The 136,202-nt window shown below is 37.6% G+C and overlaps 14 protein-coding genes and 1 long non-coding RNA gene across 25 annotated transcripts; 8 read left to right on the forward strand and 7 right to left on the reverse strand.

Moving 5' to 3' along the window:
* The first annotated feature begins 149 nt into the window (after positions 1–149).
* LOC135679193 (NADP-dependent glyceraldehyde-3-phosphate dehydrogenase-like) lies at positions 150–3,743 on the forward strand. Of its 2 annotated transcripts, XM_065192677.1 has the most exons (9): positions 150–440; positions 1,015–1,208; positions 1,286–1,414; positions 1,618–1,737; positions 1,844–1,980; positions 2,085–2,240; positions 2,382–2,760; positions 3,158–3,274; positions 3,381–3,743. In XM_065192677.1, exons 1-9 carry the CDS (start codon positions 293–295, stop codon positions 3,492–3,494), a joined length of 1,494 nt encoding a protein of 497 aa, XP_065048749.1. In that variant the 5' UTR covers positions 150–292; the 3' UTR covers positions 3,495–3,743. The 2 variants fall into 2 exon arrangements, with proteins under 2 accessions (XP_065048749.1, XP_065048748.1); XM_065192676.1 differs by having other exon boundaries at positions 2,085–2,760.
* Positions 3,744–14,497: 10,754 nt separating this feature from the next.
* Positions 14,498–16,268, reverse strand: LOC135586049 (WRKY transcription factor WRKY76-like). Its single transcript, XM_065192679.1, has 5 exons — positions 16,156–16,268; positions 15,888–16,002; positions 15,738–15,794; positions 15,297–15,647; positions 14,498–15,217 (listed from the first exon to the last, which is right to left on the reverse strand). The coding sequence occupies exons 2-5, from the start codon at positions 15,966–15,968 to the stop codon at positions 14,762–14,764; spliced, it is 945 nt and encodes a 314-aa protein (XP_065048751.1). The 5' UTR covers positions 15,969–16,002; positions 16,156–16,268; the 3' UTR covers positions 14,498–14,761.
* A 3,965-nt stretch (positions 16,269–20,233) lies between these two features.
* LOC135679194 (uncharacterized) lies at positions 20,234–25,181 on the reverse strand. The gene is made up of 5 exons (XM_065192680.1): positions 24,190–25,181; positions 21,853–21,910; positions 21,666–21,749; positions 21,446–21,587; positions 20,234–21,143 (listed from the first exon to the last, which is right to left on the reverse strand). Exons 1-5 carry the CDS (start codon positions 24,677–24,679, stop codon positions 20,751–20,753), a joined length of 1,167 nt encoding a protein of 388 aa, XP_065048752.1. The 5' UTR covers positions 24,680–25,181; the 3' UTR covers positions 20,234–20,750.
* A 7,720-nt stretch (positions 25,182–32,901) lies between these two features.
* LOC135679195 (leucine aminopeptidase 2, chloroplastic-like) lies at positions 32,902–47,442 on the forward strand. The gene is made up of 10 exons (XM_065192681.1): positions 32,902–33,158; positions 41,297–41,711; positions 41,925–42,119; positions 42,246–42,471; positions 42,764–42,890; positions 43,001–43,096; positions 44,021–44,098; positions 44,716–44,776; positions 45,473–45,660; positions 47,078–47,442. The coding sequence occupies exons 1-10, from the start codon at positions 33,078–33,080 to the stop codon at positions 47,204–47,206; spliced, it is 1,596 nt and encodes a 531-aa protein (XP_065048753.1). The 5' UTR covers positions 32,902–33,077; the 3' UTR covers positions 47,207–47,442.
* Positions 47,443–50,332: 2,890 nt separating this feature from the next.
* LOC135679196 (uncharacterized) lies at positions 50,333–53,875 on the forward strand. Its single transcript, XM_065192682.1, has 5 exons — positions 50,333–51,565; positions 52,076–52,146; positions 52,246–52,648; positions 52,726–52,943; positions 53,490–53,875. The coding sequence occupies exons 1-4, from the start codon at positions 51,425–51,427 to the stop codon at positions 52,912–52,914; spliced, it is 804 nt and encodes a 267-aa protein (XP_065048754.1). The 5' UTR covers positions 50,333–51,424; the 3' UTR covers positions 52,915–52,943; positions 53,490–53,875.
* Positions 53,876–54,388: 513 nt separating this feature from the next.
* On the forward strand, positions 54,389–54,950 carry LOC135679198 (uncharacterized). Its single transcript, XR_010515178.1, has 2 exons — positions 54,389–54,587; positions 54,679–54,950. It is a non-coding gene; the product is annotated as an uncharacterized LOC135679198 (long non-coding RNA).
* Positions 54,951–57,636: 2,686 nt separating this feature from the next.
* Positions 57,637–62,400, forward strand: LOC135679197 (cellulose synthase A catalytic subunit 9 [UDP-forming]-like). Its single transcript, XM_065192683.1, has 13 exons — positions 57,637–58,066; positions 58,167–58,362; positions 58,550–58,776; positions 58,861–58,957; positions 59,022–59,139; positions 59,224–59,490; positions 59,571–59,916; positions 60,016–60,279; positions 60,398–60,610; positions 60,712–60,919; positions 61,010–61,206; positions 61,287–61,640; positions 61,717–62,400. The coding sequence occupies exons 1-13, from the start codon at positions 57,992–57,994 to the stop codon at positions 62,296–62,298; spliced, it is 3,144 nt and encodes a 1,047-aa protein (XP_065048755.1). The 5' UTR covers positions 57,637–57,991; the 3' UTR covers positions 62,299–62,400.
* Positions 62,401–67,839: 5,439 nt separating this feature from the next.
* LOC103992283 (AUGMIN subunit 8-like) lies at positions 67,840–75,613 on the reverse strand. 8 transcript variants are annotated; one of them, XM_065192685.1, is made up of 8 exons: positions 75,043–75,453; positions 74,589–74,935; positions 73,119–74,460; positions 72,521–72,640; positions 71,124–71,240; positions 70,344–70,433; positions 69,726–69,833; positions 67,840–68,339 (listed from the first exon to the last, which is right to left on the reverse strand). In XM_065192685.1, the coding sequence occupies exons 3-8, from the start codon at positions 74,379–74,381 to the stop codon at positions 68,274–68,276; spliced, it is 1,764 nt and encodes a 587-aa protein (XP_065048757.1). In that variant the 5' UTR covers positions 74,382–74,460; positions 74,589–74,935; positions 75,043–75,453; the 3' UTR covers positions 67,840–68,273. The 8 variants fall into 8 exon arrangements, 7 of the variants coding, with proteins under 7 accessions (XP_065048757.1, XP_065048761.1, XP_065048760.1 ...); XM_065192689.1 differs by lacking the exons at positions 74,589–74,935; positions 75,043–75,453 and adding an exon at positions 75,460–75,613; XM_065192688.1 differs by having other exon boundaries at positions 74,717–75,453.
* A 3,613-nt stretch (positions 75,614–79,226) lies between these two features.
* LOC103992284 (serine carboxypeptidase II-2) lies at positions 79,227–84,787 on the reverse strand. The gene is made up of 10 exons (XM_009411919.3): positions 84,448–84,787; positions 83,630–83,737; positions 83,142–83,237; positions 82,941–83,033; positions 82,746–82,831; positions 82,363–82,629; positions 82,002–82,135; positions 80,762–80,857; positions 80,576–80,681; positions 79,227–79,720 (listed from the first exon to the last, which is right to left on the reverse strand). Exons 1-10 carry the CDS (start codon positions 84,719–84,721, stop codon positions 79,559–79,561), a joined length of 1,422 nt encoding a protein of 473 aa, XP_009410194.2. The 5' UTR covers positions 84,722–84,787; the 3' UTR covers positions 79,227–79,558.
* A 4,146-nt stretch (positions 84,788–88,933) lies between these two features.
* Positions 88,934–94,127, reverse strand: LOC135679199 (probable monogalactosyldiacylglycerol synthase 1, chloroplastic). Of its 2 annotated transcripts, XM_065192691.1 has the most exons (8): positions 93,443–94,127; positions 93,180–93,352; positions 92,860–93,021; positions 92,613–92,754; positions 92,260–92,484; positions 91,075–91,137; positions 90,922–90,996; positions 88,934–89,291 (listed from the first exon to the last, which is right to left on the reverse strand). In XM_065192691.1, exons 1-8 carry the CDS (start codon positions 93,950–93,952, stop codon positions 89,055–89,057), a joined length of 1,587 nt encoding a protein of 528 aa, XP_065048763.1. In that variant the 5' UTR covers positions 93,953–94,127; the 3' UTR covers positions 88,934–89,054. The 2 variants fall into 2 exon arrangements, with proteins under 2 accessions (XP_065048763.1, XP_065048764.1); XM_065192692.1 differs by lacking the exon at positions 91,075–91,137 and having other exon boundaries at positions 93,443–94,098.
* An 11,783-nt stretch (positions 94,128–105,910) lies between these two features.
* LOC135679200 (S-adenosylmethionine decarboxylase proenzyme-like) lies at positions 105,911–108,164 on the reverse strand. 2 transcript variants are annotated; one of them, XM_065192693.1, is made up of 3 exons: positions 107,982–108,164; positions 107,570–107,723; positions 105,911–107,480 (listed from the first exon to the last, which is right to left on the reverse strand). In XM_065192693.1, the coding sequence occupies exon 3, from the start codon at positions 107,278–107,280 to the stop codon at positions 106,117–106,119; it is 1,164 nt and encodes a 387-aa protein (XP_065048765.1). In that variant the 5' UTR covers positions 107,281–107,480; positions 107,570–107,723; positions 107,982–108,164; the 3' UTR covers positions 105,911–106,116. The 2 variants fall into 2 exon arrangements, with proteins under 2 accessions (XP_065048765.1, XP_065048766.1); XM_065192694.1 differs by having other exon boundaries at positions 107,985–108,162.
* Positions 108,165–110,576: 2,412 nt separating this feature from the next.
* Positions 110,577–111,706, reverse strand: LOC135679201 (tetraspanin-15-like). The gene is made up of 2 exons (XM_065192695.1): positions 111,101–111,706; positions 110,577–111,013 (listed from the first exon to the last, which is right to left on the reverse strand). The coding sequence occupies exons 1-2, from the start codon at positions 111,665–111,667 to the stop codon at positions 110,687–110,689; spliced, it is 894 nt and encodes a 297-aa protein (XP_065048767.1). The 5' UTR covers positions 111,668–111,706; the 3' UTR covers positions 110,577–110,686.
* A 1,098-nt stretch (positions 111,707–112,804) lies between these two features.
* LOC103992287 (tetraspanin-8-like) lies at positions 112,805–114,910 on the forward strand. Its single transcript, XM_009411924.3, has 2 exons — positions 112,805–113,429; positions 114,443–114,910. Exons 1-2 carry the CDS (start codon positions 112,926–112,928, stop codon positions 114,749–114,751), a joined length of 813 nt encoding a protein of 270 aa, XP_009410199.2. The 5' UTR covers positions 112,805–112,925; the 3' UTR covers positions 114,752–114,910.
* Positions 114,911–117,154: 2,244 nt separating this feature from the next.
* LOC103992288 (RING-H2 finger protein ATL13-like) lies at positions 117,155–119,579 on the forward strand. Its single transcript, XM_009411925.3, has one exon. It carries the CDS (start codon positions 117,876–117,878, stop codon positions 119,277–119,279), a length of 1,404 nt encoding a protein of 467 aa, XP_009410200.2. The 5' UTR covers positions 117,155–117,875; the 3' UTR covers positions 119,280–119,579.
* Positions 119,580–121,329: 1,750 nt separating this feature from the next.
* On the forward strand, positions 121,330–122,283 carry LOC135679734 (uncharacterized). Its single transcript, XM_065193718.1, has one exon. The coding sequence runs from the start codon at positions 121,330–121,332 to the stop codon at positions 122,281–122,283; it is 954 nt and encodes a 317-aa protein (XP_065049790.1).
* The last annotated feature ends 13,919 nt before the right edge of the window (positions 122,284–136,202 follow it).

The raw sequence follows: 136,202 nt of genomic DNA on the forward strand, positions 1-136,202 counted from the left end.
GAACTCGTATCCCTCCCCGGGGAGGAGTGACCCGCGGCCGCGCTGCTCGCGTCGTTTTCCGTGCGACCAACCGAACTGATGGGAACCGTGGTCCACCTCGCCCTCGGTGAGTCGTGGCTCTCGTCGCCTCTATATATTCCTCTCGGCCCAGCCTTGGTGTTCACCGCTTCGCCTCCCTATCAAGCTCTTCTTCATCACACGCTCGCGTTCGCTCCTTGCTCGCTCGGCGCTGATCCCGGTGGTGGTGGGAGAGAGGAAGAGGGAAGCAGCTACTGCCGGTGGTGGGGCGGTCATGGCGGGGACGGACGTGTTCACGGAGATCGTTGATGGGAAACAGGTCTACAAGTACTACGCGGACGGCGAGTGGAAGAAGTCCGCCTCCGGGAAGGCCGTCTCCATCGTCAATCCCACCACCCGGCAGACTCAGTACAAGGTCCAAGGTGGAGTGTTTTGCTCTTGAAGCTTGTCGTTCGTTGTCGTGTCTAGGCATCTGAATCGGAGATTTTTGTTCGCATCGAGTTCTTGAGCGATGGATCTAATTTGTTTGTCTCTCTCGAGATCGAATATTTACACAGCAAGAGAGCAACCACCGGACTTACAGATTTGATGAGGTTTTCGTTTTTTCTAAGATTGCTTCTTCTTTTCTTCTTTAATTTTAGCTTTCTCGTATTCGAGACTAAAAACTCACAAACAAATGGAGGCTTTACTAATTTGTCGCATAAAAAATTGATCCTTTCTGGGATTCGAGGCTGTGATTCTCAGTACAAAATTCGTTAAACTCTCTTTTTTTTGTCTGTCTGCATCCCCTGCTTTCCCCTGATTCAAGTTTACTTTGGTTTTGATGCATCTCAAATGAGGATAATTAACCCATATAAAAATATAATATGTTTTCGTTTAGAATCTTTTACTGTAAGGCTATGAGAATCGCAAAACTCACATGCGTCATTCGTTTCCATTGTGGTTCCATCTTCTTCATTGTTTTCCTCTGTTTGGTCGACTGGGTGTTTGGAACAGCATGCACGCAGGAGGAGGTGAACAAGGTGATGGAAGCTGCAAAGGCAGCGCAAAAGCTGTGGGCGCGGACACCGTTGTGGAAGCGGGCGGAGCATCTCCACAAAGCGGCAGCGATCCTCAAGGAGCACAGGGCCCCCATAGCCGAGTGCCTCGTCAAGGAGATTGCCAAGCCTGCGAAGGATGCCGTCACCGAGGTAAATTGGCGTGTTCTCTTCTTCTTCTTCTTCATGGCCATAGCTATGTTATTTCATGTTGTGTGGTTACTTTGAAGGTGGTAAGATCAGGGGATTTGGTGTCATACACAGCAGAGGAAGGCGTTCGGATACTCGGAGAGGGCAAACTCTTAGTCTCAGATAGCTTCCCTGGTAATGAGCGCAGCAAGTACTGCCTCAGTTCCAAGGTAATTATTATTCTGTGTTCTCTTTCTTTTGGTTTTGTTAGTGACACTGAACTAAGTCAAACGAACAGAACATTTAGCAATGCAGAAAAAAGAGAAATAGAACATAGCTTGAATTCCTTATGTTTTTGTACATACAGTTCTTATGTTCTGTGATAACACAAGGAAGAACAACACATTCTGATCTTGAAATTGTTTTGTTGTAGGTTCCTCTTGGTGTTGTATTAGCTATCCCTCCCTTTAATTATCCTGTGAATTTAGCGGTCTCTAAAATTGCCCCTGCGCTAATCGCCGGCAACTCGCTGGTGCTCAAGCCTCCAACTCAGGTATATATAATTAACCGCTTGTGCAATCAGAAATGCTTTTCTTCGAGTTTTTGAGATTAATCTCGCAAATTTCATGAAGCAGCTTCATCTGTTACTTCTTGACCAGGGTGCAGTTGCTGCTCTTCACATGATACAATGCTTTCACCTTGCTGGTTTCCCAAAGGGCCTGATCAGCTGTGTCACCGGCAAAGGATCCGAAATAGGTGACTTTCTAACGATGCACCCCGGAGTAAATTGCATAAGGTAATAGCATACTGGAGATACTAGCTCAAACAATTTCTTTTCCCTTTTGCCGTATTAATCTCCTAAAGGCCTTGATCATGAAAATTCTGTGCTTCTGATGACAGCTTCACCGGAGGTGATACCGGAATTGCCATTTCAAAAAAGGCTGGAATGATCCCTTTACAGATGGAACTCGGTGGAAAGGATGCGTGCATTGTGCTTGAAGATGCTGATCTCGACTTGGTTGCCTCAAATATAGTGAAAGGAGGTTACTCTTACAGGTCATGCAATCAGAGAACAATCTTGGTTAATGTTCATATGTGTTTTGTTGAACGTCTCTTGATTTACTCGACATGTTGCAGCTTCTATTTCTCTTGTTTCATCCATCCAGTCTCAAATTGCTTTACTTTTGTTCATCACAGTGGTCAAAGATGCACAGCTGTTAAGGTAGTTCTAGTCATGGAATCAGTAGCTGATGCTGTCGTGGAGAAAGTGAAGTCTAAAATGGCAAAACTATCGGTCGGATCACCGGAGGACGACTGCGACATCACTCCGGTTGTATCAGAATCTTCGGCAAATTTCATAGAAGGATTGGTGATGGATGCAAAGGAAAAAGGAGCCACATTTTGCCAGGAGTACCGGAGGGAAGGAAATCTCATCTGGCCATTGCTACTTGATCATGTCCGGCCTGATATGAGGATTGCTTGGGAAGAACCCTTCGGACCTGTCTTGCCTGTGATCCGGATCAGCTCTGTTGAGGAAGGCATCCACCATTGCAATGCCAGCAACTTTGGCCTCCAGGTATTGCAATTGGTCTAATTTGACAGACCTCACAGACACTTTGCTGCTCATGCTTGATTAGTACTAAAATAATGGTGACAATGATCTCCATAAACTGTTATATCAATGTGTTTCCAAATATCAGCATGAAAATTTTGTCATAGCTTTCCATGAACACTTTGCTGCTCATGCTTGATTTGCCAATGAAAATGACAATTACATTCTCAGAAAAGAAAATGGCAGCCCTCTTCATTAGGAAGAGTAATGCTGTGCCGGATCAACATATCTTGCTAAAGATAAATCCAAAGTAATGCATCTTTCACTTGCTTAAGAGTCAGTCAAGCAGTTTGATATCTGAATTAATGAAGAGATTTACTATTCTTTTAAACTGCTTGGGACTGACTTCTATTTGTCACAGGGATGCGTCTTCACAAGAGACATCAACAAAGCGATACTGATAAGCGACGCTATGGAGACGGGAACTGTTCAGATAAATTCGGCCCCAGCTCGAGGACCTGACCATTTCCCCTTCCAGGTAATTGCAATCTTTCTGAGATAGCAGTTGTGTGATGAACTAGTAGATTTCCTTGGTCTGCACCATGATCGCGTGGCAACTCCGATTTCTGCTGTCTCTGTTTCAGGGCTTGAAAGACAGTGGCATCGGTTCACAAGGGATTACTAACAGTATCAATATGATGACGAAGATCAAGAGCACTGTTATCAACCTACCGTCTCCATCTTACACCATGGGTTGAAAGATCTGGTAGGCTATAGTGCAGCTGTTAAATAAGTATCAGAAAATATATGAGCTCAGTTAAGTTTGCATATTGGCTTTCATCTGTAATGAAAAACAAATGTAAAATGGCATGTTTGCCATATCTAGCAATGATGAACTGAAAATGCAAATTCATGGATAATTTTCTTTTGTGGAGGATAAATTCTCACTCTTTTTATGTTCTAAGATTTGATGAAAATTGTAAAAGATCATTGGTTTGGTGGTCTCACTTCTCATGAATTATGCATGAGGTTTGTTAACCTATTTATGATATTTGACAACTCGCTATTTCATTTGTGATATTCTTATAAGGGTTTTTAATTTCATACCATACCATTCGATACGGGTGGTATGTACCGATCCGTCAGCTTATCGGTACATGGATCGTCTGCTATCGTCCAGTATCAAAATTTTGGTTTTGTATCGAGCGATACGAGACTATACCTGGAGATAACGATCGAAATTTCAATTGTTACCGACCTGTACTAGGTAGAATCAATCAATTTCGATTATTATCAATCTGTACCGAACGGTAACATTCGAAATCGACTATTACAAATTCATAAAGGTTTTCAAACGATCAATTTAATACAAATTGAACTGCTTACAAAAAGTGACCTAATGATAAAACGCTCCCTAACAAGCCTAATGTTAGCACCATGTAAAGAATTATTACCGTGCTTGTTGAGTCTAACTCTGCTGATTCTCTCTCTCGTATTCTTGAAGTTCTGAAAAGAAGATATTGATTTCAGATTATACCCCTTATATACTCAATTTGATTTAACTTGCTTTTCTCTGGATTTCTCGTCTACTCAGGAGCTCCGTTGGAAGTATTGAAAAGAGAGCTTTGGCTTATATATTGGTATCAGATTCAACTTATTGTCTTGTCTTGTCCGTCGGCTTTGGAATTTACGTTGGAGGCAACTTAAAAGATTTTTAAATCATTTCCTCTCTTTTTTTCAATTAATTTCACTCTCGTACTTTCTTAAACTTATTTTTATTTACAATCTTTCTCTAATTCTTACGTGTTCATTTTCCTAAACTCAACAAAATAATGATTTATGAATTGAATCAATTATAAAACTAATTTGGAATGATTAAACAGAAAAACTTTTTAATCATATATGAATTATTTTTTTATATTTTTATTGATTTATGAGATGACTAAGTGTGATGTATGACTTAATGTCTAATATATTGTTTGATATGCTTTTGATGGTATAATAATATTAATTAAAAAATAATTAAGATATTTAATATTATGATTAACATGTTAATATTGATTTATTCAAAATTAAACACTTAATAGGTAAAATATTTATATTTCATGCATATTAAGTACCGGATCATATGTTTGTGATGGTATAATAGGTTTAATTAGATTTTAATTAAGTTTTTTAATGCTACGATTAGTAATTTTAATGATGATTTAATCAAAATTTGATCGATATTGGATTAATTAAATGTCTTTAATATTTATTAGTAGGTGTTTGATATATTTATACTATTGAAAGAAAAATAATTATTAGGTAATTAAATATGTTAATAGTCTAATTAATGTATCTAATGATGATTTCATCATAATTTAATGGATAATAATTACATATTCTTTTATGTGTTTCACATGTTTATGGTGGTAAAATAGGTTTTATTAGGTTTCAATAAAGTATTTTAATACTATAATTAGTGGTTTAAATAATAATTTAATCAAAATTTAGGTCAACTCAATTTCTTTACTCTCTATTAGGGTATTTGACATATTTATAGTATTGAAAAAGAAATAATTAGTAGATAATTAACTATGTTAATTATATAATTAGTGTAGCTAATAATGATTTCATCATAATTTGACCTATATTAGATCAAAATTATGTATTTAATACTTCTTTTATGTGTTTAACATGTTTATGATGATAAAATAAAGTTAATTAGGTTTTAATAAAATTTTTAATATTATGATTAGTAATTTTAATGATGATTTAATTAAATTAGATCAATATTGGGTCAATTAACTGACTTTAATACATATTAAGGTACTTGATATGTTTATATCTTGTTTAATTTAAATTTGGTAGAAACATGACACCAAAGAAACAGTCATATAATGACGCTTGGGTTTATGCTCGAAAGATGAATGGAAACCATTATTATTGGTAATGTATTTATTGTGACTGTATTAACAAAGGTGGAGGATGATGGGAAACCTTAATAGAGCATCATATATGCAGCAGAAGAATAGAAAAATAAAATAGGTTCCCATAGTTTTAATATTGGATCATCGTGCGAAGATTGATGCACAAAAAATCTCCATAATAATATTAAGCTGGTCATGAGTTGCACTTATCATAACTTTTTCTGACTCAGTGAATGATTATCTCCATAATAATTCACTCGACTTATCGATTATGAACGTACTAGGTCACTATGTTATAATAATTCACTCAACTCATCGATTATGAATGTACTAGGTCATTACGTCATACTAGGCCACTATGCCATAATAATATAAGGGCTTATTGGATATCCAATAAATAAGAGCTCCAACGGATATCTCATATCTGAATCTCTACTCGTTGCAACACCTAATATATGTATGTGACCCTCTAGGCCCAATATTGAGCAGTCGCACTTATTATAACTCCTTCTAACCTAATAAATTATTATCTATATAATAATTTACTCGACTCATCGATTATGAACGTACTAGACTACTACGCCATAATCCCTAGACGATACAGAGTGATCCAATCCATTAGACTTGTTTATCCTTAGTTTATGTATATCTATAGTCTCTTATTCATCTAATATCCTAGAAACTGTATACCGAGCATTGTGCTATTAGGCCCATACGGAATCTACTCGAATCTCACTCTAATCAGATTCTTCTGGAGATCTCCTTCTCTCTCAATCGAATAACCCTAGCTAGGGATTTACTTGAGGAAGAACACATATGATATTATTCTCATAACACCGAGAGTAGATGATCCTCTATCGATACTAAATTGCCCTCGTAAGGTTGGCTATCACTTCCGATGACCAGATGTGCTAGATCTGAAACTTTCAAATCTATAAATCTAATATCAAAGAGTAGAGTACTCATACAAAACATCCTTGGTATCTCAAGTCCTAGGATCGGATACACAATTAGGACCATAGGACTATTATTTGATGAAGAGGCATTCTTAATCATCCAATATTCTGTGAATGGATCGATTAGTAAACTCATTCAATGAGCACCTATACTATATCCTTAGTGTCCTCACATGAACAACCATGAGACCAACTGTTGGTGTAAACAACTTTGAGCCGTGGCCTCGGGGCCGACGCGGCTCGGTTTGGGTCCGGACGACGGGGATCTCCCTAGGGTGTTCCTTGAACCCGTCGAGGTGGTCACGTGCAGTGTTCGATCGGGACGGCGTCGCCTGTTCCTCCGGGCAGGAACTCCTCGCTTGCATGTCTAGCCGGGACCTTCGGCTTCGCACCTGCATAAAGGTCGGACCGGGGTGCTCGGCCCGACCCCTCCGACGCTCAAGTCAGATGATGTGGAGGGGGTTTCAGATGAAGAAATATTTTTTGTGTCATCCCCCAGGCCCCCGTTCTGTTCGGAAGCGAGGGCTTTTATAAGGAAGTTTATTGTTGTTTGATGTGCCCGCTTGTAGGTGGCAGGCTGGTAGCGTCTGACATTAGTGTTAGCGTGGCATGAAGAACCGAGCCTGAGTAGGCATTAATGCGCCTCAACCGGTGTTCTGGTCCGTTTGATCGGGTGCTGTCGCGTCGATCGAGGCGTGAGGCGTCGGCTGACGTCAGCCAAGTCTTATCATAATTACTATCCTCATCATATTCCCCCCCGGAAAGAAGCTATGCGTCGGTCGTTGTAACGGGAGTCCGAGGCATGGCTTCAGTTTTCAAACGGGCTGGCCGCGCAGGCGCGGTCTCGGGGGGCGTGTAGCCAAGGAGCACGACGTAGGTGGGCTGGCCGCGCGGGTGTGTCTCGGGGGGCATGGAGCCGGGGGCATGATCCGAGGAGCACGGCGCAGGCGGGCTGGCCGCGCAGGTGTCTCGGGGGGCATGGAGCCGGGGGCATGATTCGAGGAGCAAGACGCAAACGGGCTGGCTGCGCAGGTGTGTCTCGGGAAGCATGGAGCCGAGGAGCACGACGCAGGCAGGTTGGCCGCGCAGGTATGTCTCGGGTAGCATGGGGTCGACGGCATGATCCGAGGAGCACGACGCAGGCGGGCTGGCTGCACAGGTATGTCTCGGGAAGCATGGAGCCGAGGAGCACGACGCAGGCGGGCTGGCCGTGTAGGTGTGGTCTCGGGCATCATACGGCTGAGGAGCATGACGCAGGCGGGCAGGCCACGCAGGCGTGGTCTCGGGCATCATGCGGCCGAGGAGCACGACGCAGGCGGGCATGCCACGCAGGCGTGGTCTCGCGCATCATGTGGCCGAGGAGCACGACACAGGCGGGCAGGTCGCGCAGGTGTGGTCTCGGGCCGAGGGGCATGACTCAGGCGGGCAGGCCGCGCTGAGGTGGCTTCGGTCGGTCTGTGGCCGAAAGATGCAGCTCAGGTGGGCAGGCTACCCTGAGATGGACTTGGCTGGTCTACGACCAACGGACATGACTCGGGTTGAGAGGTCGCCCTGGGGGGGGGGGCTCGGCAGTCTGCGGCCGAGGGATATGGCAAAGGCCGAGGGACACGACTCAGGCGGGCAGGCCGCGCTGAGGTGGCTCAAGCCGAGGGACACAGCACAGGCGGGCAGGCCGCGCTGAGGTGGCCTCGGGTAGTCTACGGCCGAGGGACGTGGCTCAGGCCAAGGGACACGGCTCAGACGGGCAGGCCGCGTTGAGGTGACTCGGCAGTCTATGGCCGAGGGATGCAACTCAGGTGGGCAAGCCGCCCTGAGGTGGGCTCGGTAGTCTTCGGCCGAGCCGTGTAGATTCAGAAGATTTTAAGCCGGGGCTAACCACGAGCCGAGAGGGGGTCAGGTAGATATTGGACCTTGGCTCGAAAGAGGCTGAGGCAGGGCTTAGATTTCTTTTCATGAGGACTACATCGGGTAGCCACCACGGGTGCTTGACCTCTCTTATGGAGCCCGCAGTCGGGGGCCGTCGCTTCTCCTCATGGCCGCCCAGGCCTCCGCGGCAATGTAATGGTTAGCCCACTGGAGCATCTCTGGCACCGTGGTGGGAGGTTGCTCCGCGAGGGACTAGAGGAATCTGGAAGGTCGCAGGCCTATCATAAACGCCTGCACTAACAGAAAGGGGTGAGTATCCGGCAGGCCCCGGATTTGCATGGTCAAACAATCCACAAAATGGGAGAGGGGCTTGTCCTCCCTTTGTTTGAGTCCGAGGAGTAGTGCCGCAGAAGGCTTCGGTCGTGCATAGGCCACGAAGTGGAGCTCGAAGTCCTTGACGAGTTTGTTGAAGAAAGTGATCGTTCCGGTCTTTAAGGCGTCGTACCACGCGTGGGCCGGCCCTCTCAGAGTGGTAGGGAACGCTCTGCACATCAAGGCATCAGAGGTTCCGCATAGCGCCATTTGGGCGTGAAAAGCAGCCACATAGTCCGCCGGGTCGGTGGAGCCATCGTAAGCGTCGAGAGACGGGAGCTGGAAGTCCGGGGGGACTGTCTGATCCCGTATCTCGGGCATGAAGGGAGACCCTTGGTGTTCGTCCTCCCCAAGCTCTCCCTTGGACCTACGAACCTCTTTCTGCACCTCGTGGAGTCGCTGGCTGACGAAGCACAACTGGGTCCGCAGATGGTCCAAAGAGAGTGCCTCGAAATCCGGGCAGGCGCTCGTGTTTGCCATCACTGGATCCCCGAGTGGGGTCGGTCGGACCCGAGGTGAAGTGGGGGGCTTCGGAAGCGTCGTGTGGGCCCGAATGGGCGGTTCGTATTGTCGTAGTGGTTGGACTACGGGTGGGTGCGCCGGTTGAGGAACGAGCGGGATGATGGTTTGCACCACATTCATCAGAGCTCGGACTTGACGGGCGAGGTCCTGAAAGGCCTCGGGTGACACGGGCGTCGAGTCGGCGGGGGCGCCGTCGGGCGGCGACAAACCCGGGTCGTTGAATATTTGCCAGTATCGTTCGGAGGTCGCGGCGGGGTGTTCGTCACGATGGCCTCCGTGCAGGGGATGTTCCCCTAAGGCGTCAGTCGGGTGCGACCTGTCAGCCGTGGGCTCATCTGAGCCGCTCGGGTGATCACCCGACATTCTGAGCCCTCCTTCTAGTGCCAAATGTTGGTGTAAACAACTTTGAGCCATGGCCTCGGGGCCGACGCGGCTCGGTTCGGGTCCGGACGACGGGGATCTCCCTGGGGCGTTCCTCGAGCTCGCCGAGGTGGTCGCGTGCAGTGTCCGATCGGGATGGCATCGCCTATTCCTCCGGGCAGGAACTCCTCGCTTGCGTGTCCAGCGGGGACCTTCGACTTCACACCTGCATAAAGGTCGGGCCGGGGTGCTCGGCCCGACCCCTCCGACGCTTAAGTCAGATAATGTGGAGGGGGTTTCAGATGAAGAAATATTTTTTGTGTTATCCCCCCAGGCCCCCCGTTCTGTTCGGAAGCCAGGGCTTTTATAATGAAGTTTACTGTTGTTTGATGTGCCCGCTTACAGGGGGCAGGCTGGTAGCGTCTGACATTGGTGTTAGCGTTGCGTGAAGAACCGAGCCTGAGTAGGCGTTAATGCGCCTCGGCTGGTGTTCTGGTCCGTTTGATCGGGTGCTATCGCGTCGATCGAGGCGTGAGGCGTCGGTTGACGTCAGCCGAGTCTTATCGTAATTACTATCCTCATCACCAGCCGCCTTCATCATATAGATGGGTATATAGCATATCGATCTGTTCGACTATCTCAATATCCTTCTTGAGTAACCTATGACCGAAAATTTTTAGGGTTTGCGTTTATAAGAGAATTGATCTCATTATTATGATCCAATTCTCATTGCATAGATCCAAGGACATCACAATATATGTAATTAGTAATATAAAGTAAAATAATACCAATAATAATAATAAGTAAAAAGACTATGTAGCATTTAATACATATCATCACTCACGTGATTAGCTTGCAAGGCACCTATAATTAGTAGAGGAATCATATATAGGTGAAGATACATTTGAATGATGAATATCCTAATGTTGTAAAATGCAAGAAGGTTCCAACAAAGGTCCATAAATTATTCATAAATAAGTTACAAGAAGCAAAAGAAGATACAATAAAAAAAAAAAGAGCTAAAGAAGAATACTGTATGGCTACACAAGAACCGGTTTATGATTACTATGAGGGTCACAATGATGAAATCGACCCAAATCTCATAGCTAGTATTCCTGTATCATTGGAGCATCAACATATGTACAATGAAGCAATAAGGCATCGACATCCTAACTCACAATAGGAGCATGGTAGTGGTAGTGGAATTCAAAGGCTAACCAGTATGAGGCAACCAACTACCCCTCCTCAATTAAGTCATACAAGTAGTATGAGACATGGTGGACTCTATAGTTTTATAAGATGACTTGGCAAGAGATCCACACTAGATATTATTGATATTATTCCACAAGTCTATCCTCCACGACAATAAAACAGACACATATTGATAATGTATATATAAAAGAAAAAGAATGAGATAATGGGTAAGTAATTTTAAAATGATTCAACTTCTATACGATTCTAACAAACACAGCCCAAGGTACATATTACCATATTATGATCTCCTCTATTCAAAAGACATGATTCAACCTCTAACAGTAAGGGAGATCCACGATGTGTATTTAGATGAGGATGTAACAGAACTAAAAGATTAGTTTAAATCTTTCAAAAGACAATGAGACGAATATGGGGTGACACTGATGTGTAACAATTGGACACGGCCAACAAGAATGTGTATCAATAATTTTCTTATTTATTGTAATAGAGGGTAGTATTTCATAAGTAAATTAATGCTTCTAACAAGATTCAAGATATAGACTATATTGAAAACTTGATGGACACCATAGTAGAGCAGATTAGACAATAATATATTGTCCAAATAATCACCGATAATGGAGCAAATTTTAATATGGTCAATTTACAATTAGTGGAAGAAAAAATATTATTTTGGGCCGTATGTATAACTCATTACATGGATCTAATACTAAAGGATATTGATGGGTGAGCTAGCTTCAGTCAGCAAATGTATAGCTCAAGCATAGTCAATTATAAAGTTTATATATAATCATCATTTGGTCCACTCTTTGATGCAAAAGTACATAAGATACTCTGACATGAAGTCACTTGATTTATTGCTAATTTTATTATTTTAAAGTCATTACAACAAAAGAGGCAGGGCTTTAAGGTAATGATCACCTCACAAGAATGGTCTAATTCTATGTATTCGAGATTGAGTGATGGAAAGAAGATGGAAAAGACCGTTCCTTCTTCTAGACTGTGGGAGACCATAATTAAAATCATAAAAAGTATGGAACCACTTTATATTATCCTCTATAAGATCAAGATAGATAAGCATCTACATATGCCTTATCTTAAATATGTATTGATTATAACAAGAGAGGAGGTCAGGAAAGTATTCAAAGATGATTTTAAGACCGACTAATACTTATATATCATTGATTGTAGGACTAAAGTTTATATAGACCAAGATATTCATAATACAGATAAATTCATATTCAGTATAATTTAATTTATAATTTTTTATTATATAAATTTTTTACTAATAAAATTATGTCATGCAATGTATTATATAAACCGGGCTATTCAATTTTAGTATACTCTTGGAACGTAAAATGATTTATTAATAGCACTAAGAAATATTACATATCAACTCTTACCAAACATTGTTGATGTAGCTAGTGATATTTATAGAGGGTCGATTATTCCAAAATATAATTTGTTCATTCTCTGTTATAATATGGATTATGGTGAGAAAAAAAATACATATATTGATTATCAATTATATTTAATATTAATTATTTATTATGTTAATAAAATCTTATTTATATCTTTTTGTAGTTAAGTGGTGGCTACAATTTGGAGGGGACACACTATATTTAAGAAAGGTTGTCTTTTGTATACTTTCACAAATGACGATATCTAGTAATTGCGAACATAATTGGTTAACGTATTGATTCACATAAACGTCCATAATTGGTTAACTTTCATATACCCACTATAACATGCAACTAAGATTATGGTATGCCGAGCTAGACAAAAAGCTAGAAAAACTAAAGATTGATCCCATCGACCTTCATTTCTACAATAAAAATTTAGAGCCAATGTTATAATGGGTTGAAATGACAGAGAACCATAAGAATCCTATACTTGATGAGGTAAGAGATCATTAACGTCCTTCGTATTTTATTACTAAGGTAATAGAATAATAAAAAGCACTTCCCTAATAGGAGAAAAATCGTCCTTAGTCAAAACATGATGGAAGGAGCCAAACAAGATCGAATAAAACTACTCTAGGAGCTAAAAACACCCGACCGCCATAATTGTCCGCCTAATGTACAAAAGGCAAAGGCAAAGGGGGAAGCTGTAGCATTAACTACACTGTTGGAAAAAAATCGAGTCGGGTGATGAGACAATTTCGTAATCACATTCAACAACTAACTTAATCCAGAGACATGGTAGCAACATGAATAATAGTGCCTCGACTAATGATAGCAGTGACTTCAAGGAGTCGTTGGTCCCGTCTACATAATTTAAGAATGATACATGGACCGAGGAGCAATATTTTATACATACTACTCAAGATTTAGATTATGGAACTCGACAAGGTATCGATCGAGTTTATGCACCGAAGGGAAAGGAGAAGCCAGTGGATGATTTTTAACAGATGAGATAGAGCCTATACGATGTAGATACAAAACGAAACTCATCGTATTCACAACTATTATATTATGGAGAACTTATGGCTAACAATAGTACAGTGATAGTTGGTGTCATATTTCTTCGAGCAATAGTATGACATAAAGCAGCAAATTAGTAGTAAAATTAAAAGTTCTAACATTCACCAATATGTGCCTAAGGAGCCGCCTCGGACACATGCGATTCACGACGATCAACTTACAACCATCACCATATTGATGCACCAATGATATACAGTATATCAATACACTATGTCATAGGATCAATTTCAAGATTGAGTTCGGCAAACATATCATATCGATATAAATATATAAGATCAAAGACTCCAATCGACTACCCATGAAGGCCTACCGTTCGTTTTGATAGTAAAATCAAGTATATTACTTAATTCATTTCAATCTTAAAGTTTAAATTATATACAAAATAATCTAATAATTAAAATAATCTAATAATTCAAATATTTTTTTTAAATAATTTAATATTAATGGAAGGACAATGTAGAACTAACCGAGATTAGGAATCTTGCATAATATTACTTCTGAAAACCTAAAAAAATATATATGACATTATTTTTATTTAATTTACATTAGTTTTGCTAAAACTATACTAAATATATATTTATTTCGAACTTAAAAAATTTGATCTTAATTTTATCTATTTTTAAGTATTTTTAGAAAGTTTTATGCTTATTTTAAGCATACCACTTGATACATCCTAGCATATCACTCGATACGTCACTATCGAGTCATATCAAGCTTTGCTCGGTATGATATAAAATTAAAAACCTTGATTCTTATCTTATTTATTCAATTTTTTTTTTTTCAAAAATACAGTGAACTGAATCGATACGGGAGCAAAGGTAAAACAAGTATTCAAGATATCCTTCCCCATCACTCCATAGTATATATCCACAATGTAATTAGATATCTATTTAACATTCAACGACTTACACATGGAATTGTATCAACAAGATGCGAAAGTACAAAAAGTGATGCAAACTGCAAGCACCACACTCCATGATGGGTGCATTAAAAGCCACCTCCGTGCAAAATTTGATCTGAGGCAAGGAATCATTCGTACATATGATTCTAATTAATTAAGCATTTGACATTGCCAAGATAGAGGAAGATAAACCTTAACGAATCTTACTCCTTACAACGGTAGCACAGTGTGCTCATTATACACTGAATCGCTAGGGATATGCAAATTCCAGAAATCAAATTAGGTATGAACTTGTTCTTATTGGCTGCCAAGAACAAGAGCTTGAACCTGGAAGCTGCTCAGTGTCTGGACAATTCTTTGGCCTTCAACTCAGCAATCTCCAACAAAATTTGACCTAACCCTGCTACAAATCTAGCTCTATTTACACGAACAACAGCATGCTTAGTTTTGAGCTGGTGGATGCTGAGGCATCTTCCCAGAAATCGCATCCGCAAGTGCAGTCGTGAAATTTGGATCCTTCGTCAATGATGTGGCCATCTGCTCAACAAGCAGCCGCTGGAACATCGGTGACTCCATCTCTCTGCAGAACCTCACAAGATCTGGTTGAGATCCCCGCTGCGTGAGATCGAGGGTGATGGTCGGGCACGAAGGGCCGATGGAGACCAAGCATGGCTGCGGTCCACTCTGCACCGAACCTGCTCCCTGTGAAAGATGCCCATGGTTGTGCTCACCTTCATATGTAGCCACCAAGATGGATCTGTCTTCTGCACTTCTCTGCACCTTTTTCTTGACAGGGCATGTAGGTGCGAAGGAGCATCTGTAATAAGCTCTGGGAGATGGGTTGTCTCTGGTAACCTTCTGCCCGTATTTCCTCCATTGATACCCATCTTTGACCACCTAAGAGCAGCAAAGGAAGAACGTGAGAGCCAGAACTCGCTTCTCTAATTAGCCATTCATGGCTGCTAATGGAACTAACCAGGCTCGAATCCGATGGCTCTGTTTGGACATAAACCTTGGATATCTTGAGCTTAGGATCTTCCCTGAATCTTTTGAACATATTGTCTTCGTTTGAGTTGCTCTCGATGTAGCTGACAACCCCATCGATCTTCTCAGAACCCACTTCGCCATAGTTGACCATTTCAGGACTCTCGCTCTTCCTCTTCCTCCTCGGCGACTCCGCCTCTCCCTTGGAAGGAGAGGAGCCTACCAGGTTGAAGAACTGATTACAGAGAGCATTGTAGTTGTGGTGCATGGCGCTGACCATCTCCGTGAGCATCTTATTCTCCTTGCTCATCTGATTCAACTTGGCTTCCAGTCCTACTTCAACCTGTCATCCACTTATCGAGCAGGTTAAGCATGCTTGAGGGTAAGTACGCAGCAGCATACGGTCCGTAATCAACCTTCTTGAAGAACTCACCTCATCTTTCTTCGAAACACTTTGCTGAGCATGCGTCGAACGAGTTTGAGGCTGTCTCTGCGAACTCAAAACCGATGAACTCAGCAAACGGAATTCCCAAAGCAGATTACAGTGACGAAGGATGCAAGCGGGATGCATATGTTCACTCACCGAAGCTTCGTCGGGGAGCCAGCGAGGGCCGACGCTGAGGTCGAGAGCAAGAGATGATGTATTGATCCACGTCGACTCCATCGCCTATGACGAGGTAGCAAACTGGTGTGGCTCGCTGCATACGAAGGCAATACCAGCGTGAAGGAGGTTGGAAGACACAAAGCTGCTTCTCGTATATATAGAAGCAACTTTGGATTCTGCGACGAATTTATGGGAGAGAATTTGATATGAAGATGAAACAGGTGGGGAGAAGAACCAGAAGACCCACAAGGACGTCAACATAGCATCACCTCCTCATTCAAGAACAACACTTCCAGGATCGAGCCAGAAATTTTCCGCTATATTCTTACCGGAAGGCTCATGCCAGTAAAAGGATTAGATTTATTGCACTCAGAAAGATGGCCCGACATTGATGGGAAGTGGAACGAAACTGGAGTGCCATCTCAGCTAAACCACGAAGAGTCTAAAATTGTGGGCAACGAAGTCAAGGTTTCCAAGTTCAAAGCTCAGAAAAGAGTCTCACCTTCACTGGCCATTGGTTCCCTCGGTTCTGCCTTGCGACACACTACTCTCCACAGTGCAGAAGAACGTTTCATGTCCCACTCGTTTGGCCCCAATGAATTCTCTTCTCCCACTTGGGCACAAGAAGAGAAGGTTTGCAAGTGTCCCACCGGGAGAAGACTCATGGGCGCAAGTTCTTCTGGTCTGTGAATCCAAAAACCGAAAATATTGACTGAGGAATCTATCAGTGCATGGACATGAACGTATTTTGTCAGATTAAAGATAGATTATGAAATGCTATTACTCATCATCATCTTTTGTTTATAATTCTTTGCATAATATACATACATAAAACAGTAATAAGCATCTCTTGATCAATCTTTTTGCACTGTATTTGGGATATAAGAATCTGGTAGTATGCATGGAGATGAGGTGTTCTTGACCGAAGACTCAAATGTCTCACCAACGTACACAAATTAAAGACGGGTAGAATATGTAACATCAAATGATGGGGACCAAATGACCATAGAATTCAACAAGTCAACAATTCCATACTGTTCTCCCAATGACTACTTTATAGAAATTTTGATCATGATGAGTAGATTATTGATTCTTCGAGACGATCAACAGTTTTCTTGTTCTCGAAGTATGCTTCGTATTCAAGCTTAGAAACAGGAAAATTCCATCGCTCGAGTACCTATTCTATTTGATCTGTTAATATCAGAAGGAATAAGATGTGATTTGTATGTGATCAAGATGCATGGAATAAGGGAATTCATATTATTTGCATATATTCAATCTATTTAAATCCGATTTAAAATAGCTAAATAATTATATTTCAACTAAATACTAGTTCTTAATTGTTTTTGGTTGAGACTGTTGTACCATGAAAAGAACTGCTGCAAGTGCCTTGTCTAGAGGGTGAATTCCACCTACAGAAATGGGTCAATAGAAAGAACAACTCAGTCGAGATTTCCTCCTAGGTAGAAGGTCAAGCCAAGACTTCCTGCCAACAAGCTGTGGCCCTCAAGCCGCAATACGTAGCACCAGTTGGAAACTACTTGGATTTTGCTGGAATTGAAGGCTCAGGTCACATCACAGTGGTTCCCTCCACAGGCTTTGCCATCCATACACGCCACTTGAGAGAGAGAGAGTGAGAGAGAGAAGGAATTCATGGTGGTAGCGTTTAAAACAATCAGAGAAACAAGTGCAGGATGATGGATCAGCTGCTAACCGATGGATGTGATGAAAGTGGAAGAAGGGAGGAGGAATTGAAGCGTGGTGGTTGGGCGAGGTGTACCAGCAAGACGACTTTGGAGGAGGACAAGACCGTCGAGTCAACGGGCGGGAGGAGGTAGCGTGCAGCTCCCGGCGCACGTCGCAGTTGCGGGCGGAGCCGCGTGCGCGCACGATTACTCCAGCGGTCGCAGCACGCCCAAGTCGCCGGCGCACGTCAACACCCCAACCAATCCGGAGACTATGAAAGCGAGCAGACTTCGCTTCCAACGCTACTGACTGTGTGAGAGAGGAGAGAGGAGAGGGAGAGAGATTGCACGTCAAGTTCATGGCATCTTACCACCACAAGTCCGTCAAGCACAATACGGAATAAGCATGGACATGGAACGGAGAGCATATGGAATTATTATACCAAATCGTGTGAAAGGAATCAGCCGCCTACGCATTTTTATAGATGCGTTTGCTCTCGCATTCGAAATGTTCATTTTATATATTTTTTAAATTATAAAAATATATTATGACTTTATCTAAAATTATAAAATTATCAAAATAATTTTTAAATTTTATTTTATATTTATATTTATTATATATTTTAACCATACAAAATTTCTTATAAGATTTACATACAATTTTTTTTATGTATTTGCTTATTTAATTTAAATAAAAAATTATATTTACTATATATATATATATTTAAATTATAGTTCTTGTCGATTGCTTACAAAAACACTCATACATTCATTAAAATATAAATATGTTCTTTTTTGCTTGACTTGGCATTTCTTGAAAGTCAAGGATTCTCTCTAATTTCCTACATATATTAGAGTTTATTTATCGGCAGGCATTTATGACTTGATAAAGATGTGTACAAAAAGCCAACAGCCGCTGCCCATTTATGACTCGATTGTCGCATGATAGACAATATCTCATGTAAAATAATTAGTACATTACATACTAGTCTTTATTAATCCATTTCATTAAAAAAAAGGATGAAAATATTAAATTTTAATTACTCTAATCCCGATAAAAATGAAATATATTTTTTTTTGAAGCCAATCGGAAGGGTTGACATCTCACCACATTTGATGAAATGAATCAAACTGAACGTCGCCATATTTATTTATACAATCAAAAGAAATCGAATACGGTGTGATCGCCATTGATTCGATGACCAGACAGACCATTTCTTATGGCTAAAGAAAAGAATAAAAAGGAAATAAAACTAAAGGAACGATAGTCAGCATCACGTCCGGGGAATGACGCGACGAAGTCTTTCGTCATCGCCGACGTCGGCTGCTGCGTTCGAAAACCTCGCCGTGCTTTGTGTAACGTTGTAGAATCGGCGGCGACTCGGTTGGGCTTTTCTTTTGACTTGATTTAAAGATCACGTCATGGTTGCCGTCTTCGTGCACGACCCGATAACGCCGTCGGGTGACCGCGGTTTCAGAATCGCTCGAATCGAAATCGAATATATATATATATATATATATATAGTCGAATGATTTTGATCTTAAAATTTGGACTGATCGATCATTGGACTTTTCAATCTCTATTTATATTTTATATTTTTTTTAATTTTAAATTAGAACAATCAATTTTGATTCTCATATCAAATTTTAGGAATTCGAATCATCACTCTCAATGATCATATATAATTCACATAATTATTATACAGATATTTTATTTTAGCTCGACGCTAGTAAATGTCACGTATCGGGCGCGAATCTTGAACCCGTTTATCGGGATTCTGCACGAATCTCAAAGCACAAGCGGGTCCGGTGGAAAATTATGGGCTGCTTCGAGCTGCCTCATGTGGAAAATTCAATAGGTGGGCCAGAGGAGATGAGGCTACATTAAAATGCACTAACGAAGACTGGCCCAAATTGACTTTTAGGCCGAATCCAGGTCAAAACTGGCCCTGCCTATAATATATTATTGTCCTTTTTATATTGTTTTAGAATGCCCCTTTTGATGTTTTATAGATTTATTATCATATTCTGATAACTTTTTATTTGTTGAAGGAAGTAGCAGTCAGAGAGAGAGAGAGAGAGAGAGAGGTTGGGTGAAATTTGTTGTGTATAAAAATTAATATTCTTATTATTAATGAAAAATAGGGATTTTAATTTTAAGATTTATTTGCATCTGTAACATGTCTTGATTAACTTAAATTTGAATTTATTTGTTGTTTTACTGTATATTTTTCTTTAAATTTGATTTTTTTATAAAAAATATTTACTATACTATATGCATATTTGGCTTTATTATTTAAGAATAAAAAATATTATTATTCTTTTGTTCATCTATTATTTGATGAGTTGTTTAGCTACCAGTGGAGGGGATTGCATTTAGTCCAAAACCTAAAACATAAAAAGTCCTTCAGGAGAGAAACAACAACAAAAATTGAGGAGGCTTTTTTGGGCAATTCCTCTTACTGCATTGGCACCCCCCCCCCCAAGTGCCATGCTTTCTTTTGCACAAACAAAAAAGCAGTCTTTGTGATCTCAGTCTGCAATGCCTTTTCAGATTTGATTGCTTTGAGCATTGAAATCAAAAGCAGAGTAACCAAAGTTTCATGAACTTCTTTTCCTGCTAAATGGCCAAAGTTATCACCTTTCAGTCTTTTCACAAAGATCAAATCTCGACTCACTTTATCATCAATCTTAACAAATACTTTTTTAACTCTGGAAGAATCAAGCTGCATCCTCTCAGCAATCCCCATCTGTTCAGCACCAATTACCAGAAGAATATGTTGACAAAGAAGATTGCAACAAGCCAACTGCATCAAGAATATATTAGGTGAGCTAATGTTTGATTTTACAAACTGAACTATTGATTGATTTGCAACTTCTCCTACTTCTGACACTGCATCTAACAAAAGATTAAAAAAAAAAAAAAACAGCCAACTACCTTCTTCACAGAATTGTTAATTGCACCAGCCGGGTTAACACTGCACACCCGAAGAAATCTAACCAAATCAACAATGCATTTTAAACACTCTACATCCAACATATTGCATAAAGTTAGTGCATAATCATACACAAGGGCCTCTCTCCCTCGAGAAAGCACAAAACCACCTTCCAGAATCAAGTTACAAATTATTAACCCCCATGGACCTCCCTGTAGTCGCTATGAAATGTTCAGTCTGTCCGCCGCTGCCGTTGGCAATTCCAAATCAACACCACCTGCCTCCTCGCTTCCAATTGTATTCTCTTCCACCTTATGATTAGCATTAACCAAATTCCCTTCTCCCCCATCCGTTGATAAGTTAGTAGCTGCACATTCTTTGAATCTGTAACAGGTTACAACGTGATCATTGGTTATACCCGAGGCTTGCATGAAGGAATAGATGACTGTTGGACCGACACTCCTTAAACCCCTCCGCATCAGGTCTTTGCTTATAGCATCTGCTTTAGCAGATTTTACAGGGACCTGACGTGAGTTTCGGAATCCGCTCAAGATGGGTTTGTGGTTCACAAAGCTCCAACAATATCTATCAAATGATCCGAACTCCTCTATGATCTACATCAAAAGAGCAAAAGTCATGACACCCTTGATGATAATGGCATGACACCAAACAACAACTTTTCAGTGAATAGCACAAACAAAAACAAAGTTCCCCAAATATGCATGAGACAAGATTAGTAGGAAATCCATACCCATAAAGCTTCCAATGATCAGTGCACATACAGAAAGATCCAAAGAAAATATAGATCACATACTAAGAAATTATCGGAAATAATCAGAAGTTTCTATCATATAAATATACAAGCAGGAGATAACCCTATACACCAAATAGAACCGAGAGAGAGAGAGAGAGAGACCTTTATTACTTGGGGTGCATTTTCAATGATGGCCCGCAATTTTGGCTCTGACAATAAGGAGTTTGCAGTGCTTCCTGGGACTATGATTTTTTTCTCATTGAGCTTGGAGACCAATGTTGGGTTGAAATCCATGAAAACCTCCCTTGAACATATACCAGAATATTTTAAGGTTGTGTACTCTTTAATAATTAAGTAGGGACATGTCACAGGTTACATTTACCTAAATAGGTGCCTCTTGCTCAGAATTGCAGGCCAAGTATGTTCAGCCAATGCACCTGACAATGAAAGCAACTCAAATAGTTTCCTGTAAATATTTTCAGATTGTCAGACCTCGAAAAGTTATATACCAAACCACTGCAAACTTCTCAAATTTACAATAGAGCGAGACGATGGATGAAATTGCATACTTGTCATCATGAACTGGTACCCCCCACTCTTCGTCATGGAAAACAGCATAACAAGGATCTGTTGTAATAGATAAATGAAGATCTTTTTCTCAGAATAGGAGCAGAGAGCGCGAAAAATGAATTAGCATTGAAAATTCAAATCATAAAGGACATAGAGATAGGTTGCTTAGATGAGTCTTAGCACCATGGTTAGGGTTGCTTCATTGCGACCACTAGTGTAAAACATTCAAACAACCTAACAGGATTTCTACATGTTTTGGCAAAGCTCAAATACTTTATCCTCCTAAAACCCCAGCTTGTAACAGCCTAAGCAGTGGAATGCCCTTTTAGTAATTATAAAGATATTAGAATACCCATTGACCATTTTAACATACTTTAAACTCTAATCATTTTAAATAATTACTACCTTGGTTAATGTTGGAAATGATACTTAGTCTCAACTATCATTAACATAAAACTTGATATAATATGCATCTTCCAACCAATAAAAAAAAATCATAATCCAGCAAGCTGTAAATTTTGACTTCTTGCTATTATTGATTGTGGTCAATCCTTTTTGTCATCCCACAATATCAGAACCATGTTCAGAAAAGGATAAAGAGGTCAATAAAGATCAAGTGGACCACGAGATATTGAAAAGTATGCAGAAAATGGGGATGAACAAAATAGCAAATACAACTAGAATGATGAGAGTGGATGATGTTCGATACAGAATATCAGATTGCTTGATGGATGGTGAATGCCACAGGATTTAATGTCATAATAGTATCTATAATACAAATAAAGTATATGATATTTTTGTTGGTCAACCCAATTTGGAGGAAGTCTCCAACTGCAGATATATCTTCAAAAAATAAAAAATAGGATAATTTGCAATAACTTGTAAAGACTAGCAAAACAATATCCAGAGTTCAGACCAGATTCTCAAAATTGATAATAAAATCCTACATGCCATAAAATGCCAAGGAATGACAAGGAACCAAGGTGCAATTCATGGAGGATAGAATTGAAAGAAGAAATTGAAGGATGATCAAGGGAATAATTTCAGTGGAAAAGAGAGAATACACAACCAAAGAAGGTTATATGAGCACAATATCACAGTCTAATACACAGAAAACTAGGAAAGACTCTTCTGTTCCCAATTCACATACAGTGAGACACTTAAAATAACCATAAGCGACAAATAACTTGAAAGCATGCAGTCACAATTAGATTCAGGTGTAGAACATCTGTGATCAATAAATAACCCACCAATCTGGCGATAAAAACTGAGATCTTCCTAAAAATAAATAAGCTTTCCATTTTCACTTGACAAGATGATTTGTTTTCCATGTAAAGAAAGGGATCAATAGAATCAAAAAAGTTTCATGTATAAAAGAAATGAGTAGGAGCAACAACTTCAATAAAGAAAAAAATGACAGAAAGTAGGAAGAAAAAATGGAAAACACTTATTGTGCTCTACAATCATGGATAAGATGACAAAGAACATGAAGAATCTGTAATGCTTATGGTCCCAATAAGGCTTACAAGCTACTGGATTCGATGGACAACTTATTTTAACACAAGAAAATATTGATTTCATGAACGTGGTCCCATGGACCCAGCCTTAATATTTTTTCATCACCTAACCTATGAGACCACTTCTATAATCTGAGAATCTTAACAAAATTTAAATGTATACCACCAAAAAAAGTAGAACTGTGTTGAAACTGGTGCAGTACATGCCTTAGCTGCTACAGGTTTCCAATCTGACAAAAGCTTGGAAAAAATCCAAAAAATTCAAGACAGAAAAAATTGTTGGTTGGAATAAAATGGTATTACAAATGAAGGTACAATAAGCGTTTGAAATATTCAGTGAACTATTGCAGCATCGAAGGTTTTCACTCATAATCTATTCCAAAAAAAAGAGCTTACAAAATCATTCAAGAGCCTGTAACCCAACATTTTCAAGCAATTATAAGTATGCATCTATAGCAAAAACTTTACCATTTGTGAGAAAGGTATTTAACAAAAATGATGAACAACCTAACTAAAAGGACAAGCATTACTAAATCCCAATAGGACTACAACAGTACCCTTTGCATTAACCAAGGTTCTGAACGTCTGCAGATACAAATAGACAAAAGCTATTAAATTGAAGATCTGATAAGAAGAAAGAAGAAAGAAGAAGAATGACTTCTCATTTTTGTTCAGCAAAATGCATTACCCCGCTTAACCTTTAAGGTTGGGAGGACATTAGCAAAAATATGTATTCTATGATTAACATATAAGGTGAAATGAGATTCACAAATGTCAAGCAGCAGCATAAATTCACAACCGGATGGCGAGGAAACGTACCAGTATTTGGAGTCACCCAGGCGCACCTCCTCTTCCCATCCAAGTACTCCGGTGGCGGCATTGTCGTACCATCAGGAACCATCTTTTCCAGCTTCACGCCAATCTTCTCTGGCTTTGAAACGATCCGCCTCGGCCTCCTCAAGAAGCTTGAACTTCCGATCCTCCCAGTAGACGCCCGGCTACAGAATGAGTCCACAGAAGCATCCGAGCAGCATGAAGCATTAAGCGACAAGTTGGACCGCAGAAGTAGTTCGTGCCTTCTCAATGCCGAAGCAGCATTAGGAGACGGCGATGATGAATCAGCAAGAGAAGTTGAAGACTGCTTCTCATCTAAAAGCTCCGGCTCCACTTTCTCCGCCTTCCTCGAGGACTTCAAACCAGTCTTCCGAGCCGCAACCACCAACCTAGCCTTGTTCCCGGCAGGCCCGAGCACCGGCTTCGCCTCCGGTTCGTCAACATTCATGGACCGCACCTTGGGCGCCCCCGACATGGAAACCTCTCCTTGCCCAACGAATCAAACAGGGATGGGGCTCAGTCCAACTTCCCGAGCTAAAAATCCTCTCTTTTCCTCGAAAAAGTAACAACCCTTTCACAACACCCCTCCTTTCCTATCCACAGATCTCGGTGAGCACAGGAAAAACCCCACCGTTTCCACCCAAATCAAGCAAGGACGGGGCACAATCCAACTTCCAAAGCCCAAGATCATCACTCTTTTGCAGAAACCCCCTACCGTAACGAACCAAAACTTCAAATCGACACCGAGGACACCGTAAGCTTCACCAGAACTTCGCGACCACCGCACGAACCCTCGCGAGAGCACAGACTCCGTCCGACGCTGCCGAAACAGACCGCCGTGTACTCACGGGAGCCCTCCACAGCCGGAGCTCCGACGAGGGGTCACCTCGACCACTCCTGCTGCATCAACGCCCGTGCCGCGAACCGATCGCTGGAGGAACCCACTTCGATCCAGGCCTTCGGAGCCCTGCTACTTCTCCTCCTCGGCGAGGGGGGGGTGGAGGGCGTTCCACAATTTAAAACGGGGTGACCGGGAGACGGGGCAGCGCCACCGGCTGTAGCCCGTGGCATTGTCGGGAGGCAGTCACTGGCGCCTTCCGCGGCCGCGTGAATCAGGTCGTTACTACCCAAATGCCATCCCATTTTTATTGTATTTACGTAACTACCACCTTCGTATGCATATAGCCGTCAACTGCTCCGTCGACATAAGATGAAATTACGTATATATCCATCTGTAAAGTTAGAAATTTCAGTATTTATCTCTAAATTTAATGTATGGCGAGTTCTTTTTCTTTCATGCGTCTCCCATTTGCTGTAATCCCTAAAGTATATAATCTATGCGATACATCGTATGAATAGATTGGTAGAGTAAATCGGTCCAAATCTTTAGTTATAATATTTTTATATATTTTTAATATTTTTCAGTTATTCTTTTACTAATAAACATAAATATTTTTATTTTTAATATCCAACATCGATAAAATGATAAGTTAGGTCGGTCGAATAACATCGACAACAAGCATAGAGATAACAATCATTAATGAGACAACGAAAATAAATGATTACGAAGAAGAAAAAATAAATAAATAAAAATGATAACTAAAATAATAATAATAATAATATAGTATTATTATTTTTTTAAATATTATCAAAGAGATTGTTAATAGTAAAAAAAGATATGGTGAATAGTAACTTTTTTTAATAGGCTTAATAGAGGTATCAAAAATATTATAAGAAAAATACTAACTAACATGAAAATCTTTTTGTTTGATTATTATTCTTATTTTTAAACCAATAAGTAAATTCTTATTTTGAAACTCTATTTTTGTACACGAGTTGATTTTTATTGAGTTTTATATTTATTTATTTAAGTCATAATGTTTTTAAGAGATTTACAACGTTTTGATTGATACATTAAAAACACTATAAGTATATTCAATAATATTAAATCTTATATATATATATATATATATATATATATATATATATATATATATATATGTATGTATGTATGTATGTATGTATGTACTACTCTGATTATTTCGTTACGAGATAATTTAGAAATTAGAATAAATAAGCAACACTCTTTGATGTATCTCTCAAAAACAATTTTACTTTCTAAACAAAATTGCTGAAAAGTTTATTGATATTATTTATATTTATTTTATTTCACTCTTAAATCCCGATGATCTTTCGATCATCTATTAATCAATAACTCAATCCCTTCTCTTTCTCCTCAAGAATCCATCAAATCTCTCTCTAATTCGATTGGTTATTTATGCTCCAACATTTCTTTCTTTTATCACATCTCAATCATCCATTAATGTCGACGTACGAGATGTGATAGATTGGGTGACGACCACGTCGATATGTAGGCCATGAGATAACATAAACTATTTGAAAGTTAATTATCCTTAATTCCTTCGAATTTTCACACATTTATATAGTTGAAAAGATTCTCGAGAAAATTCTCATTTTTCTTAATACTTTGAATAACTTAGCCACGTATCTTTTCTTTTCTTTTATGAATCAGTTCAGTTTTTATATTATATTATAATATTTTTAATACTATAACATAGTGTAAAATTAATGCAACACAATACAAAAAATTTGTAATATATATTTTAATAATTATAATAATTATAAACTGATCCATAAGAAAAACAAAAGAAAGAAAGGAAAAATCGATAGATAATTAGTTATCAAATAAAAATATTTTAAATATTAATAAAAAAAGTATTGTTAAACAATTTTCACGAGCGATATTTTTTTTGAGAAAAATAAAAATAACTATTTTTTCGAAAACTTCATATAATAATAAATAGCATTATTACAACCAAAGACACATATAGATCTCTCTTCACAACGACATTATTTAGGAGTGTGTGCAAGTACATCCCCTTTGGAAAATAGATGGCGATGCTATTTAGGTTTACTGGGGTCATCCTAAAACCTAGTATCACTCGAAGCTTATGTTTGAGCCCCATATGTATTGGGTCAGTGAGAAACCACATCATGCCTCGAAAAGTTATAGGGCGATTCGGTCAATCTAAATAGCACGTTTTGATTTGATACAAATATCAAATGCAACCATAAAAACCACCACCAATATTATAAAAGTACATATATAAATATTATTATTAGTGGGATCCAAAAGTAGACCTTATGAGAGACATATGGTTGTATCATCTACTCACCACCTATTGATCTATTCTCAACCAAAAGACAACAGTCAATTTTCTATAAAAAAAAATAATTTTTTTTAAATTATATTTTTTTAACTAATAATATTATCCCAACTTCTATCTCATTAGTCATTATCTTCGTCTTGTATAATTAGAGGGACGGGGGAGAGCGATAGCGACAATGGTGGTCGACGATTGTAAGGACAGTAGAGGTAAAATTATTATTCTATATAAATTTTTTAAAATAAAAATATTATATTAAAAGTTTTTAAGACTAAGAATTTTTTACATAAATTTGATCAAAAACAAATAAAATGTTAAGCACAAACACAAAATACAAGGAAGAGTCCCTCAATGATTTTACCTTCTTTTTTTAATTGAAAATTATAAATTTGTTAATTTTTTTCTAACAATTTAATAATTATGAGATTATCAATGATTAAATCAAAATCCTTTAATTATCAATGAATTTCGTTCACATTTAAAGTTTAGGATTTATAGAACTTATAATTTAAATCGTTGGGATTAATGATTATTCAACCAAAGTCTTTATCCTTTTTCTTCCTTTTATTCGATCACAGTGACTCTCAAGGCTCTGGAAACATGACACCAACAGATAGATACAGTTCTTCGCTTGGTTTATGTGTGTGGGGTTTTGGCCCGATATCCGACATGGATTTCAGGTCCTGTCGGCCGATGCGGGTTTAGAAAGCATAATGCACATCAGCTTTAAGAAATGATATGATAAAGAAGGTGAGAAGAGCATGATTAATGCATGATTAGGAATGAGCTAATCATGAAGTGGACCCTCTCCCCATTTCCATCTTCATACGGTGATAGCGTCATGACACCTAAAAGATCCCGAAAAGGACTTACGGCCGATCTGTGGTTTGTGCTTGTTTTTATGGAGTTTTGTTGGAGCAGTTTGGGAGCATCGATGCATCCCATTTCTTTTCCTCCTTTTTATGCTACACTTACTAGAGAAAAATATATATAGTACAGTAGTGGGTTTCATCACCCTTAAATATATATATATATATATATATATATATATACATAGAATTTTACTTAGAAAAGAATGATAGTAGGACCTTTTGTGGGGTATAATGTGCAGTGTTCAACCTTAGTTGATGGACTTTGGGGGTCTTTTGTGTCTCAACTTAATTTGCAGCTGGGATTGGGTTTCATAGCATCTTCTAAATGGTGAGTTTGGAGTTCTCAATGTCTCATTCCACGTATTTAATGAAAAAGATGGATAGTATTTTTAATCTGTATGGGTCAATTATGTTTAAATTTTATGTTTTAAATATTAATTTGATGATAATATATGAGATTATGATTCAAAATCTCATCCGATATATTTTTTAAATATATCACTTTGTTTATATGATAAAAGTTTTCATAGTTTATTATAAGGTCTCGAATCTCATTTTTATCATTTATTCTTTGTAGAAAAAATAATAGATACTTTAAAAAATATTTTAAGTAATTATTTGGATTCGAAATATATTTTAGAAGATTTTAGTTAGAGTTGCTACTATTCAGACACTATAAAAGATGTCTTTTTATACTATAAAAATAATTTTACTTTTTTTACATATTAGTTTCTACCCAGATGTAATCTAGTCTGATCTTACTTAAGGATAATAGAAGGGTCTTATTAGACACATTAGATTTAAAGTCCATATAAATCTAAAGATAAACTTATAAGTCTATATAAAGGACTCATTTCAATATTCACTTAAGGATAAACTTAGTCTTTTTGAAATTTTGTGATATTTTTCATACAAGGAATAAAATAAGTTTACTTTGATCATTTACCTAACATGAAAAATCCAAATCTGAGCTCATCAGTATACTTTTAAATTTTGATGTATGCCAAGGAAAAAAAAAACATTTGGTGCTTTTCCTTGTAGAAGAGGCTTTCACATTAGATTTAACTAAATTGAAAGAAAAATTTCTATATATTATTATTCAAAAAATTTGTTTATTTATCCATGGACATAAGCAAAAGATATCATATTTTGAGATCATAGTTATTACTAGTGCATGTTTTTTGCAGCATAGTGAATCAACCACTGTCTTGAACTTGCTCAGTCATGTTGTCTTTCTCTTAGACACAGTAGCAGTGGTGAATAGTTATGTACAACAGATGCAATTGTAGAAGTATATATAGGCCATCTATGACTGACTATACACACAGCAAATCTATTCATAATATAATGGAGGTGGCAGTTCCTGATCTGCAACAAAAGTTAATGTGGATGACAGAAACATGAATGCAAATAAATAAACTGAATGTATGGAAAACTTCATTTAGACATACCTTCGTTTGTTATCTTTTTAAGCTATGCAAGATGAATCCTATGAAAGATGTAGCCACACCCAAATCTCTCTCCAAAATGATTGAGAAAGTTTGTGTTCATGAAGATGCACAGTATGCTGGAAATCTACTCAGTTGGCCCATGAAACACTATTTAGTGAACCTCTGGTGTAATTATTGACAGCATATTCATTGTTGATTCAATGTCCATGTTGGATCATCTGCACCTGCTTGACCAATAACTTCAAAACACTGCAAGGTTGTGCTTTGATCACTATTTAATATATAGTGAAATAGTCATTCTTGTTCCACAATTTAGGGAAGAAATTAAGAACAACTCATTACAGACAGTAGGCAATGATGTATGTGCAGAAAAGCTGTAGTTGAGTACAATCACATATGCCAACATATCCCCAGCCATTGAAGAAAGCCCAAAACACTTATGTGAAGTAATGGACTAAGCTGTTGTCTCAATGCAGTATGGTGGAAAACAGATCATGATCTTTTGTGTGAAATTTTATGAACTTAAGTTCAATATGAAAACTAAAAGCTTATTTTGGAGGATCACTTCTGTGAAGAATTTGAGATATAATTCAACTACAAATTATATGTCCATAGGTTACTGTACCAAAAAACCTGCCCTTTGTAACTTAACTACTGGATATATATGAAACGTTCTAAGTTCAATCAACCACTCAACTTCCAACAAGTCAATAGCATTAGAATTTTACAGAGAGAAAAATTGAAGATTGGTAAGGACCATATAAACAAGTCCTAACTAAAACAATGGTGTCAGGAGATAGTCAGATAGATATCAAGACTATAATTTTCTTAGAATGATAAGTAATTTAAAAGCTTATTCAGAATGGAAACAAAATTTGAATGTCTAGAAGTAACCATTGTTAATAATGGAGTTGCACAGAGAAGATGAAAAGTACAAGTGTGGCTCACATGAGAACAAAGAGAAAGCTAGTGGGTAAGGTGGTGAGAGATTGTCATTGTCCAAAACTTTCAGACTTAGCTGGTAGATCCATTGGGGACTTTAAACCGGTGAATATGTATCTAAGAGCACAATGAAAAAAAAAAAAAAACTACATATATATATACATATATTTCTTTTTAAATATTAGTAATGGTTTGCATAATAAAAATAGTTGTCATTATTGTTCACTCTCAACATAGACTGATTACAATCTTAATCTGCAATGGCTACAAGCAAGCTGCAGTGATGGGCAACTATCCGAGAACAAAAATAAAGGTGCAGTATCATATTCTCTCGGTTCTCATGTGTTCTGCGTTTGGATGTATGATATGTGAATTGGATGCCCGAATGAACTACTTGGATTGAAGTTGACATTGAAGAACTTTCGAAGCTTGGCATCAGCAGCACAACTCTATGCAACCAAATTCCCAGATGGAGGGAAATGGTGTTATTGCATATTTTGCAAATATTTCTGTTCGAGCTAGTTGCATATTAAGCCCTATAGTTATAGCTAGTTTTAGTATCTCGATTATTATATTTTAAAAAGTTACATCGATATTCTAATTATAAAAATGAAACATTTAAATCTATTTATCATAAAACCATCGATTTTATTAATAAAATTATAAAAATAAAAGATAAAAATATAATTTTATCATTCGGGATGACATACGATGTTGGTGATGACTATTGTGAATGAAAAAAATAATAATGAGAGATGAGGGTCTCTCTATATCTAGTCGATACCGACACAGTTCTCGAATGATTTTTTCACCGCTTTGTACCTGTATCAATGTCGACATAGTTACCGAGCGACGAAAGGGCCACTTGGTGTGTGCATCAGTAGTGGCCCTTTCGTTGCTTGACAATTGCATCAATGTCGATACAAATGTAGAGCAACCCTTATCTCTTGTCGTTGTTCTCCTAATTCATAATAGCTATCATGGCCCTGCGATGCTATCATCTGTCACCACCAATTGAAATATTAAAATTATCTTTTTATTTTATATTTTATATTTTCATTGGTAAAACCAATGATATTATAAGAAATGGATCTAGATATTTTACTTTTATAATTATAAAAATATAAATATAACATTTTAAAGTATATGGACCTGAATACTAAATATATAATTAACCCTCTCAATCATCATTATAGTAAAAGAAGAGAGATTGTTTAGAGGGGTAATAGAGAGATATATGTTGAGATGGATAAAATATTTAGAATAAGATATATATGTGTTAGTTATAGGTGTCCTATCACGTGAGTGATGATACCTGTGACACGCTACGACGATCTCTTTTTTTATTATTATTTATATTTTATTATATATTATTTGGTTATATATTATGATGTTCTTAGATCTGTATAATGAGAATCGGATCGAGATCATGATAATAACGATGATTTGTTCTTAGATCTGTGACACGCTCCGGTAGCCTTGTGGTGTGTGTAGAAAGGGAGATCCCTCAGCAATCTGAGAAGCGTCGTCATGCATCTGTTGTGTAGATCACCGTTAGAGAAGAATACACGAATTCTCCTTCATCCGAATCTAAAAATTTTATAAATATACAATCTCTCAAAGTAACATTTATAATATGATATGTGCAGTTTTCTTACACACTAATCATAGTACAACAATCGATTAGGAAATTTGATTTTGTTTTTGTTTTTTTACTGTGCATGAGATGCCGATTCGTGATTTCTTAATAATATATATATATATATATATATATATATATATATATATTAATATCAAAATTATAAATATTTTATATTTTTTAATATATAATATAAATACAATTTCATATTTTTATTAAAACCAACTTTTTCACTTTTCGTTCCCATTGCTTTTAGACCTTGAAATTGTAAAAATTATAACCACCATACACACTTTAAAGAAAAAGACATTGGATATTATACTTTCCACCCCCATCCTACTCAGTACAGGACGATTTTATTAATTGTTATATATTACTTTAAAAATATCTAATAAAAAACAAAATTTCAGAAAAAAAAAGGTTCCTCTCACATTGGCATTTATTGGGAAACGACTGCAGCAGCCTTTTGTTAAGCTTATCTTTATCTTTGTTTGTTCGTCTTTTATTGCTTGTTCACTAATTTGGAGAATTGGATGAATCATTGCAAAAGAATACAAACCGCACATTACGAAGGAGACAAAATCTCCTAATTAATTGTTCTACTACAAGTACTTCTAAGAGGGAGGAGAGACGGGTGCGGCTAATGGATCCAACGATTCGATCTCGAATGGCGAACCCATCCTATCAATAAATCGCGCATCGACGGTCCGGCCACTGCGGTCGTCTCGCCGCTTCTCTTTCCGTCGCCTCTCTCCCACGCTCCTTTTTCTAACTCGGCCGCATGGGTCACTCCGCCGTCGCCGCCACCGCGGCTCTCGCCACTCTCGGGCTCACGAAGCCTGCGGACGTCGAGATCCCTCAGGTCTTCTCTTTATCCTTCTATCTCCCCATCTTTAGTCTCATGATTCTTCGGTGCTCTTGGAGGGCATCTGTTTGGTAAAATGACCGGCGTTACTGGGTATAGAAGTTTCGTTTTTTGTCTGCTCTGGAGTCTATTTTCCTGCTTTGCACCTGGAAAAATAAAAGGGTTGATCTGTGAATGGGTTGCAAGGATGTTCATCTGTTCATGATTTGTAGTGATGACAGCTTCTAGAGAAACAACTATATGTAAGAGTGACCATAAAAAAAAAAGGTAAATTGAGGTATAGTTGAACATCAGGCAAGGTAACATCAATTGATGAACTCATCAGGGACTTACCAGCTTTAATTGCGTGTTGACTAGGATTTTTCTTGGAGACAGGAAACGAATTGTGTTGTTGCTTTAACCTTGCTAACTACAACAGCGATCGGTTTTGCTGTTCTGATCTGGACATGTATGTACATAAGAGTTAGATTAAATGTACAAGGAAACTGAGTAATAAGGATAAAGAGCATTTTTCTTCTTGGCAATTTAGCTGTTAGGAGCAGGCCTAGATGGTCCTTTTCTTTTCTGTACATTTCATCTGCAACCAAAAGAAGGATAGGCTTTCCCTCTAGTAGATTATGTTTCATTGCCTACCATGTTGTTTGTTTTTGTCACATCCCGAATTTATAAAAAGAATAATAAATCAGTAATTTATTATCCATAATTTATATAATAAACTTCTTCTTTTTCTTTTCATTCGTCTTTGAATTCAAATTATTGTCTTTACAGTAGTAGATATTCTATTAGCTAGAAAAATGACATCTTCTTTACAGGGTCACAAGTCTCTTCCACCCAAGCTTCAGATCTATTACACAATAGTCGATTACTTTGAAAATAAATATAAAATAAAAACACATCAGCAATCACACATGCTGGTAGGAACCTCAGAAAAGTCATAAAAATAATCTTCAATATTCATGAAATATAAACAAATATCAATAATTCAATATGAAAATATATCTATTCATCATAAAACTTATGCATCAGAAAAATGATGATAATTTCTTGCATAATAAACAAAATCATGCATCAGCCACATACAACACATACATAATAACAAAGGCGTATATCACCCAATGGTGCACTCTCCCAACAGCGGATGAAGAGGCATATTCCACGGGATGAATTCCTCCCAACAGTGGACGGAGATAATCCATATCGCACTCCCAACAACGGATGGAGTGGTATCCCTCACCCGCCCAAGTGGGGACACGTTCCTCCCAACAGCGGATGGAGGAACCGTCTAACCATCACGTCTGACGGCCCGCTAATCCCCGAAGGGAATCGCCGTACCTGCCCTCGGCAGGGATACATAAACATCCATGATCATTCATTTACACTCATTCAATCACTCATGCATACATCAAGAAATCAATATGATTAAATATTATGAGAGACTATACTTGATGTAAATCTACTAGGCTATGTTCATTCGTGGCTCCGCACTATGATGGGCCCGTAGCTCCTTTCACAGGTTGCACTCCCAATGTGAACTACTAGTCTAGTCACATCTACTACATGATACTTATCATATCAATATCATACACATAGAAAACCAATAATCATTTTCAAATGACATCTTCAGATAAAATCTTTAAATTCATCATATCATAAAAGCATTAAATATCAATATCTCAATAGTCCTCAATCAATCAAAACCCAAATTGGAATAGCTCAATTGACTTAAGCCAAACTCAATTCGATTATGATCTAATGGAACCAATACCAAATCCTTATGGAACTAGTCTGGAATCACCATAAATCGGTCTAATTTAGATTTGATTGATCTCGATTAGGTCAAATAGGTTTGAACCAGTCAAGTTAGTTTGGAATCACCTTAAATCAGCTTTAATTGATTAAACCTGCTTGATTTCGTCAATTAATGAGCTCAAACCAATAGAGAAGGAGATTGGACTATGTCGTATAGTACTAACCCAAACCGAACCAACCCACCTGAGTCTTGGGCGGGTCATATACATTGCATATACCTGTTCCAAATACTAGGTTGAGTTGAGGTACGATGGGCTATATAAAAGGAGCGATGATATGTCTAATATCAATCGCGTAGCTGGGCAGGCTTAACTTCATGGACTAGGCTAAGCCTCACTTATAAGTTGGGCTGGACCTTACCATTGAACTAAGCCATGCTTGGCTCCTGAATTGATCATAGACACATGAGTTGGGGTCGTATCTGACCACCTAGACTGAGTTATACCTAGCCACATAAGCTGGCCCATGCTTAGCCATATGGTTGAGTCGTACCTTACCATATGAGTTGGGTTATATATGGCCACATAGACTAGATTGTATCTAGCCACATGAGTTGGTCCATACCTAACCACATGGTTGGGTCGTACCTTACCGCATGGGCTGGGTCATACATGGCCATATGGATTAGATCGTACTTAGCCACATGGGTTGGGTCATGCTTGAGTCGATTTGATCTGATCGATCAACTTGACTCAAGTCAGACCCCGATTAGACTCCTCTTATCAAATTAGATTTTAATATTTAAAATTATTAAAGAATTATTCAAATACATTAATTAAATCTTTAAATTCATGATCTAAAATTTAAAACTAATTACATTACAGAAATTCACACATAATTCTTGAAATATAGATATAACTAATTAAATAAATTAGAACTATTATACTAAATAAGAATTTTAATAATTAAATCAATATTAAAATTCACTTAAGCTTAAAAGATCAATACAAATAAAATAATTAGTCTAACATCACAAATCAATTATTATTATTCAAAAATCATGAAATTTCGAAATTAAAACATCATTATTCATTATAAAATTATAACAATCTCAATGTCAAGATTTCAAAACACAAATCAAAACTAATTAAAAAGAAAGGATCCTACCTCTTTTCGATTATCCCTTCCTTGATATCATCTCCCTATAAACTCATCTCCTCAATCCTTCTATTGTTAGGCTTAGTAGAGAATGAGGGATGAATAATAATTTAATTTTTATATAGGAGAAGATGAGATCTCCTTTAAAGGTAAATAATAATTTAATTTTTATTTTTAATTTATTTTACATTTGTTTTTACACACAAAAAATAATATAATATTTATTTCTTATAGTTCACACACAAAAATGGAATGTAAACTATTTACTTCCTAAATATCAAATCACTCATTAGGAAATAAATCAATTAATGATTTAATTGATTAGTATAATTTCTAACTTATCCATATGATTAAGGAAACCAAATCTAATCATTTCCTTAACTATAATATACAAATATAGAAGTTAATAATAAAGTAATATATCATTTATAGTAATTAATTTATGTTAAGGAAAAAAATTATTGATTACATTTCTCCCCCACTTAATAGAAATTTGACTCCCAAATTTGATTAAGAATAACATTAATCAATATAGTTAACTTTTGAAATACTAAGTTGGACAAACCTAATTTAACTTGAAAAATATTTTAATTAAATGTATCACTCGAAAACTTTTAGTCAAAAATATATATATTTTTAACATAAAATATATGATAGATTAATGAAATTTATTGAATAAATTTGGTTTTAGATTACCCAAGTATATCAAATTCTATATCTAATAAATCAATAAAATTTTTAAGTTTTAAAAATTAATTAATTGTTGACATAAGATATAAGTTGAGGTACAACTCAACAAAAGCAATTGAAATGATGAAAATTTATCCAACTATTCAACATATATTCTTTTATAATTTCGAATGATTTATATTTTATATGTGTCAAAGAAATAGCATTATATCTAATTCTTATTAGACTCATCACTTCATTAAACAAATAATATATGATAATTTTACATTAAATTAAATTATATTTAAATTAATTACTCATACAATTAAGTTTAAATATCAATGCACAATCAAATATATTCTAACTTTAAAGTCATATATTTTATTAGTACCAACAATAACTTCTACAAACCATCCTACATGTCAAATTTAATCTCAATTTTAAGAATAATATATGGTAACAAAAATTATAAAGGTAAATACTTTATATTTATATTTATAAAGTTTCTATAAAATTTTTACACTTAAAATTATCAAAACTTTTAAATTAAGAGAATAACTGAAACTTACTATAATCTTAATGAATAACTAAGTCATATATATCTCAAAAATAAAATATTCTATAATTAAATTAACATCCATAATATACTTTTCAAAAAGGGACAAGAGGATCATGGAAAAATCACATTCAAAATATAAAATCTTATAAGAGTTTATAAGATAAACTAATATTACACTTATTTTAATTTAGAGAAAAATTAAAATTTTGACCTTTTATAATCCTATCTCAAGTCATTTAACAAAATTCAAGTAACATCTTTAATCAACTATTTTTATAAAAAAAATTATATTTGACTAAAAATAATCATAATATCTTAAATATATGTTGTATTTAATCTAATTCTCAAAATCTAAATCTAATATTCTAGTCCTAGGATCCCATATTCTAACAGGTCCTCAAAATCATTGCTATGATACCGTTAAATTTGTCACATCTCGAATTTATAAAAAGAATAATAAATCAGTAATTTATTATCCATAATTTACATAATAAACTCTCTCCTTTTCTTTTCATTCGTCTTTGAATTTAAATTATTGTCTTTATAGTAGTAGATATTCTATTAGCTAGAAAAATGACATCTTCTTCACAGGGTCACAAGTCTCTTCCACCCCAGCTTCAGATCTATTACACAATAATCGATTACTCTGAAAATAAATATAAAATAAAAACACATCAGCAACCACACATGCTGGTAGGAACCTCAGAAAAGTCATAAAAATAATCTTCAATATTCATGAAATATAAATAAATATCAATAATTCAATATGAAAATATATCTATTCATCATAAAACTTATGCATAAAAAAAATGATGATAATTTCTTGCATAATAAACAAAATCATGCATCAGCCACATACAATACATACATAATAACAAAGGCGTACATCACCCAATGGTGCGCTCTCCCAACAGCGGATGGAGAGGCATATTCCACGGGATGGATTCCTCCCAACAGCGGATGGAGATAATCCATATCGCACTCCCAACAGCGGATGGAGTGGTATCCCTCACCCGCTCAAGTGGGGACACGTTCCTTCCAATAGCGGATGGAGGAACCGTCTAACCATCACGTCTGACGGCCCGCTAATCCCCGAAGGGAATCGTCATACCTGCCCTCGGCAGGGATACATAAACATCCATGATCATTCATTTACATTCATTCAATCACTCATGCATACATCAAGAAATCAATATGATTAAATATTATGAGAGATTATACTTGATGTAAATCTACTAGGTTATGTTCATTGGTGGCTCCGTACTATGATGGGCCCGTAGCTCCTTTCACATGTTGTACTCCCAATGTGAACTATTAGTCTAGTCACATCTACTACATGATACTTATTATATCAATATCATAAACATAGAAAACCAATAATCATTTTCAAATGACATCTTCAGATAAAACCTTTAAATTCATCATATCATAAAAGCATTAAATATCAATATCTCAATAGTCCTTATGGAACCAGTCTGGAATCACCCTAAACCGGTCTAATTTAGATTTGATTGATCTCGATTAGGTTAAATAGGTTTGAACCAGTCAAGTTAGTTTGGAATCACCCTAAATCAGCTTTAACTGATCAAACCTGTTTGATTTCGTCAATTAATGAGCTCAAACCAATAGAGAAGGAGATTGGACTATGTCGTATAGTACTAACCCAAACCGAACCAACCCACCTGTGTCTTGGGCGGGTCATATACATTGCATATACCTGTTCCAAATACTAGGTTGAGTTGAGGTACGACGGGCTATATAAAAGGAGCGATGATATGTCTAATATCAATCGCGTAGCTGGGCAGGCTTAACTTCATGGACTAGGCTAAGCCTCACTTATAAGTTGGGCTGGGCCTTACCATTGAACTAAGCCATACTTCGCTCACGAATTGATCATAGACACATGAGTTGGGATCGTATCTGACCACCTAGATTGAGTTGTACCTAGCCACATAAGCTGGCCCATGCTTAGCCACATGGTTGAGTCGTACCTTACCATATGAGTTGGGTTATACAAGGCCACATAGACTGGATTGTATCTAGCCACATGAGCTGGTCCATGCCTAACCATATGGTTGGGTCGTACCTTACCACATGGGCTGGGTCATACATGACCATATGGATTAGATCGTACCTAGCCACATGGGTTGGGTCATGCCTGACCACATAGACTAGGTTGTACTTGGTCACATAAGCTAGGTTGTACATGATCACATTGTTTGAGTCGATTCGATATGATCGATCAACTTGACTCAAGTCAGACTCCAATTAAACTTCTCTTATCAAATTAGATTTTAATATTTAAAATTATTAAAAAATTATTCAAATATATTAATTAAATCTTTAAATTCATGATTAAAATTTAAAACTAATTACATTACAGAAATTCACACATAATTCTTGAAATATAGATATAACTAATTAAAAAAATTAGAACTATTATACTAAATAAGAATTTTAATAATTAAATCAATATTAAAATTCACTTAAGCTTAAAAGATCAATACAAATCAAATAATTAGTCTAACATCACAAATCAATTATTATTATTAAAAAATAATGAAAATTTGAAATTAAAACATCATTATTCATTATAAAATTGTAACAATCTCAATGTTAAGATTTCAAAACACAAATCAAAACTAATTAAAAAGAAAGGATCCTACCTCTTTTTGATTATCCCTTCCTTGATATTATCTTCCCAAAAAGTCATCTCCTCAATCATTCTATTGTTAGGCCTAGTAGAGAATGAGGGATGAATAGTCCTTTTATATAGGAGAAGATGAGATCTCCCCGAAAGGTAAGTAATAATTTAATTTTTATTTTTAATTTATTTTACATTTGTTTTTACACACAAAAAAGTAATATAATATTTATTTCTTATAGTTCACATACAAAAATGGAATGTAAACTATTTACTTCCTAAATATCAAATCACTAATTAGGAAATAAATCAATTAATAATTTAATTGATTAGTAGAATTCATAACTTATCCATATGATTAAGGAAACCAAATCTAATCATTTCCTTAACTATAATCTACAAATATAGAAGTTAATAATAAAATAATATATCATTTATAGTAATTAATTTATATTAAGGAAAAAAATTATCGATGATTATAGTTTTAACTTTATCCAGTGACCTAAAGGATATGTGTTGGGTATTTAATATTTATGCAACTCAAGATTACTTTCTTCTGATTTCTCCCATTTCTGGTCATATTATCCCACAATTGCCATGTTGTTATGGATTATTTACAACCTCAAAAGCAAAAATTATCACTTTATGTTTCTTCAGTGCATTATCAATAAAAATGGATGCAAAGGTCCATTTAATTCTTGCTGAATAACTGAAAAACATAAATGTGGCAGGGTTCCTGTTTGTGTGTATTTCAACTTGCTAGGAAGCCCATCAGTGTGACTGTTGTGTGTATGCAACTTATCATATTGTGTTCTGCCATGACTGAATTTTGTAAATTGAATCAATACCATGCTGATCATGCTGCCTTTTTATGTTCTTATTGTTTTTAAACAAATGACAATTACAACTTAAGTTTTCCTTAACGGACCATAAACTTGAACTGATCCCATATTGACTAATAAAATTTCCTGTATATCATGACAAGAAGTTAACTTGGTGGCTGTTTCCATATGGGCTTATTCTATAACTGAATAAGTGCCCTTTTTTCTTGTTACTAACCATGTCATGACATACTGACATTAGATATCTGCCTTCCTCCCAAGACATTTTATTTACTTCTGCCATTTCCTTTTGTTCAGCTTTTATCATGCCCATTCCAGCAACAAGGCTTTCATGGTTATATATTTGTTATTGCCTTTTCTCGCATTCTATTCTAAAATCAGTCATGACATACTAATGGTAATTATGCAAAAGGCTGAACATAAACCTTGTAGCAGTTTTATGTCAACAGGTTCAGACTTTATATAATCACCATCAATTATCTCACTACTTGCCTTTTTCCATCCCTCTTTATAGATTACATTCACCATGAAGGAGATGGATTTTTCAGAATGGAAAGGAGATTTACTTGCTGTGGCTGTATCAGAAAAAGATACGAGGAAGGACTCAGATTCGAAATTTCAGAATGTATTCTTGAAAAGGCTTGATGACAAGATTGGTGGACTTTTGGCAGAAGCTGTTACAGAGGAGGATTTCACTGGGAAAGCTGGCCAGTCTACATTTCTCAGGCTACCTGGGCTGGGTTTTAAAAGGCTAGGATTAGTTGGGCTTGGGTCTTCCTCATCCACAGCAGCTGCATACCGAGGCATTGGGGAAGCTGTTGCAGGAGTTGCAAAGGCTGCCCAAGCAAATAGTGTGGCTGTTTGTCTTGCATCCTCGGATGGGATATCAGAAGAATTGAAAATAAATGCTGCTTCAGCGATTGCATCTGGTAGCTTTTCTGTTGGTTTGAAATACAGTGTTTTGAGTTGTCTTTTTGTGCTGTATGTAAAGAGAGAGGGTTCAACATCACTGGGGAGCTAACTGGTGGAATAGAAATCAGAAGAATTTTTAAGTAATTGTTGGAGATAGCCTGATCAGATTCTTTATCACTTTTAACCTTCTATGTTTTTCTTTTCTTCTTCTTCTTTTTGTTTGTGTGTAGGAACTATACTAGGAGTATATGAAGACAACAGGTTTAGGTCAGATTCCAAAAAGCCACTGCTTAAAACAGTGGACGTCATTGGTTTTGGTTCAGGAACAGTGGTGGACCAGAAACTCAAGTATGCAACTGATGTCTGCTCTGGAGTGATTTTTGGAAAAGAGCTTGTAAATGCACCAGCAAATGTGCTTACACCTGGTTAGTGAGAAATGATGTTACAACATCAAGAAGTGTGATTCATCTTTCTTCTCCTTGTGATGCCCTCCAACTTTACTGGATATGTAAGGGACTGAGTTACAATTAGTGACTTTTCCTGATTGTCAGGTGCACTGGCAGAAGAAGCTTCAAAAATAGCTACATTATACAGTGATGTTCTTACTGCAACGATATTAGATGCAGAACAGTGCAAAGAGTTGAAGATGGGATCATATTTAGGTGTTGCAGCTGCTTCTTCAAACCCCCCACATTTCATCCACTTATGCTATAAACCTCCTAATGGTGATGTGAAGAGAAAATTGGCAATTGTTGGGAAGGGTTTAACATTTGACAGGTACATGTTATTTTATAGAGAGGTAGAATTTAGCCATTTATTTAATTTTAAAATAAATCCTTCTGTTGATTCTTCTCTTACAATGCCTATATTTGTGTCTAAAACATGTATTTCTCATCCTATTATCTATATTGTCCATTGTTAGTTGTCTCATTTATATTGAGTAAGAGTTTGTTTTAGAACTAATTGGTTTGTCCATTAGGTATCATGTATTCAAACCATATGCTAAAAAGCATTGTTTGAATTCTGAAACAGAATAAATTGTTTGACTTAATTCCATTTATCTGCATAGTGGTGGTTACAACATAAAGACTGGCCCTGGATGTTCAATCGAGACCATGAAAGTTGATATGGGAGGTGCTGCGGCTGCTTTTGGTGCAGCAAAATCCTTAGCCCAAATTAAACCTCCAGGGGTAGAAGTAAGTTGATTACTTTTGTGCATCTGGTGAAAAGGAATAAGTCCATAGTTATGTTAATATTTTAGACATAAGCAATATCTTGTTTTTGAGACCAGGATTTTTGTTTCCAGGTTCATTTCATATCTGCTGCTTGTGAAAATATGATCAGTGGCACAGGCATGAGACCAGGTGATATAGTCACTGCTTCTAATGGGAAAACCATTGAGGTATAATTTATGGCCCTTGGAATAATGAGTTACTTGGATATACATCAATTGGGACTCTTTAGATGCAAATGATTATGTAGTTTGGTTCGATCAAAATATTATTGGTTTGCTGTTTGATTCAGTTTCTATCTGGCTTAGTAGTCCTTTTGTTGTTTCCCTTTTATTGTGAACTCATTTTAAGGGAATATCAGGCATTCTTTCTAACTGCATGCTTGAATTGCAACCAAAAGGGCATATTTCTCTACCTTTCAGCTAGATGTTCTATAACAGTCTATGCCTTGCTAATAAAATGTGGCTAGTTGTAAATCCTCTCTAATGAATAGAAAAGACCTGGAATATTTTTTACAGAGTACATTAATGTTAGTATAGAAGACTCTTATATAATTTCAAATGATTTCTTCATTATGCCCCATTTTTTTATGTAGCATCATGTTTCATTAGTAGTTTAAGTGTCCTGTTTGTCCGATTTCTGCAAGTGGTTGAATTTAGTCCTATGTTATTAGAAATCCTTCACACTACTTACTACCTAGTACCTACTATGATGTTAATTATATCCAGGGTGCACACCATTGGGCTATGGACTCCTGTTGCTTTGCTAGATTATCTAGTCTTGCTGATAACTCAAAAATTTTAATTAGTTTCTGCTACTAGTGTGTTTGTGATAAACCACATCCACTTTTTTCCAATTGTGCATTTGGACATAAAAATGCTTCTTGTGATATCTAGTGATGTTCTTGAAGACACTAGAGGTACATCTGTTCTAAAACCAAAGCGGATATCATTATGAACAAATTGGCATCACCAAATAAATTTTGTGCAGGAATTCATCATATAATGCTGGCTATCATGTATTTCATATCTATTACCTACTTGTGGAAGATCTCATACAGACATGTCAAGTCCAACTTCCATTTTCTTTTGCAGGTCAATAACACTGATGCAGAGGGAAGGCTTACGCTTGCAGATGCTTTGGTTTATGCTTGTAACCAAGGCATTGATAAGGTATTGTGAAAATATATTGGTTTTACTTTTTCATAGCAGTATCTTCTGTCTTTAACTGGAGGATGTTTCAAGCACTTTTGGTGGTTGGTTTTTATTTTCATTTTATTATAATTAATTCTAGATGAGCTGCTTGAGCTGAGAGAATGATTGATTCTATAGCATTCTGAGGTTGAGATATTGCATATATTTTCTGCTAGGTTTTTAATATAGCTAGATTGAATGAACTAATTATGTATCATCAGTCCAAGATGAATATACATCTCCATGTGGATGGTCATACATGTAATTGAAGTGTGCAGCTTCTGGAAATATGATTGCAGATAAGTCATATAGCCATTCATACAGATGCCACCAAGCCTGTCATATTTGCAAGATGAATTGATATCAAAGTTTTCAACCTATTCTTTGTGGTCATGTTTCTTTCAAGCATCACATGGAAGAGATGAGTACAATGATTCATTAATATGAATGGAATTTTACATTAGTTCCTATAATTATAAAGAAAACTGTGGTAGAATGTTTGTCCTTTATAACTCTGACTAATATCTGGCACTTCCTTTTAGAGGCATTGCACCAAGTAACTCCTAATTCTTTGACTCTGAATAACTTTAACACAGGTGGTTGATCTGGCAACACTTACTGGTGCTTGTATAGTTGCCCTTGGGCCCAGCATTGCAGGTAAAGAACCTCGATGATCGCAATCCAATGCCTGAGAATGCAATTTCTCTATGAATTAAGTTTCTTGGTAGTTGTTATCATGAAATGGTTAATTAAATCGACTTGGTACAACTCTCCTGTAGCTGGCACTGCAAAGAACATAAAGCGGAAAGCCATTTGAAAAATGCATTTATTTGTTATTCTATTTGAGGGAGCAAATTAATACTTACACTATGCATTTTCCTTTTTTTTCTTAATTCAAGAATTTTTGCTTTATGCTTCTGTGGTGGCTATTTCAAATTGCCACATTCTGGACTTCACTTTCTTCATGTATTATGCTTTAGAATGTATGTTTGATACTTTGATTGGTCATATTGGTCGGAAATCAAAGGAAGGATGTAAATATCTGTAGTTACTTAAGAGTTGTTTCCTACTGGCTTTTAGGACTTTAACAAACTTTTCTGTTCTTTAACAAGGAATTTTACAAGTTAACCTGCTTGGTACAGGCTTGTAGGAGTAGGATACAGCTCATGGTTGCATGTGGTTATTCATTTTGCTATAATATTCTTCAATTTCATGAACCAAGTTATTCCACATGGAAAAATAGAAATATGTTTGTCTAACTATGTTTTAGTTCGTCAATGGGCATCAGTTATTGGTCTGACATTTCTTGTGTTCTTCAATCTGAAGCCAATAAAGTGATCTTTACTTTTACAGGGTTTTATTCCCCTAGTGATGATCTAGCCAAGGAGATTGTCACAGCTTCTGAGGTTACAGGAGAGAAGTTTTGGAGGATGCCTCTGGAAGAAAGCTACTGGGAGTCGATGAAATCAGGTGTTGCTGATATGGTGAACACTGGAGGCCGTCAAGGTGGATCTATTACAGCTGCTCTCTTCCTGAAACAGGTTTAAACTAAAATACCTTTTTTTTTCCTTTATGCTACCTGATAATAAAATTTTAAGAATTAAGCCTTTATTATAGCTAGCAATGAATGAACATATGTTATAGATCAAAGTTTTGCTGAGGGAATAGGGTTCTGGGCTGTGTTTGGTTAGGAATTAAAAGTAGCCTTGTTAAATTGTCTTACACCTTTTTTCTTTGGTTGTGAAAGGGTCAATTACCTAGGTCGAGAGTGGGTTATTTAACCCATAATTTAATCTCCGATTAGGTTAAACTCAGTTCATTCGGTTTATTTAAAACTTATTTAACTTACGAGCATTTGGCAGGTTAAACTAATAACTATCAGGTTGAAACTCCTTAACCCATAATCAAACGCAAGCCTGGTGTTTTCTTTTTCAAAGTTACATGTTTCCTAATCGTTCACTTTTTCTTTTTTAATGAACCATTCTTTTGAAACCTCCAACACCAAGCTCCACTCATAATATGGAAGTTGAACATGGAGGATAATGCTGACAGTGGAGGATAATTTCTTTACCCCCTAACCCCCTAATTACATGCAAATCAAAAAATAAAATGTGAACATCACTGATATACAATGGGTCCAATGAATTTCAAGGTCATGGGGCATTTGAGTTTTGGTTATTGATTATGTCAGGAAGCAAAAGTTATTATATGGTTCTACATTATTACATCAAGATGGACACAACAATTCTACATTTTTCTTTTTTCTTAATGCTGTTCCGGCTGTGCTTCATTTAGGTAATATTATAAGTTATTTAAATCATGCACTGCCTTGTTAGAATGAAAGTAATCATTTAGTTTTCTCTTTGCTTATTTATGGCAGTCCTGGATTCTGTAAGGATGGATATAAAAAACTTAACAAGATGCTTGGACTATTAGTACTTGATTTTAGACTGACCACAAAATCAGGATACAAAACCATCGAATTAGATGTTCAGACAAATTCTAGTTATGAACTTACTTTTAACAGTGGTTAAGCTCATTCTATTTTCCTGTGTTATAAAACTTCATAGGTTTAGTTGCTTGGAATTGCCTTACTAAATGTTTGGATCAAGAATTATGAAGAGGTCCTGGAAGTGAGAAGGAATTGCCTGGTTATGATGTTCCTTGTATTCTTATGCAACCATATACGTGCTTGTTGAAATGTGAAATATACTATCTCACAGAATATGAATAAAAAGGAAACATTGTTTTTGAAGTGAGATACCAAAGAACTGACTCATGTTGTGGAATCAGGACCGTGTGGACTATTGACTACTACACTAGCACCTTCATAGAGAAGCATGTTCTGGATCTTCATGCCTTGGTTTAATATTTAAGCCCGTACATGTTTTGGTAATATCAAAGTACGATAATGATGATGATGAACAGTCTGAAACTGACATCGTTATTTTGTTGCAGTTTGTCAATGAGAAGGTCCAATGGCTTCATATCGACATGGCTGGACCTGTGTGGAACGACAAGAAACGTGCTGCGACTGGATTTGGTGTCTCTACTTTGGTCGAATGGGTTATGAAGAACTCCTCCTAAGAGAATTCGAGTAATGACACAATGAAGTCGCCAGGGGCATATGATATTGGCACTACACTGTTAAATCTGCTTGGCTGGAAAAGAAATGGAAGGAAAGGGAGTGATAGAACTTACGTGCTTTTCTGAGTTGTGCTATAGCTAATAATGAGTGTACTCAGTGCTGTCTTATGTCTCACTTATCTTTTCATGATATCAAGAACCAATGAATAAAATGGCTTGTTTACAAGTCTTAGCAATTGCCTCTTGTTTTCATAGACTTTGGTGGAGCTGTCTGATGGTTGCCAGAATCTTGCCAAAAATTCTATTATAATGAAATTTTAGGGCTGATTCTTTATAGAAGATAAAACCCTTGATTAAATTACTAATTGGCGAGCATTGAGATGGGAAACATTATAGCAGCTCATTCTAACAGTTCAGGTATTCAGACTTGAATTGAATCCCTCTCAAATTGAATTTAGGTGTGTGTGTTTTCACCTATTTTTTATAGTTGTTGATATCTAACATTCAAATGCTTAATAATCTTCAATAAATCCGCGGTCCATTGGACCAGTGCCCGATGGCCCGGTTCGAAACCGGTTCATTGAACCGGATCTTGGCTTTCTCGCAAGTCAATCACCCATTCCACGATCAAAGAGGATTCGTCAGTTGACTTGGATAAACGGTTGGGATGAGAAGGTGCATCGTCTTAAATACCCCGAGAAGGCTCGAGAAGAAGAACCCATAGGCGGCGACGGGAGGCTCTGAAGGTATGATTTCGTCCATTTTAGTTCGCTTTGATTTTAGAATTCTTTCCCTGGTTTTGTTACTGCTTTCGTAGATCCTTAGGTCGTTTCTTTCTTATCTGAAAGTTGCGGTGTCCTTTGTTGGATGGAGAAAGAAAAGGGTCATGTGGGCAGAAATCACCTTTGCTTGTATAGTTTCTGCGAGGAATTGCAGGGAACTAGATTTCTCTTCGTAATTTTTGTATGGATTAGAATGGGAATGTTGATCCTGGGGGAAATAACTGGGTTGATGAAAGTTTGTTTCGCGTATATTTTTTGGTCTTCACTAATGTTCTTGGTCTAAACGTTTCCCTTGACCTTCCACTTAGTTATTTGGATCGTGTGCTTGAGTTATGGGCGATGAAGGATGTATCTGACCAACAATACATTCGCATCAACTTGAGTGCGATGGAACCTGTGGTTCAAGATTTACATCTGAGTCGCCAGAGTACATTTGCTTGCAAAATAAACGAGTGCACGATGACGCGTCCCTGAATTCTGGAGAACTTGAGTTGGGTCTCTAAAGACCAACTTTTGCTGATCGTCTCCACCCAGAGTTTAACTCTTCAACCAAATCGTCATTAGCTTCTGTAGATATGTCTTACAGAGAGCTGACTTGACTGCATATTGCTTACATGATAGCGAGGAAAGTTGTTTGACATACTTGTACTGGTTGGCAAATCTTATCCGATGTTCCCTAACTTGGTCGTGAACCATACTTCGCAATTTGGACAATATTTGCACTGACGTTTAAGTCAAATCCTTTTCCGTCAAGATCTCCGAAGGAAAATTTATGATAGGATTCAACTGGAATGTTAATTAATCTTGAATGTGTCAGTTGGTGAAAAAATTGGAATTTAGGAACTCGATGAAAGTTTTCCCTAAATTTGAAGTCTGAGTATTGTGTAGCTTACCCCAAAAGACAAACATAATAAACATTGGCGGATCATGTCTTAATCCCTATTTTGTAGCATGGGAAAGTTATGCACACATACATAGTCTCTACATAATTATAGCTATACATTAATACATGCAATTACGTTGACAACACACTTGCGCTTAACCATGTTTAGATTTGAATACTACAGTTGTATCTATCGATGTTGGCTGATGCATAGACAAGTTGTTGACGTACTATAAGTGTTCTTGTTTTTTATTTCCAGATTTTATAAGAGCTATTGAATATAGAATACAATTGGTATGGATGGCTTGTTCCAAGTACTATGCTAAAATAACTGTTGGCTTCAAAGAAGCTCGAAGTTTTGACGCTGAAATGAAATTTTATGTTATCTTTTGAACAAGTGGGATATGTATTATGTTGCATTGATACTGGCATTGGAACTTTTCTTGAAGTGCTTTCACTGTTTCCCTGAGATCCTGTGGTTAAATGACTTCAATCATTCCAGGATTTAATTGGATAGTGCTTTTGAGTCCTGTTATTTGATTTCTCATCTTCTCCTAGTGTATTTTTACACTGTTGATATATCAATTAACACAGGAGGATATAGGTAAAATAGCATTTTTAAAATAGTTGCAGCTGCATTTCATGGTCGTTGGAAATGTGGTGACAGAGTGATGCCCTTCGTTTGGAAGATAATATGCTTTCTTCCTGGATGCATTCTGTACATGTCATGTTTTAACAGCATAGATAACTTGGCTTTTGTTTTCCTGGAAGAAGGCGTCTAATGTAATGCTGGAGATGTATATCTGGTCTTTAATGAGCTATTAAACCTTTAGCCTGTCCCTGCATCTTTTTGTTCATTTTGTGATCTTTTAGAAAATTTATTTTGTGATCACGAATAATATATGGCAAGGCACGGGCAAGGATAAATGTTGTATCAAATGGGTGTGCCACCCAGGTCACTAGAAGCTATTCTTTTAGTTTGTTTGATGTATAACAAGAACATAAATCAACATTTCATTACGACTACGTACCACATTGGACAGACAAAAGTCGTTACATAGACAACTCAAGTGGTAGTCTGTTTAATGTTTTCCTGGAACATATATGCATGTATTGATGGTTTACGAGATGTAGTTTTGTTGTACCAACAGTTACTGTTGCCAAAAATAATTGTTGTTTCTTTTAGGGTTTCAGGTACTTTTGTTTCTCTACAATTTGGAGTCGATGGGTAATACAGTTGGAATGCCTTTACAAGCAAAGTCTCCAGATCCTTCTGCGACCAGTCAAGTTCTTGCTGCAGCAGGGCCAACACCTGATTCAAAGCCAAAGAAGAAGATCTGTTGCGCCTGCCCAGACACAAAGAGGCTGAGAGATGAATGCATCGTAGAGAATGGAGAGGCTGCTTGTGAGAAATGGATCCAAGCTCATTTACGATGCCTTCGTGCCGAGGGTTTCAAGGTCTGATGCATCAGAGTAGCAAGTCTGAAGCTGGAAGGCCATTGAGATTATGATAATACTCTAACGCACACTTATACTGAGGTCACACATAATCCATAGAGATTTTCTTGTTGCAAGGCATTTGATACTCTTTGCTCTCGTACAGATCCTTTGTTGATTTAATGGAATAGCAGAGCAAACATCGAATGTGATCAGTACCCTCTATTTCCTATTTGAATATTCTTACTTGAAATTTTCCTATTTGAATAATCATCTCATTGTATGCTTTGCTTTACGTCGAGCATTTGACGGGCACTCGTTGGTACATACAGGAACACAAGGTCTCTTTCCTCCGTGGGTGGCTAATACATTCCCGATCGTCTCCTTTATCTGCACCTGAAATATATATCAGGAGTATTCTGAAGCATATAATTCCCTGGAGTTCTATATCTCAAGATAAAAAGGAGAGAACATGTCTCTGCAAGAGTAGAATGTTGCCTTGTCCAATTTGCCACGACCAGTCAAACGGACGCGGGGGCGGGTGGTGTGTGCCTTCACCTCACGCGCCACCCTCTCCCCCCTTCACCACCAACACACAAACCAAAGGAGACCCGAGCTGACCTCTGCTCACCGTCAATCTCTCGGTGTATCGTCATCTATCTCTGTGCCTCGAGTGGAACACGAATTAATTGTCGGGAAGAGGCAAACATGGAAGGAAAAGATGGGTGTCTTCAAATGTGGCACCCTTGTGTTTCACGACAGCGTCATCCCATCCCAGAAATGTGCCCCTCCAACCCGAAAAATCCTTCACCTCCATCAAAGAAGAAAGGGAAAAGGAAAAGCTGGCCTTCTCTCCTGTGCCCAAATTGCATCGGACTCTTTCAGTTTTGTCTTGGTCAGACCTTCCACATGGAGGGTGAAAACAGAAGGAACTTTCCATCTCTCTCTTCCTCTCCACACACCTTTATTTCTCCATCATCACCTCTCTCTCTCTCTCCATCAGTTGTGTTCATGACCTGTTCTTTGTGAATAGGCCTGTTTCTATTCCGGGTCTTGCCTTGTATCCGACTTTTCTTGATCTCCTTTCCCTTTTGTTCTCTTTTTATTCATCTGTAGATGGAGGTCAGGATGACGAAGAAGATGAGAAAGATTACCAAGGAAACATCTCCATCGACTTCTTGTTCCTCCTTTGGGGATGATGCCAGGCAAAGATTCAAACACCAATCCCTCTTGCAAGATTACATGGAGCTGCTTAAGGTGAGATGTGCTTTCTCTCTTTCTGTTTCTTTTCTTGCATAAAAATATTTGATTTGTGGGATCTGATTTATCTTTGATTTAGGGTATTTCGTATCGTAGGTTGTGCGTGTTTCCTGGTTTTGGAAATCCATGGCTTTTCTTGTTTTATTGGCTATGTGGATCTCAAGATTTAGTTCCTTAAGATTGTTTTTTTTTTGCCTGTATGTCATCATTTATATGACTTTATTTTATATTGATTTGTGATGTAGGCATGTATTTTTCTTTGTTTCATAGTTTTGGTCCATTTAGTTGAAAGATCTAGGTATAGTGATTCTAAGATTTGCCAAAGGATCTTTCTGGATTCTTTGGTTCTTGCAAGTGTTATTGTCAGAATCTTGGGTTGATACCTTTATGTTCCTTTAGTATTTTTTTTAGTTGGGAGAACGAAATATAGCCAGTATTTACAGAATTTTTGGATATAGATGAAGGGATCTGTCCCAGTTAAGAAATATTTGGTTTATGAACTTTCAGGAAACGGAAGCAAAGAAGAAGAAACTACAAGAGACAAGACTAAAGAAACTGCAGCTCCTGGCTGAAGTCAGGTATTACTCCCATAATTTTGTTTGACTCAAATTCTTTTACCATGGGTGTTTCAGACTTTTATCTTCTTCCAATTACATCACTTTAATTGGTTATGTTAGATTCTTGCGAAGAAAATACAAGACATTTTCAGAAAATCCATCTCAGGGAATCCCATTTAGATTAAAGAAGCAATCTTATCGAGTCCCATTCCCATCCCCATCCATCTACAGCGCTCTGCTAATGAGTTCGCTTGTTCCAAATGAAGTACCTACTAAGGGAAAGCAATATGGAGTATTGGAAGCTGCAAATACAAGTATTTCTGTGATGGAGTCTTCATCGGTAAATCCACGTCGATTTAAGAAGCAATCTCACAGAAACCTGTGCTCATCCCTTTGTGTTGCACAATCGATGGATGTTTCCATTCCAAGGGAAGTGCCTTCTCAAGATAAGAAATATCGAGTGTTGGAAGCTGTGAATACAAGCACTTCTCCACGGTTTGATAAGAATCAAGTCTCTTTAATGGTATTACTATCATCTGCCTTTTTGTTTATGTAGATGCATCATTTCTCTTTTACTATGAACTCTATTATCAACTGCAGAATGGGGAAGAAATGGAGCTTCAATTGAAGCAGGATATTCTGAAAATGGGAAAATTGAAAAGATGTTCAATGAATGGAGGAGGCTCAAATGATTTAAAGTTAGCCATGTGTAGAGATGTTGGAAATAACTCAAACAGGGTTTCTAAGAGGAAAATTTCATGGCAAGACCAGGTAGCTTTGGAGGTTTAGAGGTGCATCCAATTTCATGTGTGAGAAAGGTTAGTTTTCTGTACCTTTCCACTGGTCCACGTATAAAATACGTACTCTCTTTTTAGTTGTATATGGCTCATGATGGAGCAATTCATGTTCCGGTTACGATGACGATGACGGAATCTAACGAGTCATGAAACCATAAGTTATGGAGAAAAATTAGTCTCATTCCTTTAATTTTTTAAATTGAAGATGTTCCAGATATTCATCTGCTGAAATGGGTGTAAATGTTCAAACTAAAATTTATTCAGTAGCTAATGTCCTCGCTTGGCCATTAATATTTGTTAATTGTTTATAGTTAGGTCGAGAATAGTTATAAACGTGCAAATGTTTATAGAAAGAAATTTGCTAAACCTTGAGTTTATAAATCTCAAATTTATTTCAGCCTCTTTTCGTGTAAATCTACCAAACAAAAACTTTCACAAAAGAGACTCCAATGAAGGTTTCTTGATATTAAAAACAAAAAAACTAGATGTATATCTGGGACATTGCCGGTCATCTTTCTTTCATCCATCGAGACAACGGTTTTAAGCATTGTCGCCTTATTGTTGCAGGTGGTGGAGGCAATGGTGGTGTAGGACTTTCCTACGGCAAGCAGTCTGTGCATATAGGCATTTGCTTTTATGGTGCTGGAGTTGGAAGAAGCTTGGCAATTCTTTTGTTTGGGATGGTGTCTCCTTGTATCCGAGCTTTGCAATTGTAATTAATGCAGATGTTAGATCATGCCATAAATGACTTAGAATCAACAAGTGACAGAAATGTTGGCTCTCTTTTCATTTCTGACTATTGTAGATTGATTATAGAATTGTTTTTTTTCAGCAATCCACTATTGTAGATTGATTCTACAGATGGTTTGTTCAGTAGTCCATTATTGTAGATTGACTCTAACATTGTTTACTCATTAGTTTTGAAGGTGATCTTCTGGTTTACTATTATTTCATGGTCAGTTTTCTTATTTGCCATGTGATATAATCGATTAATAATTTGTTCTGTTCAACATCAAAATTTTTTATCTCGGTTATTTGTTTTCCATTGATGTATATCATTGATATGATCAAGAGATGATTTGTTCTGTTCAACATTAAGATTTTTTGTTCCATTTAATTTTTTAAAATTACAAAAATATTTTTATTACCTCATTTATTTTTTAACTAAGAAAAAAAATATTAAATTAAATAATGTTAACATATATCACTTGTGTAATAATGCATTATTAATCATCGGAATATTATATGTTTTGTCCAATTCATACTACTCACGAAATTACTTATAATTAATTATATTGTATCGAAATAATCTTGTGCCTTTGATCATCGGACATGATTGTTTTTTAGCTAATGACCAAAATTTACTCCATTTTTTTGGCCGAAGATATGAGACTCTCATATTGTCTATTTCGTCATCATTTTTGGGACCAATAGCTGATATCAGACATATTAGGTAAGCAAAATGTTATCTGGGTCTGCTTGCGCCGGCCAAGAGGAGACCGACTCTGTTGTCTTGTCTACCTTTGTGTCGACGGATCTTTTCAGAACTCTACCGGAGACTGCGGAAAAGAGAAGATGGCCGGATGCTGCTGCAGGGTTCTAGAGATCCTGTGCGCGATCCTCCTCCCACCTCTCGGCGTCTGCTTCAGGCACGGCTGCTGCAGCGTACGTCAATCTTCCTCGGTCCCATCCCCTTTTCTCCACTCATCGTTGTCGAATCTGTTTGAATCCCTATCTGGCTTCTACCTGTTAACAGCTGGAGTTCTTCATCTGTTTGGTGCTGACCATACTCGGCTATATCCCCGGGGTGATCTACGCTCTCTACGTGATCTTGTGTGTCCAACCCGTGGATTACTACGTCCTTGTTTAGGCCCGAGACTGCCAGGATCGCTCTTCACCCACGTATTGAACTAAAGAAGTTGTCGTCTTTCTCATTGCTTGTGCTACAAATAATTGCGTTTTCTCCGGGATGATGTACTGTTTTCTCGATTATTTGGATTGACTGCGTATTGCTTGATGTTTTGCCAATGACGCACTTGCATGAGTAATCTTGAAATTTGCTCCTTGCTGATGGCTGCATATTTGGGTTTCGCAAGAGGATTTAGTGTACTTTCTATAATATCTTCCGAAGACCCATCTTCTGTTTGAAGTGTCCATAGAAACATCTTCGCTGACATTGTCAAGTTAAAAAGTTGATAGCTTTTCTTTAAATTGCCTCGCTTTGCCGACTGTCACACTATATTGCATATTTCACACCCCTGGCCTGTTGCAGCCCTTCCCTTCAATAACCCATTGTAGTTGCTTTTATCTGTCATCAATTCTCAACGTGTGCTTCCTCTGTTCTGATGCTTCCCGTTCTCCCCATCTTCATATGTCTGCCCTTTTCTGATCTCAGTCACCGAATATCCCACTCAACATATCTTTCTTTCTAATCCCTCTTCACCACAGTAGCTGTCCCAAGTTTTGCCTGATTGAGTTGAATTCCTCATTAACTGTTAGCCGCCATTTAGTGTTCTCTACCAACATGTCTCGAGGTAGCATTTACCATTCTCATGAATAAATCATTGCGTCAACTTGCTGAGTTATGCATGTGTTTCTTGCAATCGTCTTTCTAGCGGTGCCAAACGTAGATGCCATTGAAATGCTACACACCTGTGAGTTCTTGTATTCTATGAATTGCACACCATTGAAATGCCTGTTGTAAGTCCTGATCATTTGTATTGCTTTTAGTGACAGGTAACCAAGTACAGCAAAAAATTTCACAGTCAAGGTTCTCATGCCCATTAATATTGAAAATAAAAACCTCTCATGCCCAGTAAAGTAACTCCACTAAATCATTTCCTTCTTGTTAGGTGGTCTTGGAATAACATTATGCAATACTTTTCTTCGGTACGTTCTATTGTTAGGATGTTTCAGTCAAATACATGCATGTCTTTTTCTTGTGGCTAGTTCTGATTTTATGAATATTTTGCTACAATTGCAGTAGCGATTTAAAGCATGTTCACATTTGTGTAAGTAGTATTTTTTGCTCTTGCCAGAAGGTAATATATATCTTCTTTCTGAAAACATCTCTTTGTCTGAATTTTATTGATAGAAAGAGTGCAGCCATCAACCACAAGATTAAATGTCATTTTCTGAACAATGATTAATGTTCTCAGTTGTAAAAGGAATATCACCCTAACTGCTGCTGCCAAATAAAAAATTTCAAGATATTATTGTTTAAACCTTTGCAGGTGATGTTTGATGATGTTGCTTCTTTGATATTCCAATGATCCTTCATTATGGTTTGTTCACCAATTGTTGAAGCCTTTGATACTGATTAGTTACTTTTAAATGATGAGATTTTAGTGTTACTTGTGATGGTTAATTCAATTAATTGGCATCTCTTATTCATACACTTCTTATTGTAGAAAAATATGTCTAATTTCCTTGGATTATTAAAGCTTAAGTTTACTTTGGTTGATAAGGATCTTTCTCTGACATGAACTATCATGCTCTATTCTGTATACTCTGTGCATGATAAGGTTGTTCAGTTGCATTCTAAAATTTGTGCTCTTGTATAAAGGATTTGAAGATTCAATATTATACTTTTTTTTTTTCGCCATTAAATGATCTCTGCCTGCTTTGGATCTGCTAGCTAAAAGGTGTTGAATTTGGATCAGTAAGATCTTTGAAGTTGCATTTAATTTTTCAAAGCACTGAATTTAGAGATGTCACTCTCTGGCTACAGCAGAAAAAATGGAGTACATAATCTGGTGATGAATGCCAGACAATTATAAACTGAGGTTGGTTTTGCTATCTGAGGCTAAATGCTACTATTAGTTCTATGTGCAGACTTTGATGGCTGACCATGCTCCATTTCTAGTTTGGACACACAACAGGAACTTTGATTGCTAAATGGACAAGATGGAGGGAGAATAGAAGTGAATAATTCAATGAATTGTGTTTGTTTTTCTGCCAAGATTGTCACTAAAGCTTTGAAAAGATCTGATGTTCCTACAATGAAAGAATTTGCTTGTGACTAGGATCAAAAAAATATCCAATGGAAAATTTGTGTGGGAAACATAATATCATTAGGAAAAAAGCATCATTACAGACACATTAGGAAAAATATATCAAAACATCATTATGGAAAGGACATGAAATTGTCAGGCCACTCTGTAACTACCTAAAAGATTATTGAGTGCAGAGATCCAAACCAGCAATTTAGGGTGGCAGAAGGTTGTCAATGTGCTGTGTAAGCAGATTTGGTGGATCCAAGCAACACACACCTTTCATGCCTTGAGTGTCAATTACTACTACTCTTAGCTTGTCTCCACTACCCTTTGGATCAGTTACTCTTCAACTAATGTGATCTGATTTTTAAGATTAAACTCCATGATGATCTAAAACAAATCATTTTTATATTAATGCATGGAAACCTAAAGGAAATCATCCCCATATTTTTTTGTGTGGAAACCTGGTAAAGTATTGGACTTAGAGAATCTCTACAACAGTCCATTTTTATTCAAGAATGAAATCCTATTGAGATTGTCAAACATTTGGTTCATCTTTAGATATGATGAAATAGGATGAATTAAGATAATATTTTATATCAATCATTTTTTAATATTCCGATCGTATGAAAAGGATAGAAGAAACATTTTGTTTCTTTTTCATAAATTTCTGAAAGTGTACTGTGGTTAGTGATAACATGCTCCCAAAGCTTGAAGGAAAAGCTGAGGTATAGTTATGGCATATGGATGTAAAAGAATACTTTGGAAGGCAATGTGGTAGTTGAAAGAGCGCGGGAAAGCGGAGTTGCGAAAGGGAAGGCTGAGTGAGCATGAGCAGAGACGTAGCTTCACTTGGCGGCAATGGAGACTCTGCAACCAACCAGCATCCGGCCACCAACACATTAGGTGTGGGAATGAGGCCCACGCCAAGGACTCGCCACCACCCCTCCCTCCTAAGGCTTGAGGCCAAGGGAAGTCCGCCACAAGAGCCTACAAAAGCCCCGACTCTCCTCTTCCCTTACCCATCCACCATCCCTCTCACTGTCCATCTCCGGATCCACTGTGAGCCCGCTGATGGAGGCGAGCGCCGGACTGGTCGCCGGGTCTCACAACCGGAACGAGCTCGTGCTCATCCGTGGCCACGAAGAGGTACGTATTGCTCGACAAGATGCAGGGCTGATACCTCTGTCACAAATGTAGACGTTCCTCTGGTGTTGTTAATGGCGATGTATCGTTGCTGATGGTGCAGCCGAAGCCATTGAGGGCGCTGAATGGCCAGGTATGTGAGATATGCGGCGATGAGATCGGGTTGACGGTGGACGGGGATCTCTTTGTAGCGTGCAACGAGTGTGGGTTCCCAGTTTGCCGGCCGTGCTACGAGTATGAACGGCGAGAAGGGACTCAACTCTGCCCACAGTGCAAGACGCGCTACAAGCGACTGAAAGGTCAGTTATTCTCGGAAAGCTCAACACTGATTAAGAATAGTTCAAGATCAGATCTAATGGAGGTCCGAGATATATTATTCAGTCTTGCTATTAATTGTATAGATGAAGACCAAATTATGCAGTCTGAAAGAACACAGAAATCGATATCATGAAGCAGAGCTAACAACGTCTTTTACATGTGATGAAGGGAGTCCGAGAGTGGAAGGAGATGAAGACGAAGAAGATGTTGATGACATAGAACACGAATTCAAAATTGAAGAAGAGCAAAACAAGAAACAGCAGCAGCAGCAGTCGAACAAGCACATCACGGAAGCGATGCTATATGGCAAAATGAGCTACGGCAGGGGACCCGACGACGAGGAGAGTAATACTCCTCAATTCCCACCCATCATCACCAGCAGTCGCTCTCGTCCGGTAAACTCAACCCCTTTTTCTTTTCGGCGTCGACTAGTTAGTGATTCTTCTAATGCAACTTGATCATATGTTAATGCAACTCAGGTGAGTGAGGAGTTTCAAATCGCTAGCAGTCATCACCATGGAGATCTCTCATCGTCACTGCACAAGCGTGTTCATCCTTACCCAGTTTCCGAGCCTGGTAGGCACTTTGAGCCAGTTCTTTGTAAGATTTTGCAGGTACTAATTATCATGGAGCTAAGCAGGGAGTGCAAGGTGGGATGAAAAGAAGGATGGTGGGTGGAAGGAACGCATGGACGAGTGGAAATCCAAGCAAGGCATCCTTGGAGGTGATCCAGATGATGCAGACCCTGACATGGCACTGTATGTCCTTTACAGCCAACTCCAAGTCGTCGATGATCCAACCTGATAACCTTAGCAGTCATCCTAATCACCATTACGATGCAGAATGGATGAAGCGAGGCAGCCATTGTCGAGGAAGGTGGCCATCGCTTCGAGCAAGATCAACCCTTACCGCATGGTGATCGTGCTTCGACTCGTCGTGCTGGGCTTCTTCCTCCGCTACCGGATCCTTCATCCGGTGCATGATGCCATTGGGCTCTGGCTGACATCAATCATATGTGAGATATGGTTTGCCTTCTCATGGATCCTGGATCAGTTCCCCAAATGGTTTCCCATCGACCGGGAGACCTATCTCGATCGCCTCTCTCTCAGGTGACATGCTCTGTTCTCGACGTTCTGCATCTTTCTGATGTTAAGACGGTCCTAACAGCTGCAACCGCGGCCAATTGCAGGTACGAGAGGGAAGGCGAGCCTTCCATGCTATCTCCGGTGGACATCTTCGTGAGCACGGTGGACCCGTTGAAGGAGCCTCCGCTTGTCACCGCCAATACTGTGCTCTCCATCTTGGCCGTGGACTACCCGGTGGACAAGGTGTCTTGCTATGTGTCCGACGATGGCGCTTCGATGCTCACGTTCGAGTCCCTCTCAGAGACTGCTGAGTTCGCCAGGAAATGGGTTCCCTTCTGCAAGAAGTTCAACATCGAGCCTCGCGCTCCTGAGATGTACTTCTCGCAGAAAGTGGATTACCTCAAGGACAAAGTCCAGCCCACATTCGTTAAGGAGCGCCGTGTGATGAAGGTAGAACAGATCTACACCTGAAGCAATTCTCATCTTTCTAATCTTTTAGATTTGGTGGATGATAAGTTTATGGTGTACTGTTAATTCTGTTTTGAGCAGAGGGAGTATGAAGAGTTCAAAGTTAGGATCAATGCACTGGTAGCGAAAGCCATGAAAGTGCCCACCGAAGGCTGGATCATGCAAGACGGCACGCCATGGCCTGGCAACAACACGCGGGATCACCCAGGCATGATCCAAGTCTTCTTGGGCCACAGCGGAGGTCATGATACCGAGGGAAATGAGCTCCCTCGCCTCGTTTACGTCTCCCGTGAGAAGCGGCCGGGATTCCAGCATCACAAGAAGGCTGGTGCCATGAATGCTCTGGTGAATGAATTAGCCCTGCTTCCTCTTTGATATACATAATGACAGCTTATGCTTTCGATGAACAGTACGACGTTAGATTTGTGCTTCTAACTCGGATTACAATGCGTGCAATTGGCAGATTCGTGTTTCTGCAGTCCTCACAAATGCACCCTTCATGCTCAACCTGGACTGTGACCACTACATCAACAACAGCAAGGCCGTTCGAGAGGCCATGTGCTTCTTGATGGACCCTCAGATTGGAAGAAGAGTCTGCTACGTTCAATTCCCTCAGAGATTTGATGGCATCGACAGGAACGATCGATACGCAAACAGGAACACCGTCTTCTTCGACGTAAGACTGGCGAACTAGGATGCATTGTTAGCTGGAGAAATCACAAGGTTCATTACCAATGTTTATAACATAAACTGGCACTGCTCTGTGTTTCTCATCAGATCAACATGAAAGGTCTGGATGGCATCCAAGGACCAGTTTACGTGGGGACAGGATGTGTCTTTAGGCGGCAAGCTCTCTATGGCTACAACCCTCCCAAGGGCCCGAAGCGTCCGAAAATGGTGAGCTGTGACTGCTGCCCGTGCTTCGGGCGTCGCAAGAAGCTGAAGTATTCCAAGAGCGGCGCAAACGAGCCTGCGGCAGATGCAGGTGAACGCTTGCTTGTCTCTTCTTCTTCTTCTTCTACTAGTGTTCTATGAATTGTTTCAGATGCACTGAAGGATCTGCACTCGATCGCAGGGCTTGACGAGGACAAGGAGGTGTTGTTGTCACAGATGAACTTCGAGAAGAGATTCGGCCAATCCGCAGCCTTCGTCACATCAACGCTAATGGAGGAAGGCGGAGTTCCGCCCTCGTCGAGCCCGGCAGCTTTGCTCAAGGAAGCCATTCACGTCATCAGCTGTGGCTACGAAGACAAGTCCGAATGGGGTTTAGAGGTATCATGCCGATGAGACCAACTACAACTCTGCTCGTTTGCCTTCTCTGAGCGTATGCTTTGGGCGGCTGTCTACTGCAGATCGGGTGGATCTACGGGTCGATCACGGAGGACATCTTGACAGGATTCAAGATGCACTGCCGCGGCTGGCGGTCCATCTACTGCATGCCGCAGAGGCCAGCTTTCAAGGGGACGGCCCCCATCAACCTCTCCGACCGGCTCAACCAGGTGCTACGGTGGGCGCTCGGCTCCGTGGAGATCTTCTTCAGTCGCCACAGCCCGGTGTGGTACGGTTACAAAAACGGCCACCTCAAGTGGCTCGAGCGCTTCGCCTACGTTAACACCACCATCTACCCCTTCACCTCGCTCCCGCTCTTGGCTTACTGCACCCTCCCCGCCATCTGCCTCCTCACCGACAAGTTCATCATGCCCACGGTACGTGACGCTACCTCCAAACTTCCGCGTCCCTTGCGCTTAGCTACTGATGCTTCGGCATCGGGTGATGGTGCAGATTAGTACGTTCGCCAGCCTCTTCTTCATATCGCTCTTCATCTCCATCTTCGCGACCGGCATCCTTGAGCTAAGGTGGAGCGGAGTCAGCATCGAGGAATGGTGGAGGAACGAGCAGTTCTGGGTCATCGGTGGCATCTCAGCTCATCTCTTCGCTGTGATCCAAGGGCTGCTGAAAGTCCTCGCCGGGATAGACACAAACTTCACCGTCACCTCCAAGGCCACGGATGACGAGGAGTTCGGGGAGCTCTACACCTTCAAGTGGACAACTCTGCTCATCCCCCCCACCACCGTCCTGATCATAAACATCATAGGTGTCGTCGCGGGGATCTCCGACGCCATCAACAACGGATACCAGTCATGGGGGCCACTGTTCGGCAAGCTCTTCTTCTCGTTTTGGGTGATCGTCCATCTCTACCCCTTCCTCAAAGGGCTGATGGGGCGGCAGAACCGGACGCCGACCATCGTCGTCATTTGGTCGGTGCTGTTGGCTTCCATCTTCTCGTTGCTGTGGGTGAGGATCGACCCGTTCATCATCAAATCCAAAGGCCCAGATACCAGGCAATGTGGAATCAACTGCTGAGCCGTGTCCTTATGGTTTGCTTTGTGTTTGAGACAATGTGGGAAGTCTTCTAAGATAACGTGGATTTCATACTAAAAGATTGCTTGTGATTTTTGCTACCAATCTTTCACGTCATGCATATGTGTTGGTGTTTCGTCACCTACGCAACATTGATTTGGTTGGCTTAGAAGAAAAGAAAGTGCTGATTGCTTTAGCTAAAATCAAAGAGGAAATTGAAAAGGAAATCCGAACAACACTTTTTAGGTCCAAAGTTCATCCCATTTCACTGGAAGATTCAAAGAATTTCTGCGCTGTCAATAATAGCTACTATCTGGTCTAATTCCTAAACAAAACAAGTCCTTATAGTGAAAATTTTATTTCGAAATATAATTTTATTATTAAGATAATGTATAAATATATTTATATGGATTTTGACGATCTTTCACAATCATGTCCTCAAGTCTATATTTAAATGTATGATCGATTATCAAATCATAGATTGATTGTAGATTAAAAAAATTTTGTTATTATATTTGCAGGCATATTGCGATCTTCCATTATGTTCTCACAAAATTGAACTTTCAATGTTAATCTTGGATCGATACAATTAAAATATCCTACGAGCGATGGTCTTTACTAGAGAGTACTAGTTGATCAAAAGTATAGATGTAAGAAATATGTATTTAACGTTTAACAATTTGATCTCTAACAAAGTGAAAGTTGATGGTAATATATTTCATGCGTGAGTGGAACATTGGGTTGATGCATATGTAAGTGGCACTGATATTATCATAGAATATTATAAAATTGGATTAGCAAATAATGCCAAGTTTGTGTGGCATATTAGTAACCCAATTGAGCGCTACAATGATGGTAGCGATGGCTTAGTATTTAATTTCAGTGGCAGATCTTACGATTGTGTTTTATTTTTTGAAACTTCAACTTATCATATTTGCCCCAAAGAAGATAATACAAGCTGATGTAAATATTTCATTATCAATGTTGCTTGCCCAATCAGTGACGAAGACATGACAATAAAGTAATAGGTATTTATGAAGGAGAAGTCCATGATTAAATCCCTTTAAGATATCACAGAACATATTTTAATATAGACCAATGTGCAGTGAAGAGTCGATACATGAATTTTGATAATTTATTGACTACAAATAAAACACTTGGATATTTGAGAGATAAATATGTGGAATCAAGTACTTGTCGGTACTGTGTGAGATCCATAATATGGCTTAAGTGATGATTGTAAACAGGTGGAGAGCTAATAGTAATACGAAGATCAAGGATTTAATATGATTTAAAGATTTCATTTTTGGAGTGTATTATCATGTGATGTCCAAATTTGATGGTATTATTGGGTTGTGTTGAAGGTATAAGAATTGTGAATAAGTAGTAGCAATACCTGATCATATTGATGCACTTCGGTGTCACTTAGCTAAGGAGAGGATCAAGATATCATTTGTGGTGTCAAAGACATTACTTCATCAAGCATTATAAATTGATTTAGTAGAGAGATAGATGAAGAAGTTATAAAATGCTACTGAACTAGAGTAATAAGAGAGTACTAGTTTAGAGGAGAATTATTCGTTGATGTGGTGAGGGTGCATTTTGAATATGTTTGACATATACTCATATGAATATACTGAAGGAGCAAAATTTTGAAAAGAAAAAGTAAGCACCCAATGAAAATGTAAAACTTGAATCTTGGTGCTAACTTGTGTGAAGTGTAGGGACATAACGAGAGATAATATAGATAATCAAATATTTTAAGTTTTTAAAGGTTTAGGATTTTGTGAAATAGTTTTTCAAATGATGACTAGTGTTATAGGATTAGGGTAAACATATGATTAATAAGATAGATTAAAGTTTGAAAGGTTAAAGTTGCATGGAGACTAATCTCAACTATGTATTGATGCTTATATTCGGTAGAGCTAACTAGTTGGTATGTATGATAATGACTTGAGATGTTATATGCCACATAATATAAGGTAAGTGATATTTACCTCCTCCATTAGAATAAATTATTTTAATGATAGATTGAAAAAAATTCTCAACTATCTTTCTAAAATAAGTAAAGATTATAGTAACTTCGAAGATATAATCATATATATTTAGTAAAATAATCTATGAAAATGATATAAAATATGAAATCATGAAAGAGAGTGATTGGGACAGAGCCCCAAACATCAGTATAAATGATTTCAAGTGATTTAGTGCAAAATATGAAAGATATTATAAAAGATAGTCTCTGACTTTTATCATTAAGGTAAACATCACAATGAATTATAATTCTACTTGATTTAAAATTTGAAAAGGAGTAACAAGAAATTAATTATTACTAAATGAAGGTTGGGTGACTAAAGCGATGATGCCACACATTGATTGAAGCACTAACTAAAACAAGAGCGATTGGCTAGATGATTTATGAAGCTGATGATCACTTGCATATGTTGTCTTTATTCTAGCCTCAGACCAAGGATGTCTCAATACTCAGATCCTTTACAAGAAATGAATCAGAAAAAAACTTAATAGAAGTGTTATTTTGTTTACAGAATTGAAAAACAAAAATAAAATTTGTTTTGATATTAGGTGTATACAAAACATCATTTAAGTATAAAAATATTTATGTGTGAATTAAGTATTGTGGAACCGACGTGAGTGATAGGGATTTCATTATCGTTACTAATGATGATGCTTTCATTATCTCCATAATCGGTTTGGTTAGATACATTCTACAAATTAGAAGTTATATAATGAAAAACACTAGAATTAATAATCCAATTGCTTATATAAGTAATCATAGTAGTTATAATATTTGCTTGAAGCCAATTGGGTGCGGTAGTAGGCTTGTTGAGATTGGTCGACTTTTATAATGTGTCTAATTTTATTATAAAGTTGACAAATGACCTTTTGCTTATTATTATTATTGGGATGTTAGAACTACTAATAGTTGCACTTGAAGCTATTTTTTGTTTGGATTGAAATTGTCACCATAGTTAGAGAGTTAATAGTGTGATGGAGAATGATGACTCTATGTATTATCTATGTGTCTAGAAGATTACTTATTCGGTCTTTTATTAAAGTACTAGTTGCATTGATTGTCTTTTCTTTTGGATTTTTGATTAAATTGAGCTTTGATAGTTAGTCTCTTCTTCTTCTCTTATCATTTCATATATGTTTCATAATCAATTAGCGTGTCATATTATCCTTCAAATGATATTTGTGAGTCACGTGCCTAAGTTGTTATTACTAGTTCCCTATATTTGACTCCTAAGTCATTGAAAGTATCAAAAACGATTTTATAATCGATCAGGCATGACCTATTAAAGTCAAATAATCTATAATAACTTTTAAATTTTACATAAAATCAATAATAGTAATTCTCTCTTGTATTATTTTCATTAGAGTAAATAAAAGACTTGACATGCTAATACGAGGGTGATTTATAACTTAGATTATATTTCTTCTATAATGCTATATAAAGAGATTTGTGGTGCTATAGAGCCAATGATTAAGGCTTGAACGACTTATAGAATAAAACGATTTGTCATAGCCATAACTTACGATTTGCCATTGGAATGGGTTCTTCTAATATATGGATTTTTTTTCTGATGGATAACTAAAAGGCCATTAATGTAATCTAATAGATTATATCTAAAAAATATTAGCTAACACCTTTCAAGAGCTCGAAGGGAATTAAGGTTATTGCATTGATAGATATACATCTTATAGGTTGAGAGGAATTATTATTTCTTGAGGAAATAATAATTAAAGTGTATGGTGTAGAGGAGGAAGATATGCTAAAAAGATGCTGTGATCCAATAAGAAAAATTCAGAACCAATTGTTGATCTAATTTTGATACACAAATGATAGAGATCTGATTTATTAGAAGAGATCAAATTTGGGTAGTGCATAGAAAAAGATATGATCTAACGAAAGAGATCAAATTTGAGAAATGCACAAGGAAGGATATGATCTAAGATGTGAAAAAAAGGATGATCTTTTTCTTCCTTTTTTGAGTTCTCTCGATCGCAAGTGCTGATGGCACAGTTGAGAGAATGATGATAGGAAATAGACTATTGTCAAAGATTGATTGTAGATTTGAGGTGCTAGTAAATTTAGCAATGACAAGAAGGGGACAAGGATGCCAATGAAGATTTGAGTAGAAGGTAGGAGCAGAGGGAATGCCCACCAAGCAAAACTGTACAACGATAAAGGATCATTGGAAAAACTATTCGAAAACTAGAAGAGGCTGATTAGATCAGTAAATTGAAGCAAATCTACTATACAAGAATAGCATATCTTTATCTTCGATACAACACCCGAATTCGAAAGAAAAACTAGAAACCGATAATTGTAAAACAATAACGGAGACGATGAGAAAGAGGAAGCCTTGCTTGAAATAAGAATGGCTTTGATAGTATGAAAAATTTATTATGAAAGAAATAATTTTATTTATTAACATAATACATATTTATATAAATTATGAGAGAGAGATTTTTTTTCAATCATATACTTAAATCATATCCTCAAATCTCTTATTCTTAAATCGATCGAGGATTACAAAAATATAAGAAATTCAAAGTTGTAATTTCATATTTATGTATCATATTCTTCTATCATTTAGGAGAAGATTTTAACCTTAAACACTAGGAACATGCTTTTATAATTTCCTCTTAAAATGACAAAAAGAATGGAAGTTCTTTCTTCTTTTTAGCTATAGGGAGACCTTTCAATCAACCAAAAAGTTGATAACACATAATGTGCAAATAAAAAAAAATAGATAAATAACACACCAGCACTAAACATTAAATAAGATAATAGTTGGTCTCGCAAAATCATGACCAACTTCCTCTGTCGTCGAGTGCTTTAGGTAGGATTCGCACACAAGCACAGAGGTAATGGTGGTGTAGGATTCTCCTATCGACAAGCAGTCTGTGAATGTAAGCATTTGCCTCTGACAGGAGACGAACGAGCTCATATCTTATCTTTGGAAAGGTGTCTCTTTGTGTATGATCTTAGCAATTGTAACTAAAATGAACAGATTACTTGTTCACCCTCAAAAAACTTATCTCATCTTTTCTCTCATCCTTCCTATATCTACTAGAGAGTAATCTATGAACACTCACCCCACCAAAACTAAAGTTAAAGATGCATCATCAAGTATTTATAGAATAATTTGAGCTTCTCAAAGAATCTTTAGTTTTGGGATTAATTGTCCCTCAAGAATATTGGCTCTAGTAACTCAAGAATACTTGTCAATCAAATAATTTTCTTAGTACAACTCTACTCTCTCTCTCTCAATATATATATATATATATATATATATATATATATATATATATATATATATATATATATATATATCTCATGATATTACCATGTTATAACTTTTTTTATGAATGATGGAGAATGCCAAAGATCTTATCCAGCTGCAAGTTGAAATAAGCAACGTTGAAAGAGAGTTGTGCTTCTAAAAAAATACTGGATAAATTGTTGAGCCGGGTTGGTTCGATCGATATAGAGAAAAAGCAAAGATGCAAAGCAAATAGAAGAATCAAATACTAGCATTTAGATATTGAAGTCAAAACAACGAACATGGAGGCCAAGTTTTTTCGACTCTAGGATTAAAATGGTGATAGACATGTTAGCTCTCTTAGAGTGAGTGTCCAAAGTGAATGACAATCCCTGTCCTTGCTACAAAACCTCATTTCTATTATTTACAACAACTATGAACCTATGGATTCTAAATATCAATACCCATGTTCTTGACACCACATTTTTAACCTTGCTTTAACTCTCTGTAATATTTTTTTTTTTTTCTTTCCATGTTAGCGCTATTACATGTGTAAATAACACATAAAAGGTGATAGATATACAAAAAAGAAATGGAAAAACAAGAATAATACAAGCGTAGTTGTTAACTCTGCGGATTATAAGTTGTTAGATAGGAGTTTAGCTGAGGATGCATGCCATTGGTTGACTACTTCATCTTGTAACCATCATGTCTCAGTTGCAGAAGATATGTTCTAAGACTGGATTCCTGTACCTGTTATTATAAAAGAACGTTAATTTTCCTTCTTTGATTTCTGTTGCATGGAAAGGATACTATATATTGTTCTTATCCATGTATTGATGATATGCATGTCTATAACATGTCTATAACATAGCTCATAATTTGATAGGTAATGCCAATAACATGACTCAAGCATAAATAGTACGAAATGGTCTTAATCATGTGGGTCAAAATGCTTTGTCCAGATCAGTAAGTCACTTGGATTATCTCTACCAATTCAATCCTTTCTCATCTTTAACACTAAATAGTAGAGAATTTAAAGATTAGATGTCTTGTATACCTATATACCATGGTTTGTAATATCGTATTGTACCGCTCGATAAGGGCGATACATACCGGTCTGATAAAGGACCGGTATGGACAATATATTGGTACATCTTAGTGTATCATGTGTTGCTATACTCGGTACAGCTCGATACCTATCGTACCAACAGCTGATCGGTACATCGGTATGGAACGATATTTAGAATCTTACTATATACAATACAAAATGTTATTTATTTCATGAGATTATGTCCATGGTGACATCATTGGTGAACAACACATTGAGTTTACAGATAAGAGTACAACTATTTAGTGCTATCAAATTTTAATTTGAGTTATCTATCTTATCAATAGATTCAATCTTCACTAGCCCCTTATTGAAATCTATATTTTTTTGTCTCCTCAACAAAGCAACAAGTAATGTCCTAATTTGTTTCTGAAGAACCATTCTCAAACTCTGTCAATCAAATGAATAGTCTGTCATTGAAATAGGTTCCCCTTTGATGGCTATGCCAATAGGAAGGTAGCTTGAACCTCAAAGGTGTATGGTAGCTGAAGAGGTAAACCAGGCAGAGAGGATTCTCAAGGCACCAAACAAATAAAAACAAATATGATGAGGGCACAAAAGATCTGCTTCGCACCATCATTATTCTAATTGTGGGAGAAATCAATCATGGATCAACATTCAAATATATCAAAGAAGTTGAAGAAAACAGTATTGAGGTTTCTGATATATGAGAAAGTTCAAAGTGACTAAAACAGAGATCACACTAGGATATCTTTTAGGGCATCAAACAGAGAGCGATGAATTGATTAAGTTTGGCAGAACCATTCAAATGTTTCGAGATACAATCAGTTGGCAAAATCATAATCATGAATTTTGTGAAAAAAAATCTAAAACCAAATAGTAGAATATATCTAATAGAAACTTGGAAGCAGTAATCTTGATATTTGTCATGCCAACAGACCATCAAACAACCGAAAAAGCACATTATAGTTTAAAAGATATGGCATCAAGAAAGATAACAGTGAAGACAATTTACCAACCAAAAATTAAAATTTTCTTCATGATTAAAAGAAAAAAAAATCCTTTACCTGCATTGTTGCTACTGAAGCTAATAATTCTCTACACTCAGCTAGCATAGCCATTTCTTTTGCGGAAACAACTGAAAGCTCAGAAATCATTGACTGTGTATTCTTTACCTGTGTATCATAAATCCAAGTCAATAGTTCGTTTTCACATAAAGAAACACATCCTGCCTACTACTTAATAGCTTATAAATATATTTTATCACTACATGGTTATGTAATAGACAAGTAAGATGCCTCTTTAACTTATTATACAAGTGTGTCTATTACCTTTAGGAAACCTTAGTTTCAAATTAAATGGGCAACAAGAAGCAAAATAGCATTCACACCTAAATCATTTAGTTACCTCTTTGTTTATACATATTAGTAATCCTCTCTTTCTTTTACTTCTCTTCTACTCCCTGACTTATATTAGTCCCAACTGATTTTGTCAATAGACAAGATTACTATGTAATTCCATGTTCTCTTTCCAAGACTTTAAATATCACATGATATTGTAACAGACAAATAGCTACTTGCTCGATACATTGCTTTGTGCAGAACATGTGTCTACAGTTGTGAGACCTAAATTGAATTTGAAGCAAAGAGATAACTGATATTATTTTAGCTCCGTAGAATTCCTACCTTAGATAGCAAATAACAAACCGATAAACCCATGGCTTGCATAGCATCAACTGCTGAACTAACAGCATTCTTCACAGAAAATACATCTGCCTGAAAGAACAAGAACTTTTTTAAAAAATATTCAATTGCTAATTGTTAACTATTTAAGCTAATAATCTAAATACCCAGGCATATAACTGTACAATCCAGTCATATTATGTCATCACCAAAAGGTGTACAACAGTGCTATGAAATGCTCATGTCAGAATATGGACTGGGTACACATCTGTGCCAGTATATGCTGCAAAATATGCAGTACAATATATGATACGTACACATACCACTGGTCAGCTAGCAGGAAATCACATGTCGCACGTTTATTAATTAAAGATTACTATTTACAACCCCCTTATTACTATTTACAACCCCATTTTAATTTTTTTTAATATTTCTAAACTATCCCTTTACAAATGGACATAAATACCTCCTCCCTCCTCTTCTTCTTCTTCTTCCTCTTCTTTTTCTTCTTCTTCTTCTTCTTCCTCGGAGGATGGCGTCGAGGGGTGGTGAGCAAGGTCAGACAGCATCGAGAGACAATGAGGATGAATTAAGGGGGAAGGAAAAAAGGGTAAAGTCGATAATATCAGGGTTGTAAATAGTAAAAAATATTTTATTATATTTTTAAAGGGTTGTCAATAGCAAAGAGGTTGTCGGGGTTGTAAATAGTAAGCTTCTTATTAATTTAATGAAATATAACCATAGAATGATCGCATGAAATCTACAAGTTTAAAGCTTACATACCCTTGCACCTCTTGACACTGGAAGGTATAGTGTGCTTGCCTTAAAAACTTCAATTGATTCTGATAAGGAGCTATCATATTCTCTTTCCAATTGTGTCCAACAGTCAAGGTATGCCACCTAGATCAAAATGGTTTCATGTGAAAGAACTTCACTAATAGTGCAAATTGAATGAATATAGTATTATATGAGAACACTAAAAAAGAAGGATAAAAACACAACTTATTTTTTTAATAATTTCAGAGTTTAATTTTAGATAAAAAATTAAAAGAGAAATAGTAATACTAATTAGTGAAAAGTAAAAAAGGCTGCAACTTCTTTTTGTACCAAGGCCAATCTTCATATTGGTTTATTTATGTTTTGGCTTTGAAGTACAAGAAATAAGCATGTAGCACAATTCAAGCATCACGAACACCATTGTTGTGATAGATGTAAGATGTGAGTTCAAGATGCAACTAAAATATGAGTTTAATCAATATAATATATCTTTTGAAAGTTCAAAATTGGATAAGATAGACACCCTAGGTTTACAATGTGAATGCAACCCTTTATTTGTGCCTAAATGATGTGGACATCCTGCTAATTCCATATTAATCAGTTCACACAATCAACTACCCCCTCGGAAAACTGAATAATAAAAAATCATCTAAGTGATCTCTTTCATTTCCATATCTGCACAAACAAAAGATAAAACATGATCTAACCTACACACTATGGATTTCATTACTCAATTCATCATAAACAAGAGATATGTAAGAGCTAATATGATTTATCATGTAAAAATTACAGTGCATGGCATCTAAAAAAATTGACCCTATATCCAATATGGCCTTTTCTGTTAAATATCACCATTTTTCCATATTCTTCTTTTTATTTTTTGTCAAAGTAAATTTATTAGATTAAATAGAAACAATTTCCTTGATGATTAGTTTACTCAAGCCCCAAGATGTATACTTCTGAGATTGCTATTTATCTATTACTATTCTATCTAAAAAATTTTGAAGCCAGACTCTATTTTATCTATTTAAACCTAGAGCACAAAACACAACCAATGTCAAACCATCATCATATCATCTGTTCCATGAAGTCAATTGAAAGTTGACAGGTAACACTGAAAGATTCAAAGAATTTCTATGGGCTATCAATATTAGCCACTATCTAGTATTGGTCGGGTTCCTAGACAAAATAAGTCTACATAGGAGAAGGTTTTAACCTAAAAGCTAGGAACATGCTTTTATAATTCCCTCTCAAAATGACAAAGAGATCTGAAAGGAGGGAAATTTATTTTTCAGCTACAGGGAGATGTTCCAATCAGCCAAAGAGTTGATAATACATAATGTGCAAATAATCAAATATTAGATAAATCGCACACAAGAACTAAACATTAAATAAAACAATACTTGGTTTCTCAAAATCATGACCAACTTCATCTGTCGTCTCAAATGCTCCACTTCATTCCTTTTCCTAATAATGAAATCACGCAACTTTGAAATAGTATTCGATGCAGAATAGAGAATCTTCTGTTTGGCAAAAAATAAGACAGACATGTTATTCATGCAGTTGTTGCAAGCATCCACTAATGATAAAATTCAATGACAGTAACTATATTTATCACATAGGTAGTTGCACATAGAACTATGTTGCAATTATGCATAAGATGTAATGCAAGAATAACTGGAAGTCCAAAGTCAAGATATGTCTTGTTCATCTATTTGAGAATTGTATATAATCTATATTAATTACTAGAACGTCAAAAATGTCTATTAGTTTATTACAAGTAGAAAGGAAAGCATGTGGCATCTCATATCATGTAAACTATAAGAACATAACTATGGAATATAAAGCTAAACCAGCTTTTACATATCTTGATATTGTATAATATTTGTTACTAATAACATAAAGGATCCCTCTCTACAGGATAGAAGTACCAAAGTATTTTCCATCTGAAAAATCCAGATAATTAGTTTATTAATAAAAGTATTCTGTTATTGTTCCTACCTCTGCCCTATTTTTCTGAATGGAAACAGTGTCATCGGCTTGAGCATTGACAAATTGCCATTGCAAGACTGCATTATGAAGCAACCTCAGCTGATGGGCAGCTTCAATATGACTCGCATTCTTCTTTCCCTTTTGAACTTCTACAGCATAATTAAGGACAGAGGATACAGCACATGCTTGAGAAGCTCCATTGCCAGATGATGAAATAGAAGTCGGCAGTCTTGTTCGTGATGGACTCTGCATGCCCCTGGAAGTATTTAATGACAATGACAAAATCCTACTTGGTGATGAAGAGCGTTGTGAAGCTTTGATTGGTGTTGAATGAGTGGTACTCATCCATGCTACTAAGGAAGATCTCTCTGGAAGTTGTGAAGAAGTATTTACATCTAATTTTGCATCTTGCTTCATCCTTCCACTTCCATCAGGATATGGTCGTCTGGCTGCCTCAGTTAATGGTTGCTGGAAATCTCTAGCTGCACTATCATATGTTGTGGTTCTCTTTGGTGAAACCCCTCTTGATGGAACTGATAAAGAAGCAGATATGCTAATCTTGTCTGTTGGTATCACTTTTCTTGCCAAGGCATTTGCAGACACCCTCCTGCCCAGCATACCAGGCCACCGGTGTTGATCAATGACCCTAGCATTCAAGTTATCCATTGGACAAGAGTTCTCAGTAGTGTTCCTCCCTCTCAAAGGGGTCCTTTTCCTCTCTGGTGCCCCGTTGGCTGAAGGCTTTACCGTATGATCTGAGGAAGAACCTGCAACTACTTTTTCCGTCTTACTATCAGGCACTGATACAGACTCGGATTGAAATGAAGATGACAGGCTACGCATCGAAGGCCACAACCCATCAGGGGTTTTGCTGCTGAGCAACCGCCTGGTTTTGTCATGCGTCTCTGTCACTGTATCACGAATGGGTGTTGCCAAAGTTGAAGATGGATGAGAGGGTGTGGAAGGCCTAGAAGATGGGGTTGTGGGTGTTGAAAACCTCGGTGATGAGGCAATTGGTCTTCTCCTCTCTGCTGATTGGGCTCGCTTCGTTTGCGATGTCGCCCGCACAGGGGATGTGCGACTGGCAGTTGGAGATGAGCATCGTCTCGGAGTACTGGGGTTGGAAATTGTAGTTGATGACATCCCTGCACCGTACCTAGAAGAAACTTCTCTCGCCCGGGGTTTGCTGGTGATGATAGGCATTGCATTGTTCTCAGAAAGAACCAGCGGCAGCCTCAAAGTATCTTCTCTTTGAGCTGACTTCAGAAGCATTGTAGCTACTTGACGTTCATGCGCTCTTGTCTAAAGAAAAGTGTAACCCACTCATACCGATAGCAGCATGCCCTCATATCTGACATATTTAGAAACTATAAGAATCAGGATAATCAAAGGCATCAAACAAGAACGAAGCTATCCAAAGAACAGAAACCTATAACAAGAAGTTACACGAAAAAAACGACAGTTTTTGTTGCTGCACACCCGTAGGGCTATAGAGAAGAGATCTGAAGTGGGAAGAATCGGGCAATGCAGTACTTGGTAGTTAATCTGAGCTACAAATTCGTCGCACAAAGAGAAATTTGTGGCAGATTAAGCCACCGGAAAACTACCAGCAGGAAGACATGGGGATAACCGAAGACGTGTGAGGGACGAAGGATGTGATCATGTGCATCTTCTTGTCATTCTTTAATGGAATAAGCAGAAGTTGATGTTTTTATTCTGTCTTCTGTCCTCCTCACGAGACTGCCATGGTCGGGTGGGGTGCCTCTTCACACCCTCTGTTTGATCTCTTGGAATTGAATGAAGGAATGGGAGCAAAGTCGCTTTCTCTACAAGGAGTTAAACTTCTTGCTCTTTTTAAAGGAACGATGAGACTAACATCAATGCACTTGGTATAAATAAACACCAAAAAAAGCTCAAGAAACAACTGTTTCACCTGCCATCGCGGAGAAGAAGGGTACTTTTATCTATATCTGAGAAATAGATGTGGATGTTTTGTGATGTGGGGGGACGATCACTGACATTCACGTGCAGGGGATTTGGTAATCGAGAAGCAAACCAAAGAAGCGAACTTTTTATCATCCACTATGAACTCATAGTAAACAAACAATTTCAAGAGATTAAAGAAGAAAAATTAAAAGATATGTAATAAGAAATCTGCATTTGCTGTCAAAAATCAAATAACCCTAAAATCGCAGAGAAAACTTAAATAGAACTTTCGCCAAGACTTGAAATCGGAAAACCTACCTAAAACGCAAAGATGAACATAAAGATCTAATCTTATTCGTGCACAGTATATAATTTCGATGGTGACAGATTATGAAAGACAAAAGATTCTGGCAAAGCACATGACCTGGGAAAACGTGGACGCGATTCGCTCCTCGCTGGCGACCGATCGAAGGCGAGAATCTTGCAGGCGAAAACAAGGACGAAAGAAAAAGAACCGCAGGGGGCTTACTAATCAGAACCCTAATCTCGCCGTCGCAATGACGCCTTCGATTCGCCGTTACTTCGGCGTCATAAAAATGATCTCTTGACAATAAGAAGAAAGCGCGCGATTTCACTCCAACTCAAAATTTTCAATCACCCATGGTCTTACCCGCCTTAGCTACCTGCCTACTCTCGCGGACCCCACCGGCCTTCTCACCTTGCGTATGCAATCGGAACAAATACTGATTTTTCGGGTGAATCACAACGGGTATGTTAAGTATTTTGCTCTTTAATGTTTAGGTACGTGTGCACTGACAATAACGGTCTCTTGACTATTAATAATCTGATTAAGAATTATATATATATATATATATATATATATATATATATCCATTATTGGAAGGTGAAAATTTATATTATACTCAACCTGAAATTTTATCATATCTAATAATTACGATTTTTTTGAATAATGGAAAAACTCCATTTGCTGTATGCATTTTATTCAAAAATATTATAAGTGCAAGTGCTGATTTTATAAAATTAACTCTCTTGTTTTAATATATCATACCCTCAAAAATGACCAAACACTAAGAGCAATGTCATTCTTAATATCTCCGAGAATTTGTTAAGGAGTTGTTCTTTTTTCCATAACTTTTTTTAAAGCCAACCAATGCTGATTAAAACAAGCATGATTATCTGAAAATGCCTCTTTTTTTAGTTTTTCCCACGAGATATCCCTAGTTTTTAATTTTATATTATTTTATCATATCTTAAATGACCTTTGATACTATTCATCACTCGTCACATATATCACTCTATCACGAGGTTCATTATCTTATGTGATAATAACAAGGTGAAGGATAAAGAACGAGACTTGAAAATCAAAAAGGACGAAGAGAAGAGGGATGGGATGGTTGTTGATAGTGCGAAGGGGATGTGGCATACGATAAGGGCCTCCCAGGGGGATGATGATATTATAGATGTCACTATAAGGATATGAGAGTCATGACTAGAGAAGATGTGACGAGGATAATGACAATATGAATAATTAAGATGGAAGCTTCGCGAGAGTAATGTTGAGGCCCTACATAAAGAGACCTCGTGGTGGTTATTCGGAGGTGGCAAGATATCACGGTGAAAACAGGAGATGATTACAAGGAACATTTAGGGTGTTAGAGGAAAATAAGATATTAAATAAAAAAAATTAAAAATTGAGGGTTTCTTTTCGAAAAAGTCTAAAAACATAAATTTTTCTAAAAAATCAACTTTAAAAAATATACAAGTAATAGGAGGATAAATAAATCCATTATATTCAAAAAGTGAAAGAAAAATAAATCATTTCATGATTTCAAGCATACAACAAACAAGGTTTTGGTGGATGATGAGTCATACTTCCACGTTTAGAAAATCAATTTCTCCTGAAAAAGAAAGCATAAATTGGAGTAGCTACAACCACCACAATGGATTTTACTTTGGTCAGAAAATAAGGGTTGTGGGTTGCCATGGACCAACATTTATAATTGATGAGCATAATTTTTTAATATAAAGAATTCGATCATAATTGAATCGTACAATAATTGTAGAGGATTCTACTCTCTTACAATCCGCACATTGGATGAATCTAATTGCATGCGGAGGAGATAAAATAGATGCAAAGATAGATATTGCTTGCCGCGACACAATGTTCATTGGATGAGAGACAACCACTATCCGTACACACACATAGTGCAATAATATTTTATGTGAACTATGCTCGTTTGCTACAGTGCGATGTACAATTTTCCTCCAAATAAATTTAACGAGTCTTGTAATGCTACTTACGATATAAGCCAATTGTTTCTAATATTTTCATATTGGAGTGAGTCGGAGGTGGAACATTCCAACATGCCATGTGCCTCTCTAACCATTGAAAAATAGGTTACATTAGAACATTGAACAATCTTGCAAGTTAATATCAGCAGCGTAAAGACCATATTTATATATCTAAATTTATAACGTGCATCGTCGTCGAATTCAAAAGCTATAATGATATCGATCTAAAAAAAGAACTAGACTCATCTTCTATCTTTCTATCTTCCTATCTTTCACAGAATCACAGTAACCAATAGATTATGAACAAAAGAGGGATAGAGAGTATATCTATAATCTTACGATAATGTCATGTATTTATTAATTATATTTTTAGTTCATATAAGGTCCTATCTATTTATAAACAATAACAGATGATCAAGGATAAGTAATTAGTAAAGTCTCTTCTATCAATATCATCTCTTAAAGAATTATATTATACTTAGAATTTATTTTTTATTGATCGATAATCGTAATCAAAATCCATAACACATCTTATGTAATTAGATAGGATTATATAATCTAACCGTTTGAATAATCAAATTAGTGAGTTACGTAACTCTGCTTAGTGTAATGAAAAGTTATCCCCTTGCACTCATAAAAATAAGTAAATGATAATTCTTGAGTTAAGTTGAGATGCATGGGAAGTACTACTCCACAAATAGATACTCCTCTCTTCAAAATGGTGAGTTGGGAAGTTAGGTCACAAGGATTATTGGCACCCATACTCCCCTTCGAACGCCTTGGAGGCCATAACCACAAATAACACAAGTTGGATAGAAATCATTCTAAGAATAATTCATTGGGGGCGAATGGGCCAAGTTGTGGAGAAGACACGATAAGAATGTTCACTGAGAGTACAAAAAGCTGCCTTGGCTATCATTTATTACTCTATTCCCCGAGCTTGTGGACTCTGCCATTAGAGCAGATTCGGGACAACGACGAGGGCTGTCGTTCACTTGTTAGGAGTGGCAGAAGCTTTTATGTGGTTGTGGCCGGCATGTTGTTTCCACTTGCAAGAGGAGACAGCCGCAGGGTGCCATTATCCTTCTTTCAAGGTGTTGGCTTGGCTCTTCCCAAAGCTATTTAAAGTGTTCAAATTTTTATCTATTTTACATTAATATTATTTGCTATCATAGTCTACTTTCTTCTTTGGATATTTAAAGTATAATATTTTTGTAGTTTGTCTTAGTCCAATTGTTGGAGACTATTTGTCCTTAATTTCTTCAGGCTTGGAGATTGTGTTCATGTCTGTAAAGGTTTAAATCTGGAAGATAACTGTGGCAGCTAATCTGGTAATTAGAGATCAAATCTATGATGATTGATGAAGACCCAAACTAAACTAAAGAGCAGAAGCCTCTGCATAAATTACTCGTGCAAGGAATCACATGATTGATTCAGCAGTACCCAATTGGCCTGTCAGAATCACTGCCATCCTTCTGCTGCGTGTTCACGTGAATCACAAGAGGTTTCAGAGACCGAAATCGCGTGGTGCTCATCAGCAGCGTAGTGCAGTTGGCAGAAGAACGCTGAGGGTGCTATTGTAATGTGTGGTGTCAGAAAAGGTGTCAGTTCCAATTGTGTTCTTCGATTTCGAGTACCAACTTGGAGCTTGAGTTAATGGCTGAAGCTGATTTGAGGCCCATGCAAGTAAAAGGAAACAAAGAAACCTATGGAGAACATTTAGGAATTCTTTCGTCAGTGGCCATCAACAATGTTCTCACAATGCGTCACTAGAGGTATTGTATTGTAAGAACAATGCATCATTGGGTTTCCATCCAAAAGACCAGCATTAATAATTCAAGCAACTTTACTTTGAATCTGCTAAAGATAAAAGAAGTATAAATCACAAGAAATCAGCACACTTTGGGCCTTCCATTCAAAATAGGAAAAAAAACACTTCATTCTTGGTTCAAGAAAGAGAAATATTTTTGGCTGATTATTATCAAGCAACAACATTCAAGGTACACGAAACACAAGCACAACAAACACAGCAGAAGGGAACAATATGTGCCATGCCTATCGTGTAGTTCCTTGATCATGGAAAGTTCACAGACAGTTGGAATTAGTAAATCCAATGACGTACTGTGATTTTTTTTTCCTGGCAATCCTCATTCTGGATAGCTGAACTCGGCAGGATAATTTGCACAAACGGGCCTAGCTAAATGGTGAGCTTATGAATCATCAAGCCCGGTAAAAGTTGGCATTGAACTCCCAGATAGAAAAGACTTGAAGAGAACTAGAGCCAATTTTGGTTGATGCAGGGGAACCTCATGACCGGCTCCCCTCACGGTCACAAATGTGAGCCCTTTGTATACTTGAGTCCATCCGCCAACCTGCTTTGCATAGAAGAATTATTACTAAGCCAGTAATGCACAAGGATGCAAAAAGATATAGCTGCCAAAAATCAACATCAAATAAAGAAAATCATATAAGTGAAAAGTCAAATATAATCTTTGCTCAACAAGGTACTTTTTATTTGGAAACTGACAGTGATAAAACTACATAATAAATTAAAAGAAATCAGACATTCTTTCGTCTAAAAGCAGACTATTAATTGGAATTTGACTTGTGACTGAATATAACAACTCAGCTCAGTGAGCATGCACCTGGACAGTTGAAGTTAATCGGTGAAATCCTCTACTTGGATGTTACAGATAGATACTAGGGCTTGATATTTCGATACCGTACCAACTCAATAAGTTGTTGAAACCCATAATGGACCGGTATTTAAAAATGTTGGTGCAATATTTCTTCTGGAAATAAATAGACTGAAGAGGCAAATAGGAAAGCCCACAAGACAGCAACATACAGGCGCAATGACATCAAAGAAAGTTAACCAGCAAGACTGATATCTATGTATTTATACATACATACATACATACATACATACATACATACATACATACATACATACATACATATACACACATATATATATACATATATATATATGTGTGTGTGTGTGTGTATATACATATACACATATATATATATATATACACACATATATATATACATATATATATACACACACACACACACATATATATATATATATATATGAACATTAGATAATAAGAGCACATTAGGACCATTTTGGAGAGAACTGATATTTACGCAAAACGAAAAATTGTGTTGATAACAAGTAATCCTATGGACTTTGTAGTATGAAAGGGAACATTATATACCTGGCCATCATCATACCAAGGATGCCATGGAGTCACCGTAGGAAGCTTAAGAGAATCAATATTATACCGTGTTGAAGTAACTGGAATCACAGCATCTGTGTCACCGCTGAAGAAACAAATATATCATAAACATTAGTATGTCAGCTTGATATTAGTGAACATGAGTCACCTGAACACAAGAGTCACCTGAACATCCAGATGCGAAGCCCATAGCCTATAAGCTCATGATAAATATGTAATACCGACCTTGCAGAGTCCTTCCAGTTTTCATTCACAACATCACTGCATGACAGAAATGGAAGAAGCAGAACTGAGTTTTAATATTGAAGAAAGGTTAAATTGTTACAAGAATTTTGCTAATATTATGAACTCCCACAATTCTTGCCATTATCTTCCTTCTTGAGCACCTGATTCTTCAACATGCTTGTATAACTAAGTAGTAAATACTAACACTTAGTATGGTATATAATCCACTGAATGCAACAGCAGTTGCAGAAGAACGAAGGAAAGGGGAACAATCAACCAAAGACTCGTAGACCCTTATTATCACAAATTGCCTATTATGCAAATGATTCTAGAAACAGAGTGCCTTGCTGCAAATTAAATTGACCAAGAAATCAACAAGAGAAGTGAGAACATCAGATATGGATTAATTAAGCAGTCCAGGTTTAGGGTTTGCAGCTACACAGATATTTGATTATAAATTGTATTATAGTCTAGCTTGTCTCTTCTTAGTAATAAACCTGTACCAGTAGTCAATTAGTCAACTTTTTGTTGGTTGTAGGAATTGACTACACATCAAATCTGCCCAATTTTCAATTTTTTTTGGTTGTAGGACTTGCTTAAATGTCAAACCTGGAAGGCTAATTTGTTATTGCTCAGAGATGAAGCCGAATCAGTTTTGTAAGCCAACTACCATCATAAGTCATAAATTTGGTTACCCCCACCATCTGCTGTGAGTGACTTTCAGATTGATTCTTCTTAATAGAAAGATGTTAGGTGCTTGGCGGAGATTAGCTGATTATCTTGGGAAGATAACACCTATATTATTAGGTTATTTCACAGTCCTAAATTATTAAGGAAGGGTCCTGATTTTTTTTTTTATTTAAAGAAGTTGAAACTGATTAAAAGAGTGATTAGATAATTGAATTATACATGTAAAAAAGGGTTGTCAATCTTTTGTATTGATTCACTTTTTCTCATATCTATTCTCTTTTGTTCTTTCATTCCATGTCTTTATCAATTTTCTACCATAATATGCTTTAATTCTATCACCTATATTGATCTCCCTGCCAGGATTACAAATCAAGAAGAGACTGTTTCTTCAGATTTAGTTCACATTTTGTCATATATAGAACTAAAATAATCTACAAGAACAAACAATTACTTCTGAAAATTCGATTAAAAGTCGCAAATTAATATTTACCTGCAAGTTTCCCACTTAGATGGTGCAAAGGCTGGATTGATGTGGAGAGCCTTTTGAACCTCAGGCAAATTAAAATAAACAGTAGAATGCTGCTCAGTGCACGGATCATACTTTTCACCTATGCTTCCAACTGACTGTCAAAATAGGGCAACTGGTAAGGGGAATAAAAACATATTCTTGTACAACATCGTCAACGAAAAAGCAATCCAGAGTTCTATTGTAATTCATCTAATGCTTTATTTCTCTTTTCATGCTCTAGAAGATCTATAAAATAACAAATTCATAGAGAAAAATTGTAATAGACAAACAGAACATCAACTTAAAATCTCACATCTTCTGGGTACAGAATTAAAACACTTACATGCCTTCTTTTCAGTAATTTATTCTTCGGGAAGGTGACACTTCCAGGACAGGAAGGAGTGAAGATACTGTATGGATCAATATTCCCAAGTTCCTTGTCAGCAATGTCAAGAATCCTTTCACATTCAGATGATGTATGTACAAATGACTGGAAGTCACAGAAGACATTTAGCAGCTTGTATGTCTGATCTGAAATCAAGCCAGCTGTCCACATGAAATGGAAAACTCCATAATGGTCATGAAAATCATCAGTCAGAGCATTTCCCACCTGCACAGAATCCCCCAATTTAGGGTTATAATTCACCCAATTTATGAACAAAGGTCTCATAGTCATCATATCTTCACAAGAAAACCTAGGCCACAAGCCACATCTTACAATCATACCATATAACCCTTCAGGTTGATTGATTTTTCTCCTGTCAATTTTTGTGACCGTACAATAGCTTGTGCCAACTGTGGTACATAATGCCCTAGAAAAAGAACACAATACAAGTTCAATAGATATGTGCAAGAAATCCAGCACTTTGGACAAACAATTAACCAAAAACGTAGAAGGAGAAGCCTTTTTAGTCTCTGAACCTGCATAACTTTCTCCGGTTATATAAAATTCCCGTCCCTTATATTGGGGAAAACGCTTGAACCACTTCTTCAAGAATGTCAAGGAATCCTTTGCTGCAAAAAGAAACAAACTTGAAAATTCAAATACATTTAAATATTTACCTAATTTATCAGAATATAAAGCCAAAAAAACAAAAACAATGATGAAAAGGAAACTGTTACCAGTCCTTTTATCTCCATTGGTCAACACATCTTGAGAATTGTTTGAATAGGAAAAGCCAACGCCAACGGGGGAATCCAAAAACAATATGTTCGCCACTGCAGAATGCATAGAGATATCAGATATCTATCTCACTGATGCATTTAACACAATTTTACTAAACTAGTGAAGTGTGGCTAAAGATATATTTTATTTTTGACATAGAATGAAAAGGACTGTTAAATATGGAATGAATCGGTTTAATTATATTGCAGTTCAATTGACAAGAAAGCACTCATTTTTCTGACTGATACGATATCAAATTGGATATCCATATGATGGGACATAATCTCGATGACCTGTTTAGATGACTAAAATCGATGAGAATGCATAACCAGATAAGTCCACTTAATAGAATAGGAAAGCCACTAACCATAATAAAAGTCATCTTCCACACGACATAACATGACAAGGAAAGAGTCCAAAACCAAATAATCTGTTTTCGCATTACCTTGGTTCCAAGTATAAGGGTTCAGATAGAGACTCTTCCCATCTGCATTGATGTGAAAAGGCCCCAGTTCCTCGGCCAACCCATATGCAATAGAAGAACAACCGGGGCCTGCCAGAAGTTTTGTGTGAATCCAAAGTCGAGAAGATAAACTAAGCCATTGCATTTCCATGACCAGCAAATCATGCTCAACAAACCAAGAATTACGTACCAAATGCAACTTTTCTACAATGCAAGAGAAGAAACAACGACCATGATCCAAACAAAGCCAGGTTTCTCATTTTCTTAAACAGGATTAGAAAACATAGCCAATTGTTCTCTTAAAGCTCCATTTCTGCTACCAATAAAGGCAATCAAATCCAAGAAATCTTTCAATTTCTCTGTCATTTTATCAAGAATGCTATTACTGGTATCTCAATCTCATTAGTTTAATATATCGAAAATTTAGCTACCCAAAACCCCCTATCTTGGAAGGTGCTGTCTCAAAGATACTGGTAACCAAACAAAAGTTCACCCAAAAGAGGAATCCAATTTTAAATTATTGCCATCGGAAACATAACCCAAAGCCATTAGAAAAATCCGATCTTTGTATCAAACTCCATGTTAATGCTAATTAGTCAAGAATCCTATATTATTACTGGTTGACAAGATAACTCTACTGGAAATAATATCTCACCAAGAAATACTTTTGTCTATGCCATGAAACAGAATGAATTAAGCATCGAATACAAAAAAATCGTCAATATTTCGACGAAAGAATGGATTTTCGATCCAAACCCACAAAGACAAGTGTCAAACATAAAAGGTTTCAACGATCGGACCTCCATTGAGCCAAAGAACAAGGGGCTTGGAGGCGGGGTCCTCGACGGCCTCAAAGAACCAGTAAAAGAGAGCCCTTCCGGGATCATCGTCGACGGTCACATAGCCGGAGTAATGGGCGAAGCTAACGTTGAAGGATTGCCCGGGCAGGCGAAGCACCCGGTCCTTCTCCTTCCGCTCGAACGCAGAAGCTCCGCCGACCTCCAAAGTCGAGGCTAACAAGAGGAGAGCGAGGAGAAAGGGTAGGGAACACTTTGCTTTCTCCATCCTTCCCATCGCCCCCCTTCTTTCAGCTTCGCCCGATGCCCAGCGTGACTTCGTCCCTTAAAAAAGACTAATCTTTTTTTTATGATCGAAACCCTGCGATTTCTACATTTGTATATATTAACCCAAGAAAGCTTCCTTCCTATATATTTTTAAAAGACTATATATTCTTCTAAATTTGATTTTATATTTATCACTTTAAATTAAAGGTTAAGAAAAAGATAAATGGATGAAAATAATAAAATACTTATTAGATTTTCAAAAAATTTATCACTCAAACTTATTAGTAATCATAATTAATAATAATTAAGAGTATATAGGTGTTAGGATATCAAATAATTAATTAATAATTCATATATATAATTAAAATATATATAATAATATATACAGGTAGACGTCACATCATTACTTGCTGCACAAGCAAGTTTGTCCAAAATAATGATGAGATATCTTTTATTATTTGCCGATAGGAGACATGCAAGTCTATTCCACGATCACGTGCCTAAAAAGAGTCCACTTTATTAGTATTTAAGTCACCTCAAGAAAATAGTCTTGGAAATATAATCCAAAATGTTTATCTCCTATTTGGCAATATCTTACGGCACTCGATGATGAAATCAGGTCTTTTATCGAAGAACAATAGAGTAGGCTTCGGTTTCGTTTACATTTTGAAGTCAATACAGCAGGAAAAAATGACTTTTTTCCTGTCAAATACGAAAATACTTTACATTTTAAATTTGACGATAAATCATCTATCTTTCTTTCTGACTATTTATAGATTATTTTTTTAATTAGTTATCTTAATATTTTGATCGTTGTACCTTCAAAAATTATATTGAAATCAATATTTATACTTATAAAAGTGAAAATATTTAATATCTTTTCTTCTCGTACTATTAATTCTGTTGACGAAAATATTGTAAAGTTTACCAATAAATACATGTTGACTCTATTTTATTTTGATTTATCAGTATGATATTTTTATCAATAAAATCGATAACGAAACGTAGTTAAATGTTTCATTTTTGATAAGTATGAAAATTTTAATTTTTAAAAGCTTAAGGAGTATGATGTCAATGATAACTAATTACGAGAGTAATATATAATTAGCCACTTTCTTCCTCAATTCCTTTTCTTTTTTTCTATAAATCATTCCTGTTTTTACATAATCTTTTAAATAATATTAAAAAATATTATAACATAACACAAATATAATGTTATAATATTTTCAGTAATATTAAGAAAACAATGTAATTCTATACAAAATTAATATTATAGTGTTTTCTTGATATTACTAAAAATAATTATAACATAATATAAAAATATTATAATTGGACTGATTAATCTTACGCGCAGTGGCTGAGAAGTTTCATATATTAGAAAATGTTAGGATCGGAAAGACACTAAGAGGGGAGGGTGAATTAGTGCAGCGGATTAAAACTTCGATTTTGATAAATCTTTCGTACGATGAAAAGCAATATCAATGGAAACCGATTTTAGAAGCTTGATAACTTAGAAAAGTATGGAAGCGTAGTAACTAAGTAGAGAAGTTTACAGTATGTAAATGGCAAGAGTAGGATGCAAACCAGATAACGCAGCAGTTTTTAAAATGGTTCGGTCAAAATGACCTACATCCACTTGCGAAGTCTTCTTCGAAGAGGCTTCCAACTTCCACTAGCAAATTTCTTATAGGGGAAGGACTAATACCTCTCTTATAACATTTACAAGTGGTTCACACTCTTACAATTCTTTTCAACAAGATGGGAGAAGATGAACACTTAAGCAATATGAAAAACAAGGCTTGCAAAGACTATTCTAAGGCTCTTAACTCAAACTATTGTTTTTCAAAAGGTTGAGGGGTATTTATAGGCCTCAAGAGGATTCAAATTTGGGCTTCAAAATTTGAATTCTTTTTTGTTCCCGATGCTGGCGGTGCCACCGCCTACACTATTTCAGCTCACTAGTTGGGCTCCAAAATTGGCCCAAACCAGTCCGAACTAGAGCCCAATTGGCCCCTACTTGGTTTATAGGATTAACACCTAATCCTAACCCTAAGTAACGTGCTAACTACGAATTTAAAGACATTTTCTAAGATATTACAAAGTCCGTAAGTCAATACTTCTTCCGGCGAGCTTCCGGCGAACTTCCGACGGTTTTCCGATAAACTCTCGGAAACCATTCTGCGGACTCCCGGCAAGCTCCTAGACTTCACGATTTGATCTTGACGAGTTCCAACGAGCTTCTTCGGCAAGCTCCGATATTTCTCGGCGAGCTCCGCGAACTTCCAACGAACCTTCCGGCGAGCTTCCGAAAAACCCTTCGGCAAGCTCCCTACTCATTCTCGGCTAGTTCCGGCAGCATTCCCGACGAACCTTCGGACTTCCGTCGAACTCTCGAACTCGCAATGAATCCTTCGTGCTTGACTCCGACACTTTGTTTTGCTTTATGTCTTCGTCGTTATCATAGTTAATCCTGCATACACAAGCTAAAACTCTACTTCAATCTAGACAATTATTACAACGCGAATTGACATTCTGTTGCCCGGCACGTCATTGGTTGGCGCTTCATCCGATTCTTCGGTGCATCGTCCTCTCTTGCGGCTTGTTGCCCAATCGACGGTTGACCTCCGCAACCTCGATATCCTTGGCGCAATTTTGCTCTCCTTGGCCCGATGCCCGACGTCCGAAGCCTTCTGTCGTCCAATATCTTGATGTGATCTCTTCCGGCGCAACGTCAATTCCTCATGCGTTAACTATCTAATCCTGATCGAGTAGACTTGCATCACTCAAAATGCAGTTTAAATTATAAACACATATCAAGTGGTTTCATCATCAAAATACGAGATTCTAACAGAAAAAACAATGATCTTAAGGATTTCTGAATAGCGATTTTTTTGAGAATTCGTAAACAAAAAAATCGTATGTCGCATTATTTTTATGAAGCCTAATTCGTCCAAAAATCGTAAACACAAAAGAAGGTAATATTAATAGGTAGATCGAGACATTAGTAATCCCTTTTTGTACACAAATAGATGTAGAGTTAGCTTTGGGCACTTCTAATATGCATGTCAATTCAGGGTTATTGAACATAAACAATCATTTCATCAATAATATTGGTTCTAGGTTCATAACCGAGTCTTCTATCGATTCATTATGATATATCATTTGTTACGATCAAATTTGAAAAGATCTAATTCACTAGCTTTATAAACAGAATATTTTTTCATCAAGGATGTTTTGAAGATGCATCCAAACACACTTACAGAGAAATAGGTGAACTAAAAGAACCACGACATTGCAAAATCTAGCTTCATTTTTGTTAGATTTATTGGAGATTTGGACTAGCCATTACGAAATCTAGCTTCATTTTTGTTAAACCACTAGCATAGCATCCTAAAGAGTTTAGGAGGAGAGAAAGAACCACCACTTACAGAGAAATAGGTGAACTAAGAGAACCACCACATTGCAAAATCTAGCTTCATTTTTGTTAGATTTATTGGAGATTTGGAGCAGACATTACGAAATCTAGCTTCATTTTTGTTAAACCACTAGCATAGCATCCTAAAGAGTTTAGGAGGAGAGAAAGAACCCATTTGACGGTAATCTTATCAGTTTCCAATCGTCAGCAAATTTAGCTTCATTTTTTAACTAAAAGAACCACCACTTACAGAGAAATAGGTGAACTAAGATAACCACCACATTGCAAAATCTATCTTCATTTTTGTTAGATTTATTGGAGATTTGGACTAGCCATTACGAAATCTAGCCTCATTTTTGTTAAGCCACAAGCATAGCAACCTAAAGAGTTTAGGAGGAGAGAAAGAACCCATTTGAAGGTAATCTTATCAGTTTCCAGCCGTCAGCAGATTTAGCCTTGTCTTAGTCCTTATAGTTTAGCCTTAAATTAATAGTAATAGACTTGTCTAACTTTATATAGATTCATGTTACAATCAAGTTAGATTTTAAACTATTATTAACTTGTCCATATTGTCATCATCGTATCCTATCAATTTAGTGAGCTTCACAATTAACTCGACATACATCTACTACATTGAGAGCATAAAAAAATTGGAACTGAGTTATCTGAAATTCCAAATATGGTTGTTAAACTTACCACTGAGGGTAGGCATGACTTGGTAACTAAAAATGTCTGCTCTTCATTTGTATTCAAACCTAGAAACTCAACCTGTGTGGATTGCAACTAAGAAATTGGGATTCAGTTCCATGAAAGTGCAAAAAGCACGCAAAAGGATTATTTTGATTGATACAGAAAAAATGTTGAAAATGAATCACAAGATTGCCGACAACTCAGATCATCAGATCGGTGAAGTATGATAATAGTAAGGTCAGGTGGAACAAGAGTACTGAGGCACCAGAGTTCTTTGTCTCACCAACTCATGAAGATCATGAACAATCTTAAAAACCGCTTCTGGGCGTGCTAATTTCAGAGCATTTTGAGACATGGCTCTTAGCTCGTCAGATTTTGGACCAAACCACTGTGCAACAATGTTTGCTATCTCTTTTGGTGATTTTGAGAACTTTCCACATCCATTGTCCACAACATAAGGAACATTGCCAGCTTCCTGTCATGCAAACATATAGCTCAGTTTTAATCAACAATAGAACATGACTTTTAGGAGGTAAGCGAATAAGTCAATCGGAAAGGACACCTTTCACGATCAAAGAATAGAATTGATTGATACTCATTCTCTTCTTATATATCAACTTTCATATCTACATTCATCAGACGGGAAGGAACATGAAATCTATAAACTAAGCTTATCCAATTAGTTTGCAAGTGGATTATAGGTGCCTGAATTATATTTTCAGAATATTCAAAGTAATAGACATTGGTTCTTCCAGAGAATTGAAGGGCATCCTGGCATGTCAGCGTGTAGATAGTGTAACTGCATAATGCCAATTGTAATAGAAAAAGTTGTAATCAAACAGAAATAATAAGCTACACTGACTGATTTGTTTGTTTGAGTTTATAATAAAGGTCCCGAACAATATAAGAGACATGAAGTGAAGTTTAACTATCTATTTAACTTCCTCTACTTTTTGTTATGTTCAAAAATTATTATCTGACTTAAAGCATAACTGAGACTAACTGCTGAAAGGACGGCTGAAAACTAGAACAGCCAAGACAAACTTTAAGCTCACATGGTCTCCATAAAATTGTGAGCAACTTTCCAACATCAGTTACTGAAGAACAAAAGATTACAGTCAAATAAAAAAGGACATATTGAGCCTGGCCCTGGGAAAAATATAGTAAAGGAGGGTCAAATCATATCACCTAGTAATAATAAGATGGAATTACAGGCTTTGTTTTATACCACAGAAAAATCATATCACTTTTTAGAATTTCTGTCTCTACCCATTCTTGTTGTAACAGAGTCAAGTTTCTTTTTCCAATGCGAAAGAAGACTAATCAGATCTCCTCCTATTTGATTTAATATATACACCCTTCCTAATATCTCCATGTCTATGGAGGTTAAATCAACAATAGAGGCGCCCCCAGTCAAGTACCGCGACTTGGACTGGTGGCTCACACCACTATGTAAAACCCAAGTGGAACAGTGGATTGATGCGGTACAAAAACAAAGCCTGTAAGCCTGTAATTCGAAAAAATAGCACCCACCCCCTCTACAACCCCGTTTGAGGGATGGCAAAGGAGAATAGAGAAGGCTAGGCAAGAGATCTGATCACCAAGAAGTTCTTTTTGGGTTTTCAAAAGTTCCCATCACTTGCCACACCAGCAGCATACATTGCACCAACCTCCAGCCAGGATTGTGAAGTTATGAAGTTATGTGGGCCTACTGGCAAGGTTGTTCTTCTCGATTATACATAAATCTGAGTGAGATGTCAAGTCCAATCTACTATGATAAAAGAAAGCTGATGAAGAATCCTAGGGATGTCCATGTCTGTATGATGAAAGAGCTTTTAGCATTGTACTGCAGAAGATTTATTGAGAAAGCTTAGAAAGTTGCAATTAGTTAATATCACATGAAACATGACATAAAAACAACTACAAGGACCAATTTAATGAGTTTGTACTTTTGTGATGGTGTGTACTCTTACAAAAAGTACTGAAAGAGCAAACTCATAAAAGGTTGCAAAAACCCACTTTGTGTGTGTGTACCTTAGGACCGTGTGTACTCTAACATAAATGACTGAACAGGCAGTGCACCTAAAGAATCCAAGCAAGCTTACCTGCCCTGCAATATAGTCATTTAGAATAATAGGGAGACCACGGATCATGGCTTCTGCGATAGTTCCTGGTCCTGCCTATAAAGGAAAAGACTGATTATATTTGTTGCTTAGAAGTTCATGTCAGAGATTTGAAACAGAGATAAGAAAATTTACTTTGGTTATTATGCAGTCACAAGCACCCATGCATTCTTCCATCTTAGTAACAAAACCTTTTACCTGGAAATTCAACAAGATGAATAAAGGTAAGAGTGCTTCATACAGAACATACGAATCATGCAAGATTTGCGTCCAATTACATTTCAAATAAAGAATGCCAAAAGTCACTGAACATTTAAACTATAGATATTGAAGCGATATCTAGAATAAGCTTATGCGAGTTATGCCTTTCTTAGACAATGTCTAGAAGCATAACAACAGACTTTAATATTAACCGTTTGGGTTCCACCATTGATCCTCTTCACATTATCTGACAAACTAATCATATCTTTCTCAATACTCCTAAGCAAGTCAGTTCAGTTTTCTTCTCTCTCACGTACTACTTGTTTTTAAAACCGGATCATTTTTCCTTCCCGATGCATTAGTATAGCATAATTTGACATTTAACCATGTCCCTTGATAATATTTCACTTCAATGCTGGTTGCAACAGAGAGCATATAATGAGGTTGCCTCCTTAGTAGAATATAATGATAGAGAACATCATTGCGGTATGGCGAATTACCAAGAGACATGATTTTTGAATCTTGATATCAACAAAATTATTTTGTACTATAAGATATAGTCATAAATCAAGAATAAACTGCAAATGAAACCTATGGCCATTTGTGCTTAGAACCAAGAAGAAGCAAAAAGCTTTCAACTAAAATGAAGCAAAATGCAGAGGAATGTCATTGGATGTAACATCACCGAAGCCCATACAAGTTCAGAGATCTCAATTTCAGGGGAAAAATTGAAGAAATTTCCTATGGGGCCTCTTTTATAGGGTTAACCAGCCTTTTTCCAATTTTGTATTCTTTTCACCCCTTAGGTACTGAAACTCATCTTCCATTGGGCGAAAGAGAGGAAGTATGTGAACGACAAAAGAGGTTGAAAAGAAAATTGGATAGGAAACAAAAGAAACAGGGTGCCTCGGTCTGGAGATGTTGAAATCACAAATCGGATCAACTCAATTGATAGTCTAATCAGAATTCGTCCAAGAGTGATTGATAATGTCAAATCAGGATGACCTAACTTTATATTGTAACCGATCATATTTGTCCAACTTCGATCTGGATCAGACTGATATCAACTGATTCCAATGAATAAGTAATAGAACCACTAATCACGAGAAATGATAGTACCTGAACAGGAATCTTCCAGTCAATCGACTGCAATCTGTTGGCAAGTTTTTTGTTTCGACCACAGATTACAAGGATCTGACCTAAGGGTTCTCCAAGATTCTCATTGAACAATGTATCACCAAGTGCCCTGGCAGTAGCTTCGATAGGGCCCATTCCTTCCCCTCCTCCCATCAATAAAACAGCAGGTAAATCCTCATCCATGCCTGACTCCCTTCTTAGTTCAGCCTGTCATGAATAAGGAAGACTAAAGATATTTAAAACAAGTGAAGGACTAGTAAATTAGTTATTAATAACACTTGAAGAGGGAAGACTGACTAATAAAATTTGATGCTTTTGGTAGAAAAATTACCTACCTTAGGTGGCACTGGCTTAACAAAAGAAGGACGCACTGGAAGGCCATAGACCTTGATCTGTGAAGGCTGCAGTCTAGCCTTTAATGCCCTCTTTGTCACTTCAGAAGAAGGACAGTAGCATCTTGTTACGAGCCTATGGAACCTACAACATACCAAACGAAAGAAAAACTATGATGAACTCATGAAGTATTGTGAATATAAACAGAAGCTAATTAATGATGTTAACTGATTTGTAAAGTAAGCGTACCATGTCGGGTGGCATGTGCTCAGATCTGTCACAACCGTAGTAAAGATGATCTTCTTCAACAGACCTTTTGCCCTTAGGATACGAAGCGGAACATGTTGCATTAGAGGATGTACACTAATAATAATATCAGGTTGGTACTTCATCAACCCTTTGGCAACTTCTCTGCACACGAAAACCAAAAAGTCCAAATCTTGTAAGCGAACTCTGGATCGAAATCACCATCAGAGAGAATACTAATTATCACAAAAAAGCAAATTTCTCAAATTTTTATACGACAAAGACAAGGTGATTGAAAAATAAAAACAAAGAAAAATTCTCACCGAGCTATAAATGTTGAGGTTGCCGCAAAATGAGGTTGATGCACCAAGCGAGGGGCGGTGCCATAGTATGTCATTTTCCATAAAGCACCGTGCTTTACCAAGAAGTTATAGCTCCTAGGCAACTGATTAAACGGCCATGGGGTGTGGTCGGTCCACAGGTCCGTCACGAACACCTGCATCGGCACATAATTTCGAAGCTAAAACCAAGAAAGCCAAATCACACAACCAGAAGACAAGACGCTACTAGGAATAACCTTCCTTACCTGGTACTCGTCTCCGAATTCCTGATTGAAGGCGGCCTTGATGGCTTCCGCCGACGCCCGATGTCCTCCGCCAGTATCGCTCATCAAGATCAGAACTTTTTTGGGCCTCTCGTACTCTGCCACGCCATTGACCGGCACGCCGTCGTCCTCGACGACCGCGGGGCCCTCACCATCCAACCGGATCTCATCATTCGAGACACCGATCGAGCCGAACCCAATCGGGACACGGCGCTCGCAGTGGAGCCGCAAGAACCGATTGAACTCGCCCCAGAGGCGATGGAGCCTCGACGAGGATAACGGCGCCCCTCCGGAGAGCGAGGCGAGAGCGGCCGGCCGGCGGTTCCTCCTGCTCGGGGGGGCGGAACACAAGGGTAAGCCAAAGGGGACGGAGGAGGAGGAGGAGGAAGAAGTAGGGAAAAAGGAAATTCGACCTAGAAAGGAGTCGAGGGGGAGAAGGCATTGGAGATCGAGGAGACTGGATGGCTCCTGACTGATGGAAGAGGGCGGCATGGTGGCGAATTGGACGGAAAGCGAAGGCACATGAGCGGGTTTAGTTAGGGTTTAAAGGAGGGAGAGAAGAGAAGCGAGACGAGGAGACCGGAATGGGTTTTGAGAGGAGGAAGGCACGAACAGAGGGAGCGAGGCGTAGAGAACGAGCGAGGCGGAAGGTGAGCCACACACGGCGTTTACGAAGAAGGATTGTTGTTGGTGCTATAAAAAAGGTTTTGGAAGGGGAAAAAAAAAGGCTTGTGGACAGTGCACAGTAGACTTCACTGAAATGACCCAAATACCATAATATATTTGTGGCGGAAATTGAGAAGCACATCATGTTGTCGCTTTAGATGGAAATGATACTATATGATATGGCATTATGGATTCTAATAGCATTAGAGACAACAATAGTGCTCGCTTAAACTATTGAATGGGTGCAAAATAGTGGGTTGGGCCCAACGGTGGGCCAATGAAGACACCAATGCATGGTGGAGATGCCAATATTATGATGATAAGCTCGAAGGATGGAGTCTCTCAACTGCGTATGTCTGTGCATAACACGTGTTACATGTACACGCGCGTCGGTGAAGGCGGCGTGAGAACGTTGCGTGCACCGACCACGGAAGCAGGTCAGACCCTCGCGTGGCGCGCGTGGTCCAGTCGAACGTGCATGCGTGCGCACGTTGAACGTCGACTCTAATGTGCATTTGGTGCACCACTTATTAGTCTGGTAATAATAAATTAAGATGTTTCATTCTATAATGATGGCTTGAGTATGCGTGGTTTTGTCTCTCTGATCAGGTCAAAAAAGTTGACCGATTGGGGTGTGTGGAAAGATGAGGTGAGAAAAGGTTTGTGTAGCTGAGAAGGGCTTCTCACTTCGAGTTCTTCTTAGCCTATGTTGGTGCTTGTCACATCACAAGTGGTTCTCTTCAGAGATGGAGTGAGAATGGATTTTGTAGGCTCGTGAGACGCGTGATTCACAAATGTGTTTCTCTCAGTTCACTTTTTAACTGCAATTGGTAACAAATATATAATTATGGACGGACTACTCCTTTGCAAAATTCTAATAATAATAATAATAATAATTCAAGTGATCATCGTACAATATGTGTTGGTCAAGACCTAAAGGGCATAATGATTTGATCACATCCTTATAGTTTTTTTCTATTTAGAAATGTACGAGTTTTAAATGTGATGATAACTAAACACGAGAGTTATGCTTGCTATGTTATAAGACTTAACACTTCACTATATCAACTACTTATGTTCGTGTTCCAGGTTAATTATAGATTATCTATTGTAATTAATTTCATTTAGTATTTCGATCCCTATATTTTTAAATTATATTGAGATTTCTATACTTATAAAAGAGAAACATTGATATCCCTATAGAGGATTAAAATGATAATTTTATAAGATTAAAAATTAAGAGAGAAAGAGAAATTTTGTTGAAACAATGAATTTAAATGTTTCACTTTAGTAAAAGATAGTTAATTACATAAAGTAACTTATAATTAACTCTCGTATGCTAAATATGCTAATGACTAAAAGAAATATAATATGATAGTAGAGTCCTAAAAGTATAACTTTACCATTTTTATTTTGCTTGAGAATCATGAGAAAGGAAAGTCTCTCTTATGCTTTTGAGGTATCAGTCAGTCTACAAATATTAGAGCAAGAGAACCATTACAATATAAATTAATAAGTATTTATAATTTATGCCAACCCAAATGGAGCATTAATGATTTCATAACAAAGGTTAGTAATGTTCTCATCAAGCATATATCTATAGCAATCTTAAGTATTTCTTTTCAAGTTCGTAATAAATCTCTTGCAGAGGTGTATTCTTTTCATATTAATTTCTTTATTATGGAAAGGCTGATAGTTCCAAGTTATAGGTCAGTTGCCATCAACATGAACAACATGCTTGCCATCTCAATAAAATTTGGATTAGATGCTACTTATCCCACTGATTCCAGCCAAAATATATGTAGCCTTTGCAACAAATAAAGGATGAAATGCAAGTCTTAGCACAAGGAACACAGCCACAGTGATTCTCTTTATCACCATAAGCTCAAGGTGGATTCATCACCCACTCCCCCATAAAATGACCTTTGACTTAGTGAACAATCTCTCTTATTGGCTTCCAAGAATCCAACTAAATCAATAAATAGTTTTGTTAAAAATAAAGTTAAAGACAGTCAAAACCAAAATATATATTATCAAACTCTGTCAATTCAATATTAGTTTTGAGTTCATTTTTATCTTTATCACATACATAAATATTCCTTAACATTTATTCTTTATATTACATATTGGATGTGAGAAATACGCTTAGGATGATAACGATTATGTACCTTAAAATTTTACTTCCTTTAACTCTCTTTGAATTTATCATAGTTTAATCTATTTATCGATTTAATGTGTTAGATTTATGCCATTGCTCTTACTGTTGTCACTTCAAATAATATTAGGAATTGGAGTCCTGATATTAAATAGGACCACATGAATGCACCAACGGGAGAGGATTCTCAAGACAAATGGCTACAGTAATTATAGGGGGCTGCCTATCAGTAGGTAGAGTGGGTTCTACAGGAGATTAATGACAACCTCTCATTTCCTTATATATTGCTGCAAACCTTAAACATGCATCACTGCAGAGGTGTAGTGAAGATTTCAATTCACTGGCACCACAGAGACAAGAAAACACAAGCTTTGGTTAGTGCTTTACCCCTTCATATGCTGGTGTTTCTTCTCCATGGTCGCAACAGCCATCACAGTACTATTCCTCTATTACCGAGATGACAGCAGCATGGATTGGTGTTGAGGTCTGTCGTCTCAGGGAGCGCAGTGGTCGCGCAGTGTTCCCCATCTGCACCACACAGCTCCTCCTCATTTCAAAGTAGGAGTAATCTTCCAAGTGTTGAATTGTCAACCATTGAGATCGATAAGCTTGGCTTGGACATATCTGATGTCCTTGAGACCTTTCATGGCTGGCCCTGCTCTGAACCCGAAGCCTTCTCTCTGTCTGAATTTAATAGAGAACAGTTTCCCTGGTTGCGTTCTTCTTGTCATGATCACAATTGCTTTGTATGGATGGTGTACAAACACTGGGAAGGTTGATATGACATATATATATATATATATATTATACTATAATAATGACCTTATCATTATGACTTTTACAGATCCACCTATGTCGAGTCAATCATATAACATGCTGTGTGATTTGGCAGAGCTACAAGTCTGAGTACACCATTGAACATTAGAATCCATGATCCAAATGATGAGATTATACCTCAAACAACTGCTTAGCTACAGAAGAAGAGGAGGAGGATGTTTCCGATAAGTTCAGCAAACGGATCATGCAGTGGACATCTCTGCGGTCCAGGAGATGCAGAGTCCTTTGCTTGTTGGTTTATGGCACATGGGATGGAGAGCTCAACCAGCCAGCCGACTGCTGCAGCCAGTGTCGTTTTCCGATTCGTACAAACACAAATATAGTGTTTGAATGTTTCCGTCAAGTCTCATTAATTTACTCTGGCCCGGATTGTAAGGCTGGCCTCCCTCTATCTTGTTCGTAGTGATGTCTATAAAAGCAATCCCCCCATGGCTGTGTCGTTTCCCTCGCTAAATGTTCTCTCTCTGCTCACAGCTTTTCACGGTGAAAAGGAGAAGGCTAGAGTGAGAAAGAGGGGTGGGTCTCATTTTTTACTTCAGCTCTTAGGAGTATGAGAGAGAGAGAGAGACTGTTTTCTCCTTGTCTCAGTGGATGTGGCGGCCGAAGCTTCCCAACAGTTGACTGTGTTGGATACGTGAAACCCGGGGGATACATTTGCTTTGCGTTCGCCGCCTGATCATCTATCTATGAGCAACGGTTTGCTCTTCTCTCGTGTTCGTCTCTTCCCTGAGAAGTGGAGAAGGACACGCAGGTCTTTTTGTGTTGCAGGAGGAGGTACTGGTGTACAAGAGTTGCCTTTATTGCCTACTTCGAGTGTTGGGTGCTGAGGAAGAAAGGGTAGATTCAACAAGGATGGTGGTAAACACTGAAGAGAGAGAGGAGAGAGTAATATCTGGTGTGTCAATGGAAGTAATTAAATACATTGACTGGTCCACATCTGTGCAGAGAAGAAGAGTCATGTAGAAGGCGGACAAAGAAGAGGAGTGCTTTCCAGGAGGGGATTGGGTTTACCACGGAACAGAGAGAGAGAGAGAGAGAGAGAGAACGAGTGAGATTGAGAGCAAATAGTAGGTGTAAGTGAGTCAAAGAACGTAAAGAAATAAATATATTCACTGTTTTGTCCTTGTATCTTTCCTTTTGGTTCAGGAGAGCAGAAGAAGAGTGATGGAGAAGCCAGAGAAAGGAGAAGGGTGCTTTCCGGGAAGAGATGGTGCTTTCTTCTTCTACTGCCATGGCAGCACACTTGGATGCTCGCTCCAACTAGTAGGAGGAGGAGGAGGAGGAGGAGGAGAACTAAGAAAGAAAGAAGATGGAGGGACTTGCAGCCCAACACAAGGAAACTGCAGCTGAACTCAAGATGGATTGGGCAGTTGATGGGAGGCTTCGACACACATTAGATGAAGATGAAGATGAAGATGAAGATGAAGACGAAGATAAAGATACAAAGCTGGTGACTGTTGTCTTGCTTTGAGGTTTGTGCGCTCGTGGCGTGCGATATTGGCGTAATAGGCTCAATCACTTCTTCCCTACTGTCTCATCTTGTAGATGTTGCTTTGTTTTTGCTGTGGTGATGGTTGCTTCTATGCAAATCTTGTCATTTGTCTTCTCCTCTCCATTGTCCAACAACCATGTGAACGCATGCAATGATGGTTCAGATGCGGTGGGAAGGGACAACGGTTGGTTGGATCGATGTGCTTGTCTTCTATTACCTCCACAGCTCACAGAACTACTCCTATCCACCCCCTGTGGCTATGTTGCAGCACCGAGGAGGAAGAAGAGCTTGCTGACAAACTCTTTCCTCATTTCCTTCTTCCTTGTTAAGTTGAGAAACGAAAGAGTAAGAGCATTCAACCCCATTCGATCAATTGCCTGCTTGCACATACAGCACAGGGCCATTCTGTGAAGAGCAGCACAAGTGCTCCAAGCACAGTAGATCAAAGTGTTGACTCTCCATTTATGGATCATTGCATTAACATCAAGCAGTCATGGTTTGAAGTGGTGACTACTGTTGATGAAAACTGTCTAATGGAGAGAATCCTGAACTTGATTTCACCATGTTAATGAAAATAGCTGTTTCTGATATGAACAGAGAAGAGAATACTGCAAGCATAGAAAAAGTTGCTTTGCCAAAGTTTATATTGTGTTCAAGCAAAATTTCTACCTTTAATGGTTAACCAACAGATGAAGAGCTTCACTCAACTTAGGACTCTGACCAGAACAAAAAGTTATCAGCAATCTTTCCTTAATCATTGAACAAAAGTAAGCTATATGAAACTGAATCTAACAACAATGTGGAACTCATTGTTGGCCTATGTTATGAGTTGTTCATGCTGGTCCACTTGACAATTACAGATTCTGACTTCCATGGAAAAATCTACCCTACTTTAGATGCATTCAACTGCTTGAGAATTTGATGGCACAGATACACAACAGCATTAGAAATGGATGCAGAACCGAAACTTCACCTCACTCGGATGCCACATTAATTGCAAGAACTGAGCTTTTAGCAGCTGGCCTGACTCTGGCTTCCCTGGGGATATAAAATGATACTGTTGTTGAGAATTTGGTCATGCATGATAAGGATGTTTCTCCTTTTTCTTTTTCATGTTTGATGTTCTCTACTGTTTCTGAAGGTACAAATGTGTCGATGTTGTCCCCATCATCATCAACTTTCTCCCATTTCTGTTTGATGTTCCTATACTTTAGCTAATGGAGGCATGTCGATGGACTACCAACTCATCAATAAAAGGAATTTTGGATGTGTCTCACCATTCGATTATCTTTGTTAACTTGTTGAGTCTAAATCACTATATGATTTGATATGATATTAAATTAAAATATTATAATTTTAGCTACTTAAGACTTCGCATCCTCACCGAGGTTCAATATGATTTAGAATTAAACTCCAGTAGTTCTATGATATATCTTTTAGTCTTGTTTATGGATGATTCATCGTATATCAAATAGTAGTTCGACTTTAATACCATTTATCACAATCTAGTCGAATATGATAATTGAATCATTAGCTTATTGAACATAAATTATTGATAAAAAAAATATTTGATAATCAACTTTTCTCTTACTTCCCATATAAAATGAAAATATTACTTACAAGGGAAGAGACAAACAGTTAATGATTTTTTTAAGGTTTTGGATTCATTGATTCAATAGCATATGATGCAAAAGAAAATAAAAAGATTGATGAGCATTAGATGATTTTGTTTCTCTATTGTGTTCTTCATACAGTTTTTCCATTTGTATTTATGTTATTACTATAAAAGGGATGGCAATAAAATAAATTTATAATTGCTATTGAGATTGAATAGCAAGAAAGGCCATTTAGTGAAAGTTAAATCATTTTATTCAAAACATGCAAAGACTATGGATGAAAAGTAAAAGTGTGATAAATAAATTTAAAAGTATATTTTTTAATATTTCATACAGAGGAGGAATTGAATAATATCAAAATCATGCATTCCATCCTTTCCTATAGTATCAAATTATTCATCTGATTTGCTAATTTTCTAATCAAAATAAATGAATGCTTGAGATAATAAGAAAGAATTGAATTAACTATGTATTAACTTTCATATTGAAGATACAAGCACCAAAAATAAACTCATCCAGCTACGCTGCTCTGTGCTGGAAATACATGCACAATAATGTGAAGCATATCTTAGTATTAATGACAATATTTTTGTTTTTTTACCAGAAACATAATTTGATATGCACTATTATACTATGAGAAAGATCGATGAACATTACTTAGCCTATAAAAAGTAATAATCAAGTCGTAAGAATAATCAAGTCTGAGGCTCAGGGTCTGATCCCAAAAACATTGCTTTTGATTACAAAATGAGAGGTAAGTTTATCATATTTGAAAATATTATCAAATTTCACATTATTTCTTCTTAAGAATTATCTTATTGAATTGTCTATTATTCTCCATGCAACACTTAGATATTATGAACTAATTTTCATTTCTTTTCTCTGGCATCTATATCTTTGTCTTCAACAATCCAAAATGTTACTGTTGTGCCATCTATAACTTTCAACAATCCAACAATCCAATTTACACATTAGTGCATAATAGTGTTGTTCTCTATCTATAGAAAATTTCTTATTTATTTTGACTTGGTGTTAGGAAATAAGACTTACATCTGATCAAGAAGGAGAGCTTTATGGTGATAAAGCCTGATGGGGTTAAATGATTCCAGCATTAACTCCTGATCAAGGGTTCTTAGATTTCATCTAGCAAGTCTTTGAACTTGAATATCATTTTATGATCTACAGTAATCAAAGCAAGAAATCAAGAATCATGATGAGTGCTCAAAGGAAGAGATCACTTTAGTCATATCTCAAGACAATTCAATTGGACAAATTTTGTTTTAGAGAGAAGCTGAAATCAAATGCCAAGGCAACTAATTGTACTAAATTTTTCTTTTTTTTCCTATAAAAATCTTGTATGATTCATTTGAAATGTGTATGAATATCTTTTATTTATATTCTTCAGTGCAAAATTAAAGTGTGAATTAGATTTAAAACCTCAAACATATTATAGTCAACTATTTACCAATCTTTAAAAATCTTTTATTTAGAACCTAATTTATCTAGAAGACTCTGTGGTTATAAAAATAATAGTGAGCAATTCCAAAATCATCCATTTTATCCTTTCCTATTTTCTCAATCATTCATATGATTTAATTGAAAATAAATTATCATAAAATTTTAATCGAAATAGATGGATCTTGAGATGATATAAGGGGTTAGATGAATTATATTGATAGAACCTTATAACTTTTTTCTTAAAAAAAGGATAAATGGTGAATATAATATTATTAGGAGTCATGACTCTTATCAATTATACTAGCTAATATCTTCAAAATTTATTAGATGATTTTTTGAACCCTCAACGTTTGATAAATGGATTTGGAATACCCATTTTGGAGTTAATAATTTATTGAATAAATTAAACCTTCAAACCTTGAGTGGATCTAATATATTATCATGAGACTAATAATTAAGGTATAAAAATTTATTAGATAAGATTTTGAATTTTCTAACTTGGTTAATGGATTTGGTATATCATCAGCAAATCAATATTTTAGATTTATTTTTTCTGTACTTTATATATATTTATATTTATATTTATATTATTTATATTTATATTTTTGCTCAAATTTCATCAAGTCTATATCATAGTTTCTCCTCCAAATGACTTACAATAAATCTTATAGCATGTTGGGTTCGGGCACCTTATGTAGCATGTTTTATGTTTTAGATACACTACTTTATGTTGGAAATGTATTAACAATATTATGAATTATATCCTATTATTAATAACAATACCATATACATAATTTGGATATGCATGATGATGAGGTGTGGTATTAGATGCCATGAAAGATAAATGACATTTACTTTAAGGAATAGCAAAACAATGTCTGTCCAAAGAGTGAACTACATTTCCAAAATCCCCCTTGCCTAGTATTGTCATTATTTTGCTACCTTTACATTTGCTAGTAAAACAATAACTTGGATGGTTTCCGCTATAGAGAACTTTGCAATGGTATTTGATAACCACATTCTTCCTCTTCCGTTTTATGTCTTATTGTGTTCATTAAGTTGTCTAATAGATTCTTCTCTTAGATGTACTGTATCTAAGACATGAATTCACACTCGTGTTGGACATGAATTCACACTTGGATGATATCATGTGATGCAAATTATTACTTGGATGTTAATATCTTCAAATTTTATTGGATGAATATGTTACAAAATCATGCATTCCATCCTTTCCTATAATATCAAAAATTTTATTTGATTCGATAATTTTCTAATCAAATAAATAATACCATATGGATAATTTTGAATATGCACAGTGATGTCGAGGAAGATAAATGAGCTAATAATAGTGTGTGGGAAAGCAACATCATTTACTTTATAAAAAAAAATTTATTATAAACATGCAAACTCTATAGATGAAAAGTAAAAGCCAGACAAATAAATTTAAAAGGATGTGTATTAATATTTATGCAAAGGAATGCACATAATACTGTGTAGGGTACCCTATAAAAGAAAGTTAGATTGGATAATTTCAAAATCATGTATTCCATCATTTCCTATAATATCAAATTATTCATCTGATTTGATAGTATTTTAACCAAAATAAACATGATTGAGATTATACAAAGTATTTGTGCTAGAAATACATGCATAATAATGTGAAGCATATCTTAGTATTAATGACAAACCAATTTGTTTATGTACAAGAAAGGCTATTTGGATATGCAGTGTTATATGATGAGAAAGATACAGAAACCATTCTATATATATATATATAAAAGCAATGAAATAAAAATAATATATAAAATTATAATCAATTTCTATTTTTAATCAATTTTTTTTAAAATATATAAAAACAATATTTTATTCATTAATTTTTATCATTATTATTTTTATTATTTTATCATTAATTAATTTTTTTATTATTGATAATAAATCTGGTGGGTTGATTGACTTATCAAGTTGGTTTGACCTAAATCATTAATTAAAATACTTAGACTAAAATTATAATCAAATTCTTATAAGTCAATATTAATATTATTCAAACTAATCACGGTGTAACATCTATAACTTTTGAATCTGCATCAAAATTCTCTCTATTAAAAACAAACTACTATCTAATCTTAGATTCCATAAATTAGCATCAATTACCCAAAAGAAAAAGAAAAAACAATTAATATGATCTTTCTTGCATAACATTTGTAGTTGTAGTCTGAACATGAAGGCTAAATTACTAGTCCTAGTGGCAAATGGTCACCAAACAAGTCCAATGGACCTATTAAAGTGAACTATGTGGTCATTAGAAACTGTGTACAAATCAATTATATTAGATGGAGAAGGTGTGTTTAACAAATTTTTTATCTATTTATATAAGAAAATTTACTTATTTATTTATTTTGACTTGGTGTCAGAGACTTGCAAAGTTCTATCAAGAAGTAGAGTTCTAAGGTAATAAAGCTAGATGGGGTCAAATGACCCAAGCATTAATACTTGATCAAGAGTTCTAAGATAACAAATTTTTGAATTTGAATCTCATCGTGTGATCTACAACAATCAAAGCAAGAAACCAAGAGATTTCACTGAGGATTATCGACTGTCTTAATCGACAATAATCAAATCAAGAAATTATGATAAGTTTTGAAGGAAGATATGTCTTACATCAGATATCAAAACAACTAATTGTGCTATATCATTTTCATAGTATCTCAAAAATTTCTCTTCTTTTCATGTAAAAGTTACCTATGATTAATTTGAAATGCTAATATTTCTCTTTTTTTAATGCATGCATATCTTTTAATTTTATTTTTCACTATGGATCACAAAACAAAAGTTTGAATTATATTTAAAATTATAAAAATATTGTGGTTAACTAGTTACCAATCTTATGAAATGTTTTCCTGTCTATAACCTAATTTCTCTAGGAGATTTTATGTTTGTAAAAACAAGATTGTGAATTGTAAGTAACCCATCCAAAGAAACCTATCAATAATTGGACCAACATGGCCCAAAATGGGAATGATTAGACAAGAGGGTTGAGGAGATTAATTAGGTTTAGCTTATCTTTGTAGGATCCGATACATACAAACTAATTAATCAAAGAGTCTACTAAGTGAAGGCTACTATCTAATCTTAGATGTCATGACCTAGCATTAACTCCCCCCCCTCCCCCCAGAGGTTTATGTGATCTTAATTTCTTGAATTATTTCCTCTTCCTTTCTCATGAGGACATGCATAACATCTCCAACTATTTGCTTCTAACTTGTCGAATTGTATGGATCTATTTCTCAGTCTTCAACAATTTAAAATAATATAGTTGTTTCTTTTCAAGTGTAACAGGTAGAGCTTCTGTAGTCTTTCTTGAAATGTCCTCTCTCATGTCATCTTTTATGTAATCGGACTATTTGCACAAGATTGTTGTATTAGATGGAGAAGGTGTGCTTAATAATTTTGTTATCTATTTATATATATTCTTTCTTTTTTACTTGGTGTTAGAAAATAAAGCTTCCGATGGCCAATAAAGAAGGAGAGCTCTATGGTGATAAAGCTGGATCGGGGCATATGATTCAGACATAACTCTTGATAATGGGTTCTAAGATTTCATCAGTTAAAGTCTTTGAATAGATGATATGTTGTTAGAAGACACGGTTGAATTTGAAGACATTCTAGACAACTAATTTCACCAAAGAGATAAGAATTGACTGACAAGCAAAACAAATGATCACCGTAGTTTTGGAAAGGAGATGTTATTGAAATCAGACATATTTCAGCTTATTTACTTTAGTTTCAATGTAACAGTCATATGGAAATCAACAAAAGTACATTTATATGTTGTGTGTGTGTATATAAATATATATATATAATAGAATTAAGTGTTGCATCATTCTTGAACAAGTTACCACAGCAAATGATGATCCACTCGAAGCATCAATTTTTCTGAATAGGCACCCTTGGATTCGAAAAACCATACTACAGATCTCAGATGATTTTTGTTCTGGCAATAGTGCTACCATTTCTTAAAGAGGGTCCTCCTGATGGCACAGTCTTAAACAGTACCTGCAGATGGTGCTTTCATCCATTAGAAGTACTTGAATGAATTGAATATAAACATTGCAATGCAAGTAGGATCCAACACAGGAGCATAAAGCTGAAAAGATCAACTTGATCACACATTCCATAATCATATTTCAACCACAGTAACAGGTGACAAAGAGATGACACATTCCAGATAACAGAAAAAAAGGATCACAAGGATTTATTTGATAATAGCACTTTGACAAAGGTTTTGGATTCAAACAAGCACTGCTCATCATGGCAGACACAGCAAGCCACCTAGAGCATTGATGCTGACTCTCACATAAGACATTAACACTAGTAACCTTGGCTAGCTGCTTGACAAAACAAACCAAACTCGAACACACTACCAACCTTACTTTCATGATCCTATCTTAGGTTCCTCTCCCTCTGTTTCTTCATTTTCCCAGTGGATTCCTCTATTGTCATACTTGAGGTCTCTGTCACAGGAATGCAGGATGGATCTAGGGGAGACGACAGTCACAGCAGAGACCGCAAAAGCCTGATAAATCAACAGCCCACCTCCCGGCAGCTCCTGTTCCACAAGATCAGTACAGGCATAGCCATCGAGATCAAGCTTCCTTCCCCATGTGCCAGACAACCCATGTCTGCCAAAGATAGTAACTGCAGTGGAGAACTCTGATGGACCAAAGCACTTAAGGACCCTCTCGATCAACCCTGAATACACCAGGGATGATGGGTTGAACCCCATTGCTTCGTAACTAGCATAGCTGAAACCTTCCTCAGGGGTCACATGGATCGTAGATAGAGCTGGGCCATGAATCCCATTCATCGAATATCCACATGGTTCGAAGGCAAAGTCGCATACATCCATCTCAGATATAATATCAGAAATGCCAGAGAATTTCGTCATCTCTTTAGCAGAAGAATAGCCATCCACTGAATTGTTGAAGAAGATTGATGTCCTCTCAGTATTCAGCCCAGTCATGCACATCTCTAAAGTAACCATTGGCAGTTCAGCTTTCTGTGTTGCATAATATATGTGCCACTTGCGATTCGGCTTTGTTGGATCACCCATCACGTAGGCATTGCCACCCGAGTTAAGGCTGCCAAAGAACTGATTGAGGACAGCAACTTCTTCTGCGAAGCTACGATGTGGAGATGGTTGTGCACCTGGAAAATTGAAGGTTCCACGGGAATACTTTGCAGATAACACAGCGAGCGAGAGCTCCATAGCAAGCTCAAGAATTCTGGGGATGGACAGCAGCAGTTTTGTAGTCCCACATGTCTTGAGAATTATCTTATATGGGTAAACAAAAAGACTCGACTCCGAGAGGACATATGAATCGAATTCACTGTTTGAGAGCTGCGATACGACTGTGCACCGTGCCAAATCAAGAATAGAGTCGATCTGCTCCCGTGAAAGGGAGCGCAATCCCCTACCACGGGGGTCCACAAAAGTAGGTGCCTCTGAGAATGTAATCTCAAGACGCTTCTCGTATCCCTCAAATCCAATCGGTGACACTGAGGGAGGACTTGGAGAACCATTCATTATGACTGCCATCGAATCGAATACAGGAAATGGGACAGGGGGAAAGGAGAGGGAGTTTTGGTGACAAGAAAAAAGCTTGGTAGGAGAGTATGGTTATCGGAAAGCAGCTAGCCAAAAGGATTTCTCAAAACAGAAGTCGTCAAATTATTTATACCCTTGCTCTACTGAAGAGGGAAAAATCTGAAAGGCTATCAGGATGGCTTCTTCACGCACTGTAGACAATGAAATCAAAACAACAAATTAGGAATCAATAAACAAATTGGAAAATTGTACTTTTTTTCTTTCTCATTGTGATTCTTACGTTGTAGTAAGCAGCAGACTGGAACTTCTTGATTCCCCCGTGCGGTCGAATGTCTTCAATGCTGTAGCCAAGTGGAACTTCGTAGTCTAATGAATTACTACTGCTAGACTTCTTCTTCTTCCCACCTTTAGACTCCATTAAACATTCACACCTCCTGTAAAAACAAAATCCTTAGTATATACTGATGAAAAGCGTCTGCTTGGTAGAAGTCGTAATAAACATAAATCTATATAACAAAAAAAGATTTTCAATTGAGAAAAACATGAAAACAGGAAGCATCAAATTCTGGAAATTTTTTTACGAAAACATCGCATCAATTAAACAACACCATGCACAGATTAAGTAGATCAAAGATTAAGACATAAATCGTAAGTAGAAAAGGAACACGAAACAAAGGATGGTCAAAACTCACGACCCAAGGAGCAAAACGAGACTGCTTCTATGGCGAAACGCTGCGACCCAAGGAAATTTTGCGGCGAGATCTCGAAAGCCTAGCAACCAAATCAGCAGCAGAGAAAAGCTTGGGGCGGATCGCCGAAACCCTAGCGACCAATCCGAAGACAAAGGAAGAGGGATGAGAGCGGTGAGCGAGTCGCCCATGTCGCATTTATAGGGCGGCAAAGGCAATCCACCGCCTCAAATTATTACGCGTTCGGGGCTCCCAAGGGGATACGGCCCAAGCGGCCGTGGGAATCGGGTTTCACATCGATTGCTCATTAATTAATGTTTTAATTAGTCTTAATTATTGACTAATAAGACATAAAATTTTAATCAAAACATTTATTATACTTAAATTTCAAACTAGTACTGAAATTTACTCTTATTTTAAACGAGATTATTTTTCTCTTTGGGTTTTGGTATAGCAAAAAAAATGACATTTATGTATTGTTGCATATTATATATACCTTTCACATAAGGCGTGAGTTGATGAGATTCCCATTCTTTGCCTACTCTCCACGCTACGTTGTTTTCTTTCAGACGAGACTGTGTGTTGGGTTAAAATCCAATTTGGTGTAATTTCCCTATAGGATTACTTCATAGAAGTCGAGTGGTCCTCCTCTTCTTCTTCTTCCTCGTTTAATTTAAAGAACAAAAGAAGTGAGGTGGATATCCATCATCCAACCCAACCCAACCTAGAGAAGCATTTTCCTCTCTCTTTCAATTCAACGATGAATTCAATAATGGCCGGCATATGCAGCCTCCTTTGCCTTGCCTTTGCTTTATTCTCATGAATCTTCGTGTTGATATGGATGCTACATACTTTATCGAATGTGTGTGTGACTGGAATATGATGCTCGGAGGCCGTCCTCTTTATTTGTTATTGTTATTTTACAAAGTATATTAAATAACAAATAATTTTTTTAAAAAAAAATTATATAAGATATATTTTTTTTATCATCATCAATGGGAACAATATTTATTCTCTACCTAAGTTGAACACATGATTATCACGATAACAAAACATACAAATATTGATATAACAATTTCAATCGAGATTCAGAGCTTAGTGTCACAAAGTATTTTCAAGTAATTCAGACGAGGACCACCATTTATGCATAAAGTATTTTCAGATCAATTACCTCGATTAGAATCACCAACATTAGATACTAAAGATTATATTTCTAACATATAAATAAAAAAATATATTTTTAGTTATCTAATAAAGTACAATAATTTTTTGATGATCCAACAAACTACAATAATTGAGGATGGAAAGGAGACTTCCTTGGTCTTTTGATGCTTTTAGATTAAGTCTCAAAGCATCCAAAGACCAAAGAAATCTCCTGCTGAGATAATTTTGAATATAAATTCTGTAGACTCCTTTGGAGGGTGTTATAATGCTTCTTAATTTAATTGAAGTTATTCATCTCTCTTGATCAAATCAATTTTTTGATATTTTTATTCAAAATTATCAAATAATTGTGACTAAAAAGAAAAGTAGGATGGATGGTTTTTTTTAAGGAAGCTTAGAGAAGCCTAAGATTGGCTTTAAGAAGGATGGATTATCTTTTTATAATTATTTATCCCATATCATTTCACTCTTATTGTCATTTGTAGTAATTCTATACCTTCTTTTAGTTGGACCACATAGAAAGATGCAATTTGAAAATTAGTGAGAAAAATTCATTTGATATGATACATAAAAAGTACATTCATTTGATATGGACCACATAGATATGTATATATATACTTCCTGTGGTGTTCGACATGCCACAAGTATTAACTTCTTAAATGCTAAGCATTTGTTTTTGTTCCTTTATTTTTTTTTTATTGAATTTAAAGCCGAAGACAAGTACATTTGTGTTTTCTTACAAATCTCATGTGATATCAAAACAAGTGTTTATTATGTGACACCATTAACAAATTAGTCGCTGAATAATTTTTTTTTCTACAAGTCATTTGCCTTTTAGATTGATCCCATTAATTCTTTTAACCTTCTTGCATAGCATTTCATGACTTAATCCACTATGATTCTCTATCAATCAATAATCCGAGACCATAAACTAAATTTGCCATCTTATAATTCTGAAGTCGCATGATTTCTAATGGAGTGAGTATTCTTTTTTCCAGGTTAGGTTTGATCCTTATATTGCTTGTAACTTACAACTTTGTTCCACCATCAGTTGCCGAGCCAAATCCATATGAGTTACTGCTACTTCAGGATCAACAGGCAATTTCAATGACATAATAGATAAATGGCTCCAGAAAAATGTCTCTTCTTTAAGGATTTTGGTTTTATCATTGATTAGGCCCTTAATTTCCCTGGTTGTAATATATAGGTACTACTGAAAATATTGGAATTCGAACTGCAATTATCTTTGAGATCAAAGATCTAGCAAATGTAACTGTTTGATAATAAGATCTATCTTTTCATTCTTTTCTTCATCTCTCTCATTTTCCCTCTCCTTTATCTTTTATATACTCTTCTCTGATATCCTGTTTTTTGCATGAAACTGAGAATGGTTATTGTGAAGGTTCATGCCACTGTTGTTGCATGCAGCGTTAGTTAACAAGCAAATTAAAAGAAATGCTTTCTTCATGATGAACTCGAAGGAAGAAGAACAACTTCAGCTACCCTCCTCGGAAGTCCAAAGCAAATGGAACTGCTGTTAGTCCCTAGTGAGTGCTGTATCTATCTAACATAAGGACGGTGAACCGTACGGTATGGACGATCACAAACAGTATCGACATAACCATAAGGAAAACACCAACTTTCCTCCACCTGTGGGATATGACCCTCACGAAGCCCGACTTGCATGATTCACAATTGTAACAAAGGACCGTAGAATCATTGCTCCAGACATGGCAGTCATCATACGAACCGTAGGGTGTTGGATCTCTAACCGATCTCTTGTCGTTGGCATCCTTCCTCGTCGCAGATGTCCAATATGTAGCGTTCACGTACTCCATTCCGCAGATCTCTGGTGGCTTACAGCATCCGGACTTGTTTTGGGCAGGAAAAAAGGATGATCATTAGTTTCTCTGATAGTTTCGATATTGTTCTTTGATTTGGTAGAGTTCTTCGTTTACCTCTACTGCAGATAGCTTCATCATGGTGAAATCACCAGAGGTGAACTGGGAGGATCGATATTCCATGTCGAAGCATATCCGGTCGTCGTAAAGGCAGTTTTTGATTTCGACCCACGTCCCCACATTCATCACCCGGCTGCGGAGCCACATTGGCGTCCCCGGCAGGCCCCTCGTCTCCATCTTGTACAACCCCACCAAGGACACCCCGGAGCTGAGCATCACAACGAGCACCACAGAGAGGATCACGTGGCACGGCATGAGTAACCGCGGCCCGAAGTACACCACGAAGTTGCTGATGGCGAACACGAGGATCAGGCCGACGCCGATGGTCGTGCGGATCTGTGGCGCTTGCATGAGGTCCTCGCAGTTGTAATCGCGGGTGGCGAGGAGCCACACGGCGAGCCCCAGCACCGGGAGCGAGAGGAGGTAGGATAAGACGGCGAGAGGTATGAGAAGCCTCGTCATCCTACCGGAGGAAGACATGGAGAGAGGAGGCGGAGGGAAGGGCGATTTGGGCAGGCATTTTGTGGGTGGAACGAAGACATCGGCAGGTGCCTCTTCGGCCATGCGTGGAAGCTGAGTGCTGTGGCAGACGAGGGACGTGGAATGCTATGGTACAAGTAACAAGGGCGAGGGAGGGAGGAATTAATAGTGTTCTAAAGGAGATGACTACGAATGAGTCAATGATCCAATGCTTTTGTGTGCTGCAAAATAGCGGCCAAGCGAATGCTCAGGCCTCCTATGCTCACGGAGAGGATATAACTTCTGTTGATCCTTCGGTTGGGCTCTTCAGGGGACGTAATCAACCGACAAATAACCCACACAAACATCACATACAAAATGACGGGTGTAATAGTTCGATTTATTATTATTTTTCATAATTTCGTGGCAATCTCACATTTAAATGGATAAAAAGAAACGCGAAATCCCAACGCAACCGCGTCGGTTGTGGATAAACGACGACTGACGTAACGCGGACGGAGTAAGTTCGTTACGTTTCTCCGTTGCTTCCTTACCTTGCTCTTCTCTCGGGACCGCCGGTGCCGATTCCTCCCCACACACGTGTACCAAACACAGGGAACATGTGACCATTAGCTGTTGCGGTTTAGCACGTCTTTAAAGCGCACATGTGACACGTCCTGCGGCGTCCCGCCCGTCGTCAATCATAGCTTCTTATCTCCTCATCCTCATCATCATCATCATCATCATATGATGCGTGATATTATGATCACTAATGTTATTTGTATCAGATATTTGTTTTCTATTGTGCTAAGACGACAGGTTGGGCTTGACTCGTTTACTACAAGCATCATAACTCAAAGCGCAATTAGAATCATGTTAAGTGTAATCTCTCTTTAATATACGATCGATCCATCATTAAAAATAAATAACCAATATTACTGCTAAATTAGCTAATATATTAATTATAACAAATTAGGCAGTATAGTAATTTTGAAGGACTGTAACTGCCCATGTGCTGCACACGTCGGATTAAGAAAAGACGACGTCGTGTAGTGATGTCAACTGTTGACGGTAACTTCACCTGCCCTTCGTAGAACACGGTGAGGCACGCCCTCTGGGGCCCAAAGCTGCAGGAAATTACCACGAGGGTAGTTCGTGAGGGTATGTTGAAAGGTTGACGCGTGCAATGAGTAACTGAGAACTTTCCTGCCTCTCGACCAATATATATGTATATATATTCGCACACACCCTTTCGTCTGCCCAGCACACTATACAACTCAAACCTCTTCTCCCTTACTTTATTACCGTCGGCTGGCCTCTGTGGTGTCTCTGCTCGGAGAAGAGAAGAGAAGGGGAAGAGAGGATGTTTCGGCTTAGCAACAACCTCATCGGGGTGCTCAACTTCATCACCTTTCTACTCTCGGTGCCCATCCTGGGCGGCGGGATATGGCTGGCCACCCGCGGCGGCGGAACTGACTGCGAGAAGTTCCTGCAGACACCCATGATCGTGCTGGGTGCCTTCCTGATGGCGGTCTCCCTCGCCGGTCTCGTCGGCGCCTGCTGCCGCAACTCCCTCCTCCTCTGGATCTACCTCTTCGTCATGTTTATCCTCATCCTCCTCCTCTTCTTCTTCACCGTCTTCGCCTTCGTCGTCACCAATAAGGGCGCCGGCCAGGTCGTGTCCGGCCGCGGCTACAAGGAGTACCGCCTCGGCGATTACTCCCACTGGCTTCAGAAGCGGGTGGAGAAAACCAAGAACTGGGCCAAGATCCGCACCTGCCTCTCCGACGCCAAGGTCTGCCGGAGCCTGCAGGAGGCCAGCCTGTCCTTCGATCAGTTCATCAAGGACAACCTCTCGCCCATCCAGGTGCCCTCAAAATCTCATCTTTTTGCGATCTGAGGCGTAAAGATCGAATCTTGAGTCACAGATTTCGGTTACCTTTTTTGTTCGACTCGTGGAAACACGGTTTTATTCTCTGTGTTTTCATAAGGAAAACTTTTACTCCATTCACCTTAAAGTAAAATTATTTCATAAGGGAATAATTCGTAGTCTTCCAACAAATTGATGTCCTCCTAAATCTTCAAGTAATTTCACTTTCTTTGAGTTTTTTACTCGGATTCTTGTTAGTTTACTTACTATCTTTTTTAGGGAGGAACTCCCCTCACTTTGTGAACTTGCTTCTTTGTTATTTTCCGAAATTTCTTGTTTCTTCGGCATAAATTTCAATGGTTTTCAATCTTGATATTTTCTTGGATATGTTGGTCTGTTGTTGCAGGATTTCACTGTCATTTGCATTACAAATCTGAATGTGATGTTTCTTGACAATTCACTCCCTTGCGTGGGCCTCGTTTGTAAGAATGAAAAGGAATCATTATGGATTTCGCTATCCGGTTGTCATAATTAATAGGTCTCTATCGATGGCAATGGCTTCACACCACCTCATATAATTGACATTTTTTTTCCTGGTTCTTGATTTTTCTTCATCTCCCGTTTTCTTTATGGTCGAAGTTTTCTATCCAAGAGATCCGATTACTTGTAGATGAACAGTTTCCTGTGTTTGTTGTCAACTTGGTATGTGGATCGAGGGTTCTCTTGAAGTTCTTGTCACTGTTCATCTTAGTTCTAGTGCTGATTCATTGTGCAGTCAATTCCCATTTTCTCACACCCATTTAATCGAGTGGAAGGCATGTCAGTTCTCCTAAATCGTTCGAGGCATCCAACACCGTGTGAAGTCAATACTTACATATCCTTCAATGATGCTTTAAACAGTTCTTATAGAATGATATCACACAACGTGCATCCCCAATAATGTTGTGTGCCAATTGTTGTCTGCTATAATTGCAATTATTTGGCTGGTAATCTTCGTCCTTTCCGTGTAGTCTGGATGCTGCAAGCCTCCCTCAGAATGCCGCTTCGACTACGAGAACGCAACCGTGTGGAATAAGCCGGCCGCCGGCTTCGCCTCAAACAACACCGACTGCGAGACGTGGAACAACGATCAGTCGACCCTCTGCTACGACTGCAGCTCCTGCAAGGCCGGCGTCATTGCCAACATCAAGGACAAGTGGAAGAAGATCGCCATCCTCAACATCATCTTCCTCGTCTTCCTCGTCATCGTCTACTCCATCGGCTGCTGCGCCTTCAGGAACAACAGGCGGGACAACGCATGGAAAGGAGGATACCCTTAGAAGATGATCCTCGGATTCCCCAGCTTTACTAGTCTTCCCCCTTATGCTTGCTTTGTACATCCCGGTGCTGACTGCTACTTTCCATTTAGACTATGCTTCGTTGTTGGTGTACGTTGGAGACCTCATGTTCACTGTTATAAAAATATCTAGCTTCGAGTATGATGGAAGGGAAAGACACTTTGGTGGTTCAAGTTTGATCGAGACATCGAGGTTTATGAGGACATCAAATGCTTGAAGGCCAGAGACGAAGAAATGGAGCGGATACAGGTGGATTCCCCATCTTCTTCGCTTGTAGTTGGGTCTTGTCGCTTAGCACAAGAAAAATTCCATCTTAGATTCGTGGTGCGTATTAGGCCCCACCTCGATTTGATGGCATCACGATAAGTTCAACGACTCTTTTAGGCCACTTTAATTTTGGACCTTGTTTTAGTGTCCGAAGCCCAACCTCTGGCCATAAAAGGCCCACGAGTTTCAAAATTGAGCTAATTCATTCAATTATTCGACATATTTACATTATTAAAGTTCATTGGTCTATCTTAACAATTGCTAGAAACGTTTAGACAGCAATATACACAAGTGGCAGCGGAAAGAAAAGGAAGAGCAGTTGTAGAGACCATAATGTGAAGATCATAAAGGCACCAATAAGAGGTAAATTAATGCTTTCTAAATAAAGTATTGATTTAAAAATTTTGATCGATGAAACTAGTATTGAAAATATGTTTAATTTATAATATGAGTAAAAATAATGAGCAACTAAATCAGTTAGTAATAGGAATAAAAAATATAAAGAAAAATATAAACTAGATTTATAGCGGTTCAATCGTCACTCATAATTTCTCTTTCCTCGAGGTCATTGGTTTTCACTACCGATCTTGTTATCAACGGACGAAGATCAACTATCTTTGTTTCAATCCTTTCTCCTTTTCACAGACTCAAGAGAAAATCTCCATGCCTCTATTTTACAATAAGACCTCGTACCTTTCTTAGAAAGACTTCTAAACTCAACGAAGAAGAGACTCAACACTTTAAAGAGTTTACATACTTAATATCATAATCTTTTCATTTATCTACCAAGCAAGCATGAGTGAGATATTTATAGATTCTAAATGACTTAAAAAATGAAGTCAAAAATTTAAATCCTTGGGTTTTTGGGTACTGATGGTACTATCGCATGCACTATGCGGTACCATCGCCTTTCTTGATGGTATCACTGTTTGACATAGTCTATGAGACTATATTCTGATGGTACCACCACTGACCTTGGTGGTATCTCAATTAGGTTTTTTGAAAAAGTATAATTCGTACTTTCCAGCTCACAAGAGATGCCACTGTTTGGCCCAGGTCACTAAATTGACCTTCCAATAAACTTAATTCAATCTTGATGCAACCCAATGAGCTCCTAATCAAGTTGACATGATTACATCCAAAACTAATTCAATTAGACACTTAAACTATTTTAATCAAGACACAACGATTATAATAAAAAAGCTTACGTTGTTCGGCATGTCATTAGTTCATCCGACACTTCGTTTGAATTTTTAATGTGTCGTCCTTTCTTTTGACGTATTACTTGATCCATCGACATGTTGACCTCTTGTAAGATTCGAATTTCTTGACGTAATGTCGGATCCTTCTGGTCCCCGATCTCTGACACGATGAACTCCAACCCAATGTCTAATTCTTCCGTTTCAATTGATATATCTTTCTATGATTAAAATTTATGCTACGTTATTCTTCTCAAACGGTCATTAATTTGTAACCTCATTCATTAATTTATCATTAAAATTCGGTATTCAAGCATATAATAAAGCTTCATTCAGCCATATCACTTGCAGCAGGAAATGTAGAAGCACTAGGCGTCTGCCGCTGCCTTAATTGCAGCTCTTCAACATCTCTACTCTAAAAGCTACTGCAGCGACTTGTATCTCTGCTCTACATAGCAACCAAGTGCTTCTGCACTACGCAAAAATGTCGTCCAAGACAAAATATTTCGATGAGTTTGACTATTGTCTTTGGGTGGAGCAGAGCACAGATTGGAGAGGAACATTAGCAGCCACTTGTTCTCGTGCATGATCTCAAGTGATGTGACTTCATACTCCAGTAGTGAAGATAAGTGCAGCAACGGAGCCACTGCATCCATTTGTTCCTCATGCATGCAAAGATTTCAAGTGATGTCAGGCCTTTTCTGACACCTAATTTACACTCCTGTAGTGTGGATAGTGCAGATTAGGAACCATCAAATCATGAATTATTGGCTTGGAAAGATCAATGTTTCGCACCGGCAAATTAATCTGTCTCTCCAGGCTCGTGGCAGCCAAGTCAAACCCCATCATCTCCTACCCCAAACCTCCAAAGCCCCATAAAACACAAGGTCTAGGAAACGTAGCTCTTCTGGTTTTGTCCATGACTTCCCCTTTTTGCCGGCACAAATTGTTGAGATCCCTCCGCCGTGAAACCTGCGCCTTTGCATTGTCAACCCCACCGCAATCCATGCATCTCTCTCTCTCTCTCTCTCTCCCCTATTTCTTATGTGAATAGGCATTGAAGAGCCACACGCAGCAATCCCAATACCAGAGAGAAACTGAGAATTCTGGAGTCGAACAGAACCATTCTGTCTCAGTTGCATGGAAGAGAAGGTTAATGGGGAGCATTGGGACCGGTGCAGAGAAGCTCTGTGGGAAGTCAAATGGAAGGAGGAGGTGAAAGCCTTAGATTTGAAGAGAGCGGCATCTCCCAAAAGATTCACATCCGCCATTAACCTAATAAGGCTGCTGTACGTTAGCAATTACCATGTTCACGTCTCACGTTGCCATTAAAAAAGAGACCCTTTCTAGCATAAGCCCCATTGCTCTTCACTTCTCTCACCGCCCATTCGCAATAAATGTATTTATGGCCGACCCCATCAGCTGACACCCCATTAATCTCTCCACCCATTTAGTACTCCCCTTCTGCCAAACTGCCTCAGATTCACCTGCAACAGTTGTTCTTCCTTCCTCTTCTTCTTCCTCTTGCAGTACAGAACACAGAGATCTGTCTACGGTTTTGCTCAGTCCTTCATACTAAGGGCGTTTCTCTTCTTTCTTGTGGTCTCTCTTTATGCGGTTGCTTGGACGGAGATCAAAACATGGACTTGGTCTTGTATGAAAGTATCAAAGGACGGAGCATTCTGTCTCCAGTTCCCCTTCAATTAGCTTTCCTACCACCACCGCCACCTCCTCCTATTGTTAACTTCGAGAACAAGATTACTCCTAGTATCCTTCTCATAATTGTCATTTTAGCAGTCATCTTCTTCGTATCTGGTCTTCTCCACCTGCTCGTGAGATACCTCCTCAAGCCTAACGACAGGGAACCGGATGCTATAAGCAATGTCACAGTCTTCCAAGGCCAACTCCAGCAGCTCTTCCATCTCCACGACGCAGGGGTGGATCAGTCCTTCATAGACTCTCTTCCTGTCTTCAACTACAAATCCATTATAGGCCTCAAAGATCCCTTCGATTGCGCCGTGTGCCTCTGCGAATTCGAGGCTGATGACAAGCTCAGGCTACTCCCCAAGTGCAGCCATGCTTTCCACTTGGAATGCATCGATACTTGGCTGCTGTCCCACTCCACTTGTCCTCTTTGTCGAAGGTGCCTCCTCCTTGACTTCTCCCCTAACGACAGTCGCCGTCCTGTAGTCCTCGTTCTCGAGTCTAGCAGTGAGAGTTCCAGAGAGATTGCATCTGATAGGGGAGACCATGGGCCAAGTCCTAACATTGGTCTCCCTGGAGATGATGATGGCTTACGGTCTTTGATCAACGATACATCACAGAAGCCGGAGGAAATCGCAGCAGAGGAGGAGGTCGGGTTGGGGATCTCAGTTGCAGAGGTTGCAGAAGCAAAAGTAGTGCCTGTCAAGCTCGGAAAATTCAGGAGGTTGGATATCGGCGGAGGTCAATGTCAAGGCACTACCAGCGGCAATAGTGGTTTGGATCAAAGGAGGTGTTTCTCCATGGGTTCCCACGAGTATGTGATGGATGACAGATCTTTGCTTCGAGTTGCTATAAGGCCAACCAAGAAGAAGCCAGCTCTCAAGAAGTCCATCCACCGGGTTGCGATGTCAGAATGCGATTGCCACTCGAAAAGAGATGGATTCAGCGGGTTTGATGCATCAAGAAGAATGGAGCTCGGAGGTGATGATGGTAATGCAAGCATGAGTGCCAATCTCCACAAGAAGGAAAGTTTCTCGGTCTCAAAGATCTGGCTACGATCAAGAACGGACGAGCCGATTGCTGAGGACGCATCAAGGCGGGCTTTCTCTTTCCGGTCGCCACTTGGCATGGCAGACAGAGATGAACGGAAACTGAAGAAGAGTGTCAGCACAGTCACAGCACCATCGGAGTTCCAAAGCCGGAGTGAGCTGGATCTGGAGATGGATGCTGGGAGCTGCAACAACAGTGTAATATCAAGGGCGGATGAAACACCTTCATTCGCAAGAAGAACTTTGCTCTGGATCGTAGGGAGACAGAACAGGATAGGAGACCATCTCTGATGTCCATCTTTAGCCAATTGCTTGTTCCTCGGGTTGCTACAATTTCTCAAGTGATCAAAGAAGAAGAAGAAGAAGCTAAAGATAGACCATTTCTATATGGTTTTTGTGATTATTCCTGTTGGAATTTATTTAGAGATTCATCAATGTTCTTTCATGTAGTTATAGTATCACGAGTGTCTTCTATTTCCCTCCCCTTTCAAGTGTTTGAGAGAAGTTGAGAAGAGAAGGAAACTTCATGTCCATGCTCACATGTCATTGTATTTCCAGGAAGAATAATGTACTGCCTCGTGAAAGATTTCACTCCTACTGTGCTATAAAATTCAACTTCTCCATCAATGTACCTCTGACTTCTACTTTCTTCTTCCTATCACCGTAAGTCAAAGTTACACTGGACGCAGAGGCAATAATCCACATCTGCTTAGCTGTGGAGTCATGCATTCACCAGCATGCATCTGCTGCTGGGGTTTGCCAAGCTAAAGAGGCCAGGTTACAGGCTGTGGATTTAGCGCTACTTGGCACAGAAAGCTTAGATTCTTCAACGAGAACAGCTTGGAAATTTATACCTGGCATTGGTGAGGGTCACAGGAGCAGTTGAACTATGGCGGTGGGGTGGGTGCAGGGTCACACTTGAATACCTTAGACCCACCTTCTTCCCCAGCTCATGGTGTGTCTTCTTCCTGCTGCTTTCTTCCTTAACTTTGGACCATCCTAAGGCGGTGCCAAGGATTCTCATTGATTCTAAAGCAGAGAACCATGCATTGGGTACCAAACGCAACAAAGAGCCTAAGCATTCATTTATGCTGGCAAAGCTCAAAGAACATCAAAGAGAAACTTCTATGAAACTCTGGTGCTTAAAGATTTGGCTCATTGCCTCATAAAGATCAGCCCCCTGTTTCTGAAGCAAGTAGGATGTCCTGCAATTAGGGTTCATCACACCCTGGGGTGGGTTAAGGAAACAAATGCTACCCATATGAGGAGATATCCCAATGACCAGCATAAATTATAATATCATAACAAATGTACTATGATTAGCTTCAGTTTGATCATTTACTTGACAAGTTATTGAGTTAGTCATAATAGATTATGACAATTAATGTCTAATAAATTCTAAGTAAAAAAAAGATTATTCATACATGCATTTCGAATGATTTTAGGATAAGTTTGACGAAAATATTAAGACTAAATTTATTAAAAATAAATAAAGATTTAGATTAACTCATGAGAGTTTGATCAATCTATTAATAATAATATGGAATTAAATATTTTAAAAAAATAATCGAGAGTCAAAAGTTAATGAATTAGTTATCGTATGAGACGGGGAATAGAGGATAAATAATCAAAGATTTGAATCTTATTATAAGTGTCTTACATAATATTTTATATGCGAAAGAAACACTTCAGTTTGTCTTTTCCAACATGAGATCCACTCAAAGATATACATTGCAAGATCTAAAGATTATAAATATGTTAGATTAATTATTATTATCTCATATAATTAATTATTTTTAACAGTCAAGATTAAATTCTTATCTTTATGAAAGTAAATTATTTAATTTCGTTATCTTAATATTTTTTTATTTTTTATCTTATAAAATTATCTTTTTAATTTTATATAAGCATATTTCATTTTCATAAGTATAAATATTTTAATATAATTTTTAAAAATATAAAAATAAAAATATTAAAGATTAGTAATATATAAATATAATTTTTAATCATAGATTTCTCTATAGGATAAGACAAATGATGAAATACATATTTTGTTCTTAAAAATCTAATTATAACTTTCTTAATCATGTTTTAAATTGTCTCAGTTTCTCAGATTAATACATCAAATTATTATTTTTCCTCTCATTCCAATTCCAATAATGCTTATTCTTGTCCTGTTCACCCCAGGCCAAACCAGCTCAATAATTCGAGCTCATCTTTCCCACACAGCCTCCCTCTTCTCACTGCACGAAACCAAAGAATCCATAGCCACATCCAACCCTGTGTTTATCTGCAACTTCACAGCTCCCCAAGAATACCAGATCTCCCACTGCTCACCACCATGGGCTTCAGCTCCAAGGCCATGGCAGTCTCCTCCGCCCCCCTTAGCGTCTCCCGAATCCTCTGGGAGTCCCTCCACCTCCCCATCAAGTCTGGTCAACTCCTCTTTCCCCTCATCCTCTTCTCCCTCCTCTCCTCTTCCCTCTTCTTTTACTGCTTCTACTCCATCGCCCCAATCCCCCTCGATTTAGTCTCCAAGATCTCAATCCTCATCAAGGAAACAAAGCACCGCCCTCCCAACCTCCTCCTTGACATTGAGAGGGACCTCAAAGACTTCGCTGGCCTGGCATCTGTGATCACTCTCTTCTTCTTCTTCTGCTACTTGTTCCTTGCGCTGGCCACCCTGTACACCTTTGCCATGGCTCACATCGACATTGACTTGACGCCTAATGACCTCCTCCTCCGGATCTCTCGCCGCTGGTACCAAACTATGATCACAAGGTTCTATATAGTCCTCCTCACCATCGGCATCGGGATCCTGTCTTCGCTCGGTGTTGCCACCGTCTTGTTGGAGGCCGATGTCTCAAGACCTGTCTTCAGATTTGGCGTGAGCTTGGCGATCCTCTCATTTATTCTGTATCTTTATCTGTCGACCCGATGGTCGATGAGTCTGGCGATCACCGCCGTGGAGGAGACGTGGGGGATCGGCGCGCTGTCCTGGTCCGTGGAGCTCTACATAGGCAACAAGAAGCGAGGGATGGTTCTCACCCTCATGCTGTTGGTCGTCAAGGTGGCGATCTACGGCGCATTTGCTGCGGTCATCATGGCTTCATGGCCGCCTCGGTCGAAGGAGACGCCAATGGGGATCGGATGCATCATCGCGGCCGTGAACGGGCTGTGGGACCTGTACTCCATGGCCGTGTACACCGTGTTCTACTACGAGTGCAGGAAGAGCCATGGATTGGACTGCGCTGGCTTCTCTGTTGCTCCTGTGAGAGTCAACGCACTGCAATGAGATCCGAGCTACTACAAGACGCTTATCGTGTGTGTTCATTGTGCCTTGATCTTGATGTTATAGTGTCATATTACAATCTAATTGTGTCAAATAAGTAAATGGACATGCACCAGTTTTGGAGTATGAAGTGTTCATACATCAATGAAATGAGATCTACTGCTGGATTTGGATTGTTGCTGCACTTTTGCTGTTCTATATCATCAACTGACCAACTATTGAGGCTTAATATTTTTTATTATGATGGTTGGTCCTGCATGCTTTGAGCTTAATGTTCTTTGGTAACATTTATTTTTTATGCTTTTAATTTTATTTCCTTCTTTTCGAATGGAAAAGAGATAATGAAGTCTCTGTCAGATCTTTAGGTTGTGTCCACTGTAGAGCTAAGTATGGCCCTCAACTATTATCGCTTTTGTACATTTGTATCATTTGTTTTGTGATGGCTATCAAACCATGGTTCAACATCATCCGTATGTACCATCAGAGCCACACAAAACTGAGATAAACTCGATAGAAATCTGGCCTTGTTTATGCTGGAAAATATAATAAAGAAGAGGATGATAAAGGCTATGGAAATAAGATCAAAAATATTATAGAAAATATATTTAGGTTTGAAATATATATAAATATTTTCTTAAAAACGATATTTATGTCCTCTTCTCAACAAAAATTACTAATATAAATAGTTTTAATGGATATGATAAACTTTTAGAAGATCTGTATTGAGTAAATAATAAAGAATTTTCAAAGAAAAATTAGAGAATATATAAATAATCATAATTTACTCTTAAATACTTATTTATAAATATTTTTATAAAAATATAATTTTTAAAAAGTAACTATCAAAATAACTAGAAAAGAAATCACCTTTTTAAATAACTTAATTTGAAAAGAAACCTTTTTTTTAATTTGACCAATTTATAACAATCCTTCACCGGTGCAAATTTAAAATTTTTTTCCAAATGATTAAATAATATTTATGAATAAAATAATATATCTTTTAATTTGAATATTACCTTATAGTAAACATCACAAATTGAAGTCGAAATCATAAATAGTATAAAATTTTTGAATTTGTTATTCCAAATGACAACATTGACGATGCCACACACATAAATATAATATTATTATATTCCTTATAAATTCTCACTCAGTCTTAATATGGCCTTAGACTCAACCAAGTTTATGAACTTTTATAAGAGAAACTCCAACTCTCAATCGAAGTGGCACCACTTCTAAGTTCATATAGGTGAAGTTCTTATAGTATCGTTATCACTCTTTGAGATACTTATCTTAACTTGACTGAACTTTATTAAGAATATAATTAACTCAATCATTATTCGATGACAACTAACACTTTAACATCTTTAAATAGGACTAGTAAAATATTTCAAAATGCTGAACCACTTTGTATGTTAATGACTTGTTCTTGCCCTTTGAACTCTTCATTATTCATTTTCATAATGTCGAGTAGGATTGTTGGTGGATCTTTTATTCAAGGAGTTTCAACCTTGTCCATTTTGGTGTTGATCTTATAACTTTTCTTATAAGAGGTTTGGTGAACGAATCAACTAAATTCTCACTTGTTTTCATAAATGTGAGTGAAATAATCTCACTCTTAATTAATTTTCTCACATAATCATGTCTAAGACTTATGTGTCTTGAATTTTCATTATATATTTCACTATATGCATGAGTTAAAATGACTTGACTATCACAAAGTATAGAAATTAAGTACACACACTCAGAAGTCAATGAAATTTCTAATAAAAAGTCCCTCAAACATTCAGTCATATTTCCTGCTTCTATTAAAGTAATAAATTTCGATTCCATAGTTAAGTAAGTTATACACATTTGTTTCTTATTCTTCTAAGAAACAATACCACCTCCCAAGGTGAACACCCAACTAGTAGTGGATTTGTTATCTCTGAAACTCGATATCCAATTTACTTTAGTATATAATTCTAAAATAGAAGAAACTTTTGAGTATTAGAGGTTATAATTTTTTGTCCATTTAAGGTATCTAAGAACTCTTTCGAGAGTCTTTCAATACTCTACATTTGGATTGCTAGTAAATCTACTCAATTTACTATCTGCAAATGCTATATTAGGTCTTGTATACTGCGTTGCATAAATAAGACTTCATATAGTACTTAAATATTCTAATTGAGCCATCGTTCTTCCAATATTCTTAACTAATTTGATACTTGGATCAAATGGGGTATTTGCTTTTTTATTTTTAAGTGACTGAATTTTTCTAGTGTTGAATCTCGGATTTTGATGATGAAGTCAATTGTCATTTGTTATCTAATCTATGTGTTGAGATAAGTGTGCAGGATTAACTACGATGAGAGTAAGACAAGCAGCAGGAGTTGCGCCGGAGTCAAGATCATGATCACGTTGGGAGTTCGAGAGTTCGACGGAAGTTCGGACGGTCGTCGGAGGTTCAGAGAGAACAGATCCGAGAAGTCCAGAAGCTTGCCAAGCGAAGCTCGTCGGAACTCGCCAAGTGGATCGTTGCAAAGTCCAGGAGTATGCCGGAAGTCCGCAGAAGGATCACCGAGGGTTATCGGTTGATCGACGGAAGTTGGCAGGAAACTCGCCGGAAGAAGCGATTGACGCATCGGAGCAAGCTGCAGAAGTTGTCTTAGAGATAATCGTAGTTAGCACGATGATTAAGCATGAAAATGGGAGGTGATCCCATTAGCTTAATCTTGGGGCAATTGGGCCCCTGAAAAGATTCAAAGTGGGTCGAATGGAGTGAACCATTCGGACCCTGATTGCACCAGGAGGTGCAACCGCCCCAGCCAGGAGGTGCAACCGCCTGGGCTGTGGGGTTGAGAGGTGCAACCGCCCCAGCCAGGAGGTGCAACCGCCTGGGCTGTGGGGCTGGGAGGTGCAACCGCCCCAGCCAGGAGGTGCAACCGCCAGGGCTGCACGGCTGGGAGGTGCAACCGCCCCAGCCAAGAGGTTGCACCGCCAGAGCTCAAGTTCCGAGCTCTGCCAGGCGATGCAACCACCAAGCTCAGTCTTCGAGCTTTGGCAGAGAGGTGCATCAGCCTGAGCTCAGTCTCGAGCTCTGCCAGGTGATGCATTCACCAAGCTCAGTCTTCGAGCTCTGGCAGAGAGGTGGATCAGCCTGAGCTCAGCTTGGAGCTCTGCCAGGTGATGCAACCACCGAGCTCTGTTTCGAGCTCTGCCAGGTGATGCAATCACCAAGCTCAGTCTTCGAGCTCTGCCAGGTGATGCAACCATCGAGCTCAGTCTTCGAGCTCTGGCAGAGAGGAGCAATCGGCAGAGCTCAGTCTTCGAGCTCTGCCAGGCGGTGCCACCTCTCCAGTCGAGAGGTGCAACCGCCTGATCCCAGAAATTCTGGGATTTGATCGATTTGATCGTTTTGAGCTCGAATTTTGAATTGGGTTGGGGCCTATAAATACCCCACCCATTCAGCACTGAAAAGATACAGACCCATACCGAAATTGTGATCTTTTCTGTGATTCTAAAGAGCTCAAAAGTGTTGTAAAGCCTTTAAGTCTCCTCCTTCTGTTCTTCAAGTTTTCAATTGTAAAGTGAGGAGAGAAAGGTCTGTAAAGGTTGTCTCCTAAGCCTGTCAAAAGGAGAGAAACTGTAAGAGGGAAGTTTGGCCTTCGCCCATTGAAGGAAGGCACCTAGTTGACGTCGGCAACCTCATCGGTGGAGGAAGCCAAAAGTGGAGTAGGTCAAGGCTGACCGAACCACTCTAAATCTCTGGTTTGCGTTTACTTTCGAGCACTTTATCATTACTGCAAACCTCCCTCATCACTACTGCTCTCTGCGCTTTCACGAACAAGTTCTAAGTGCTGTTCTTCCAAATCTGCATTCAGACGTAAACTCGTATTTTCATACATTACAGTTTACGTTTACGTTTGATTCTGCAGAACTGTTTTCTGTGCTTTTACGAACGAGCTTCTTTGCAGTTTACGCTTACATTTTAATCCTATTAATAACTGCAATCTGTCCTCTACGATTTTACGAACGAGTTTCAACATTTAGACGTAAAACTGCATTCAGACGTAAATCGGCCTTCTTCGCTCAATCATCAGATTTCAGTTTACGTTTACGTCTTGATTTCAACTGCATACTGCCTTCTGCGAATATACAAACGAGTTTCAAAGTTTAGACGTAAATCTGCGTCTAGACGTAAAACTGCGTTTAGACGTAAATCTGCGTTTAGACGTAAAACTGCGTTTAGACGTAAAACTGCGTTTAGACGTAAATCTGCGTTTAGACGTAAAACTGCGTTTAGACGTAAAACTGCGTTTAGACGTAAATCTGCGTTTAGACGTAAAACTTCGTTTAGACGTAAATCTGCGTTTAGACGTAAATCTGCATTTAGACGTAAAACTGCGCTTAGACGCAAAACTGCGCTTAGACGCAATCTGCGCTTAGACGCAATCTGCGCTTAGACGCAAAACTGCGCTTAGACGCAATCTGCGCTTAGACGCAAACTGCACTTAGATACAAACTGAGAATTTGCTTTTGCATCATAATAGTTTTTGAACAAACGCAGCTTTTGGTTTTTAAATTATTGTAAGATTTCCGCTGCACTAATTCACCCCCCCCCCTCTTAGTGCTCTCGATCCTAACAATTGGTATCAGAGCAAGGTTAACTCTCTAAAGGATTAAAACCCAAGAGAGATGGCATACGCCGGAAACCAAGAGGGGCATTCAATTACACGTCCACCCATGTTCAGTGGAACGGACTACACTTACTGGAAGACCCGAATGAGGATCTTTCTTATTTCTATGGATTTAGAACTGTGGAACCTTGTTGAAAATGGATTTTCAAAATCTTCTCTTCCAATGATCGATTGGAACGATTTGGAGAAGAAGGCTTTCGCTCTTAATGCAAAGGCTATGAATGCCTTATTTTGCGCTCTTGATAAAAACGAGTTTAATCGTGTTTCAACTTGCGAAACTGCTTTTGATATTTGGCATACACTTGAAGTGACCCACGAGGGCACAAGTAGAGTGAAAGAGTCAAAAATCAATCTGTTGCTGCATTCTTTTGAACTTTTCCGAATGAAACCGAGTGAAACCATTGGCGACATGTTTACCCGTTTCACGGATGTCGTCAACGGTCTAAAAGGACTCGGAAAGAGCTTTTCGGATTTTGAGCTTGTTAATAAGATACTAAGATCCCTTCCTAAGAGTTGGGATCCTAAAGTCACCGCCATTCAAGAGGCAAAAGATCTGCAAAATTTCCCTCTTGAAGAACTAATCGGGTCATTAATGACCTACGAAATGACCTGCAAAGCTCATGAAGAGCAAGAAGACATCCTTCCAAAGAACAGGAAGGATATGGCACTTAAAACTTCTGAATGCCACTTGAGAGAAATCTCAAGTGATGAGGATTGTGACGATGACCTGGCACTTTTGACAAGAAAGTTTAAGAAATTCTTCAAAAGAAACAAGTTTAAAAACGATGTGAAAAATAAACTTGAATCAAAGAAGGACCAAGTAATCTGCTACGAGTGTAAAAAGCCGGGACACTACAAAAGTGATTGTCCCCAAGTCAAGAAAAGAACAACAAAGAAGAAGGCGCTCCAAGCAACATGGGATGATTCGAGCGCATCCGAGGAAGAAGAATCCAACACCGAGCAAGTTGCTCATTACGCCTTTATGGCCATCGAAGAGGAGGTAACGGATTTATTAGATGCTGATTTATCTTTCGATGAATTATTAAATGCCTTCCATGATTTATTTGATGAATGCAAAGTTATAAATAGAAAATACAAGTTGCTAAAAAGGGTACATGATAATCTTACTTGTGAGTTTGATAAGTTAAAAGTCGAACATCATGATAGTTTAAACTCATGTATCAAATGTCATGATTTAGAAACTATACAAAAAGAAAACTTGCTGCTTAAGGACACCTTGAAGAAATTCGAGGTTGGTAGCAAGTCATTAAACATGATCCTTACAAACAAGGGTCATGCTCCCAAAAGAAGTGGGATTGGATTTGTGAGGAGTCCTCACCGAAATCCAACTACCTTTGTAAAAGGCCCCATCTTACACGTTCAACACCAAACCAAGTGCAACTTTTGTTGCAAATCTGGACACAAGACACATTGTTGTCCATTCAAGAAAATAAGTCCAAACAAATTAATTTGGGTTCCTAAAGGAACCATGATAAACTCTATGCAACATGATAGAAAATGTAGATCTATTTATGAGGCACCCAAAAGCAAATGGATTCCTAAAGATCATCCGTTCCTATAAAAACATTGAAAGTCTAGGCCGGAGCAAGAAATAATGTTCTGCTCCTTGACTCTCAATGATCATAAAATCAAAAAGGAACTCGCAACGCTTAAGTAACAAGTGGAAGCTATGAAATCACAAATACGATACAATTAGAAACATATGATATCCAAATTCACATACCCCTGATCTTCAAAACCTGTTCATCTACGAATTAATTCTTGTAGAAACTAAACATGTCATGATCTTAAAAAGGGACACCAAACAAACATTCGTATGCACGTTAAAAGATCTATCTTACAAAAAGCTTCTTCCTTAAATAAAAACTCATACGAAATCATGTAACAAACATCAATTGCTCTGAAACTCTCCTCAAGGCAAATTCTCCCAAATCAAATCATCCTAAGTACTCACCTGCTGCAGGCGGTGGCACCTCTCCAGCTGGCGGTTGCACCTCCAGCCATCACGGGTGGCCAGAGGTTGCACCGCTCCAGCCAGAGGTGCAACCGCCAGCAGCTCTGCCCTCTAAAATCACGCTAGGGCCGGCTAAGGAACCGACCCCAACTCACCCCCATTCCCTCCTCTACTCTTCCAAGACTCCTCCACTCCCACTTCACTCCTCTAAGCCTTCCAAATACCTCCCATTTCGGAGCAAAACATCAAGAATCCTTCCTTCTCTTGAAGATTTCACAAAGGTACTCTCTAAGAAGCTCTTAAAATTCTGTTTTGTTCTTCATTTACTTTAGCTCATCATCATCCCTCTAAAATAGCAGTAGTAATGGGATCTAGAAGATCCTCAAGGGACAAGGGAAAGAGGAGAGTAGTAGAAGAGTTTGATCTCACTCTTTTTGATTCCAAAAACCATGCTGAAAAATTTCTCTCCTTCGAACTAAGAAACATTAATAAAGGAAAATATGTAGATCTGAATGAACTAAGAGATGTAGAGACTATCCATTGGTTTGCAAACCTTAATCTACTTCCCATTTTGCAGATCAACGAACCCATTTATCCTAGACTGGTTAGATTGTTTTATAACAACATGCAAAAAGATGATGAAGAAAGGATATCAACCTATCTCTTAGGACAACACATTTCAATCACTGATAGATTCATTTGTGATATGATAGGTATTCCCATGAAAAGCATAGGACTTTACTTCAGAGGATCATGGGATGAAAAAACTATTGAAACATCCTACGTTGAAGCCTTAGGAACAATCCTTGCCAATCCTAACGTAGAATCTATTCCTAAAAGTTGTGAACATCTAATGCCCTTTAACACTAAGATACTTCATCATATCATGACTAGTATAATTCTTCCTAAGCAATACCATCATGATGAAGTGAGTCAATTGGAATTAGGAATTATGTACCTAATTATGAAAGAACGTGACATTTGTCTTGGCTATCTGATCCAACAAAACATGTTGGAATTATCTACGAAAGATATGATGCTCCCATATGGTGGAATTATTACTAGAATAATGAAAGCTTACGACATTCAAATACCACTAGAAGAAGAAGTAATGAAATCAGATAGATACAGCATAATAAACAAAAATCTACTTCACCGACTGAGATGTCACTATAGAAACGGTAACTGGGTTAGAATGCCTAGAAGAACTGATCCCCCTCAGCTTGAACCTGAACCAGAGCCGGAAACCCCAGTCTTTAGGAGTACCCACTCTCCTCCGATCTGTCCCTTTGAGGAAACACATCCGGTTGAGCAAACTCACACATCATCCATCGAAGATATCGGGATTCGGATGGACCGATTTGAGCAACGACAAGAACGGCTTGAACTTCGACAAGATCAAATCCTAACCGAGCTACAACAAATCCATCGACAATTTGACTCTTTATTTAGGCACTTTAATCTTCCACCTCATGAATAAGCTTGTATAAACATCTGATGTTTTTGATATGACATGTTGTAAACTCCTTATGTTATTCATGAAGGACTTTGTCTTTATGGTTACCTGATATGCTGTACATATGTTACCCTGATATGGTTATCTTTGTCTGTGTAAGCATATTTGCAAACATCTCTTGTTGTTTATCTCGGTTTTTGCACTGAAACTAAAAAGGTTTAAAAGTCTATGCCTTGAAAATATGAAGCAACATACCAATGTAAGTTGATAAGTCAGCAGTATGACATTGATATGGTAGCTATTGCTAATATGATTGCTATCATGCCATGTATCAAACAAAAATTTGCATCATACGAGCTGATATCTTACCATGTGATGCAATGCTACACTTGCTGAAATAAAAATCCTGCTATGCAATATGATATAATGCTGCACTTGAAATAATTGTGTTACTACATCAAAATTATTCGAATGCTATCACAATTACATGCCTTGACAACGCTTGATCAAATAACATGTGACAAATATTTTTAACCAAATGCATGTAAGAAGTTCATTTTTTCGGGTTGTATGCTAAAAATGGGATGTTCCCGTACACTCTTATGAAAACTCTTTGGAAAATGACTTTTCCTCCGTCAAGCAAAAACAATAAAGTGATATATGTGTCATGACTTCCTTTATATGCTTGATAATGCTATCATGCTTTTTGTTGATGACAAAGGGGGAGAAAAATATGAATTGATAAACACTATGTCATAGCTGAACTGCCATAATCATATCTATGTCATAGTTGCAAATACTTGAGTGATGCCATAAACAATGTTATGCCATCCTTGCATCACCAAGAGATATGTGGACATATAGTTTGCATCATATCTTGATTTGATATTGTGAAGAAAATGCAAACTTACTAGAAAATCTCAAATGTGAGCATCATGTAAAAAGTCCTTCGTAGCTTTATATGATTACATGATGAATGGTTACAAACGCAATCATACAAACTTGATGATGTATGTCATGCCTTGACATAATTCTTGAAGAGATACATCATGATAGGCATCATGATGGGAGCATTGATAAGTTTAACTGATCTAACTTATCAATACGTCACTTGAATTCTTAGGTCTTGAATTCAAGGTTGACTTATCTCAACTATGGCATATAGATAGGGGGAGTTAAGGATAACTCCTTTATCAATTGATTGTCATCATCAAAAAGGGGGAGATTGTTGAATCTCGGATTTTGATGATGAAGTCAATTGTCATTTGTTATCTAATCTATGTGTTGAGATAAGTGTGCAGGATTAACTACGATGAGAGTAAGACAAGCAGCAGGAGTTGCGCCGGAGTCAAGATCATGATCACGTTGGGAGTTCGAGAGTTCGACGGAAGTTCGGACGGTCGTCGGAGGTTCAGAGAGAACAGATCCGAGAAGTCCAGAAGCTTGCCAAGCGAAGCTCGTCGGAACTCGCCAAGTGGATCGTCGCAAAGTCCAGGAGTATGCCGGAAGTCCGCAGAAGGATCACCGAGGGTTATCGGTTGATCGACGGAAGTTGGCAGGAAACTCGCCGGAAGAAGCGATTGACGCATCGGAGCAAGCTGCAGAAGTTGTCTTAGAGATAATCGTAGTTAGCACGATGATTAAGCATGAAAATGGGAGGTGATCCCATTAGCTTAATCTTGGGGCAATTGGGCCCCTGAAAAGATTCAAAGTGGGTCGAATGGAGTGAACCATTCGGACCCTGATTGCACCAGGAGGTGCAACCGCCCCAGCCAGGAGGTGCAACCGCCTGGGCTGTGGGGTTGAGAGGTGCAACCGCCCCAGCCAGGAGGTGCAACCGCCTGGGCTGTGGGGCTGGGAGGTGCAACCGCCCCAGCCAGGAGGTGCAACCGCCAGGGCTGCACGGCTGGGAGGTGCAACCGCCCCAGCCAAGAGGTTGCACCGCCAGAGCTCAAGTTCCGAGCTCTGCCAGGCGATGCAACCACCAAGCTCAGTCTTCGAGCTTTGGCAGAGAGGTGCATCAGCCTGAGCTCAGTCTCAAGCTCTGCCAGGTGATGCATTCACCAAGCTCAGTCTTCGAGCTCTGGCAGAGAGGTGGATCAGCCTGAGCTCAGCTTGGAGCTCTGCCAGGTGATGCAACCACCGAGCTCTGTTTCGAGCTCTGCCAGGTGATGCAATCACCAAGCTCAGTCTTCGAGCTCTGCCAGGTGATGCAACCATCGAGCTCAGTCTTCGAGCTCTGGCAGAGAGGAGCAATCGGCAGAGCTCAGTCTTCGAGCTCTGCCAGGCGGTGCCACCTCTCCAGTCGAGAGGTGCAACCGCCTGATCCCAGAAATTCTGGGATTTGATCGATTTGATCGTTTTGAGCTCGAATTTTGAATTGGGTTGGGGCCTATAAATACCCCACCCATTCAGCACTGAAAAGATACAGACCCATACCGAAATTGTGATCTTTTCTGTGATTCTAAAGAGCTCAAAAGTGTTGTAAAGCCTTTAAGTCTCCTCCTTCTGTTCTTCAAGTTTTCAATTGTAAAGTGAGGAGAGAAAGGTCTGTAAAGGTTGTCTCCTAAGCCTGTCAAAAGGAGAGAAACTGTAAGAGGGAAGTTTGGCCTTCGCCCATTGAAGGAAGGCACCTAGTTGACGTCGGCAACCTCATCGGTGGAGGAAGCCAAAAGTGGAGTAGGTCAAGGCTGACCGAACCACTCTAAATCTCTGGTTTGCGTTTACTTTCGAGCACTTTATCATTACTGCAAACCTCCCTCATCACTACTGCTCTCTGCGCTTTCACGAACAAGTTCTAAGTGCTGTTCTTCCAAATCTGCATTCAGACGTAAACTCGTATTTTCATACATTACAGTTTACGTTTACGTTTGATTCTGCAGAACTGTTTTCTGTGCTTTTACGAACGAGCTTCTTTGCAGTTTACGCTTACATTTTAATCCTATTAATAACTGCAATCTGTCCTCTACGATTTTACGAACGAGTTTCAACATTTAGACGTAAAACTGCATTCAGACGTAAATCGGCCTTCTTCGCTCAATCATCAGATTTCAGTTTACGTTTACGTCTTGATTTCAACTGCATACTGCCTTCTGCGAATATACAAACGAGTTTCAAAGTTTAGACGTAAATCTGCGTCTAGACGTAAAACTGCGTTTAGACGTAAATCTGCGTTTAGACGTAAAACTGCGTTTAGACGTAAAACTGCGTTTAGACGTAAATCTGCGTTTAGACGTAAAACTGCGTTTAGACGTAAAACTGCGTTTAGACGTAAATCTGCGTTTAGACGTAAAACTTCGTTTAGACGTAAATCTGCGTTTAGACGTAAATCTGCATTTAGACGTAAAACTGCGCTTAGACGCAAAACTGCGCTTAGACGCAAAACTGCGCTTAGACGCAATCTGCGCTTAGACGCAAACTGCACTTAGATACAAACTGAGAATTTGCTTTTGCATCATAATAGTTTTTGAACAAACGCAGCTTTTGGTTTTTAAATTATTGTAAGATTTCCGCTGCACTAATTCACCCCCCCCCTCTTAGTGCTCTCGATCCTAACATCTAGTACTTTCTCTATGTAATAAGTTTGACTCAAAACATATCCCCTACTATTTTTTTTAACCTTGATACCTAGTATGGTATCAACTTGCCCAAGATATTTCATTTTAAATGTTGAAGATAAAAATCTCTTTATTTCTACAATATCTTTGATGTTGTTTCTCACTATTAGTATATCATCAACATAAATATAAACTATCACCGTATAGTCATCATAAGTTTTGAGATAAACACATTTATCCGTAACATTGTGAACAAATCTATTAGAAAAAATTATTATATCAAATTTCTTATACCACTGTTTTGGAGCCTATTTTAAACCATATAATGACTTAATAAGTTTACACACTTTATATTCATTTTTCGGTAGAATAAAACCTTCATGTTATTCCATATATACCTCCTCATCAAGATCTTCATTTAGAAATATCATCTTGACATCCATTTGATAAACATAAGGATCAAAAATTGATGCTAAAGAAAAAATAATTCTAGTAGATGTGATCCAAGAGCATATGTGTCAAAATAATATATTCTTTCCTTTTGTCGAAATCCTTTAGCAACTAACCTTGCTTTAAATATTTATAGAGTATTATCTGTATGATACTTCGTATGAAATACTCATTTATAACTAATAGGTTTAGAGGCAGAAGGTAAATCGATAAGTTCCCAAGTATGGTTTGACATAATAGAATCCATCTCATCATTAATAGCATCTTTCCGGAAACTAGTATCATGAGAGATTATAACTTCTTTAAATGTTTTAGGATCATTTTTCACTTATAAAACAAGAGGAATTATTTTTAAGACTCTCATTAGTTCCTTTTACAAGGTAAAAGAAAATACTTTAAGAATCAATCTCATATGATCTTAATATTTTTGCTTTCCGTACATAAGTGCTTCTCCTTAATTGATGAGATTGTTCTCCAACCTCTTGTGAACTTGATTGATATCCAATCAAAGGAATATTAGGTTACCAACCTTTTGAGATGTCTCTACTAGTGACTCTTCACTAGTTAGATGATGACTCTTTACTAGTAACTCTTCACTAGTTGGATGATGAATATTATTACTTGAAGTCAATAAATGTTCAAAGAACTGCACATCTTGAGATTCTATTATGATATTAGACTCCAAATTAAGAAGTCTATAAGCTTTGCGAGGTATAGCCTACAAATACACATTTGATTCCTTTATGTTCCAACTTTGTCCTTTGAGGATCATTATTCTTGCAAAATGGTGATACTCTCAGACTTTAAAATAACCAATATTGTATTATCTTCCTTTCTATAACTCATGGAGAGATCTTATTTTTTTAAAGGGAATTCTATTTGAAATATAACATACATCCAATAAAGTTTCTCCCCACAAATTATAAGATAATTTAGCATGCAACAACATAGCATTAATCCTATCTAGATAAGTTATATTTTTTTTTTACTAATCCATTTTGCTCGGGTGTTTTAGGTACTGAACATTTATGAATTATGCCATGTTGTTTACAAAACAAGTTAAATTCATTATGAAAGTATTCTCCTCCTCTATCACTTCTTAAAACTTTAATTTTCTTCCCTAATTGATTTTTAACTTCTGCTTTATATGTCTTAAAAGTATTAAAAATATCATTTTTATGTTTCAATAAGTAAACATATGTGAACTTAGACATAGTATCTTTAAAAATAATGAAATATCTATTGCCTCCTCTTGTTAATATGTCATTTAATTTATATATATCATAATGTATTAAGTTTAATAAATTAGTATACCTTTCAACATTTTTAAAGAGTTCCTTCATCATTTTTAATTTAACATAAATTTTATATTTATTAAGATCATCAAAATAATAATTTATTAAGCCACACTTAACCATTCTTTTAATGAAGCTAGTTGTAATATGTGCTAATATATCATGTAATAATAAATGAAAATCAACAATATAAACAAAAGCAATATCTTTATTAAATTTAGATAATTTGACTTTTCTCTTAGCGGAATAGTCTTTTGTTCTATTATAGGATAGAATTAACTTTTCAGATTCAAATACAAATTTAATTCTAAGTTTGCCACATTAGTAAGAGTGACTTTCTTTCCCGAAGTGAAAGTAAGTTCCACATTTCTCTTGCCAATCACCTTCGAATGAACTTCATTTTCCATTTGAATCTCTTGCTCATATATGACTTCTTTATAAGTCTTGAAGAGTATCTTATCATAGTAAACATGAATGGTAATACAAGTATTATACCACTGATCATAAACC

Source organism: Musa acuminata, chromosome BXJ1-7 (assembly GCF_036884655.1).
Source record: "Musa acuminata AAA Group cultivar baxijiao chromosome BXJ1-7, Cavendish_Baxijiao_AAA, whole genome shotgun sequence".
Classification (NCBI taxonomy): Eukaryota; Viridiplantae; Streptophyta; class Magnoliopsida; order Zingiberales; family Musaceae; genus Musa; species Musa acuminata.

Excerpts from the sequence above, each read along its gene's own strand:
- LOC135679193 (XM_065192676.1), top strand. The coding sequence starts at position 293 with ATGGCGGGGACGGACGTGTTCACGGAGATCGTTGATGGGAAACAGGTC. Across the intron at positions 1,209-1,285 it reads CGAAGGATGCCGTCACCGAG|GTGGTAAGATCAGGGGATTT; the intron begins GTAAATTGGCGT and ends GTTACTTTGAAG. Across the intron at positions 3,275-3,380 it reads CTGACCATTTCCCCTTCCAG|GGCTTGAAAGACAGTGGCAT; the intron begins GTAATTGCAATC and ends TCTCTGTTTCAG.
- LOC135586049 (XM_065192679.1), bottom strand. The coding sequence starts at position 15,968 with ATGGAGTCGACGTGGATCAATACATCATCTCTTGCTCTCGACCTCAGC. Across the intron at positions 15,795-15,887 it reads GGCTCCCCGACGAAGCTTCG|AGACAGCCTCAAACTCGTTC; the intron begins GTGAGTGAACAT and ends TTGAGTTCGCAG. Across the intron at positions 15,218-15,296 it reads AGCCATCGGATTCGAGCCTG|GTGGTCAAAGATGGGTATCA; the intron begins GTTAGTTCCATT and ends TGCTGCTCTTAG.
- LOC135679194 (XM_065192680.1), bottom strand. The coding sequence starts at position 24,679 with ATGTCGGGGGCGCCCAAGGTGCGGTCCATGAATGTTGACGAACCGGAG. Across the intron at positions 21,911-24,189 it reads CTGGGTGACTCCAAATACTG|ATCCTTGTTATGCTGTTTTC; the intron begins GTACGTTTCCTC and ends CTATTACAACAG. Across the intron at positions 21,144-21,445 it reads ATGCACCCCAAGTAATAAAG|ATCATAGAGGAGTTCGGATC; the intron begins GTCTCTCTCTCT and ends CTTTTGATGTAG.
- LOC135679195 (XM_065192681.1), top strand. The coding sequence starts at position 33,078 with ATGGGTCACTCCGCCGTCGCCGCCACCGCGGCTCTCGCCACTCTCGGG. Across the intron at positions 44,777-45,472 it reads CCTTGGGCCCAGCATTGCAG|GGTTTTATTCCCCTAGTGAT; the intron begins GTAAAGAACCTC and ends TTACTTTTACAG. Across the intron at positions 45,661-47,077 it reads CTGCTCTCTTCCTGAAACAG|TTTGTCAATGAGAAGGTCCA; the intron begins GTTTAAACTAAA and ends ATTTTGTTGCAG.
- LOC135679196 (XM_065192682.1), top strand. The coding sequence starts at position 51,425 with ATGGAGGTCAGGATGACGAAGAAGATGAGAAAGATTACCAAGGAAACA. Across the intron at positions 52,147-52,245 it reads CAGCTCCTGGCTGAAGTCAG|ATTCTTGCGAAGAAAATACA; the intron begins GTATTACTCCCA and ends TGGTTATGTTAG. Across the intron at positions 52,649-52,725 it reads AGAATCAAGTCTCTTTAATG|AATGGGGAAGAAATGGAGCT; the intron begins GTATTACTATCA and ends TATCAACTGCAG.
- LOC135679197 (XM_065192683.1), top strand. The coding sequence starts at position 57,992 with ATGGAGGCGAGCGCCGGACTGGTCGCCGGGTCTCACAACCGGAACGAG. Across the intron at positions 58,067-58,166 it reads TCATCCGTGGCCACGAAGAG|CCGAAGCCATTGAGGGCGCT; the intron begins GTACGTATTGCT and ends CTGATGGTGCAG. Across the intron at positions 58,777-58,860 it reads CCAGCAGTCGCTCTCGTCCG|GTGAGTGAGGAGTTTCAAAT; the intron begins GTAAACTCAACC and ends AATGCAACTCAG.
- LOC103992283 (XM_065192689.1), bottom strand. The coding sequence starts at position 74,381 with ATGCTTCTGAAGTCAGCTCAAAGAGAAGATACTTTGAGGCTGCCGCTG. Across the intron at positions 72,641-73,118 it reads TTCAGAAAAATAGGGCAGAG|AAGATTCTCTATTCTGCATC; the intron begins GTAGGAACAATA and ends TTTGCCAAACAG. Across the intron at positions 69,834-70,343 it reads TTTGTTATTTGCTATCTAAG|GTAAAGAATACACAGTCAAT; the intron begins GTAGGAATTCTA and ends TATGATACACAG.
- LOC103992284 (XM_009411919.3), bottom strand. The coding sequence starts at position 84,721 with ATGGGAAGGATGGAGAAAGCAAAGTGTTCCCTACCCTTTCTCCTCGCT. Across the intron at positions 83,238-83,629 it reads CCCTTATACTTGGAACCAAG|TGGCGAACATATTGTTTTTG; the intron begins GTAATGCGAAAA and ends TGCATTCTGCAG. Across the intron at positions 80,858-82,001 it reads TCTAAGTGGGAAACTTGCAG|TGATGTTGTGAATGAAAACT; the intron begins GTAAATATTAAT and ends TCTGTCATGCAG.
- LOC135679199 (XM_065192691.1), bottom strand. The coding sequence starts at position 93,952 with ATGCCGCCCTCTTCCATCAGTCAGGAGCCATCCAGTCTCCTCGATCTC. Across the intron at positions 92,485-92,612 it reads TTAAGCCAGTGCCACCTAAG|GCTGAACTAAGAAGGGAGTC; the intron begins GTAGGTAATTTT and ends TATTCATGACAG. Across the intron at positions 90,997-91,074 it reads GTGACTGCATAATAACCAAA|GCAGGACCAGGAACTATCGC; the intron begins GTAAATTTTCTT and ends TTTCCTTTATAG.
- LOC135679200 (XM_065192693.1), bottom strand. The coding sequence starts at position 107,280 with ATGGCAGTCATAATGAATGGTTCTCCAAGTCCTCCCTCAGTGTCACCG.
- LOC135679201 (XM_065192695.1), bottom strand. The coding sequence starts at position 111,667 with ATGGCCGAAGAGGCACCTGCCGATGTCTTCGTTCCACCCACAAAATGC. Across the intron at positions 111,014-111,100 it reads TGAAGCTATCTGCAGTAGAG|TCCGGATGCTGTAAGCCACC; the intron begins GTAAACGAAGAA and ends GCCCAAAACAAG.
- LOC103992287 (XM_009411924.3), top strand. The coding sequence starts at position 112,926 with ATGTTTCGGCTTAGCAACAACCTCATCGGGGTGCTCAACTTCATCACC. Across the intron at positions 113,430-114,442 it reads ACAACCTCTCGCCCATCCAG|TCTGGATGCTGCAAGCCTCC; the intron begins GTGCCCTCAAAA and ends CTTTCCGTGTAG.
- LOC103992288 (XM_009411925.3), top strand. The coding sequence starts at position 117,876 with ATGGACTTGGTCTTGTATGAAAGTATCAAAGGACGGAGCATTCTGTCT.
- LOC135679734 (XM_065193718.1), top strand. The coding sequence starts at position 121,330 with ATGGGCTTCAGCTCCAAGGCCATGGCAGTCTCCTCCGCCCCCCTTAGC.